General features: G+C 73.9%; 9 protein-coding genes across 11 annotated transcripts; 6 read left to right on the top strand and 3 right to left on the bottom strand.

The window, feature by feature from the left end:
- Positions 1 to 1,005: 1,005 nt before the first annotated feature.
- On the top strand, positions 1,006 to 10,474 carry MKNK2 (MAPK interacting serine/threonine kinase 2). 2 transcript variants are annotated; one of them, XM_089315251.1, is made up of 14 exons: positions 1,006 to 1,170; positions 1,301 to 1,435; positions 4,410 to 4,497; positions 4,592 to 4,693; positions 5,256 to 5,353; positions 6,609 to 6,688; positions 7,096 to 7,169; positions 7,272 to 7,376; positions 7,457 to 7,512; positions 7,596 to 7,691; positions 8,021 to 8,246; positions 8,569 to 8,733; positions 9,215 to 9,258; positions 9,389 to 10,474. In XM_089315251.1, exons 2-14 carry the CDS (start codon positions 1,385 to 1,387, stop codon positions 10,244 to 10,246), a joined length of 2,043 nt encoding a protein of 680 aa, XP_089171377.1. In that variant the 5' UTR covers positions 1,006 to 1,170; positions 1,301 to 1,384; the 3' UTR covers positions 10,247 to 10,474. The 2 variants fall into 2 exon arrangements, with proteins under 2 accessions (XP_089171377.1, XP_051686643.3); XM_051830683.3 differs by having other exon boundaries at positions 1,014 to 1,170; positions 8,052 to 8,246.
- A 3,642-nt stretch (positions 10,475 to 14,116) lies between these two features.
- On the top strand, positions 14,117 to 21,837 carry BTBD2 (BTB domain containing 2). Its single transcript, XM_089315252.1, has 9 exons — positions 14,117 to 14,639; positions 18,642 to 18,761; positions 19,155 to 19,311; positions 19,440 to 19,545; positions 19,716 to 19,913; positions 20,041 to 20,233; positions 20,478 to 20,565; positions 20,641 to 20,787; positions 21,018 to 21,837. The coding sequence occupies exons 1-9, from the start codon at positions 14,218 to 14,220 to the stop codon at positions 21,177 to 21,179; spliced, it is 1,593 nt and encodes a 530-aa protein (XP_089171378.1). The 5' UTR covers positions 14,117 to 14,217; the 3' UTR covers positions 21,180 to 21,837.
- A 2,253-nt stretch (positions 21,838 to 24,090) lies between these two features.
- Positions 24,091 to 43,835, bottom strand: CSNK1G2 (casein kinase 1 gamma 2). Its single transcript, XM_070058539.2, has 12 exons — positions 43,594 to 43,835; positions 30,245 to 30,655; positions 27,721 to 27,761; positions 27,567 to 27,636; positions 27,188 to 27,336; positions 26,567 to 26,801; positions 25,679 to 25,764; positions 25,502 to 25,586; positions 25,252 to 25,400; positions 24,840 to 24,923; positions 24,663 to 24,769; positions 24,091 to 24,554 (listed from the first exon to the last, which is right to left on the bottom strand). The coding sequence occupies exons 2-12, from the start codon at positions 30,429 to 30,431 to the stop codon at positions 24,500 to 24,502; spliced, it is 1,248 nt and encodes a 415-aa protein (XP_069914640.1). The 5' UTR covers positions 30,432 to 30,655; positions 43,594 to 43,835; the 3' UTR covers positions 24,091 to 24,499.
- A 4,968-nt stretch (positions 43,836 to 48,803) lies between these two features.
- SCAMP4 (secretory carrier membrane protein 4) lies at positions 48,804 to 54,398 on the bottom strand (the record flags this gene model as incomplete). The annotated part of the gene is given in 9 exon segments (XM_089316291.1): positions 48,804 to 48,827; positions 48,829 to 48,901; positions 48,903 to 48,975; positions 50,156 to 50,280; positions 51,069 to 51,178; positions 51,932 to 51,976; positions 51,978 to 52,070; positions 52,073 to 52,097; positions 54,241 to 54,398. Coding segments are annotated over 9 exon segments (726 nt in total), but the record flags the coding sequence as incomplete, so codon positions are not given.
- A 1,720-nt stretch (positions 54,399 to 56,118) lies between these two features.
- Positions 56,119 to 57,184, bottom strand: ADAT3 (adenosine deaminase tRNA specific 3). Its single transcript, XM_089316269.1, is given in 12 exon segments — positions 56,119 to 56,165; positions 56,168 to 56,186; positions 56,189 to 56,223; positions 56,226 to 56,366; positions 56,369 to 56,408; positions 56,411 to 56,502; positions 56,505 to 56,698; positions 56,700 to 56,741; positions 56,743 to 56,872; positions 56,875 to 56,935; positions 56,938 to 57,032; positions 57,148 to 57,184. Coding segments are annotated over 12 exon segments (933 nt in total).
- An 11,177-nt stretch (positions 57,185 to 68,361) lies between these two features.
- ABHD17A (abhydrolase domain containing 17A, depalmitoylase) lies at positions 68,362 to 73,775 on the top strand. The gene is given in 6 exon segments (XM_070058530.2): positions 68,362 to 68,505; positions 70,452 to 70,922; positions 71,701 to 71,737; positions 71,739 to 71,896; positions 72,993 to 73,172; positions 73,328 to 73,775. Coding segments are annotated over 5 exon segments (927 nt in total). The 5' UTR covers positions 68,362 to 68,505; positions 70,452 to 70,596; the 3' UTR covers positions 73,554 to 73,775.
- A 5,644-nt stretch (positions 73,776 to 79,419) lies between these two features.
- On the top strand, positions 79,420 to 87,168 carry KLF16 (KLF transcription factor 16). 2 transcript variants are annotated; one of them, XM_070058532.2, is made up of 2 exons: positions 79,420 to 80,142; positions 85,483 to 87,168. In XM_070058532.2, the coding sequence occupies exons 1-2, from the start codon at positions 79,707 to 79,709 to the stop codon at positions 85,770 to 85,772; spliced, it is 726 nt and encodes a 241-aa protein (XP_069914633.1). In that variant the 5' UTR covers positions 79,420 to 79,706; the 3' UTR covers positions 85,773 to 87,168. The 2 variants fall into 2 exon arrangements, 1 of the variants encoding a protein (XP_069914633.1); XR_016222475.1 differs by lacking the exon at positions 79,420 to 80,142 and adding an exon at positions 85,105 to 85,233 and having other exon boundaries at positions 85,483 to 85,620.
- Positions 87,169 to 89,221: 2,053 nt separating this feature from the next.
- REXO1 (RNA exonuclease 1 homolog) lies at positions 89,222 to 104,442 on the top strand. Its single transcript, XM_070058528.2, has 15 exons — positions 89,222 to 89,504; positions 95,919 to 97,543; positions 98,134 to 98,238; positions 98,773 to 98,968; positions 100,102 to 100,265; positions 100,944 to 101,075; positions 101,159 to 101,282; positions 101,629 to 101,742; positions 101,848 to 101,985; positions 102,404 to 102,517; positions 102,721 to 102,794; positions 103,157 to 103,267; positions 103,395 to 103,510; positions 103,685 to 103,823; positions 103,999 to 104,442. The coding sequence occupies exons 1-15, from the start codon at positions 89,351 to 89,353 to the stop codon at positions 104,206 to 104,208; spliced, it is 3,516 nt and encodes a 1,171-aa protein (XP_069914629.2). The 5' UTR covers positions 89,222 to 89,350; the 3' UTR covers positions 104,209 to 104,442.
- A 1,208-nt stretch (positions 104,443 to 105,650) lies between these two features.
- On the top strand, positions 105,651 to 126,706 carry ATP8B3 (ATPase phospholipid transporting 8B3). Its single transcript, XM_089315243.1, has 28 exons — positions 105,651 to 105,783; positions 106,655 to 106,713; positions 107,091 to 107,182; positions 108,875 to 108,988; positions 109,864 to 109,962; positions 110,046 to 110,107; positions 110,544 to 110,616; positions 111,047 to 111,117; positions 111,260 to 111,342; positions 113,141 to 113,374; positions 113,740 to 113,828; positions 114,118 to 114,308; positions 115,250 to 115,458; positions 116,434 to 116,465; positions 116,556 to 116,712; positions 116,828 to 117,016; positions 117,967 to 118,079; positions 118,817 to 118,981; positions 119,535 to 119,646; positions 120,161 to 120,236; positions 120,312 to 120,426; positions 120,523 to 120,910; positions 121,043 to 121,266; positions 123,119 to 123,202; positions 123,550 to 123,789; positions 123,863 to 124,001; positions 124,540 to 124,667; positions 125,788 to 126,706. Exons 2-28 carry the CDS (start codon positions 106,665 to 106,667, stop codon positions 126,685 to 126,687), a joined length of 4,428 nt encoding a protein of 1,475 aa, XP_089171369.1. The 5' UTR covers positions 105,651 to 105,783; positions 106,655 to 106,664; the 3' UTR covers positions 126,688 to 126,706.
- Positions 126,707 to 129,502: the final 2,796 nt, after the last annotated feature.

The following is a 129,502-nucleotide window of genomic DNA, read 5'->3' as shown; positions in this document are numbered from 1 at the left end:
AGGGAGGGGGCTGGGAGGATGTGGCCCCCGGGCCAGGGCTGCGGCCATGACCTCAAACGTGGCTCAGAGAATGCTTGTGTGCAGCCCCCCCCACCTCCAGCTCACAGGCCTCCACACAGCACGCGTCTGCACATGCGCGTCCGGCCAGCACCCGCCCACGCCCTCGCGGTGTGGCTGTCCCCGGGGCGAGGCAGCGGCCCCACTGCACTGACCCTTGCACGCAGACCCCCAAGGGACCAGCGCAGCAGGGAGGGGGAGGGGAGGACACGGGAGGGAGGGGTCACTCCCGGGCAGGGCCAGCAGCACTGACCACCCCCTCACACACACACCACCAACGGCCCCAGGGTGGACGAGGCCCCTGTGGCCTGGGGGGAGGGGCAGCAGGTGCGTGGAGGCCGCTCCTGTGGAGTGGAAGGCGTTCACCAGTATAGGGATGCACCATGGAAGATTCTGGAAGGGTGGGCGGGGCGGCAGCCGAGGGGCGGGGCTCCCCGTCTTGGAAGTCAGGGTTTGCTGGGGTGGGATGGTCGCCCCCTCCCTGGCCCCCCGCGCCCACCCCCAGGGCTCCTGCCCAGCCAGGCTGCCAGGCCCCGGGCAGCTGAGCCAGATTCGGGGGACCGGCAGTGGGAGCCGTGGCAGGTGCAGAGCGAGGCGTCGCTGAGAGAGGGAGCAGATCCAGGACCTTGCCGACGGGCCGGGGGACGGCCAGAAAGGGGACCATATGGCAGGAGCCGGCTCAGCGCCAAGGTCCCGCCGCCGCCAGGGCCAGGAGGCCAGGGGAGGTGGACCACGGACCCGAGCGCTGAGCGCCGCACTGCGCAGGCGCGCGCCAGGAAGTCGGGCCCAGCCTGCCCCCAGGACGCGCAGCCGCACTCGACACCTGGGCAGGCCCCGCCCCTCGCGTCTCACCCCTTCCCTCGCGGGGGCGTGGCCGAGGCGTGTCCTGCGTCGGGGGGCGGGACCTGGCCGGGGTCGGGCCTATAAAAGCGGCGGCGGCGGCGGCGCGCCCGGCTCCTCTCGGCGGCGGCGGCCCAGACGGGGGAGTCCCGCGGTGGCGGCGGTGGCGGCGCTGTTCCCCGCGCGGTCCGCGGAGCGGGGTCCGGGCTGCGCGACGTCGGGCGGCGGCGGCGGCGGCGGCGGCACTGCGGCCCCGGCCCGAGCCCGACTCCGGTGAGTGCGGCCCGCGGGCCCCGGGGCCCCCGACCCGGGCGCGGGCAGAGGGGCCCGGCGGAGCCCTCGCCGCCCCCGGCTGGCCGGGCGCCGCCGCTCACCGCGTCCCTTTGTCTGCTCCCGCCCTCAGGGTCCGGTCCCCGGCCGCCCCCCGCCCGCGGGCCGCCCCCCGGGCCCTGCGTCCCCTCCCCCGCCGGCGGGGCCCGGACAGAAGATGGTGCACCGGAAAACAGCCGACGTCCAGCGCTTCCACCGTTCGTTCAAGGTGAGGCCGGGGTCGGCCCCGACGCGGAGGGCGCCGGTGTGTGCGAGGGGGGGTCCCCAGGCTGCAGCCGCGGCGTCGAACCCCAGCGGGGCCCGCGGTGTGCCCGCCCGCGGGGCCCCTGGCTCTGTGTGTCCGGCAGGCGCCGGGCGGGCGAGCGCCCTGGGGAGGGGTCTGCAGGGCCTGTGGGTCCCTCGGTCGGGATCCGGCCGGGCCGCGTGACTGACCCCCGCGAGCCCCGGCCCGTGCGGCCCCGGTGGGGAGGGGCCCGCCCTGCGTGCGGCCTCCCTGGGGTCGCGGCCCCCCGCTCCCGCCGCGGGCCGTGCGGTGCGGTGGGGGGCGCGTTGCGCCCCCGCAGCCCGCACCCCCCGCACCCCCCGCACCCCGGCCCGCGGGCCGCTTCCTGTCGGGGCGGGAAGTTGGGCCGGCGCCCCGGCCGGTCTCACATGAGCGGCGGGGCGGGGCGGGCGGGAGGGCAGGTGCCGGGCAGGGGCCCCGCGGGGCGGCCCGGGGACTCGGTGATGTCAGCTCCCGCCCCGCCCGCGGCCGCTTATGTAATGGCTCCCGGCTTCGCGGGACGCGACCTGTTGCGGGTGCAGGCGGCGGGACGTGAGTGCGCGCGCGTGTACATGTGTGTACATGTGTGTGCGCGTGTGTGCTCATATGTGTACGTGAGTGTGCTCATGTGTGTGCATGTGTGCGCGTGAGTGTGTACATGTGTGTGGGTGCGTGAGTGTGTGCTCATGAATGTGTACGTGTGTACATGTGAGTGTGCATGTGTGCGCAAGTGACTACATGTTTGTACACGTGTGTGCATGTGTGTACGTGAGTGTGTACATGTATGAGTGCATGTGTGTGCTCATGTGTGTGCGTGTGTGTATACATGTGAGTGTGTGAGTGGTTACGTGTGTACGTTTGTACATGTGAGTGCGTGTGAGAGTGTGCACGTGTGAGTTTGTGAATTTGCGGGTGCGGGTGACTGCACGTGTGTATAAATCTGTGTGCACATGTGAGGGTGACACGTGTGTGCATTTATGTGTGCGTGTGCGGGTGACTGCATGTGTGTGCGGGTGACTGTGTGGTGTGTGTACATGAGTGTGTGTGTCTCTGTGTGTGAGTGTGTGTGTGTGTGTGTGCACGCGCAGGTGGAGCGGGGGGGGCGGGGGGAGTGGCCAGAACCTCAGGCCCCGCCCAGCCGGTGTCCCCAGGGGTCATCCTGGCTGTGGCCTTGGCCTTGGCGGGTCCCGGGGCTCTGGGTGGGCCTGCGACGCTCCCTGGCATGGTCTCCCCTGGGGGGGGGGCGGGAGCCCAGGCGGGGTCAGTGCAGGGGGGGGCTGCGCCCCCCGCCAGGCCCGCCCACACCCCGGCGCCACGCAGACTGCCCGGAGCAGACGGGGCCGCCCAGGACGGGGCCGCCCTCCCGCCGCTGGGGTTCCCCTCGCGACACCTGCTTCAGGGCGAGACACTGGGAGCCCCGTGGGCGCCGGCCGAGCCCGCGGTGCCGCCGGTCCCGGCCCCTGGACGGGCACAGGCGCTCAGCCAGGCCTGGGCAGCCGCGCCGGCTCAGCCACGGCCCACCGGCTCTGGGGCGGGCGAGCGCCAGCCGTGGCCGATCCCTGCCCGAGCCTCGTGGCCCCCTTGCTGTGGCCGGCCGGGGCCGCCTCGGTGCGGGGAGCCGCAGGTGCCGTGCCGGCCTCCCGCCACCCTGCGGGCTCGTCTCCCTCCCACGGCCCAGGCCTGAGCACGGGCGGCCCTCGGGTCTCCCCCTGCAGGACCACCTGCCGTCCACCGCGGCCTGCAGGCCCCCGGGGGTGAGCCCGCCCCGGCTCACGCGGGGCTGCGCCGGCCTCGCCCGGTCAGGGCCGGGGACCCGCGGGGGCTTGGGCTTGGCCGCAGGGGCCGTGGGGCCTGGGCAGCGCGGCCTGGCCGCCCCGGGCGCCAGCGCCGGTCCCCAGGGCTGTGAGGCGCTGTCTGCCGAGTCAGCAGCTGTGGCGGGGTTGGCGGGGGCTGCCCGCCCCGAGCTGGACGGAGCTGGACGGAGCTGGACGGAGCGGGCGGAGCGGGCGGAGCGGGCGGTCCGGGCCGCCACAGGCACGCGCGGAGGTGTGGACGCGGCCCGGCCCTCGTCAGACCAGGGCTCCCCAGGCGGGGAGGAGGGGGCGCTGAGGGCCATGCCCGGGGTCACCGGCGGGGCCGGCCCGGGAGGCCGTGGGAAAGCAGGCCCTGCCGCCCGGCGGGAGCCCCGCCCGGTGACTCACCCCTCCTCCTGCCCCGTCCCTTTGATGTCCCGGCTGCGCGTGGTCAGCCGGCCGTGCTGGCTGCCCCATTCTGGGGTGAGCAGACCCAGGCCAGAGCCCAGCCCCGGCCCTGGCGGCACCCCCAGGCATGGCGGCCTTGCGTGGGCCCCAGGCTCGGCCCAGTGTCCCCGCGGGAGCAGGGTACCCCCAGGGTGATGCGTGGGGCCGGGAGCCCCTGGTGCCACCGCTGCCTGGGGGGCGGGGCCTCGTCTCAGGGTCCCAGCCTGGGCGAGGGGGCGGGGCCTGGTCTCAGGGTCCCAGCCCAGGCTAGGGGGCGGGGCCTGGTCTCAGGTCTCAGCCTGGGCGAGGGGGCGGGGCCTGGTCTCAGGGTCCCAGCCTGGGCGAGGGGGCGGGGCCTGGTCTCAGGTCCCAGCCTGGGTGAGGGGCGGGGCCTGGTCTCAGGGTCCCAGCCCAGGCTAGGGGGCGGGGCCTGGTCTCAGGTCTCAGCCTGGGCGAGGGGGCGGGGCCTGGTCTCAGGTCTCAGCCTGGGCGAGGGGGTGGGGCCTGGCCTCAGGGTCCCAGCCTGGGTGAGGGGCGGGGCCTGGTCTCAGGTCTCAGCCTGGGTGAGGGGCGGGGCCTGACCTCAGGGTCCCAGCCTGGGTGAGGGGCGGGGCCTGGTCTCAGGGTCCCAGCCTGGGCGAGGGGGCGGGGCCTGAGCGCGCTGTCCCCCCCCCCCGCAGGCACAGGACCCTTTGGAGCTGGCCTTGTCCCTAGAGCAGGCCCACCTGGGGGACACGGACTGCAGCCCGGAGCTCGAGGCCCGCCCCGGTGAGCGGCAGGGCGGGGGGTGGGCGAGAGCGGGGGGCGAGGCCGGGGGCGCCCTGCTGACCCCCTGCTGACCCCCGTCCGGCCGTCGGCACAGACATGCCCGCCAGCCAGCCCATCGACATCCCGGACGCCAAGAAGAGGGGCAAGAAGAAGAAACGGGGCCGCGCCACCGACAGCTTCTCGGGCAGGTTCGAAGGTGAGCGCCGGTGCGTGAGTGTGAGTGTGCAGGGCGTGTGTGTGTGCACAGGGGGTGTGTGCGCCGGGTGATTGTGAGTGTGTGCACGGGGTGTGTGTGTGCAGTGTGTGTGCATGCCGGGTGATTGTGTGTGCACAGGGGTGTGCGTGCATACGGGTGTGTGTGTACAGGGGTGCATGAGTGTGCACAGTGTGTGTGCACGGGGTGTGTGTGTGCACAGGGGTGTGCGTGCCAGGTGATTGTGTGTGCACGGTGTGTGTGTGCAGTGTGTGTGCCAGGTGATTGTGAGTGTGTGCACGGGGTGTGTGTGTGTGCACGGGGGTGTGTGCATGCCGGGTGATTGTGTGTGCACAGGGGTGTGCGTGCATACGGGTGTGTGTGTACAGGGGTGCATGAGTGTGCAGTGTGTGTGCACGGGGTGTGTGTGTGCACGGTGTGTGTGTGCAGTGTGTGTGTGCCGGGTGATTGTGAGTGTGCACGGGGTGTGTGTGCACAGTGTGAGTGTGTGTGTGCGCCGGGTGTGCACTGGGGGCCCAGGCCCTCACGGCCCCGCTGCCCCCAGACGTCTACCAGCTGCAGGAGGACGTGCTGGGGGAGGGCGCCCACGCCCGCGTGCAGACTTGCGTCAACCTCATCACCAACCAGGAGTACGCGGTCAAGGTGAGGGCTGGCCCCCCCCCCCGCCCAGGTGGCCAGGCTGGGGCTGGGGTCGGAGGCCGCGCGGGCCGGCTGCCCCAGGGTGAGCCCGGCAGAGGGGGCAGCACGGGCAGCAGGCCTGGGCCCACTGCTGCCCGCCCAGGCCCTGGCCCGCCCGGGCCCCGAGACCTCCCGCGCTCCCTCCAGGCTCCCTGGGAAACCGCACCTGGTGCTCCCTGGCTCGAGGGCTGGGCGTGGCCTGGGCAGCCCCCGCCCCCGGGCAGGAAGGCGTGGTCCCGGCCCGCGCGGGTGGGGGTGCGGCCGGTGTCCTCCGCGCCCTCCTGGCCAGCGGCCTCGCTCTGTCCGTGTAGCGCGCGTAGGGAAACTGGGGCTGGGGGCCTCCTGGCTGCCTCTCCGGGAGGTGGCACCCGGGCCGGTGGGGCTCGGGGGCTCGGACCCCAGCTGGGACCCCGGGAGGCTCCCGCCAGCGGGGAGGGACCCTGCTGTGTCCCCAGGGGCTGGCTCGCGGCCCAGGCCGCCTCTGCCCTCCCTGGCACAGGTGTGTTTGTCACGGAACAGAACAGAGCGCCGGGCAGGGTGCCCTGGGCACGAGTGGCCGCCCAGCCCAGCCAGGACGGGCTGGAATGTCCAGCCCGGGAAGCCAACCCCAGTGCGGCCTGGGAGTCAGCAGGCGCCTGCCCGGCGCTGTGGCCCGGGGCGGGACAGGACGGGGCCGCAGAGACCGAGGCTGGCTTCCCGGGGCGGCCGGGCAGCTCTCAGGGTCAGCCCCCGGGGGCGGGGGACGGCGGCTGCCCAGGCTGGCACAGAGCCAGGGGCAGGGCGGGGGCAGCAGCCGCAGGGCCAGAGCGAGTGGCCGGGCTGGCCGCCAGGTGCCACGAGGCCGCCGGTTCCTGGGTCACGTGGGGCTGAGCCACCTGACTGCGGGGGGGGGCACAGAAGCCTCTGGACCCGCGGAGGGGTGGGCGCGCCTGCCGACGCCGCAGTTCTGGCCTCCAGCGAGCCCCGCGCCCCCTCGACCGCTGCCGAATGGAGGGCAAAGGTCGCGCTGAGTCTCCGGCCGGCCCCGGGCAGCCCGCTGACCGCCAGTGTCCCCCCCATCTGCCACTGTCCCCCGCTGACCGCCAGTGCCCCCACTGACCGCCGCTGTCCCCCCAGGACCACCAGTGTCCCCCGCTGACCACCAGTGCCCCCGCTGACCGCTGCTGTCCCCCCAGGACCACCAGTGTCCCCCGCTGACCAGTGTCCCCCGCCCGTGCAGATCATCGAGAAGCAGCCGGGCCACATTCGGAGCCGGGTCTTCCGGGAGGTGGAGATGCTGTACCAGTGCCAGGGACACAGGTAGGGGCCCCCCCAGGGACACAGGGCGCCCCCCAGGGACACAGGTAGGGGCGCCCCCCACCAGGCGGCACAGGTAGGGCGCTTGCCCCTCCCCCAGGGACACAGGCAGGCCCCCGCAGGGACACAGGGCGCCCTCGCCCCTCCCCCAGAGACAGAGGGCGCCCTCGCCCCTCCCCCAGGGACACAGGTAGGGGGCACCTCCCCGCCCAGGGACACAGGGCGCCCCCCCCGGGACACAGGGTGCCCCCCAGGGACACAGGTAGGGCGCTTGCCCCTCCCCCAGGGATACAGGTAGGCGCCCCCCAGGCGGTACAGGGCGCCCTCGCCCCTCCCCCAGGGACACAGGCAGGCCCCCCCAGGCGGCACGGGGGGGGGCAGGGCCTCAGGGGCCTCAACTCCTCCCCCAGAAACGTTCTGGAGCTGATCGAGTTCTTCGAGGAAGAGGACCGCTTCTACCTGGTGTTTGAGAAGATGCGGGGCGGTAGGCGGGGCCGGGGGGCGGTAGGTGGGGCCGGGGGCGTGGCGGGGGCGGGGCCGTCGGGGTGGGGGGGGCGGGCGGGGCGCTGACCGCCGCGTCCCACAGGCTCCATCCTGAACCACATCCACCAGCGGCGGCACTTCAACGAGCTGGAGGCCAGCGTGGTGGTGCAGGACGTGGCCAGCGCCCTGGACTTCCTGCATAACAAAGGTGCGCGCCTCCGCTGCCCCGGGCCGCGCCCACGGGGCGTGGCCGTCGCGCCCTGACCCCGCCCCTCTGCCCGCCCCCAGGCATCGCCCACAGGGACCTGAAGCCCGAGAACATCCTGTGTGAGCACCCCGACCAGGTGAGCCGGCCGCAGGGTGGTGAGCCGCGCGCGCGGGCCTGCGTCCCGGCTCTCACCGCCCCGCCCACCCGCCCGCCCGCCAGGTGTCCCCCGTGAAGATCTGCGACTTCGACCTGGGCAGCGGCATCAAACTGAACGGGGACTGCTCGCCCATCTCCACCCCGGAGCTGCTCACCCCGGTGAGGGCCCGCGGCGCCGGGCTTCGGGGACCGTGCGGTTGCGCAACCCGCAGGTGCCCCGGCCGGTCCTGCCGCTCGGGCGCGGAGCTGGGGCTTCCGCTTAGCAACAGCGGCTGATTGGCCGGGCGGGGCGCGGGGCGGGGCGGGGGGCGGGGCGGGCCCACGGCAGCACCTGCCGACTGGGCGGGGCCGAGCAGGCTCGCAACAGCAGCTGCTGATTGGTCGGGCGGAGCAGAGGGGGCGGGGCGGGCCGGGCGGGTCCGTGGCACCTGCTGACGGGGCGGGGCGCTCCTGGCTTCTGGTCTCTGATTGGCGGGGCACCGCGGCAGCCACTGACCCCGCCCGCGCGCGCTTGCGCAGTGCGGCTCGGCCGAGTACATGGCCCCGGAGGTGGTGGAGGCGTTCAGCGAGGAAGCGAGCATCTACGACAAGCGCTGCGACCTGTGGAGCCTGGGCGTCATCCTCTACATCCTGCTCAGCGGCTACCCGCCCTTCGTGGGCCGCTGCGGCAGCGACTGCGGCTGGGACCGCGGCGAGGCCTGCCCGGCCTGCCAGGTGCGCGGGGGCGGGGCAGTGATGGGGGCGGGGCTGGCGGCGGGGCGGGGGTGTGCGCGGGGGCGGAGCTGCGGGGCGGGGCGGGGCTGGCGGCGGGGCAGCGATGGGGCGGGGCGGGGCTGGGTCCATGTGGGGGCGGGGCTGGCGGCGGGGCGGGGGTCCGTGTGGGGGGCGGGGCAGGGGCGGGGCGGGGGTGGGGCAGGGGTGTGCGCGGGGGCGGGGCGGGCTGGCGGCGGGGCGGGGCGGGGCCCATGTGGGGGCCGGGCTGGCGGCGCGGCAGGGGTCCGCCCCGGCCGCTCAGCCCCGCCCTCTGCGCCCCCAGAGCATGTTGTTCGAGAGCATCCAGCAGGGCAAGTACGAGTTCCCCGACAAGGACTGGGCGCACATCTCGCTCGCCGCCAAAGACCTCATCTCCAGGCTGCTGGTGCGGGACGCCAAGCAGCGGCTGAGCGCCGCGCAGGTCCTGCAGCACCCGTGGGTGCAGGGGGTGAGGACGCGGGCGCGCGGGGCGGGGCGGGGCGGGGCGGGGCGGGCCGTGTGTCCTGCAGCCGCTGTCGCAGCCTGGCCTGGAGATGGGGGCAGGTGGGGGCTCGGCCTGGCCCTGGGGGGCAGGTGGGGGCGGGGGGGGGCTCGGCCTGGCCCTGGGACCCCGGGATGGGCCGCTGTCCACTGTTGCAGCCTGGCCTGGAGATGGGGGACAGGGTGGGGGCGGGGCCTGGCCTTGGGGGGCAGGTGGGGGCGGGGCGGGGGCTCAGCCTGGCCCTGGGACCCCGGGATGGCCCGCGGTCCACCAGCCTGGCCTGGAGATGGGGGACAGGATGGGGGCTCGGCCGGGCCCTGGGGGGCAGGTGGGGGCGGGGCGGGGCCTGGCCCTGGGGGCAGGTGGGGGCGGGGCGGGGGCTCGGCCTGGCCCTGGGACCCCGGGGTGCGCCGCGGCCCGCTGTCGAGCCCCTCCCGTCTCCTTGCAGTGCGCCCCCGAGAACACCCTGCCCACGCCCATGGTCCTGCAGAGGTGAGAGCCGCTCTGGGCCGCAGGGGCTGGGGGCGTGGCGGGGCGGGGGGGGGGCCGCAGGGGCTGGGGGCGTGGTGGGGCGGGGCCTCCGGGGGCCCTCCCTGAGCGCCGCCCCGCCCCGCCCCCGCAGGAACAGCTGTGCCAAAGATCTCACGTCGTTCGCGGCCGAGGCCATGGCGGTGAACCGGCAGCTGGCCCAGCGCGAGGACGCGGCCGAGGCGGCCCCGCCCGTGGTCATCCGAGCTACCTCACGCTGCCTGCCGCTGTCGCCGCCCTCCGAGTCCCAGCTGGCCCAGCGGCGGCAGCGCGCCAGCCCGGCGGCCGGCGTGGTGCTGGTGGGCGACCGCGGCTGAGCCGAGCTGCGGGCCGGCGGTGTGTGTTTGTAGGATTTTGCTGTTGGGTTTGCCCCTTTTCCCGTTTCTCCCCGCCTCGCACCCCGTTTCCCCTTTCCACGGTGTCAAAGCCAGCCGCGCCGGCGAGAGCAAGGGCGCCTACTGTGAAGCCCCGCCCCCGGCCGCCCCCGGCCGCCCCCAGGTGGATGGGACGGTGGCCTCGGGCCTGGTCGGGGCGGCGCCCCCGCTGCCCGCCCTCAGCCCCCGGCCGCCTGGTCCCGGGAGAGTTGACAATCCAGGCTTCCTCCGAGGCCCCTGACCTTGACCTTGACCTTAAACTGCAGCTGACCTTGGGGACTCCCACCCCCACCCTGCCCGGGGCCGCCCCGCGGTGGAGGGTGTGGACAGCCGCCTGTCAGCGACACGGGGGCCCCGCAGTGCCCCTTCTCAGGGCTCCGTCTGACCGCGGCCACGTCCGGCCCGGGCCCCACGGGCAGCTGCGCGCTGTCCACCTTCAGGAAAATCGGCCTCGGCCTGGGCCGCCCCGGGAGTGCAGGGCCCCCCAGCCGGGGCGGCCGGCCGCGGACCGCGGTGAAAACTATGCAATCCGAGCTCCCCGCTGCGCGTGCGCGGTCCGGGTCGGCCGTCGTGTTTAGTTTTAAAAAAAAAACACCAACAAAAAAAAAAAGCAAAACCAGGAGACCTGGGCTGACTTGGCGTCCCTGTTGTCGGTACTTGAGCGTCGGCGGGCCTGGCCGGCGGCCCGCGGAGCCGGGCGGAGGAGGCCGAGGGTCGGACGCCCGGCACGGCGGGGACCGAGCACTTTACCGCGCGGGCTTTTGTATCCGTTTTGTACGCATTTAATAAAAGTCAACGCAAACCTGCGGGGCCCTGGTGGCTGAGCCGCAGCTTCGGTGAGAGCCCCGGGTTTACCCGGACCCCAGCGCCCCCACGTGCGCGTCGCCTGGCCCCGCCTAGGGCTGGACTGCCCCCCAGCCAAGTTCAGGTGCAGCCTCCTGGGGGCCCCCAGTGCCCGTTCCCTGCCCCCCCCCCCGTCCTGGGCCAGCCTCAGTCGCCTCACCTGTAGGCTGGGCACGTGGCACCGGAAGTTCCCACCACGGGGAGGGGCGTGTTCCAGACTGTTCTGTACCTGGCACCCCAGGGGTTGGGGGGCTTCACTCGCTCCCTGGCCATGCCCTGTGGAGGCTGGGGTCTCGGGGGTCCCTGTCCCTGTGGTTCTGTGGGTTGGAGGAATCCTATAGCCAGAGGCACCTGGGAAGCAGGTCCAGAGAGGCCATCGGTGCCCCTGGACAGGGCGTGGGGGCCAGCAACACACGGTGGGGGGGCACCGTGTGCCTCAGTTACCCGTCAGAGAACAGCTGGTCTGGGCGGGTGTAGACAGCAGTGCCCGGGAACCCAGGTCACCTGGCTCACGGCCCCCTGCCCCGTTGTCCTGCCGGGCCCCCACAGCATCGGGCAGGCCCGGGTGCCGGCCCCGCAGCCCAGCCTGGAGCAGCCGCCCGGCCCTCCCCTGCTCCCTCTCCGCTGCCTGGGGACGCCCCAGCCTGGCTGTGGCTGAGCGTCCACCCTGCACGTGGCCAAGGAGACCCGCGGTTCCTTCACCCGCGAGGGTGAGCGCAGCACCGGCTCCTGCTGGCCCCAGGGCTCTGCCCCGCCTGGCGTGTGCGTGCCCGTGCGTGCGTGCATGTGCAAGGCCACACGGGGAGCCGCATGCCCAGGCGGCGCCGTCCCAGGTGGCAGCAGGCCTGGCCGCTGACCGCCCCGTGGCCCCTGCTGCGTGCCAGGGACAGTCTGTCCTCCGAGCAGCGGCTCTGGGCTTTATTTCTGCGGTTTCCTGTCCGATCCCGCCCTCCCCACACCTCGCTTCCCCGGCAGGAAAATCCCGGAGCGGGCGGGGCCAGGGGCCGGATCTCGGCCCCGCCCCTGGGCAGCCGGTGTGAGATGAGGGCCGGGCCGGGCGAGGGGAGCCCTGTGCCACCTTCTGAGCCCAGAAATGGGTTTTATTTAAAAGCTACAAGGAGAGACTTGGACCAGAAGGCCAGGGCTAGGGTGACCACTCCTGGGGCTGGGGGTGACGGGTCGTTCTACAGCGAGGTGACCTGCCCCGACCTTGTGAATGCGCTAAAAGCCATCGGTGCTCCCTTTGCCACCTGCACTGCCCCCGATGGAGATCAGAGGGGCGGACGGAGGGCAGGCGGGGGCGGGGCAGGGAGCCCCCCAGCCCCCCCCCCACTGAAACTCAACTTCACGTGGAATTAGGGCAACAACAGCCAAGCCCAGCCCTGCCTCAGTTTCCCCTCTGGGTATGGCCGACACCTTGGACAATGACAGCGGGCAGCAGGGTCCCCAGGGGTCTCGCCTGAAGACCCCGGGGGGGGGCGGGAAGTGCCTGACCTGGGCGAGGAGGGTCCCCATGCCGTGGGATTCACAGACAGCTGGGGGTGTCCCGCGGCCAGCATGTTACCTGCACGCCGAAAGCGTCACCCCTCAGGTGCACAGGTTCGGCCAGTCCCGCCCTGAGGTCAGCGGCCACCCCGATGCTGCAGCCCTGCCCCCTGGGGTGGAGGACCCCGCTCCCGACCCCTCCCAGTGCAGCTGGGAGGGGGGAGGGGGGAGGCGGGGGGGGGCAGGCGCTGGGCCCAGAATGCGGCTCCGCGGCCTGCCGGGTCGGACCTTCCCAGGAGCTGCCCCTGCTGGCTGCACCCCCAGGGCCCTGCTGACCCCCAGGCTGCGTCCCGGGCGCGCCCGTGCACCCGCGTCTCCTTGTGCACACCGGGAGGCAGCCGTGAGGGCCCTGCGCCCACAGGGGAGGCCCAGGTGGAGCTCCGGGCTCCTGGCGCCAGCCTGGCCCAGCCCCGGCCGCAGCAGCCGTTTAGGGAGCGAACCAGCGGGCACATCTTTCCCTCTCCAAGTGTCTCAAATAAATAAATCAATTTTTAAAAAAAGTATTTCCGTCACTTGTTACCCAGTCCTGCTGTTCAGAGCCAGCGGGAGCACCCCAGGCAGCATGCAAACGAGGGGCGTGGCCTTCGTGGCGGTATGCAAACGAGGGGCGTGGACACTGCCGCAGGTGGAGGCGGTCCCGCGAGCGCTGGGCTCCCAGGCGGCCCCACCAGCGATGCGGACGCCGATCCGAGGGGTCGCCCATCCTTGCGTCCCCGAGAACGGCTGGCTCTGCGCGAGGGCGCTTCCCACGCCGTGCGTGGCGGGGCAGGGGCAGGGGCGCGGGCGCCAGTCCTGGCCGGCGCTGAGTGAAGCTGCCCCCCCACCCGAGTGGAGAAGCGCCCGGGAGGCAGAGGAGGCGCTGGCCCCCGCGAGTCCCCCAGCGGCACCGCCCACACTCGCGCGGCTCCCGGGGAGCAGGCCAGCGGTGGGGCCGGCGCACCCCGGGGTCCCAGCCCCCGCTCATGCGCACCCCAGTCCCAGCCCCTGCTCAAGAGCACCCCGGGGTCCCAGCGCCACTCCCCGCTCATGCACACCCTGGGGGGCAGCGGTGACCGGTGAGCGCCCTGCACCCCCCCACCGGAAACCCCACAGGGCTCCTGGCCCCAGCCCGGCCCAGCCCTGGCTGCTGGCATCTGGGGAGTGGACCCGCAGAGGGAAGACCCCTCTCCGTCACTCGCCTCTCAAATAAATACAGCAAAGCCTTAAAAATAAAAATACGAAGAGTGGGCGAGACTGGGGGGGATGCGGGGCAGAATGAAGCGTGTGGCGGGGGAGGGGCCGGCCCGATGAGCCGCGTGGGAGGCGCTCCCGGAGCCCCACCTTAGGCTCTCCTAGCTCCGACCTGCGCGCGCGGTCCGTGTTTTGGGGTCCCCTAGACCCGGAGTCCTGGGTCACCGGAGTGTCCCCTGCTGGCGCCCGGCGCCCTCGAGGGTCCTCGTCTGTGTAGGCGTCCCCTGCGCGGGGCAGTCGGACACGGATCCAGGATCCAGGGCCTGACCCGGAGTCCGCGTGCGCAGCTTAGGGCGGGGGTCGCGGGTCTGAGGCGAGGGGCTCACCGTCTGCGGTCTGGGGCTCAGGAGTCACGACCTGGGTTAGGGGTTCGGGTCCAGTGTGTGATGCTGGCGCCGGGGTCCGGGGCTCAGAACCGAAGCCCCCTCTCCACAACCCGCCCCGCCCCCCGAACTCTCCACTCCCCCGCCCCGCCCCTCATCCTGTCCCCTCCCATCGGCCCCGCCCACCAAGCTCCGCCCAAGGCCCGCCCACTGGGCTGCGCTCCGTCCCGACTCTCACTTCCCGTGCAGCCTCCCTGGCCCCGCCCCCGGCCCGCCTCCTGTTCCCTCCCATCGGCCCCGCCCACCAAGCTCCGCCCAAGGCCCGCCCGCCGGGCTCCGCCCCGTCCCCAGACTCCCACTTCCCGTGCAGCCTCCCAGGCCCCGCCCCCGGCCCCGCCTCCTGTCCCCGCCCTGCCGCCTCCATCGGCCTCGCCCCCAGGCTCCTCCCCAGGACCGCCCGCCGGGCTGCGCTCCGTCCCCAGACTCCCACTTCCCGTGCAGCCTCCTGTCCCCGCCCCCGGCCCCGCCTCCTGGCCCCGCCCTCCCGCCTCCCATCGGCCCCTCGCGGCCCCGCCCACAAGGCCCCGCCCCCGCGCCGCAGCGACAAGATGGCGGCGGGAGGCAGCGGCGGGCGCGCGTCGTGCCCGCCGGGGGTCGGCCCGGGCGCGGGGGGCGCCCCGGGGCCCAGCGCCAACGCCGCCGCGCCCGCCCCGGGCAACGCGGCCGCCGCCGCCGCTGCCGCCGCCGCCGCCGCTGCCGCCGCCGCCGCCGCCGCCTCCGCGCCCGGGCCGGCCCCCGCCGCCGCCGCCGCCGCCGCCGCCGCGCCGGGCCCCGGGGCGGACGCGCAGGCCGCGGGCGCCGAGCGCGAGGAGGCGGCGGGGGCGCTGCTGCGCGAGCCCGCGTACAACTGGCAGGCGTCGAAGCCCACGGTGCAGGAGCGCTTCGCCTTCCTCTTCAACAACGAGGTGCTGTGCGACGTGCACTTCCTGGTGGGGAAGGGGCTCGGCGCGCAGCGCGTCCCGGCGCACAGGTGGGCGCGCGGCCCGCGCCGCAGGCTCCCTCCCCGTCGCGAGGCCGCCCTCCGGGAGCGCGGGGGGCGTCGGCTCGGGAGCAGCCCCTCCTGGGGCCCCCGCGGTGGGGCCCGGGCTGGGGGCGCGGGGTCCCCCCCCCGGGGCGTCCCTGCCCGCGTCGGGGTCCTCGGGCGCCGGCCTGCCGTGCGTCAGGTCACCGCGCGCTGCTCCGTCATCCTGGGAGCCGGGCCGTCCCCCGCGCGACGCCCGGAGCCAGCGCCGGCGGGGTCCAGCCGGGGTCAGGGGCTCGGATCTCGGGGTGTGAGTGGGGGGCGGCTGCTGGGGCCCCGGGCTGACCTTGGCTTGGGGGCCCTCGGAGAGCGGGGGACCACGGTGGGGACAGGTGTTTCGGCCGCAGTGGAGGGGGCCTGGGGTCCGGGCGCGGCCGCCTGAGCAGCAGTGAGGGGCGCCTGGCCTGGCCCCGGGGGCTTTGAGGTGCAGGGGGAGGTCTGGGGGCGTCCGGGGGGCCGCAGAGCTGCGACGCGCAGGTCCCGGCTTCCGTGGAGCCGCCGCCATGGTCTCGGGTGTGTGGCTGAGCGCCCCCGTGGGGGCAGGTGCAGGACTGGGGGCCCAGCCTGCCGTGCCTCAGTTTCCACTCCTGTGCAATGGGACCCTCAGTGCGTCCCCCCCCCCCCCAGTCTGCTGGGACGCCCTGGCCCAACACAGGGGTCCTGCGCTCTCCGCTCCCCGCAGGGTGGGCTGGGCCGCGCTACTCCCTGGGAACACAGGGCAGCCCCCCGAGGTGCGCTGGGTGTGGGGGGCGGCCCTGGCCTCCGGGCCCCCACCCCCGCGTCCACACCCGAGGGTCCCCAGGGTGCGGCTGGCGCTGTTTGCAGGTGGGGCAGGGGCGCCCCCTGTGGCAGCGTCCGGGTCAGACAGGAGCGGGCTGGGGGCAGCGGAGAATCCCCCCGCCCCGTCCAGGCTGGACTCTGGGACCCCAGAGAGGCGGGGAGGCCACGGCCCTGCCCACGCGCCGCCCCGGCCTTCCTCTCGGCCGCCCCCGTAGCGGCCACCGGGGTCCTGGCGGGGGTCCTGCGGGGTCCTGGCGGGGTCCTGCGGGGGTCCTGCAGGGTCCTGGTGGGGGGGTCCTGGTGGGGTCCTGGCGGGGGTCCTGGCGGGGCCCTGGGCGAGGATGTTGGTTGGATCAGGCCTGAGCGCCCGTTCGGGGGAGGCGGCGCCAGGCCTGGTCCCCACCCCTCCCCGGCCGCTGTGGGAGGCGGAGCCTGGGGCTCGGGGGTCCCGGTGGGGCAGTCCCAGTAGCTGAGCGCGGGCAGCTCCCCTGCGCTGGACTGGGCGGCGCTGCCGCCACTCACCCCTGGGTGCGCCGGCATCAGCAGAGGCGCGCGCTTTCGTTCCAGTAAAACTTTACTTGTGAAGGCCAGCAGGCCGAGCCGCCCGGGCATCCCGGTGGGCACCGGCTCCAGTCCGGGAGTCCCGGCTGCTCCGCTTCTAATCCGGCTTCTTGCCGGCGGCCTGGGAGGCAGCAGATGAGGGCTCAGGCCCCCGGGCAGCCCGGACGGAGCCCCTGGCCCCTGGCCCTGCCCAGCTGCTGCGGGCAGTTGGGAGTGAGCCAGCGGTGGACGCTGTGTCCTGCGACTCTGGCGGCCGCTGTGCTGGGCGGCTGGCGCTCCCCGGGGTCGCGGCGTGTGCGTGCCCCTGCCGGGCTTTTCCCGGAGGCAGACACGGCTCCCGCGGGCTGGGCTGGGGGCTCAGCCCAGGCCTCCCCGGGGCGGCAGGGGCCCCAGCGCCATCCGCCTTGGCGGGCAGCTGGGGTCAGGAGCCGGCGTGCGGCCACTTGGTTCGTTTGCTTGAAGGCGGGTTAGGAGGAGGCAGGCGGCCGCGCTGGGCCGGCTGGGCCGCCGATGCCCCACACCGGACTCGGTGCAGGTCGCTGGGTTCGGGTCTCCGTGGCCGCGGGGCCGGTCGGGGCCGGTGGTGACTACGGTCTGGCCGGCAGGCGGCCGTCCGCGGTGAGGGCGGCGTGACCGTGCTGGTCACCGCACGCTTTGAACCCGGTGACACCCGGCGCCCCCGCCTCGTGCCGCTCCGCGGGCCCCCCCCCACGCCCCGGCCAGGGCTCCCCCGCGGGTGCAGGGGCCCAGCACGTGGCCATCTCCGCTGGTGCCAGGTGGAGGCTTAGCCCGCTGCGCCACAGCGCCGCCCGCAAATCCGTCAGCCTCGACGCAAACGGGCCGCGGGGGAGGCCCCGCCTGCAGGCCCGCACCCCACGTGGGCGCGGGTTCGAGTCCCGGCTGCTCCACTTCCGGTCTGGCTCCCTGCTGTGGCCTGGGAGGGCAGTGGACGATGGCCCGGTGCTCGGGCCCTGCACCCGCGTGGGGGACCCGGATGGGGCTCCTGGCTCCGGTCACTGAGGCCATAGAGTGCCCCGGCGGATGGGAGCCGCCCGCCCGCCCGCCCTCCCTCCCTCCCTCCCACTCTGACTTCTTCAAATGACTAAAATGAGTATTCAGAAGTGGAAACGCACGCTCTGAGGTGGCCGGGCCTCCCCGCGCGGGCCGGGGGCTCTGGGCGCCTGCGTGGAGGCGGCTGACGGTCCTCGGACGGGCGTGTCCACGAGGGCCTGAAGAGCCCTGTGCGCGTGGGTTTCCGCCCGCACACGCGTGTCCACACGCGGGGGCGCTCGGGGCTCTCCGGGTCCTCACCGCACAGAGCCGCCCCGTCCCAGGGTCTCCGGAGGCGGACGGGCGGGGCGGGGGTGGGAGCCCGGCTCTGCGGGCGGCGGGCGGCCCAGGTATTGAGGTGGAGACCCGGAGGCGGCAGGGCTGCCCCCGGCACCTTGGCTTTGCTGCTGGGTTTATTTGAAAGGCACGGGTACAGAGGGGGAGGGGCTCTCCCAGCTGCTGGTTCGCCCCAAACGGCTGCAGCGGCTGGGCTGGAGCCGGGAGCCAGGAGCTCCGTGTGGGTCCCCCATGCGGGTGCAGGGCCCAGCACTGGGCCATCGTCCACTGCCCTCCCAGGCCACAGCAGGGAGCTGGATCGGGAGTGGAGCAGCCGGGACTCGAACCCGCGCCCACGTGGGGTGCGGGCCTGCAGGCAACGTTTCCCTGCTGTGCCACAGTCACCCCCACCTCCTCGCTCTAAAAGGAGACTTCCCTGGAAGGGCCTCCAGCCCCTGGCAGCCACAGGTCCCCCTCCCGTCCCCGTGGAGCCCCCCCCCCGTCCCGGCCATGTCCCGCCCCCGTGGAGCCCCCCCCCCGTCCCGGCCGTGTCCCGCCCCCGTGGAGCCCCCCCCTCCTGGCCGTGTCCCGCCCCCGTGGAGCCCCGCCCTGCACGTGTCGTTGGTGGAGCCCCCCCCCGTCCTGGCCGCGGCCTGCGTGTCCCCGGGTTGACGTCCTCGGGGCCTGCACGCGTGGCGAGTGGCCGCCCTGAATCCACCCAGCGTCCGTGGTCAGCGCAGCGGCGCCCACCTCTGGCTGCTGTGCGGTGCACGCCGCACCCGGGGAGGGGGCAGGCGGAGGGGCCTGGGGGCGGCTGGCCACCGAGAGCCGCGAGGGTGCGGAGGACCCCTGGGCAGGTGTGGGGGGGGGGAGGGTGGGGCCGCGCCCCCGGGTCTCTCCTGGGGGGGTGGCCTGTGCGTCTCGGTGGGGGAGGGGCTCTGCGTGGCTGCTGAGCATGGGGGGGGCCAGGCCGGGGCCGTGGACGAGGCCGAGCTGCGTCCCCCAGCAGTGGGGGCGGTGCAGGGCCTTGCAGGCTGGGGGGGCTGCTCCCGGGGTCGGGTGGGGCCCGCCCCGCCCCGCCCCGCCCCGCTCCCGAGGCCACCGCCCGCCTGGCCGTCGCTCCCGCCCCGCACCTCAGCCCGCGGGCCCCCCCACAGCCTGGGGAGTCCGTCAGGGCGGGGGGGGCGGCCCGGGTCTCCCTGCCCCCACCCTCTGCGGTCCGGGTGCTGGGCGGGGCGGCCGCTGGGCTGGCGCAGGCTGAGGGCGGGCGTCTCTCTGCCTCAGGTTCGTGCTGGCCGTGGGCAGCGCCGTCTTTGACGCCATGTTCAACGGGGGCATGGCCACCACGTCCACGGAGATCGAGCTGCCCGACGTCGAGCCCGCCGCCTTCCTGGCGCTGCTCAAGTGAGGCCTGGCGGTGTGTCGGGGGGGGCCTCCGTCCAGCGGTCACTGCCCAGATGGCCGCAGCGGCCTGGGTCGGGCCGGGCTGAAGCCAGGAGCGTCCTCCGGGTCGCCCACGCGGGTGCAGGGACCTGAGGACCGGGGCCATCGTCCACTGCTCTCCCAGGCCACAGCCGGGACTCGAACCTGCGCCCCGCGGGACGAGGGCCCGCCTCCTGGCTTCTTAGTTGGCCCGGGGCGGCGCGGTGGGGATCCCGCGGGGCTGGGCTGCCGGGGCGGGTGCGCCATTCCCTGGGGTGGGGGAACCCAGCCCTCGACACGGATTCCAGGAGGTTCCTGGCGCAGTTGCGGCCGGGGTGGGTGCTGCGCCTCAGAGCCCGCGCCGCCCGCCCGCAGGTTCCTGTACTCGGATGAGGTGCAGATCGGGCCCGAGACGGTCATGACCACGCTGTACACGGCCAAGAAGTACGCGGTGCCGGCGCTGGAGGCGCACTGCGTGGACTTCCTCAAGAAGAACCTGAGGGCCGACAACGCCTTCATGCTGCTCACGCAGGTGCCGGGGGCGGGGCGGGGCAGGTGCAGGGGGCGGGGCGGCGCACGCGGGGGCGGGGCAGGGCAGGTGCCGGGGGCGGGGCAGGGCAGGTGCGCGGGGCGGGGCTGACGGCCGCTCGCTGCCCCCAGGCCCGCCTGTTCGACGAGCCGCAGCTGGCCAGCCTGTGTCTGGAGAGCATCGACAAGCACACGGCCGACGCCATCGCCGCCGAGGGCTTCACGGACATCGACCTGGGTGCGCGGGCGGGGCGGGGCCCGGGGGCGGGGCGGGGCGTGGGAGTGGGCGGGGCCGAATAGAGGGACATCGACTGGGTGTGCGGGCGGGGCGGGGACGGGGGCGGGGCGGGGCCGAGCGGCCGGGGCGCGCTCCCGGTGACAGCCCCGCGCCCGCGCCCGCGCCCGCAGACACGCTGGTGGCGGTGCTGGAGCGCGACACACTGGGCATCCGGGAAGCGCGGCTGTTCAGCGCCGTGGTGCGCTGGTCCGAGGCCGAGTGCCAGCGGCAGCAGCTGCCCGTGACGCCCGAGAACAAGCGCGCGGTGCTGGGCGCCGCCCTGGGCCTCATCCGCTTCCCGCTCATGACCATCGAGGAGTTCGCGGCAGGTGCGCGGCGCGCGGCGGGTGTGGGGAGCCCCGTGCGTCCTGCGCCGCGTGGGTGCCAGGGGCCCTGGGGCCGCTCCCGGCGTCGGGTGGGGGCGGCTGCCCGCTGAGCGCGTCCGCCCGTGCGCAGGCCCCGCCCAGTCGGGCATCCTGGGCGACCGCGAGGTGGTCAGCCTCTTCCTGCACTTCACCGTGAACCCCAAGCCGCGCGTGGACTTCATCGACCGGCCGCGCTGCTGCCTGCGCGGGAAGGAGTGCAGCGTGAGCCGCTTCCAGCAGGTGGAGAGCCGCTGGGGCTACAGCGGCACCAGCGACCGCATCAGGTGCGGCGCCCCCCCCCCCCCCCGCACGCTCACGCGCCCCCGCCCCCCCCCGCGGGTTCCTGCAGTCCCCGCCCACCACCCCCGCACGCTCACGCGACCCCCACCGCGGGTTCCTGCAGACCCCCCCCCCCGCACGCTCACGCGGCCCCTCCCGCGGGCTCCTGCAGCCCCCCCACGCTCCTGCAGTCCCCCCACGCTCCTGCAGCCCCCCGACACCCCCGCACGCTCACGCGCCCCCCCCCAGGTTCTCCGTCAACAAGCGCATCTTCGTGGTGGGCTTCGGGCTGTACGGCTCCATCCACGGCCCCACCGACTACCAAGTGAACATCCAGGTGCGCCCGGGCCGCCCCGCCCCCGGGGGGAGGGGGCCCCCGCGCGCGCCGCCCCTCACCGCGCCCCTCCCCCAGATCATCCACACGGACAGCAACACCGTCCTGGGCCAGAACGACACCGGCTTCAGCTGCGACGGCTCGGCCGGCACCTTCCGCGTCATGTTCCGGGAGCCGGTAGAGGTGCTGCCCAGCGTCAACTACACGGCCTGCGCCACGCTCAAGGTGCCGCCCGGCCCCGCCCCCGCCCCGCCCCCAGCGCCCGGCCCCACCCCTGCCCCTCCCCGCCAGCCACGCTCAAGGTGCCGCCCGGCCCCGCCCCGCCCCGCCCCTAGCGCCCGGCCCCGCCCCCGCCAGCCACGCTCAAGGTGCCGCCCGGCCCCGCCCCCGCCAGCCACGCTCAAAGTGCGCCCGCCCCACGGCCGGCCGCCCCGCTGACCGCCCCCGCCCCTCAGGGCCCCGACTCGCACTACGGCACCAAGGGCCTGCGCAAGGTGACCCACGAGTCCCCCAGCACCGGCGCCAAGACCTGTTTCACCTTCTGCTACGCCGCGGGAAACAACAACGGCACCTCGGTGGAGGACGGCCAGATCCCCGAGGTCATCTTCTACACCTAGGCCCGCGGTCGCCGTCTACACCTGGGGGGCCCGGCCCCGGCCCCGAGGTCGTCCTCTACAGCTAGCGGCCCGAGCCCCCAGATCCCCGAGGTCATCTTCTACACCTAGGCCCGTCTACACCTAGGCCCGTCTACACCTCGGGGGCCCGGCCCCGGCCCCGGCCCAGGCCCCGGCCCCGAGGTCGTCCTCTACAGCTAGCGGCCCGAGCCCCCACAGCCCCCAGAGCCCCGGGGTCATCTACACCTAGCGGGGCCCCGCGGGGGGAGGCGGCCTCGGCCCCTGGGCCCCCCCTGCCCCGAGGTCGTCATCTACACCTAGCGCGGGGCGGGCGCGGCGCGGCCTCGGCCCCCAGAGTCCCCCCGTACCCGGGGTCATCTACACCTAGCGGCGCCGGCCACGGGGACCCCGCGGGGGGAACGCGACCTCGGCCCCACGAGCCCCGAGGCGGAGGCCGGTCGTGGCCTCCGTGGCCGCCGCCGCCCAGCCCGTGCCCAGGCGGCGCCTCCGACCCGGGGCCGGGGGCGGGGCCGAGGCTGCGGCCAGACCCAGGGCGGCGCCCACCTGTACATAGCCGACCCCCGCCCCGCCCCGCGACCCCCGCCACGGGAGGCCGCTCACGCGCCCCCGGATGATTTTTTTAAATAAAGGGAGAAACGCACGTGCCCTGAGCCGCACCCCTTCCGTCCGCGCTCAGCCCGCGGGCGCTGCCCACGGCCCCACGGGAGGAGCGGCCCCGGGGACGCAGCCACGAGGGGGCCCGAGCGGCACGCGCCGTCCGCGGGAGACGAGCGGTGGCCGGAAGCCGACACCCCCACCCACAGGCACACACGGGGAGGGCACACTGGGGGTCCCGCCTCTGCCGCCAACGCGACGCCCTGATGACGGCCGGGCGGGCTCCCGGGCGCGGGCGGCCGCGGATGGGAGGGCCCTGGGCACCTCTGCCTTCTCCGTCTTCAGGCAGACATTGACGCCACTCACCGCTGCGCCGAAGCGCGCCCCCTGTTGTTCTCAAAGATGTTTGAAGGGTGGCGGGGGGGGGGGGCCTCCACCTGCCGGGTCACTCCCCAGTCGGCCGGGGCTGCGCCGATCCGGAGCCAGGAGCTCCATCCGGGTCCCCCACGCGGGTGCAGGGCCCCCAGCACCTGGGCCATCGTGCACTGCCTTCCCGGGCCACAGCAGCGAGCTGGACGGAAGTGGAGCAGCCGGGACAGAACCGGCGCCCACGTGGGATGCGGGCAGTGCAGACGCCGGCCCCCCAATCTATTTTCACAAACTGAAGATCCTCCTACATACGGACTTCGACATGTTTTGCACCAAAATGAATTTTCACTAAAGAAACTTACATAAAGCAACCACACGGCCTGCGCCACGCTCAAGGTGCGCCCGCCCCCAGCACCCTGCCGGTTCCCTCCCAGATGCCCACTGGACCGGGCCACGCCCGAGAGGGACGTGGGGGCAGGGCCGCCGCTGCACGCGACTTTGCCCGGGACGTTTGCGGCCCCGGCGCCCAGGCCTGGGCAGCCAGCGGCGTCCCCTGTCCCCCGCGCTGGGCGTCGGGGGCCCCTGCGCGCCGGGCTGCGTCCCGCGGACACAGGCGCAGCGGCCGGGCAGCACCAGCGGCTGCGGTGGGCCGCAGGAACCCGACGTGACGCTCACCTTGGAGGCTGGCTCAGCCCAAAGGGAACGCGTCCAGCGGGAGCGGAGCGCCATTCGAACCGCGGGGCGGGCGCAGCGCGGGAGGCGGCCGCCACGGCCGGGTGGGGGTGCTCGCGGGGGTGGGGCTGCTGCTCTTCCCGCCCGCCCCTGCGGCTGCGCCCGGCGGCCAGCAGGTGACCCGAGTGCTGGGCCCTGCGCCCGCGCCAGACACCCGGGTGGAGCTCCCGGCTCCTGGCGCGGCCTGACCCAGCCCCGGCTGCTGCGGCGTTTGGGGAGTGAGCCAGCAGGTGGAAGATCCCCCCCCCCGCCTGCCCTCGGAACACTCAAGTAAACAAACAAATAATAAACATTTTACAGTAACAGAGGGCGAAGGGCAGAAGAACGGCTCAACCCGCAGCTCGGGGGCACTCGGCGCCTCTGAGAAGGCCCAGGGGCCGGCTGGGGAGGGGCCGAGGGGCCGGCTAGGAGGGGCCGAGGGGCCGGCTGGGGCCGGGTGGCCCAGGGAGGCGCAGCAGCCGGGACTGCACCAGGCGCTCGGGGTGGGGTGCGGTGTCCCCGCGCCGCCCACCGCACCCTCTGGGAGGCACCCTTGCGGGTGAGGCGCTGGGGGCAGGCCCACGAAATGTGCCAGACTCGGGACGCGACGCGGGCTCAGGCGACAAGGGCGCCGGCGGGGGCGCGTGTTCGTCCACTGCCGGTCCACGCCCCCGGGACGCAAGGGCTGCCCAAACCCGCAGGAGCCTGCGACCCGCACGCGAGCTCGCCCTGCGGCACAGGGCGCCCGTCTGGGGCGAGTCCGCAACACCTCGGCGAGTCCCTGGCGGACCCGCCCTCTGAGCGTCTAGGAGACCACGCACGCGCAGGCCACGCAGCGCACCCGGGCGCAGCCCGCAGCGAGGGAGACGGGGGGGGGGGGGGGGGCGCGCGCTGCCCCGCGAAGCCCCGAGTTCTGCATCAGGGGCACTGGCGCGCGCTCCGCCCTGGGCTCACCGGCCAGGCAGCGTAGGGGCCTCCCAGGAGCTGGCGCGGGAGCAGGGCAGGGGGGTGCGGGAGGCAGCGCCCGGCGCCACGCGCGGGCTCCGTATGCTCCGTGGGTCGCCCGGGCCGGCGCCCCTGGCCGCGGACCCCTCTCCAAACCAGCGCCTCCCGGAAGCGGCTCCTCCGGGCGGGCGGCTGCGGGGCGCCGGGCAGGTGCGGGGTGAGGGGGCCGCCGTCCAGGCCAGGCCGCCCGCGGAATGACGGGCGTACGCGAGGGTGGTTTTGTTTCGGTTTTTTATTTTTTTACAAAAAGCCCCTAAGTTCTATGGCTTCGAGGAAGCATCGGAGCAGGTCGCCGCCATTTCTGTACACGTAAAGCGAGAACCAGACTCGGCCCGCCCCCGCCCGGCTGTAAGGCGAGTCCCCCGCAGCGGGGTCTGGGGGCTTTGGTGCAGCATTGTGGGCGGGGGGCGGCGCCCTGGGCTGCGCCCCGCCCCGCGGCCCCCGGGCTGCGGGACCCCCGCCCGCCGGGCCCGGCCCCTCGAGGAAACGGCTTTGGATCGAGGGGTCGCGGCGGACGAGATGCGCGCGGCGCCGGGTGGGGACGCGGGCGCTCGGGAGGCCGGGCCGGGCGCAGACGGCCGCAGGCTAACGCGCAGCGGCGACCCCGCGCCCCGCGGCCCCGCTCACGTGCGCCGCTGCGTGGATTTCCGCTTCCGCCTCTTGAAGAAGCAGCAGCACCTGCGGGCGGGGCGCGGGCGGTGGGCGTGAGGGGCGCGGGGGGCACCAGGCGGGGCGCGGGGGGCACCGGGCGGGGGAGGCGGGGCGGGGCTGGGGGCGGGGCCTTACTTGGTGTCGTCGGTCACCTCCACCTCCGCGGGGGCCGTGATGGGGGCGTTGGAGTGACCGGCCGTGGGGTCGTCCGCGTTCAGCTCCCCATTCGTCGAGTTGAGCGCCTGCGCAGGGGCGGGGCCGTCAGGCGGCGCCCCCCACCCACCCCCACCCGGCGCCCTGGGCGGCCCTCACCTGGTTCTTGCTGTGCGGCTGTGCCTTGTCCCGCAGCTGCGGCTGGGCGGGCAGGTCCGAGTGCACGGTGCCGATGGGCGTGGGCTGCGGGGGCGGCCGCGTCAGGGCCGGCGCCCGCGCCAAGCCCCGCCCCAGGCCCGGCCCCCCGCCCGTGCAGCGCGGCCACCCCCACCTACCGTGGTCTTCCTGCCCGCTCGTAGTCCAGTGGAACACGAAGCCCCGCCCCGCCCACTCATAGTCCCGCCCAGGACCCGCCCACCCACCAGCGGCTTACCCGCCCCGCCGTAGCCCCGCCCCGCCGTAGCCCCGCCCACCCACCAGCGGCTTCCCCGCCCCGCCGGAGCCCCGCCCACCCACCAGCGGCTTCCCCGCCCAGCCGTAGCCCCGCCCCGCCGGAGCCCCGCCCACCTACCAGCGGCTTCCCCGCCCAGTCGTACTCGTAGTCGAACACGAAGCCGCTGCGGTCGAACAGGTCGGTGAAGAGCTTGCGCAGGTAGTCGTAGTCCGGCTTCTCGAAGAAGTCCAGGCGCCGCACGTAGCGCAGGTACGTGGCCATCTCCTCTGCGGGCAGAGCGGCGGCTCGCGGGGCGCGCGGGGGCGGGGTAGGGGGCGGGGCGGGGTCCCTCCCCTCCCCTCCCCGCCCCGCCCCGCCCCGCCCTCACCTGGGAAGCTCTCGCACAGCACCTCGATGGGCGTGGCGCGCTTGGTGTCTCCGATCTTCTGGTAGCGCTCCTTGAGCGTGTCGGCCTGCGGGCGGGGGGCGGGTCAGCGCGCGGGGGCGGGGACCGGCCCCGCCCCGCCCCCAGGCCCCGCCCCGGCCCCGCCCACCCCGCCCGCACCTTGAGCCCCTGCCAGGGCAGGCTGCCGCGCAGGAAGTACATGAACATGTGGCCCAGCGCCTCCAGGTCGTCGCGGCGGCTCTGCTCTGCGGGTGGGGGCGGGGCGCGGTCAGGGAGGGCCCGGGGGTCGGGCCTGCCCCCGCCCCGCCCGCCTCACCCCCGCCCAGGCCGTGTGTCCGCTCACAGAGACCGCCCCGCCGGCCCCCTCACCCTTGCCCAGGTGCGTGTAGATGCTCATGTAGCCCCCGCCCCACCCCAGGCCGTGTGGACACTCACGGAGCCCCCGCCCCACCCCGCCCCGGCCGTGTGGACGCTCACGGAGCCCGCCCCGCCCCGGCCGTGTGGACGCTCACGGAGCCCGCCCCGCCCCGGCCGTGTGGACGCGCACGGAGCCCGCCCCGCCCCGGCCGTGTGGACGCGCACGGAGCCCGCCCCGCCCCGGCCGTGTGGACGTGCACGCAGCCCGCCCCGCCCCGCCCGCCCCTGCCGCGTGGCCGCGCGCTCACCCTTGCCCAGGTGCGTGTTGATGCTCATGTAGCGCGCCCCGCCCCCGCCCCCTCGCCCCGCCCCGGCCGCGTGGCCCCGCCCCCGCCCCTCGCCCCGCCCCTCACCCTTGCCCAGGTGCGTGTTGATGCTCATGTAGCGCGCCCCGCCCCCGCCCCCTCGCCCCGCCCCCGCCCCTCGCCCCGCCCCTCACCCTTGCCCAGGTGCGTGTTGATGCTCATGTAGCGCGCCCCGCCCCCTCGCCCTCGCCCCGCCCCCGCCCCTCGCCCCGCCCCTCACCCTTGCCCAGGTGCGTGTTGATGCTCATGTAGCGCGCCCCGCCCCCGCCCCCTCGCCCCGCCCCGGCCGCGTGGCCCCGCCCCCGCCCCTCGCCCCGCCCCTCACCCTTGCCCAGGTGCGTGTTGATGCTCATGTAGCGCGCCGTGCCCGTGAGGCTCTTGTGCTCGCGGTAGGGGATGTGCTTCTTGGTCTCGGGGTCGATGTACTCCTTGGCCAGCCCGAAGTCGATGATGTGGATCGCGTGCTGCCGCCTGGAGCCCGGCCGGCCCACCAGGAAGTTCTCCGGCTTCACGTCGCGGTAGATCAGGCTCCTGGTGTGCACGTGCTCCATGCGCGAGATCTGCGCGGGGGCGCGGCTCAGCCCCACGGACCCGCCCGCCCTCCCGTGCCCCCACCGGCCCGCCCCGCCCACGGCCCCGCCCTCCCCAGACCCGCCCCGCCCTCCCGTGCCCCCACCGGCCCGCCCCGCCCACGGCTCCGCCCCACAGACCCGCCCCGCCCTCGGCTCAGCCCCACGGACCCGCCCCGCCCTCCCGTGCGCCCCACCGGCCCGCCCCGCCCGCGGCCCCGCCCCACCCTCCCGTGCGCCCCCACCGGCCCGCCCCGCCCACGGCTCCGCCCTCCCCAGCCCCGGGCCAAGCCCACGGCCCCGCCCCCATGGCCCCGCCTTCCCCAGCCCCGGGCCATGCGCAGGCCCCGCCCCACGCCCCGCCCCGCCCCCCGCACCAGCTGGATGGCGATCATGAGCACGGTCTTGAGCGTGAAGGTGCGGTCGCACAGGTCGAACAGGTCCTCCAGGCTGGGCCCCAGCAGCTCCAGCACCATGGCGTTGTACTTGCCGCACGGGCCGAAGTAGTACACCTGGGGGACACCCTCTGCGGGCAAGCGCGGCGTGGCGGGCGGTGCCTGCGGCCGGCCCGGCCCGCCCCCAGCCCCCGGCCCCGCCCCCAGCCCCGGCCACGCCCCCGCCCCGGCCCGGCCCGCCCCCAGTCACCCCGGCCCCGCCCCCAGCCCCCCCGCCCCCGCCACGCCCCCAGCCACCCCGCCCCCCAGCCCCGGCCACGCCCCCGCCCCGCCCCGCCCCCGCCCCGCCCCGCCCGCCTACCTGCCGTGCTCAGCTGCTTGTAGAAGCGGTACTCCAGGTGCAGCTGCGGCGCCCGGGACTTGATGGGCTCCTGCGGAGGGGCGGGCGCCGTGAGGCAGCGGCCGGGCCCAGGCCTGACGCTTGCAGTGAACGGGGGGGGGGGGGGCGCACTCACCAGTTTGATGGCCACGTACTCGTTCGTGTACAGATTCTTCCCTGCGGGACAGAGGCGCGGTCAGGGCGGCAGGCCCGGCCCGGCCCCAGGCGGACCGGCGGGAGCCACCAGCGACCCCGCCCTGGGTCGGAGGCCCGACAGGACAGCCGTGCACACCTGCCCCGGCCGGCGCAGCCCCGGCTTGGCCAGCACAGCCGGGCGGGGACAGGGCAGAGCCTCGGCTGCCGCGGGGCAGCCTCGCTCCAGTGCCTGCCCAACAGGCGGGAGGCAAGGGCGCGCCCCCCGCCCGCCCCGGGCGCCCTGAGGCCCAGGCCGCCCAGCCCTGGTGCGTAAGAGCCTGTGCGTCTTCACGCGGCTTCGCGCCATGGCGACGCCGACCCAGCTCCCGTGGGCCCCCCGAGGCCACCTCCCATCACAGCGCACGGCGCGGGGCTCCGGTCCCAGAGGTGCTGGCTGCGCTGGCCCGCGGGGCCCCGCTCTCCAGGGCCACGCACAGCTCGCCCGGCTTCGGCTCGGGCTGTGACCGTCCCCGCGGGCCTGCCCCGGCTTCCTCCCGCTCCAGGCCGCACAAGGCGCGCGCACAGGACCTCAGCCCCGGGGACACCCAGGCTCTGCGTGCCCCGAGAGGCAGAGCGCTGCCAGCGCTGGTTTGCTCCCCAAATGCCTGCGACAGGCAGGGCTGGGCCAGGCCGAAGTCCCGTGTGGGCCCCGTCGGGTCTCCCGTGTGGGTGCCAGGGGCCCCAGCGCCTGGGCCTTCGCGGCTGCCCCGGGGCTGCGCATGCGCAGGGCGCGCGGTGGGACCCGAAGGTCTTCAGGGCTGGCGGTGAGCCTGGGGCAGTGCACCTGCGGCCGCCGGGACGCCCGGGCGCCTCCGCGCGTGCTGGGCCGCGGCCTCGCCCCAAGCCTTGTCCAGGCGTTGACGCATCCCTATGGACGGCTGCCAGCGACCCCGGCCTGCGGCTGGCGCGCCCCCCGTGACCCGGCTGCGCCTCTCTGCCCGCCGGTCCTGCATTTGGCCACAGCGTTGCCCGTCTCCGCGGGGCAGCCCGGCAGGAGCTCGGCTCTGGGCTCCCGGCCTCACGCAGGCCCCGTGGGCGAGAGGGGCGGCGGGGCCTCGTGGGGACACTGCGAGGGCTGAGAGCCCCGGAGCCGGCCGCGGGGCTGGAGACCGCCCTGAGCCACGGGGTTCACGCTGGGGCGGTGCGGGAGCCACCCCGCGGCGAGACGGGGAGCGCGGGGGGCTCCAGGGAAGCCGGAGTCAAAGGGGGAAGTTTACTTTGGTGCAAAAAAGCTAGAATTCAGGCTGGCGTGTTCCCAGCCTGCTCCGGCTCAAGCCAGCCCCGCCCCGGGGCTCCCAGCTCCCTCCAGGTAAACGAGCCGGGACCCCGGGTGTGGACTGGAAGGAGCCATCGCTTCAAACTCGCTCAGGACTTAAGCCTCTCTCCCTCGCTGCCTTCCGACGCATACAGACAGACATAGAGACAGACAGACATACAGAGACGGACATACATACAGAAACATGCACACATAGACATGCATACAGACACAGACATGCGTACAGACGGACGGACACACATAGACATACATAGATACATACATACAGACGGACATACATATAGACATACAGACACACAGACATGCACACATACATAGACACGCATACATACAGACATGCATACAGACGGACGGACAGACGGACACACGCAGCCTTAACTGAAGCCCCGCCCAACGTCCGAGTGCGAGACGGCCTGGAGTGCAGCGACTGCCCCGTCGCGGCGGCTGAGCGGGTCCCGGGGGCAGTCAGCGGCCCCGGGGCAGCACGCGCGCATCGCCTGGGCCCAGCTGCAGCCCACGCACCTGGACAGGTGGCCACGCGGTGGCTCCCGGGCTGGCCGCTGGGCTCACCCGGGGAGCGAACCGGAAGGAAGCCATGACCCTAAAGCCACACCGCGGGGCGGCCGTCGCCGCGTGCCGGCTCCGGCCCAGTCCTGGCCGCCGCGGTCCGTTTGGGGAGGGGACCAGTGATGAAGATTTTTCTCTATCGTTCTGCCTTTCAATAAATACATCTCAAACATCTGAAATTTTAATTAAAAGCAGACCGTGCCTAAACCCCGCACACTCTGAAACCAAGGGCACAATGTGGAGGACGGGAACGGGAGACGCTGCACCAGGAGGGGCTCGGGAGGGGCCGCGGGCAGCGCCGGCACCCACGGGACACCTGCCGGCCGGAGCTGAGAGCCTGCTCGCGGGGCCGCGCACTCCTGGCCAGGACGCCGGCCACCCCGGGAGCTCCCCCAGGCCCACGCCAGCCCGCTCACCCGCACCTGCCAGGCAGCCCACCAGGCTTCAACCGCACGCCCTGTTCAGGTGGGGCAGGCGGGAGGGAGGCAGGGAGCGCCAGAACTCACACCGGACACCGCCGGAGCTGACCAGGGCAGGCCTCTGCCCCTGCCCCCCGCCCCCCGGGGCGCACTCCAAGTCCCGCCCGCGCCCCGGTCCCCGCCGGCCGCCGCGCGGGGCTCACCTAGGCGAAGCTCCCCGAAGTTGCCACAGCCTATCTTCTTGCCGACTCGGAAGTTGGGGCCCACCATCAGGACCCCCGAGCTGGCCCCCGAGGTGCGCGCGCTGTGGCTGCTCCGGGCCCCGCCGCTCCTGGACATCCTCCGGCCCTCTTCCAACTCCCCTCTCCCTCCTTTCTTGTCCAAATCCATAAGTTTGTGGTACCCTGGCCTCTCCACGGTGACTGCCACACCAACGCCAAGGCTGCGGACGGCTGAGGCGCGGGCTCGCGGCGGCTACCACAGCCCCGCGCCGGCGGGCACGCGCACCCTCGCGGGCCCGGCCGTGGCGCGCATCTCGGTGGTCTCAGGGTGGCTCTCGGGCACAGGAGACATGCTGCTGGCGGTCCCGGCACCTCAGATCTCGTGGCCCCCAGCTGCGGAGAGACAGGCACAGGGTAAACCCAGGGCCCGCGGCCACCTGACCGGGGAGGGGCGGGGCAGCCGGGCACCGAGCCGCAGGGGTGCCCTGGCCGGGCGGTTTTCCCAGCAGCCACTGGGGGTCGTGGGGCTGAGGGCAGCGGGCGAGTCTAGGAGGGACGGTGGGGCACAGCCAGAGGGGAGGGGGACCGGCACTCAGCGCAGGGCCTGGGACGGCCGGGACCCCACCCTCGGCCCCCCTCCTGAACCCGGCCACTGTCCGTGTCCTCGGCCGGGAAACCCCACAGGTGGGAAGCCCGGCGCAGGCTGCACCCACCACTGGCCTTTGGCAGAGCAGTGCGCACGGGCCCTGTGCAGAGCCGCCGGGAGCCGCGCCCCTGCTCCCGCCTCGGGCCGTGCCCCCCCCATCCAGCCTCTCCTGCTCCGCCCCCGTCCCCACCGTCAGAATCAGCCCGGGAGGCACCAGCCTGGCCAGCGAGAAGGCGAAGGATCCCCGGGACGAGGACCCCCGCGGACAAGGACCCCCCCACACATGAGGACCCCCTCCCCGGGGATGAGGACCCCCCTCCCCGGCACGAGGACCCCCGCAGGACGAGGACCCCCGCCCCCCAGCCGGCCCCAGCTGCTCCGCCCCCCAGCCGGCCCCCAGCTGGGGCTTCGGGAGCGCTGGGCGCGGCACTTAGCAGAGACCGGTCCGGGGGAGGCAGGGAAGGCGCCCCCATCCGCCATCCGCCAGTGCGCACCTGTCTGCGTGGGCTTCCCCAGCCGCCAGGGTCTACCACGGCCCCACCCCCACGGCCACTCGGCCCACCCTGCTGGGCCAGCAGAGCCGGCCGGGGGCCGCGGCAACCCAGCTGCCCCACTGCCCAGGGCCCCCAGACAGCAGACTCCTGGGTCCCGCCTCCCCTCGCCTGACGGAGGAGCCGCCCCAGCGCGGGGAGACACGCCAGGGCCCCCACGTGCAGGTCAGCAAAGCGTCCACTCCACCCCCAGCTGCCCCCAGCCCTGGGGTCCACCCACGGCGTCTGCGGGAGGCGGGACGAGCTGCAGGCAGCAGCCCCAGGCCAACGCGCCCCCCCCACAACCCCCCCCAGCCTCCACCATGTGTCCAGCCGGCCACCGCCCTCCCCGTCTCCCGGGCCCTGCCGTGTCCTGGGGCCGTACCCAGCAGGGCTGACTGGGCTGGGCCCCCAGTGCCTCCCTCTCCGGAGGACGCCCAGCCCCCACCTGCCCACCATCTGGGAGACCTCCCAGGTGGCGCTGCCCGGGTCCCACACTCAGCAAGTGTGCGGACAGCCAGCCTGGGGCCATCCCCGAGAGCCAGCACCTACAGCCGCGGCCTAGAGGTGCACACGCAGGCCAGGCCTCGCACACCCAGGGCAGGGCCTCCACACCCAGGGCAGACCTCCCTCACACACGCAGGCCAGGCCTCGCACACCCAGGACAGGGCCTCCACACACAGGCCAGACCTCGCACACCCAGGGCAGGGCCTCCACACACAGGCCAGGCCTCGCACACCCAGGGCAGGGCCTCCACACGCAGCCCAGGCCTCGCACACCCAGGGCAGGGCCTCCACACGCAGGCCAGACCTCGCACACCCAGGGCAGACCTCCCTCACACACGCAGCCCAGGCCTCGCACCCCCAGGCCAGGCCTCGCACACCCAGGGCAGGGCCTCCACACGCAGGCCAGACCTCCCACACCCAGGGCAGGCCCTCGCACACCCAGGGCAGGCCCTCACACACCCAGGCCAGACCTCGCACACCCAGAGCAGACCTCACACACCCAGGCCAGGCCTTCGCACACCCAGGCCGGACCTCCCACACGCAGGCTGGTTCAGGTCCCCAGGCTTGGACCCCATGCAATGCCAGCTCCCCAGTGGAGGCCCCGACTCTGGGACCCCGCCCTGGCCACAGGGACGGCTCTGTCCACGGGCACTGACCACTCAGGGGAAGACTCCTATCCACACCCAGAGGGGGCTCCGAGCTGGGGCGGGCAGGGCCAGACACCTCGTACCCGCACGCTCAGGTCCCACCTGCCGGGGTGTTGGCCACCAGCCTGGGGTGCTGCCCACGGCCGTGGAGGAGGCAGACCCCACACGTGCCCCCAGACCCAACCAGGGGCACCCGCCAGCCCCGCGGGACCAGGAGGGGCCGCCGGCGCTTAGAGCAGGCAGGTGTGGGGCAGGGCAGCAGCGACCCCACCCAGGAGAGGCCCCGAGCACATCACGGCCCCCAGCCCTGGGCCCCCCACCCCCACAGCAGCCCCGAGCACATCACGGCCCCCAGCCCTGGGCCTGGGTCCCCACAGCAGCCCCGAGCACATCACGGCCCCCAGCCCTGGGCCTGGGCCCCCCACAGCAGCCCCGAGCACATCACGGCCCCCAGCCCTGGGCCTGGGTCCCCCACAGCAGCCCCGAGCACATCATGGCCCCCCAGCCCTGGGCCCCCCACCCCCACAGCAGCCCCGAGCACATCACGGCCCCCCAGCCCTGGGCCTGGGCCCCCCACAGCAGCCCCGAGCACATCACGGCCCCCCAGCCCTGGGCCTGGGTCCCAGCCCCGAGCACATCACGGCCCCCAGCCCTGAGCCTGGGTCCCCACAGCAGCCCCGAGCACATCACGGCCCCCCAGCCCTGAGCCTGGGTCCCGGCCCCGAGCACATCACGGCCCCCAGCCCTGGGCCTGGGTCCCGGCCCCGAGCACATCACGGCCCCCAGCCCTGAGCCTGGGTCCCCACAGCAGCCCCGAGCACATCACGGCCCCCAGCCCTGGGCCTGGGTCCCGGCCCCGAGCACATCACGGCCCCCAGCCCTGAGCCTGGGTCCCGGCCCCGAGCACATCACGGCCCCCAGCCCTGGGCCTGGGTCCCGGCCCCGAGCACATCACGGCCCCCAGCCCTGAGCCTGGGTCCCCACAGCAGCCCCGAGCACATCACGGCCCCCCAGCCCTGAGCCTGGGTCCCGGCCCCGAGCACATCACGGCCCCCAGCCCTGGGCCTGGGTCCCGGCCCCGAGCACATCACGGCCCCCAGCCCTGAGCCTGGGTCCCCACAGCAGCCCCGAGCACATCACGGCCCCCAGCCCTGGGCCTGGGTCCCGGCCCCGAGCACATCACGGCCCCCAGCCCTGAGCCTGGGTCCCGGCCCCGAGCACATCACGGCCCCCAGCCCTGGGCCTGGGTCCCGGCCCCGAGCACATCACGGCCCCCAGCCCTGAGCCTGGGTCCCCACAGCAGCCCCGAGCACATCACGGCCCCCCAGCCCTGAGCCTGGGTCCCGGCCCCGAGCACATCACGGCCCCCAGCCCTGGGCCTGGGTCCCGGCCCCGAGCACATCACGGCCCCCAGCCCTGAGCCTGGGTCCCCACAGCAGCCCCGAGCACATCACGGCCCCCAGCCCTGGGCCTGGGTCCCGGCCCCGAGCACATCACGGCCCCCAGCCCTGAGCCTGGGTCCCAGCCCCGAGCACATCACGGCCCCCAGCCCTGGGCCTGGGTCCCAGCCCCGAGCACATCACGGCCCCCAGCCCTGGGCCTGGGTCCCCACAGCAGCCCCGAGCACATCACGGCCCCCAGCCCTGGGCCTGGGCCCCCCACAGCAGCCCCCAGCACATCACGGCCCCCAGCCCTGGGCCTGGGTCCCCACAGCAGCCCCCAGCACATCACGGCCCCCAGCCCTGAGCCTGGGTCCCCACAGCAGCCCCCAGCACATCACGGCCCCCAGCCCTGGGCCTGGGTCCCGGCCCCGAGCACATCACGGCCCCCCAGCCCTGAGCCTGGGTCCCCACAGCAGCCCCGAGCACATCACGGCCCCCAGCCCTGGGCCTGGGTCCCGGCCCCGAGCACATCACGGCCCCCAGCCCTGGGCCTGGGTCCCGGCCCCGAGCACCGACCCAGACTCGACAGGCTGTGCGGGGGCAACGCCGGCACGGAGCCCATCACGCCCGGCCCTCCCGGGTGCCGGGCCCCTGGAACAAGGCCAGACTGGACCAGGGAGGGGCGGGGCGCGGGCAGGCGCCCCCATGCTCAGGCCACACCTGACCGAGGCGGGGTGACCCCAGTACAGCCCAGGCCCGAGATGCCGGAGCTACAAATAGCCATCCTGGGGAGGGCTGCCAGGTCGGGCGTGGCCTGCACCTGACCCTCAGGGCCCAGAGCTGGGGATGGCCGCCCTCCCGACGCAGTGCCCACCTCGGGCGGTTACCTGCCCTGCTCTTGCCGCAGCCCCCCATCTTCCAGGGCCAGGCCGGCTCCCCGCTGCAGGGCCCGGGAACCCCTTCTGCGGGCTGACACAGTGATGTCACAGTCCCTGCGCTGACATCAGCTGCACAGCCCCAGCCCAGAGCCCACAGGGGCGGGAGCAGAGCCCACAGGGGTGGGGCAGGGCCCGGGGGGCGGAGCCCACGGGGGGGGCAGGGCCCACAGGGGTGAGGCGGAGCCCACAGGGGCAGGGGGAGGGGGGCAGAGCCCACAGGGGTGAGGCAGAGCCCACAAGGGCGGGGGAGGGGGGCAGAGCCCACGGGGTGGGGGAGGAGCCCACAGGGGCGGGGCAGAGCCCACAGGGTGGGGGAGGAGCCCACAGGGTGGGGGAGGAGCCCACAGGGGCGGGGGGAGGGGGGCAGAGCCCACGGGGTGGGGGAGGAGCCCACAGGGGCGGGGTGGAGCCCACGGGGTGGGGGAGGAGCCCACAGGGGCGGGGTGGAGCCCACAGGGGCGGGGCGGAGCCCACAGGGGTGAGGCGGAGCCCACAGGGGCGGGGGGCGGGGGTGGGCGGTCCCTGCCTGTGGGCCGCCCCGTAACCCAGGGAACTCGGGGCCCTTGCCCTGCTCATCCTGCCCAAGAGAGCAGGACCTGGGTCTCGGCATGCCGGGAGCCACACGCAGAGTGCCGGCCATGGCCGCCACGCCAGGGCTGAACCCACGGCCCCTCCTGTAGACAGCGGGACAAGGTCGGCCCTGGACTCTTACTGTAGGTTTCTTTATTTTGAAAGGCACAGCGACACAGAGGTGGAGAGACAGAAAGGTCCTCCATTTGCTGGGTCACTCCCCAGACGCCCTGGGGGGGGGGCAGGCCAGGCTGAAGCCAGGAGCCAGCCCCCCCCGGGGTCTGCCGTGGGGGTGCGGGGCCCCGCCGCCTCGCAGCTGCACGAGCAGCCTGGCCTGGACCAGGTGCCACGGCTGGGATGCCACGGCAGGCGGCTGCCGTCCAGGTCTCACCGCGGTGAGAATAAGGCGTGGGTGGTGCTGGGCGCAGCAGGTAAAGCCCCGGCCTGCAGGCCCGCACCCCACGTGGGCGCTGGTTCGAGTCCCGGCTGCTCCACTTCCGGTCCGGCTCTGCTGTGGCCTGGGAGAGCAGTGGACGATGGCCCACGTCCTTGGGCCCCTGCACCCGCGTGGGAGACCCCGATGGAGCTCCTGGCCCGATCGGCGCGGCCCCGGCTGTTGCGGCCATCTGGGGAGTGGACCAGCGGGTGGAGGACCTCTGTGCCTCTGCCCTCTGTAACCTGGGCAAGGTGGCCGCGGCTGCCTGGGACCCTGGGCCCTGCCACCCACGAGGGAGGCCCCGACGCGCCTGGCCTGGGCCTGGCCCTCAGGACCATTTAGGGACAAGAGATCGCCTGTCCCCCTCTCTGCTCTCCAAATAAATAAGAGTAAACACGACAGGCCTGCCACACAGGAGCAAAGCCCGCCTTCGGAAGAGCTGGGCGCAGACCGGCCAGGAGGACGGCGGGGGGCCCTGGCCACTCCGCTCCCACCCGGCCCCCCGCTGACGCACCGCGAGCAGCACTGATGGCCCGCCACGCACGTGGGAGCCCCGGATGGCGCCCCTGGCTCCCGGCTGACACAGCTCCGGCAATCGGGGCCGTCTGGGGAGTGACCCAGCAGATGGGAGACCCCCCCCGTCTCTCTCTCTCTCTGTTACTCTGCTTTTCAAATAAATAAATAAATCTTTAGGAAAAACGGGCTGGCGCTGTGGTGTAGCGGGTAAAGCCGGCGCTGCAGTGCCAACATCCCATACGGGCGCCGGTTTGAGACCCGGCCTGGCTGCTCCACTTCTGATGGCCTTGGAAAGCAGCGGACGATGGCCCACGTCCGGGGGCCCCTGCACCCCCGGGGGAGACCCGGATGGAGCCCAGGCTCCGGCCTCGGCCGCTGTGGCCATTTGGGGAGGACCCAGCGGATGGAAGCCCCCCCGTCTCTCTGCCCCAGTAAAACCAGATCCTTCGGTAAAGGAGGGGCGGGGGCCTGGCGCCGTCCTCTAACACAGACCCGAGTGGCCTTCAGGACAGACGGCCGGCCGGTGCGGCCCGCGGAAGTGCCAGGGGCGCCCCCGGCCGCCTCCTCCCACAGCCTCTGCGTAACAGGACCCTGAGCCCACGCTGCCACGGGAGCCAGGGTGGGGCCACGTGGCGGTGCCGCGGCACACCGCATCCCATGTGGTGGAGGCCCGGCTGCTCACGTCCCATCCAGCTCCCTGCTGGGGCCGGGAGAGCCGTGCAGTCCCGGGTGGCGCCCCTGGCTCCTGGCTGCGGCCTGGCCCAGCCCCTGCGGTGGCAGCCACCTGGGGAGGGGACAGTGAGGGCGGGAGGGGCTCCCCTGAGTAACTCTGACTTCAGAAGGACGGGAAGCGGCCCTCGGACCCCCGCAGGCGGCTCCCGGCCGACGCACAGGCAGGCTGCCTGACCAGAGCTGGCGGAGGGCGCGGTGGCCACAGCGGACGGCAGGGGGACAGCTGTGCCCCGGCGAGGTCAGAGTCCCCGCGCAGCCCACGCCCGCCAAAGCCACACCCGGCTCCCACAGCAGGGGCTGCAGTCGGCATCTCTGCTGTGACAGGTCCCACGTACACACCCACGGCCAGCCACGAGGGCCCCGGGACCGCACACCACGGCCAGCCACGAGGGCCCCGGGACCGCACACCACGGCCCAGCCACGACGGCCCCGGGACCGCACACCACGGCCAGCCACGACGGCCCCGGGACCGCACACCACGGCCAGCCACGACGGCCCCGGGACCGCACACCACGGCCCAGCACGAGGGCCCCGGGACAGGCACACCCACGGCCCAGCCACGAGGGCCCCCCAGGACTGCTCCGCCCGCCCCCCCGTGGCCGAGGTCCCTGGCACCCCCTGCGGGCAGCCATGACCACTTTGAGTCCAGGCACCACATCCTTGACGAGCGTGACGGGGGCTCCCCTCGCCCCACGTGCACCCCCACCACCGCTGTGTCGCAGCCCAGCCCGCTCGCCTAGTCCCTGGAGACCCCCACTGGAGGCGTCCGAGTGAGGAGCGCCCTGCCCCTCAGAGCCAGGCCTGCGACACAGCACCCACGAGGCCCCCGGTCAGCACGGCCCAGGGTCAGATAGCCGCAGTCAGCCATGCCAGTCAGCTTACCCCGGTCAGCACAGCCCATGGATGGCACGGCCCCTACACACCCACAGTGCCCACCGTAAGCACAGCCCCCGGGCAGCAGGGCCCCCGGGCAGCAGGGCCCCCGGGCAGCACGGCCCCCAGCCAGCAGGGCCCCTGGTCAGCACGGCCCCAGGTCAGCACAGCCGTAGTCAGCAGAGCCCCCGGGCAGCACAGCTCACGGTCAGCAGGGCCCCGGGCAGCACAGCTCACGGTCAGCACGGCCCCCGGGCAGCACAGCCGTCGTCAGCAGGGCTCACAGACAGCACGGCACCAGTTCAGCAGGGCCCCGGCCGGCACGACCCCCAGTCAGCGCGGCCCCGGTCAGCAGGGCCCCCTACACACCCGCAGGCGCCCACGACGCAGAGGCCGGGAGAGCTCACACCCACACGCAGGCAGGGCCGCGGGCGACGGTGGCACCACCTCACCTGGGGTCACCCGGGAACAAGCCCCAGACCTGCGGGCGGGGCCGCGCACGGGGCCTGGGCCCACTGCAGAGGGCGGGGGCCACACACGGGGGCCTGGGCCCACTGCAGAGTGTGGGGGCCGCGCACGGGGCCTGGGCCCACTGCAGAGTGTGGGGGCCGCGCACAGGGCCTGGGCCCACTGCAGAGGGTGGGGCCGCGCACGGGGGCCTGGGCCCACTGCAGAGGGCGGGGGCCACACACGGGGGCCTGGGCCCACTGCAGAGTGTGGGGGCCGCGCACGGGGCCTGGGCCCACTGCAGAGTGTGGGGGCCGCGCACGGGGGCCTGGGCCCACTGCAGAGGGTGGGGGCCGCACACGGGGCCTGGGCCCACTGCAGAGGGTGGGGGCCGCACACGGGGCCTGGGCCCACTGCAGAGGGTGGGGCCGCGCACGGGGCCTGGGCCCACTGCAGAGAGTGGGGGCTGCGCACGGGGCCTGGGCCCACTGCAGAGTGTGGGGGCCGCGCACGGGGCCTGGGCCCACTGCAGAGAGTGGGGGCCGCGCACGGGGCCTGGGGGGGCGGGGGCCACACACGGGGGCCTGGGCCCACTGCAGAGGGTGGGGGCCGCGCACGGGGCCTGGGCCCACTGCAGAGTGTGGGGGCCGCGCACGGGGCCTGGGCCCACTGCAGAGAGTGGGGGCCGCGCACGGGGCCTGGGGGGGCGGGGGCCACACACGGGGGCCTGGGCCCACTGCAGAGTGTGGGGGCCGCGCACGGGGCCTGGGCCCACTGCAGAGGGTGGGGGCCGCGCACGGGGCCTGGGGGGGCGGGGGCCACACACGGGGGCCTGGGCCCACTGCAGAGTGTGGGGGCCGCGCACGGGGCCTGGGCCCACTGCAGAGAGTGGGGGCCGCGCACGGGGCCTGGGGGGGCGGGGGCCACACACGGGGGCCTGGGCCCACTGCAGAGTGTGGGGGCCGCGCACGGGGCCTGGGCCCACTGCAGAGGGTGGGGGCCGCGCACGGGGCCTGGGCCCACTGCAGAGGGTGGGGGCCGCGCACGGGGCCTGGGCCCACTGCAGAGGGCGGAGGCCGCGCACGGGGCCTGGGGGGGCGGAGGCCGCGCATGGGGCCTGGGCCCACTGCAGAGGGTGGGGCCGCGCACGGGGCCTGGGCCCACTGCAGAGGGTGGGGGCCACACACGGGGCCTGGGCCCACTGCAGAGGGTGGGGGCCGCGCACGGGGCCTGGGCCCACTGCAGAGTGTGGGGGCCGCGCACGGGGCCTGGGCCCACTGCAGAGAGTGGGGGCCGCGCACGGGGGCCTGGGCCCACTGCAGAGGGCGGGGGCCGCGCACGGGGCCTGGGCCCACTGCAGAGGGCGGGGGCCGCATACGGGGCCTGGGGGGGCGGGGGCCACACACGGGGGCCTGGGCCCACTGCAGAGGGCGGGGGCCGCGCACGGGGCCTGGGCCCACTGCAGAGGGTGGGGGCCGCGCACGGGGCCTGGGCCCACTGCAGAGGGCGGGGGCCGCGCACGGGGCCTGGGGGGGCGGGGGCCACACACAGGGGCCTGGGCCCACTGCAGAGGGCGGGGCCGCGCACGGGGCCTGGGCCCACTGCAGAGTGTGGGGGCCGCGCACGGGGCCTGGGCCCACTGCAGAGTGTGGGGGCCGCGCACGGGGCCTGGGCCCACTGCAGAGGGTGGGGGCCGCACACGGGGGCCTGGGCCCACTGCAGAGGGTGGGGGCCGCGCACGGGGCCTGGGCCCACTGCAGAGGGTGGGGGCCGCGCACGGGGCCTGGGGGGGCGGGGGCCGCACACGGGGGCCTGGGCCCACTGCAGAGGGCGGGGGCCGCACACGGGGCCTGGGCCCACTGCAGAGGGCGGGGGCCGCGCACGGGGCCTGGGGGGGCGGGGGCCGCGCACGGGGCCTGGGCCCACTGCAGAGGGCGGACGCTGCACACGGGGGCCTGGGCCCACTGCAGAGGGCGGGGGCCGCACACGGGGCCGCCTCCAGTGGCTCCACACGACCCTGGACCAGGGCGGAACCACAGCTCTGCCTTCAACGTGGCCATGGCAGCAGTCGCCTCTGACCGGGGCTGTGGCCTCTGCTGCCCTGACGGTGGCTCCCGGTCCCCACAATGCCCTTCCTCCCAGGGCACTCCCGGGGGCGGCCCCGCAGCCACTGGCCGCCCCACCCGCACCAGGCACCTGCCTCTCCCAGTGTGCTGGCCGGGGGCTCGGCACACCACGTGGACAGGAGCCTGGGGATGGCCGAGGGCCACACGCCTGCACCCGTGCAGGGTGGACACCGGGTCCCTCAGAGCAGACAGGGGCCCTGGGCCGCACAGCCACCTGGCAGGTGACCAGGCACGGGGTGGGGACAGGCAGCTCAGGCAGGTGGGCGCCCCGGGCCCCGGAGCCCTGCTCTGTGCCAGCGTCAGCCTGGATCCCCACCCCCAGCAGGCCAGGCCCACGGGGCGGCGCCCGGCCCAGCGAGGGCTCACAGACAGCCAGGTCCACCGCGCACCTCCGCCCTGGGCGGCGGGGGAGGGCGCAGGTGGACACAGAAAGGCTGGCGGCAGGGTGGGGAGGGGCGGGGCCCCAGGTCCTGCTCGCCACAAGCCAGGCCCGGGGGCCCCAACTTCCTCCGCGCGGCACGGCCCCGCCTGGGGCAGGAAGCGGCCACGGAGCTGCCCGCTCGGGGCGCCCTGCTCAGCGTCGCCCCTGCCTGGGCCCCGCGGGCACAGGCAGCCTCCCGGCCTGGTTCACTGCCGCCCGGCCCCCACCGCAGCAGATCCCCCCACGGTCCGGCCAGCCACGGCCACGGCCACCGGACGCCGCTGCGGCCCGTCTGACCCGCAGCCCAGCGAAGTCCAGTGACCACGGCGCCTGGACACACGTCGGGCACCGAGGCCGGACCAGGCTGCACCCACTGCCCCCACGGAGGCCCGGGCTGGTGCAGGCCCCCCCGGCTGGTGCTGGCCCCCCCCGGCTGGTGCTGGCCTCCCGGCTGGTGCTGGCCCCCCGGGCTGGTGCAGGCCCCCCAGGCTGGTGCAGGCCCCCCGGCTGGTGCTGGTCCCCTCAGGCTGGTGCAGGCCCCCCGGCTGGTGCTGGCCCCCCTGGGCTGGTGCAGGCCCCCCGGCTGGTGCAGGTCCCCCGGCTGGTGCAGGCCCCCTCCCCCGGCTGGTGCTGGCCCCCCGGCTGGTGCTGGCCCCCCGGCTGGTGCTGGTCCCCCGGCTGGTGCAGGCCCGAGCCCACTTCCTGCTGTGCGGCTGAGACAGACGAGGAGTCTGGAAGCCTGAACTGTCACTCAGAGCCGGCGCTGCCCAGGGCACTGCGGCCACCCTCGCCCTTCACTGTGCTGGCGGCCGGAGAGGAAGCCATGGACACACGGGGAGGTCCCGCCTGGCCCGGGCACCGCGACCGCCCAGGGGAGGGGGCTAGCTCCTCCCACCCCTCCACAGACAGGTCCAGCCTCCCTGCTGGGCCGGGCGCACCCGGGGTCCCTACTCAGCTGGCCAGCGCGCATCTAGGGGTCCCTGCTGGGCCAGGCGCACCCGGGGTCCCTGCTGGGCCAGGTACACACCCGGGGTCCCTGCTGGGCCGGGTACACACCCAGGGTCCCTGCTGGGCCGGGTACACCCCCGGGGGTCCTGCTGGGCCAGGTACACACCCAGGGGTCCCTGCTGGGCCAGGTACACACCCGGGGTCCCTGCTGGGCCAGGTACACACCCAGGGGTCCCTGCTGGGCCAGGTACACACCCAGGGGTCCCTGCTGGGCCGGGCACACCCGGGGGGTCCCTGCTGGGCCAGGTACACACCCGGGGTCCCTGCTGGGCCAGGTACACACAAGGGGGTCCCTGCTGGGCCGGGCACACCCGGGGGTCCCTGCTGGGCCGGGCACACCCGGGGTCCCTGCTGGGCCGGGCGCACCTCGGGGGTCCCTGCTGGGCCGGGCGCACCTCGGGGGTCCCTGCTGGGCCGGGCGCACCTCGGGGGTCCCTGCCAGGCGTGTGCTGCCCAGGCGTTTGGGTGCAGATTGCGTGGCTGAGGCAGCTTCCCCCCAGCCTGAGGATTTAGCCAGAGGCCCCGCCCAGGGTGGGGCCACGCAGGCGCCCCTCCCCGCAGCCCCTGCTAGGTGCTGGGCTCTCCCCAGAGCCGGAGGGGCGTCCCGCAGGTCTGATCCTCCCACCCCACGAGCCACGGCGCCTGGCAGCCCCGGCAGGCCGGCCGCGCTGGCCATCCACCCCGCCGCCCCTCCTACAGCACCCAGGGCTGCCCCAGCCCACTGTGGCGAGACGTGCGCGGGGGCCGCCACTCAGACGTCTGCTTGCCTCCACGCCCCCTGTTCCGGAAAACAAAGCCGGTGGCCGGGGCGGAAGCGAGGCGGCCCGGGTCCCGGGCCCCCACCAGCAGGTCCCCCGCCAGGACCCCGGCCCCGGCCCCCACTCAGCCTCCAGGCCCCAGCGGGGGCACCGCGGCGTGCGGAGCCGGGGTCCCGGCCCTCCAGGTGGGCGGGGCTCCGGCACAGGGCGGGAGGGCAGACAGGTGCGGGGGCATCCCGGGGCCCGCGGCCGCCGGCGGGGGACAGAGCCCGGACACGGGGCCCGCCGCAGGGCGGGGTGTGCGCGGGGGCTCGCTGCCGCCGCCCCGGGGGTCGTGGGCGCAGGGGCCGCGGGACCCGGCCTGCCGGGGGCAGGGGCTGGTCCGTGGGGCAGTGCCCCGTGGGGAGGGGTCCCTTGGGGGCTGGGGGTGGGAGGTGGGGGTCCCGGGCGCAGGGTCCCGGGGGCGGGGGGCTGGTCCGTGGGGAGGGGTCCCGCAGGGGCTGAGGGGTGGGGTCCCGGGCAGGGCCCCGAGGGGGCGGCTGGTCCGTGGGGAGGGGTCCGCGGGGGCTGAGAGGTGGGGTGGGGTCCCGGGCGCAGGGCCCCGGGGGCGGGGCTGGTCCGTGGGGAGGGGTCCGCAGAGACGTGGGGTGGGTCCCGGGCGCAGGGTCCCCGGGCGGGAGGCGTGCTGGGACGCTGGGCTGTGGCGGGGCCGGGGGTCCCGGGCCGCCGCGCGGGGGAGGAGGGGCGGGGGCCGGGGCGCGCGGCCGCGGCGCGCTCGGGCGCGCGCGTCAGTGCCTGGGCTCCGCCGAGGGCCGCGGGCGGCGGGCCGGCTTCAGCAGCGCCGCGCCGCCCTCCGCGCCGCGCCCCGCGCCTCGCGCTCCGGCTCCGGCTGCGGCGCGCACTCGGGCCGCTCCGGCTCCCCGCCTGCGCCGGGGCCGGCCTCCGCATGTTCAGGGCGGGAGGCGCCAGCTCGCCGCGCTCCGCCGCGCCCGCTCGGGCCGCGCGCCGCACCCGCCAAGCGTCGGCCAGCGGGGGGCGGCCTGCGCGCTCCTCTGCGCGGGCGCAGCTGGGGCGCGCGCGCCGGGCGCGTCACAGCGCGGGGCGGAGCCGCGGCAGGGCCGGGCGGCGTCGCGCCGCTTTGCGACAGCGGCTGGCGCGGCACGACGAGCGCCGCGCTTTGCGGCTGCCAGCAGGGACTCCGCGCGCCACTCCTGGGACGCGGAGACGCGCGGCTGCGGGGTGCGGTGGGGACGAGACCCGGCGCCTGGCCCACCCCCGAAGGCATGGCTTCCGCAGCTTGGCCCAGGCCGCACCCGCCTCGCGGTCGCCATGACGACGCGTGGCTGGTCGCCCGACGCCGCGCCCGCCGGCCTGTCTGTGACGTCACGGTCTCGCCACCTGACGTCACGGGCAGGCGGGGCGGGGGCGTGCGCGCCGGGAGCGGGGGAGGCCGGACGTGGTGTGGCTCGGAGCAGGAGGGGTTTCCGCACCTGGACTTCCTGGGCCGGGCAGGACCGCGAGCGGTGGTCGGAGCCCCGCGGGCCGGGGGTGAGCGTGGGTTTCTCCCGTCGTCCGGCCCCGTCGGGACGGAAGCGGGGAGCGCCAGACAGGCTGTGGCCCCGGCCCCCGCGGCCCCGAGCCCGGGCAGTCACCGCGGGCCACTGGCCGGCAGCTCTGCCTTGGCCCCGAACAGGGGCGGGCCAGGAGCACTTCCACGGGCTGCTGACCCCGTGCGGGCGGAGGAGCTGCCTCGGACGAGGCCGAGCTGGCCAAGGCGTGGGGGGCTCCGCGGGTGAGGTGCTCCAAGGCCGGGACCCAGGTCGCGGGGCCTGAGGGTGCGGGTCCTCAGCCCTGTGGGTCCGCGGCGATGGGGGCCTGGGGCGCACGCAGGTCAGGAGGAGGAGGGCAGCCGGAGGGCGCTGGGAGAAGCCCCGGCCCCGCGAGGAAAGCAGGCCAGAACGCACAGGCGGGGCGCCCGAGCCCAGCGCTGGTGCCATGCCGGCGTCTGCCGGGTGCTGTCACCGGGTGTCTGTGAGTGTCACCGGCCATCTGGGTGCTGTACCCGGGGCTCTGTGGGTGCTGTCATCTCGGGCATCTGCAGGTGCTGCTCCACCCGGGCATCTGTGGGTGCTGTCACCCAGGCGTCTGTGGGTGTCACCCGGGCGTCTGGTGCCGTCACCCAGGTGTCTGTGGAGGGTCACCCGGGGCGCTGCCGTCACCCAGGTGTCTGGTGTCACCCGGGCGTCTGGGTGCAGGTGTCTGTGGGTGCTGTCACCGGTGTCTGGGTGCTGTCCTTGGCGTGGTGCATCACCCAGGTGTCTGTGGGTGTGCGGCGTCTGTGAGTCACCCGTCTGGAGTGCTGTCACCCAGGTGTCCTGTCACCCAGGTGTCTGTGGGTGCTGTCTCTGGGGTGTCCAGGTGCTGTGCGGCGTCCTAGGTGCTGTACCCAGGTGTCTGTGGGTCACCCGGGCGTCTGTGGGTGTCACCCGGGCGTCTGGGTGCTGTCCTTCAGAGCTGTCTGTCAGTGTCACCCAGGTGTCTGTGGGTGCTGTCTCTGGGGTGTCTGTGGGTGCTCACCCAGGTGTCTCTGGGTGCTGTCACCCGGGCGTCTGGGTGCTGTCTCTGGGCGGGACAGCCAGGTGGGGCTGGCGCCGTCCTCACCTTTCTCCCCTCCGTTGCCTGCCAGGCCCCTCTTCCTCCCCACCCCGCGATCCCTTGTCCTCACGCGGCAGGCGCCGTTTCAGCTCCGCGGGCTCCAGTCTGCAGGGCCGAGGGATGGATGCGTGAGCTCACAGCCGCTCAGTGTGGGGTAACGACTGAGGGACCTCAGCACAGCGGGCGGGGCCCGGCTCCCGCGCTCCACGCAGGCAGTCGGAAGCTGTGACCGGGCAGGCGCCCCAGGAGACCCAGGAGCTCCTGGCTCTGGCCTGGCACAGCTCGGGAGTGGTCGGGAGACTCCCTCCCTCCCTCCCTCTCCTTCCTCTCCCTCCCTACTCCCTCCCTCTCTCTCCCCTCCCCCTCTCTCCCTCCCCCCATCTCCCTCCCCCTCCCTTCCTCTTCCTCCCTCTCCCTGTCTCCCTCCCTCCCTCCCCTCTCCCTTCCTCTCCCTCTCTGTCTCCCTCCTCTCCCTCCCCTCCCCTCCCTCTCTCCCCCTCTCCCTTCCTCTCCCTCTCTCTCCCCTCCCTCTCTCCCTCCCTCCTTCCCCTCTCCCTCCCTCCCTTTCTCTCTCTCCCTCCCTCCCTGTCTCTCCCCTCCCCTCTCTCCCTCCCCCACTCCCCCTCCCTCCCTCTCTCCCTCCCCTCCCTCCCTCTCTCTCCCTCTTCCCCTCCCTCTCTCCCTCCCCCTCCCTCCCTCTCTCCTCCCTCCCTCCCTCTCTCTCCCTCCCTTCTCTCTCTCCCCCACCATCTCTCCCTCTCTCTCCTCCCTCTCCCTCCCTCTCCCTCTCCCCCTCCCTCCCCATCGCTCCCTCCCCCACTCCCTCCCTCCCTCTCTCTCCCTCCGCCCCCCCCCCCATTGCTCTGCCTCTCCAGTCATTCCTAAACCTGAGAGTGCCCCGGCTGCAGGGGGGGGGGGCTGCTGAGTGACGCGGCGTGGTCGCCAGCGCCCTCCCCAGGGTCCTGCCATCGTGGGTCAGCTGGGACCAGCCTACCTGCCACCTACGGACGCACCACGGGAACCGACTCAGCCAGTGGGGCGGGCCAGCCTGCGCCTGCTCGCCGCCCACTGGGCGTCGGCGTCCCGTCCACCCTGTGCCCCGAGGCCCCTGGGCAGTCCTCGCCGGGCACCCTGGGGGCCGGCTGGGGGCTGCCCCACCGTGGGCCCAAGGAGCAGTGGCCAATCCCAGCAGCTGAACACCCGAGGGCCCCTCGAGCTGCCACCCTGTGGACACGGCGCTGGGGCCTGGGCCTCCTGCCTCCTTCCCCAAGCTGCCCCTGATGTCACCTACAGAGTGGGAGCCAGTAGGGGTGGACGGGGCGGAGTGGCCGCAGGGGCAGGAGACCCCGGCCGGGTCTCCCAGGGAGCCTGGCGCTCGCCAGCCAGGGGGACGCATGGCACCGAGCTCCGGTTAGAGGGGTTTCCAGGTAACCACGACGGCCCCCGCGAGGGACACTGGGGGGCCCCGAGGGCGCCTGCCGGGCTGGGCGGCGCTCCGCGCCCTGCATACCGCATCGCCTGCGCCAGGAACGCCAGGAACGGGGCGATCCGGGAGGGCCGCGTCCCCGGCTGCCCTCGGACGCGGCCACCAGGATAACTTCCCGCTGGTGCAGCGAGTCACTGATTGATTGGTGATGCCTGCCCTGGACGGTGGGCTGCCAGGCGCCCCTACAGCCCGTCCCCACTTCCGATGAGTGTGCGCTGATCAGGGCATGGGGCGGGGGCAGCAGTGGGACCCCTCCGGCCCCGGAGCGAGGCAGGGGACAGCAGGGCAGAGGCTGGCGGCCTCCGGGTGACACACCGGGGCTCAGGGTGAGCGCGGCATGGTCTCCCGTGCAGAAATGGCGTCCTCCAGTGGGCGCACGGGCATGGCCGCCGCCGTGGTGAGCGTGAAGAAACGTGGCCACGCGCCGGGCTGTTTGAAGGTCAGGTGTGCGTGCATGTGCTAGTGTGTGCACGGGGGGCATGTGTACATGCGTGTGTACACGGGGCATGTGCACGCGTGTGTGTGGTGTGTGCACGGGGCATGTGCGCACACGCGTGTGTGGTGTGTGCAGGGACATGCGTGTGGGTGTGTGGTGTGTGCACGGGGGGTATGTGTGCATGTGTGGGTGTGTGTGTGTGTGCACGGGGGCATGTGTACACGCCTGTGTGGTGTGTGCACGGGGCATGTGTACACGTGTGTGGTGTGTGCACGGGGCATGTGTACACGCGTGTGGTGTGTGCAGGGACATGTGTACACGGGTGTGGTGTGTGCACGGGGCATGTGTACACGTGTGTGTGGTGTGTGTGGGTGTGTGTGTGTGTACACGGGGGGGGGGGGGGGGGGGGGGGGGGGGGCAATGCAGGGACATGCGTGTGGGTGTGTGGTGTGTGCACGGGGTGTATGTGTGCCTGTGTGTGGTGTGTGTGCACGGGGGCATGTGTACACGCCTGTGTGGTGTGTGCACGGGGCATGTGTGCGCGTGTGTGTGTGTGCACGGGGCATGTGTGCACGCGTGTGTGTGGTGTGTGCAGGGACATGTGTGCACGGGTGTGGTGTGTGCACGGGGCATGTGTGTGCACGTGTGTGAGTGTGTGTGCACGGGGCATGTGTACACGCCTGTGTAGTGTGTGCACGGGGACAGCCACTGTGACACAGCACCCCCCGTGTCCCACGGGCCGCCGCGCTCCCTCCGTCACACGGCCACTCTTGCTCCTGGGCGGCCCAAGGCAGAAACGTTTATTCCCAGCTTCAAGCTAACAAAGCACGGCGTCTGGGGGGGGGGGGTCGGCGCGGGGGCTGCGGGAGACACCTCTGGGCCACGGTGCCGCCCCTCCCCCGCGGGGACCTGGCTGGGGGTGGGGGCTCACGGGCGGTCGTGTCTGGGTCTCTCCCAGGGGGACAGCCATCCGCAGGGGGCCGGACGCGCCACGCCCACCGCGCGCCGGGACTGCGCCCAGACCGGGCAGCAGCAGAGCGAGGTCCCACCCGGCCCGGCCCGGGAGCGAGGGGCGGGCAGGCCCCCGGGGGCTGGACGGGGGGGCCAGCAGGCGCGGGTATCCGGCCGGGCGCAATGGACCTGCCGCCGCCGTCCCCGCGCGCCCGGCGCGCGCGCGGATGGGGTGGGGGGTGGGGGGCTTGGCCCCCGGGGCCCTCCCCAGGCGGGGGCCGCGGGCGTCTCCCTCGGGAAGGCCCGCAGGGGACCGCCCTCAGCTGCCAGCAGCCCGGGCGGGGCGCGCGGGAGGGCGTCCGGCCTGCACGGGGCAGGCGGGAGCTCGGTCAGGAGTGAGATGAGCGCGGGTGGGGCCCGGCCGGCCTCCCACCCTCTCCGTCCCAGTGGAACGCGGCGAGCGGGGCTGACGCTCCCCTACGGCCACTGGCCGCCGCTGGCAGGTGGCCGGCACGGTGGGGTACTCCGGCAGGCTGTTCCCCGAGAAGTTGTTGTACTGCGCCTCCCGGGACGGGGTTCCGCCACGCGCCCGTGCTCCGCTCCGTCTGCGCCTTCTGGTGGAAGCTTCCACCCTTGGCTTCCCAGAATCCTGTGCACCTGTGGGCGGGACAGGCGCGCAGACATGGCCGAGATCAGGCGTGGCCGAGGGCAGGCGCACACGGGGGGGGGGGGCAGGCGAGCTGGGGGAGCGGCCCTCAGGGAGGGGTCACAGCTCCTGGCTGGTCCTGTGAGCCCAGGGACGGCAGGTGCTTGTCTCCGTCTCTCTGTAGCTCTGCCTCTCCAGAAATGCCTGGCTTCTTTTTCAAAAGGACTCAGGCGGGGCCGGCGCTGTGGCACAGGGGGTTAGCGCCCTGGCCTGGTCGCTGGCATCCCGTGTGGCGCCGGTTTGAGTCCCGGCTGCTCCTCTTCCGCATCCAGCTCCCTGCTGTGGCCTGGGAGAGCAGTGGACGATGGCCTTCTTGGGCCCCTGCGCAGGAGACCCGGATGGAGCCCCTGGCTCCGGATGGGCCAGCTCCGGCCGTTGCGGCCATCTGGGGAGTGACCCAGCGGGTGGAAGACCCCTCCCTCTCTCTCTCTCTCTCTCTGTCTCTCTTCTCTCTGTAACTCTTTCAAATAAATAAAACAAATCTTAAAAAACGCCCAAGAGAGCGACCATGGGCGTCCACACCATGAGCGGGAGCCGGAGCCCCGCCCCACCTGTTCCCAGCACCGGGCCTGCGGCCGTCGCCCCCACAGCCCCCCACAGCCCCACCGGGCCCAGGGCAGGCTCTGCACCTCCTGGGCCTCCAGCTGGAACCCTGCGGAGCTGCGCTGCCCTCCGGGGCCCCTGCCCGCCCAGGGCCAGGAGAGGCCGTGTCCCCGTGGCCTGTCAGTGGGCACGGGAGCTGCGCACACGTCTAGAAAACACGGACCTGCACCCCCAAAGGAGCAGCGTCCTCGCCAGCACCCCCACACGGCACCTCCCTGCACCCCTGCAGCGGCACCGCCCGCCCCTCCCTGGCCCGGCAGCACTGGACTTGGACACTGTCCCGTGCACCCATGCTCCGCCAGCTTGTCTCAGGTGTGTGGAGCAGCACAGAGGGAGCCCTCGGCCGGCACCCAGAGGGAGGGGGCCCTCCGGCAGCCTCGGGAGGAGCCCCGGGGCCTGCGCAGGGAGCGGCAGCGCGGGAGGACGTGGTTTGAACTTCCGCGCTCTCCACCCGGCTGCTCTGGGCAGAGCCCCCGGAGCCGCCCCGGTGCTGCCATGGTGGCCGAGCCGCGAGCAGGACTCACCTTCAGGATGGCGGCCCCGGCCATCATGGCGGCCGACAGGGAGAACATGATGGCCGGGAGCAGCATGACCACGGCGGCCCCGACGCTGGTCCCGAAGAAGCCGATGGCCGCCAGCCAGCCGCTGAGGACGAGAGCGCGCGTGGGCCCGGCACGCGCCGGCACGACGGAGAATCAGAGGGGCGGGGCACGGGGAGCGGCAGGCGAGGCCCTGGGGGCGCCTCTGCAGGGGCCAGGGCTGGTCAGAGGGAGGGCAGGGGCGCACGGGGAGGCGGCGGGCGGGCCCTGGGGGCGCCCTCTGCAGGGGCCCAGACCCCCGGGAATTCTGCCCCGCGGAACCCGGGCAGCTGGGCGGTGACGCGCCGGGGCCAGGGCACCAACCCAGCTCCCTGCCGTGGCCTGGGAGGGCCTGGACGATGGCCAGGTGCTGGGGCCTTGCCCCGCGTGGGAGACCCGGATGGGGCTCTGGCTCCTGGTCAGCACAGCAGCTCCGGCTGCGGGGCGGCCAGCTGGGGAGTGACCCACGGAGGGAAGACGGCTCCCCCTCTGTCTCTCTCTTCTACTCTAAACTCTGCCGCCTTCCAAATCGTAAAAACAAACGCCGGCGGCAGCAACAGCACCAGCAGCCACAGGTGGCACATAGGCCCTGGGCCTGAGCGTCCGCTGAGGGGCGCGGAAGCCGAGGCACAGCTGGCCACAGGGGGACGGGGTCACGAGCCCGGATTCCCCCGGCCCCTCCCTCAAACCTGCCTCCCGGCGGCGGCCCACGCGTGTGGTTGGTGCCACGTGGGACGTGCGGGGCTGCTGGGGGACCCCACGGGCCGTCACCGCCTGCTGGGGAGGCGTCCGTCCGGCTCTGCGGGACGGCGGTGCAGGGGTCCCTCGCGCCACTCGGGCGCCCCCGGCGGCGGCCTGCACGCGCCCCACCGCGGAAAGCCGGGCGGCTGGATGACCGCGTCCAGGGTTCGACCCATGAGCCCGAAGACAGAGAAGAACGCCATGAAGTTAAAGGAGCTGTCGGCCTGGGGACACAAGAGCACCTGGGCGGCGACCTGGTGACCTGCGACCTGTGGGCTGCAGTGACCTGTGACCGCGGCCCGGCCCGCACGCGGCATCCGAGGGCCAGGCCGGAAACCCAAAGCCGAGGCCTCCGCGAAAGTCAGAGGAGCCCGGCCCGGCGGCCACCACGCCCAGTTCCGCAGGGCCCCGGGCCGGTGGTCACGGCTGCCGCTGTCTGCCCAGGCCCGCTGCCCCACGCGGCCCCGCCACCTCGGCGAACAGCAAGGGCCCGCCTTCCGACACGGCGGGGCACCCACGGCACAGCCCGGCGGCACAGCGCAGGCTCCGCGGTGGCCAGAGGTGGGACAGCCCCAGCCCCACCCCCAGGGTGCGGCCACACAGTGGGCACCACGCCCAGGGAGGTGGGAGGACGTCGGGGACGGAAGTGGGCTGCGGCCGCCCACGGGCGCGTCCCCGGGTGTTCCGGAGTGAGGGCGCGCGCCGATCTGGCTGGATCCCCAGGGTGCGTTCCCGGAACCACGTCCAGGCAGGCAGCTGCAGACCCCGCCCCCCCCCCCCCGCCCCGGGCGCAGGCGGCCCCCAGACCCCCCAGGCAGCTGCGAGACCCGCCCCCGGCCGCTGCAGACCCCCGCCCCAGGCCGCTGCAGACCCCGCCCCCCAGGCAGCCCGTCCCGCCCCCCCGCCCCCCGCTGTGCGGTCCCGCCCCCCCCCGCAGGAAGCAGAGGGCGCCCCGGCGGCCCCAGAGCCCGCCTCACCCGGAAGGCCTTGTGGGCGGGTCGGAACCAGCACCGCGTGGCACCTGCAGGGGCTGAAGAGCAGCAGCCACGCTGGTGCGGCCAGGGAGTTGGCTCCCGAGCCGCCCGGCGTCCACCGAGCCAGGCAGGCCACCAGGTTCCTGGCCCGAGGGTGGCGCAGTAGGCGCTACGGGAGGCGGGGCAGCCGGGCGGCCGGGTCAGCGCGCGCCCGCCCACCTGCCCGGCGGCCCCCGCCCCCGCGGCCCCCCCGGGGGACGCCCCCACACAGCCACAGAGCGTGGAGCCCCCCCGGGATGCCCGGGACGCCCCCGCTCACACAGCCACGGCGTGGCCGCCCCCGGACACCCCGCTCACCCACAGCCACAGAGCGTGCGCGCCCCCCGACGCCTCCCCGGACGCCCCGCCCCGCACAGCCACAGTCAGCCCCCGGACGCCCCGGACGCCCCCGCTCACACAGCCACAGTGATGGGCCCCCCGGGATGCCCCTCCCGGGGCGCCCCGCTCACACAGCCACAGGCGGTGGGCCCCCCCCCCGACGCCTCCCCCGGACGCCCCGCCCCGCTCACACAGCCACAGGGCGTGGGCCCCGGGGCGCGGACGCCCCGCTCACACAGCCACAGGCAGCCCCCCGACGCCTCCCCCGGACGCCGCGCTCACACAGCCACAGGCAGTAGACCCCCCAGGACGCGCGCCCCGCTCACGCGCCACAGGCGGTGAGCCCCCCGGGGATGCCCCCCCCCCGCTCACACAGCCACAGGCGGTAGACGCCCCAGGGCGCCCCGCTCACACAGCCACAGGCAGTAGACCCCCGGACGCGGGGCGCCGCGTCGCCACAGGCGGTGGAGCCCCCAGAGTGCCCGCTCGCCACAGGCGGTGGCGCCCCCCGGACGCCCAGCTCCGGCAGTGGTAGGCGCCCCCAGGGCAGCAACCCCGCTCACACAGCCACAGAGCGTGGAGCCCCCAGGATGCCCCCCGCTCACACACAGCCACGTCGACGCCCAGGGCCCCGCTCACACAGCCACAGGCCGTTAGACCCCCCGGACGCCCCCCCCCGGGACGCCCGCTCACACACACAGCCACAGGCGGTAGACCCCCCCGGGACGCCCCGCTCACACAGCCACAGGCGGTCGACGCCCCCGGACGCCCCGCTCACACAGCCCGCCCGTGACGCCCCCGGGACGCCCCCGCTCCCCACCCCGGCCTGAGCGGCGGAGCCCCCCGGGACGCCCCCCCCCGCTCACACAGCCACAGGCAGTGAGCGCCCCCCCGGGGGGACCCCGCTCACACAGCCACAGGCAGTAGACCCCCAGACGCCCCCGCTCACGCAGCCACAGTGAGCAGCCCCCCCCGGGACACCCCCGCTCACACAGCCACAGCCAGTGAACGGCCCCCCCGGACCCCCGCTCACACAGCCACAGGCGGTAGACAGCCCCCGCCTCCCCGGACGCCCCGCCCCCGCTCACACAGGCGGTCGGGCGCCCCCCCCCCGGGACGCCCCCGCTCACACAGCCACAGGCGTGCGGCCCCCCCCGCTCACACAGCCACAGGCGGTAGACGCCCCCCCGGGACACCCCCGCTCACACAGCCACAGGCGGTAGGCAGCCCCCCGGACGCCCCCGCTCACGGCTTTGGGCGTGGGCCCCCCCAGGACGCCCCCCAGGACGCCCCGCTCCCCAGCCACAGGCGGTGGCGCCCCCCGGCGCCCCGCTCACGCCCACAGGCGGTAGACCCCCCCGGACGCCCCGCCCCTGCTCACACAGCCACAGGCGGTGGGCCCCGGGACACCCCCGCTCACACGGCCACAGGCGGTGAGCCGGCCCCCCGACGCCCCCGGGACGCCCCCCGCTCACACAGCCACAGGCGGTAGACCCCCACAGCTCCCCCCGGGACGCCCGCTCACACAGCCACAGGCGGTAGACCCCCCCCCCGGGACGCCCCCCCGGGACGCCCGCTCCCCGCCCGGGCGGTAGACGCCCCCCCCCGGGACGCCCCCGCTCACACAGCCACAGGCGGTGAGCCCCCCCGGACGCCCCCACCCCCCCGCTCACAGCCACAGGCGGTAGACGCGCCCCCCCCCGGGACGCCCCCCCCGGGACGCCCCCGCTCACACAGCCACAGGCGGTGGGCAGGACGCCCCGCTCACAGCCACAGGCGGTGACGCCCCGGGACGCCCCGCTCACACAGCCCGCCAGTGGCCGCGCCCCCGGGACGCCCCCCGCTCACACAGCCACAGGCGGTAGACGCCCCCCCCGGGCCCCGCTCACACAGCACAGTGGAACCCCCCCGACGCCCCGGGACGCCCCGCTCACGGCCACAGGCCGTGGACGCCCTTCACCAGCGCCTGGTGCTCGGCCGGGGATCTCGTCATCTGGTAGAAGCAGGGCTTCAGCGGCACGAACCTGGGCAGCGGCGGGAAGTTGTTCTCTGCCCTGCGCGAGGAGCGCCGCGTGGGCGAGCGCGCGCTGCGGGACACCGACGCGGGGCGGGACCGGACAACGCAGGCGGAGGGGCGGGAGGGCGGAGGTCAGAGCTGGGGTGACGGCAGGGGGAGGTCAGAGCTGAGGGGGACGGAGAGGTCAGAAGGGGTGACTACGGGGGTCAGACGGGGGTGTGACTGCGGGGGAGGTCAGGGGTGACGTGGGCGGAGGTCAGAGGGGAATTTCTGGGGCAGAAGTCAGAGCCGGGGTAATGGCAGGGAGGTCAGAACACGGGGTAGGGGTCAGGCGAGGTGACTGCAGGAGGTCAGAGCCGGGAGGGTGATGGCAGAGGAGGTCAGGGGCGGGAGTCCCCTGCCTCCCTGGAGCCAGGCCCCGCCCCCTTGTGCAGGGCCCGGAACGAACGCAGCAGGCGGAGCCCGGGGGCTGCGGCGGGCCGCGCTCCCTCAGGGCTGGGGCGGCCCTCCCTCCCCCCCCAGCTCCAAGGCCGCGTGTGCCCCTCGCCGGGCGCTGTCGGCCGCTCAGGGTGACCTCCAGCTCCAGGGACCAGGGCCCGGACTCGCTGTGGGGAGCGCGCAGCGCCCGGTGGCAGTGCCTCAGGAATGCTCCCCACCACCGTGGGGCCGCACGGGCCGGACACGGACGGCCCGAGCCCGCAGGGAGCAGGCGGCCTGCACAGGGCCCCCGAAGGGGCTGCCGGCCCCGCCCCTCCTGGCCCGGCGCGGCCGGCACTCACCTGACATGGCGGCGGCAGGCGGCAGGCGGCAGGGCCGGCACCCGGTCGGAACCTGCGGCCACCTGGAAGGACGGGCGGTCAGGGACGCCCAGAGCCCCGCGGCCCGGCGCCTGGCTGCAGCCGGGCCACCACGGGGCCCCGGGGCCCTGCGCCCCGGCATGCTGTAGGCTGGGTCAGGGCGTCCCTCCCCCAGGCAGCCTGGCCGCTGGTGCTGGCAGGACAGGGCCGCGCCTCTCCACCTCGGCCCTGGTGGAGCAGGACCGGGTCTGCGCAGCCCACCCTGCCAGGCCACCTTCCCCGCCCGGGCGGCCCCAGGTGAGGCCACCCCTCTCTCGGGCTGCAGCTTCCTTCAGGACCGGACGGCACCCAGGGGACGCGGGACCAGGGGGGCCCCCACCCCCGCCCCTTCCCCGCCCCCAGCACCTCTGGGAGGTAGCCCCAACTCCGCAGCCCCAAGAGCCCCTAGGGCCAGGTGAGACCAAGAGCCCACATCAGTGCCGAGGCCCCCAGTCCCTTCCAGACCGCAGAGGGGGTGCCAGGCCCCCAGTCCCTTCCAGACCTCAGAGGGGTGCCCGTGCAGTCCCTTCCAGACCTCAGAGGGGGTGCCCGTCCCCCAGGTCACTTCCAGGCCTCAGAGGTCTCCCGGGCCCCCAGTCCCTTCCAGACCACAGAGGGGTGTCTCCAGGGCCCCAGTCCCTTCTGACAGCCTCGGGGTACCCAGGCCCCCAGTCCCTTCCTGAACCACAGAGGGGGTGCCCGGGCCCCCAGTCCCTTCCAGACCTCAGAGGGGGTGCCCGGGGCTCCACCAGGCGCAGCAGCCCCCTTACGAGGCCACCCACCTGCCGCACAGACCCGCGGCCGTGCCCGGTGCCACCACCACAGACACCAGCCTGGTTTGGGACACTTCCATTTCCGCAGGGGGCCCACCGGCCACAGCCACCGGGAGGCCTCGACAGTCCGTTGGGCACCAAGACGTGCCCGTCCCCGCTGTGCGCCTGCGTCCCGCGGCGGCGGGCCTACGTGTCGGGGTCAACCCGGCACTGGTCCTCCGGGACCCCGCGGTTTCTAGACGGTGGTTGAGGTCCCGGGCCGGGCGTGCACACGGAAGCGGGTGCCCAGGCGCCGTCGGGCGGCGCCCAGAAGACCCTCTGGATGCGTGAGTGCACCCGGGCCATGGCGCACATGGCGCAGGGCTCCCGCGTGACGTGCAGGTCGTAGCCGGTGCACACGTAGGGAGGCCGTCCGTCCGCGTCCCGGCGCGCGGGCCAGCGCGGACGCCCACGGGGGCTGCGGCAGCAGCGAAGGAGCGCAGGCGGGGGTGGGCTGCGAGAAGTCTGGTGCCGCGGCCTGGCCCTGCGCCACCAGGTCCGCACACCATGACGCGGCGTGCAGCAGGGGAGCTGGCAGCCGGGTGCCGGCGGCAGTCGTGACGTGGCCAGCACGCGGCCCGAGGCAGGGTCCCCGGCGGCGGCGCCCGGCCCTCCAGGCCCCGCGCGGCTGCCGGGCCGCGCAGCGCTCATGTGGCTCTGCATGGCGGCGCGCTCCCGCGCCGAGAAGAGCTGTCCAGCCAGGGCGCTGGTCACCTACTTGTCCTGGAAGGGAAGTGGGCCAGTGGGCCCGAGCCTCCTCGAACTGGCCTGGTCAGGGGCGGCCGCGCGGGCACCGCCACTACCACCAGAAGGGCTGCCCCAGGCCGCGGGGGTCCGGCGGGCCGCGGCAGGAGCTCGGCCGAGCGCCGGCCGCGGCGGCCCAGGCACAGCAGCAGCTCCGGGCGTGGGGGCTCACCCGGCCGCCTGGGCGCACCCTCTTGAGGTGGGGCTGAGCGGGCGGCGCAGGTGCGCCGACGACACCTCCTTGAGGAGGCGCGAGGTCTGGCGTGTGTCAGCACAGGCCGCGGCGCGGGCGCTCCAGCACCGCTCAGCGCCCGGCACTGGCAAACAGGACGGGCGAGAGCTTGCCGCGGCGCTAGCTCCGCGTCGGGGCTCCCGACGCTCGGGCTGCTGCTCCGCCGGGCTGTGCCTGGGCGCTCCATCGCAGGCGCGCACGTGTGGGCTTGTAAGGAGAGGGCCGGCACAGCATCATCCGGCGGCTGCGGGCGGGGCCGGCGGGTCCATCCCGGGAGGCGTGGGCTCTGCGTGCGCGGCGGCCGTGCGTCCCTCCCTGGGCTGGCTTTGGCCTGGGAAGTCAAGGCCCGCTCCGTGAGCCACGGAACACGGCGCTGAGGCACGGCCGGGCGGCCTGCGGTGGGGCCTGACGCCGCCAGCTTCGAGCGCGGGGCAGCCCTCCCCCGCTCCGGAGGCCACAGACTGGACGCGGCGGCAGCGGTGCCCGGTTCGCACGGAGGGGCCGCGTGTCCAGGAACAGCAGCCGAGGCCGCACCGGCTGGCGCCCGCCCTGGAGCATCTGGGCGGGGTGGCCGGCCGGCCCATCAGCATGGAGCAGGAGCCGCGGGCACAGACGGAGCGCACCTCCAGGGCAGGCGCCTGCCCGCTAACCTGGTCCCCAAGCCTCCGCCAAGGTCACAGCACCCGGGGCTGCCAGCCGAGCTGAGCCTGCGGGCGCCGCTGCGCACTGGCCACCCGCCAGGGCGCCCGTCCCCACTGCAGCCACGGGCCCTGGGCTGTCCGCGGCTTCTCCTCGCACTGGGAATAATCTTTCAGAGAGAAAGAAAGAAAGATAAAACAAAAGGCAAATGGAGAGAGGCTGCTGTGCGCGTCCAGGAGCCTGGACGAGGCCTTCAGCACAGCACCGACACACACCCAACTCACGCCCACACAGAGCACAGCCCAGGGACACACAAGTACCCAACACCGCCCACACAGAGCTGCGCCCGGGGACCCCGACACACACACACACACGCACCCAACACACGCCCACACAAACAGACCCCAAACACGCCCCACCCCAACACCGCCCACACAGGCACAGCCCAGGACCCCGACACACATGCACCCCAACACCCTGACACACACACACTCGGCCAGGGACCCCGACACACACACACACCAACACACGCCCACAGAGCACAGCCAGGACCCGACACACACACACACACGCACCCAACACACTCTGGCCCAGGGACCCCGGCCACACACCAACACCCTGACTGCACCCCAGCACACACACAGAACACAGCCCGGGGACCCTGGCACACATGCACCCCAACACCCTGACACACACACTCAGCCCCCAGGGACCTGACACACACACACAACACACGCCCACACAGAGCTGGCCCGAGGACCCACACGTGCCAGCACACGCCCACACAGAGCCCACAGCCGGGGACCCCGACACACATGCCCCAACATGACACACACACTCAGCCCGGGGACCCCGACACACACACACACACACGCACGCCCACACACAGGCACACAGCCCAGGGACCCCGACACACACACACCCACACACGCACCCAACACACACTCAGCCCAGGGACCCCGACACACACACACCCAACACCCTGACACACGCACCCAACACACACCACACAAGACACAGCCGGGACCCTGACACCCTACACCCTGACACACACGCACGCACCCTGACACTTCACCCGAGCACTCAGCCCAGGGACCCAGCACGCGCCCGTGCGACACCACAAACGCCGGCCCGGCTCACAGCCCAGGGCCCCACGGCCCCAGCTGGGGGCTTTGATTGTCCTGGCTACAGATTGGACGAAGCTCCCAGGACACGGGGCGGAAACCCCACACCCCTGCACTCTTCCGTCCTGCACCGTGACAGGGGACGGCCTGCGTGCCGGGGACCGTGACACGGGTGACTCAGGCAGCACGGATTCCACGGGTGGCCCTGTGGTGCCCAGGGACCGTGACACGGGTGACACTGATGACACGGGTGGCCCTGTGCATGCCTGGGAACCTCTGCTGGGGACCATGGCCGAGGGTGACACGGCTGACACAGGCAACACAGAATGTGCCGGGTGACACTGATGATGCCGGGTGGCCCTGCGTTGCCCGGGGAACCTCTGTGCTTGTCAGGGCGGGAGTCTAGTTCGCGCTGGACCCCGCGGCTCCTTGGAGCCCCACCTCCCATCAGCAGGGCGGCAGGCATGGGGGCGGGTGCCAGCCCCCCAGCCCCGCGTGACCAGGGTGGAGCTCCTGGCTCCTGGCTGCAGCCTGGCCCAGCCCGGTGTGGCGGCATCTGCCTCGAGAACCAGGCAGCGGAGGCTCAAGTCTGCCCCTCAAATCAGGAACCCCCCGTGCCCACGCGTTTCCCCAGTGGACGCGGGAGCCTGTGGCGCCCACGGCCACGTCCCGGCCTCCTGCCCACAGCCTGGCCAAGCGGCGGAGGACGCCCGGGTGCTCGGCCTGCACCCGTCAGAGACCCGCAGGGCTCCCGGGCTCCCGTTCGGGGAGGGACGCCAGTGGACAGAGCTCCGCCCCCGTGCCCGTCAGCCGGCTCACAGGCGGTAATGCCACCCCAACGGGGCACAGTGGGCTAAGCCACCGCCTGCAGGGCCGGCTCCCCACTGCAAGGCGCGGGTTCGAGTCCCGCTGCTCCGTCCCATCCAGCTCTGCTGCTGCGGCACAAGGCCTGGTAGGGAGCCCAGTGCTGGGGCCCTGCACCCCGCGTACTATGATTCGGACGCAGCTCCTGGCTTGGGATCGGCACAGCGCGGCAGTGCGGCCATCAGGGGGTGATGGACCAGCCAGGTGGGAGACCTCCCCTCTCCCTCTCTCCCTCTCTCCCTGTCTCTCCCTCTCTCCCTCCCTCCCTCTCTCCCTCTCCCCCCTCTCTCCCTCTCCCTCTCTCTCCCTCTCTCCCTCCCTCTCTCCCTCTCCCCCCTCTCTCCCTCCCTCTCCCTCTCCCCCCTCTCTCTCTCTCCCTCTCTCTTCCTCTCTCCCCCTCCCTCTCTCTTCCTCCCTCTCCCTCTCTCCATCTCTCTCTCCCTCCCTCCCTCCCTCCCATCCCTCTAACTCTCTCCCTCTCCCCCCTCCCTCTCCCTCCCTCCCTCTCTCTCCTCCCCCTCCCCCTCTCTCCCTCTCCCCCTCTCCCTCCTCCCTCTCCTCCCTCCCTGACTCTCTCTCTTTCTCTCTCCCCTCCCTCTCTCTTCCTCTCTCTCTCTCTCTCTCCCTCTCTCTCCCTCCCTCTCTCCTCCCTCTCTCTTCCTCTCTCCTCCCCCTCCCTCTCTCTCTCTCCCTCTCCCTCTCTCCCTCTCTCTCTCTGACGCTACCTCTGAATAGATAACATAAGATGCGACCACGAGCGTTGCCTGGCAGCTCGCGTGCGCCCCGCACGGGCCGGGTCTCGCTGTGGGGCGGGCCGTCAATCACCTCCGTGGTGTGCCAGCAGCCCAGCCCGCGGCGCCAGGCCCAGTGTCGAGGAACGCGGCAGGGGCGCCGTGGCGGGAAGGCGCTGGAGCCAGGCACGGGGCCCGGCGCCCGCTGGCACCGCCGCCGGCTAAGGCTCCTCTGTCCGGGCACAGGGCAGAGACACAGCCCTTGTCCTCTGGACACGGCCTGCGTGGGCCGGACAACAGGGCTGCCGGGCCACCCGGCAGGCAGCAGCGGACAGGGCCGGGCAGGGTCTGTGGGCGGGGTCCTGCTCCGCGGGGACACAGGTGCCCTGGGGAGGCCCAGGAGCCGCAGAAGCTCAGCCCGGGACTCGTCCTGGCGCCCACCCCGCGCTCCCCCAGAAGAATCCCATCACCCCGGGAGCAGAGGGGACGAACACGGCACGTGCGCTCCAGCCCGGGGACCCACAGCGCGGCGGGCCAGAGTCCACGGGGACCCAGGCCACCTTGGACAGTCCGGGACCCGCCGACGGGCCACTCAGACAAGGGTCCCCGCGGGACCTGGTGCACCTCGAACACGGCCCACGGGACCCAGCGGCCACCTCGGCTCGGCCCACGGGGACCCAGGCCCCTGGGACAGAGTCCGCGGGGACCCAGCGGCCAGGCCACTCAGAGTCCCGGGACCCAGCGGCCAGGCCACTCAGACAGGGTCCGCAGGACCTGGGCCACCTCGGAGCCGGCCCACACAGGACCCAACGGACCAGAGTGCGGGGACCCAGCGGCCAGGCCACCTGGACCGGGGTACGGGACCCAGCGGCCACCTGGAGCCGGCCCACACGGGGCCCAGCCACCTCGGACAGAGTCCACGGGGACCCAGCGGCCACCTCGGCTCGGCCCACGGGGACCCAGGCCCCCTCGGACAGAGTCCACGGGGACCCAGCGGCCAGGCCACTCAGAGTCCACGGGACCCAGCCCAGGCCACTCAGACAGGGTCCGCAGGGACCTGGGCCACCTCGGGCACGGCCCACGGGACCGGCGGCCACCTCGGACAGAGTCCACGGGGACCCAGCAGCCAGGCCACCTCAGGACAAGGTGGCTCCACCGGGACCCAGCACGGCCACCTCGGGCAGCCCACGGGACCCAGCGGCCACCTGGGACAGGTCCACGGGGGACCCAGCGGCCTCGGCTCGGCCCAGGGACCCCGGGCCCCTGGGACAGAGTCACGGGGGACCCGGCGGCCAGGCCACTCAGAGTCCACGGGGACCCGGGCCACCTCGGGCAAGTCCACGGGACCCGGCCACCTCGGCTCTGGCCCACAGGACCCGTGGCCACCTCGGGCAGAGTCACGAGGTTCCCGGGCCCCTCGGGCATCTGCCGTCCCGGGGGCGGCGCCGGCGGGCGGGGGCCGGGGCCGCGGTGCCCCGCGCCCCGGAACGCGCACCCGCCGCGGGCGCCGGGGCGGGACGCGCTCGACCGGATCACCCGGGACTGGCGGAACCTTTGGGCTGCGGGCCTCGAGGCGGGAGGGAGTCACCACGGGGTGCGGGGACCTGTGACCCGGGACAGGGCGCAGCGGAAGCGGCTGGCGCGCGGGGCCTCAGGGGCCTCGGGGCCGGCCGCGGGGTGGCGCGCACAGAGCGACGCGACGCGGGGCGGGGGCCGGGGGCCGCGGGCGCGCACGCGCACTCCGCCCCGTCGCGCGCACGCCCATCGACGGACCGGGGCAGCCGCGAGGAGCCCGGCCGCCCAGCCCTCGGCCCCTGCGCGGGCGGCCACCCTCACCGCTCCGGCTGGCCCTGCGCGCCCTCCTCGGGGACTGGCCCTGGACACTCTCACGGCCCCCAGCCCGCGCTCACCTCAGACAGGCGTGAGCCCGCGCGCTTCGCCAAGTCCTAGCAACCGGCCTGCCCGCCTCCTGCGCCTGGCACGCCGCGGGCTGCGACGGGAGCGTAGTTCCGGGGGCGTGGCGGCAGAGGCGGAGGCGGGGGCCTGAGCTACAATCCCAGAAGGCCGCGCGCGCTCTGTGACTCGCCCTGCCACTCTCCGTGGCGCCTCTCTTATGACCGGCTTGGGGCGGGGTGGGCTGGACCACCGCGGGCCCTTCCATGGAGACGCGGGTTCGAGACCCAACGTGTGCCTGGAGCATTTGGCGCCAGCCTCGACGCCTGGGAGTCAGTCAGGGGAACTAGTTAGAGGGCGCAGACCAGCTTGGCTGCAGTCGCTCCCGGGAGCTCCTGGCCCTTTCTGGGGCCTCTTTCATGATGTGGGGGGTGAAGGTGACTTGGCGTGGGCGGAGCACTGAGGAGAGCAAACGCTTGCCCCTTGACACCTCTGGACCCAAGTAAGGTCTAGTTACTCAACAGTTTGGCAGGGTCGGTCAGCTGAGGACGCGTCCCCTGCGGGCACCGGCTCCTGCCAGCTTGCTCCTCTTCGACCCAGCCCTCTGCTGTGGCCTGAGAGACGTGGAGGACCCAGTCATGTCCCTGCACCTGCGTGGGAGACCTGGGCGGGCTCTGGGTCCTGGCCGCATCGGCCCAGCTCTGGCCCTGTGGCCGATAGGGAAGCCCTCTCTCTCTCTCTCTCTCCCTCTCCCTCCCTCTCTCTCTCCCTGTTTCTCCCTCTCCCTCTCCCTCTCCCTCTCCCTCTCCCTCTCCCTCTCCCTCTCTCTCTAACCCTGCCTCTCAAATAAATTAAAAAAATCCCCTGGGGTCAGGTGTTCTCTGGGGGACCACGGCTGTGGCTGTCACACCCAGTGGGGGTGCTGCTGGCGTGGAGTGGGCGGGGCCCAGTCCGAGACCAGCGGATTCTACACGGTGCCCCTCTTCCAGGCCAGCTCTCTGCTGTCCAGGGAGGGCAGGGCAGTGTGAGGATGCCCCAAGTGTGGGCCCTGCACCCCATGGGAGACCAGGAGAAGCACCTGGCTCCTGTAGCCGGATCAGCGCGGTGCGCCGGCCACAGCAGCCGTGGAGGGTGAACCAACGGCAAAGGAAGACCTTTCTCTGTCTCTCTCTCACTGTCCAAAAAGAAAAGAAAAGAAAGAAGGAGAGGAAGGAGGCCGAGGCAGGCGTTTGGGTCTGGCAGCCTCGGGGGTCCAGCCCGCTCTGTCACCCTGCGAGCCGCGGTGCCGGCCAAGTCCTTGGGCCTAGGGCCCCGGACGCCGCTTGGCAGGCCCCTGCGGAGTGAACCAGCACATGGGCGATATGTGTCTCACGCTCCAATAGAAGACCCAGTGTTGTCAGACAAACCGTCCAAGAGGGGACGGGCTCCCCTGGAAACCTCCTGGTGCCCGGCTGTGTGGCTGTGTCAGCGGCTCTGGGAGGCGGCACGAGGCAGCACCGCGGGCTTCCCCAGTTCAGCTGTCCAGCCTCAGACCAGGTGTTCCTGGAGGAGGTGCGAGGCCTGGGGAAGTCCTCCCGCCGCCCACAGACGTCGGACGAAAGGAGGGGCCGTCTGCTTGTCTCCCCACGGGCCAGGACACCTGAGTGGCCCCAGCAGGTGGGCCTTGAGGGAGCCCCTGCCCAGTGCCCTGGCCCCTGCTCACTCACCCCTCCGCAGCCACCGCCACCTGTCCCCTCCCCAGCCACCGAGCAGACGGGAGCGCTCTTTTGCTCACGGCCCCTTACCCCCTGGTGGGCACAGGAGGCTGGGGCCAAGGTGGGCTGCCGCCTGCGCCTGAGCCCCAGGCAGGATGCAGGCATCCTGGCAGGCAGTTAGAGCGCCCCCAGCTGCCGGGGCCAGATGTTACACCGGAATGCCCCTAGTGGCCAGGGCTGGGGCGTCATCGGGTCTCCCACGCAGGTGGCAGGGGGCTTGGTGGCACTGCCGTCCCCCAGGGTGTGTGTGCGAGCAGGGAGCTGGAGTCCCAAGAGAAGTTCCCAGGGCCACGTGCCCCATGCTGGTTTTAAGGTGGGGGTGGAGGGGCGTGCTGCAGTCGGGCCTGCCGCCGCGTCGGCCGCCCCCGGGGCCCATTCCGACTCATCTCCGTGGACCCTCGTTGCTGGCCCCAGAGTGAGCGCTCTGCTGGTGGTGGGCTGCCACCTGCACTCACTGCAGGAGATTCTTCATTCATTGACAGGCAGGAGGCATAGGAATCTCTCATGCACTGGTTCTCCCTCCCAAATGGGACCCACGTGTGCACCCGTGGGGAGCTGGGACCCAGGCTGCACCCCTCCCCGTGGCCGACCCGGGCTCCTGCGGGATCAGGCGGGCGCACCCGCGCCATCTAGCGGCCACAAGCGGCCTCGCCCGCTCCGGCCGCCCTGTTTCCTACCTGCTCCAGGCGCCGCCCCCGGACCCGCAGCCCAGACGGAAGAAGGCCCTCTCTAGGCTGGGGGGGCTGTCCCCCTCTCCCCGCCCCACTCGGCCGGGGGTTTCAGGGCCCTGGGTAGGGGCGGAGCCGAGGACACAGGGTCTCCCCGGGGAGGTCCCCGGCGTTTGCAACTGGAGGGTCCTGTCTTGGAAACCGCGCTCTGAAGCCCTGAGCCGGGAGCGTCTTGCGGGTCTCCCACGCGGGCGCAGGGCCAGGCGCTTGGGCCATCTGCTGCACTCTCTCCCGAGCCAGAGCAGAAGCTGGATGGGAAGTGGAGCAGCCGGGACTCGAACCGGCGCCCACTGTGCCTAGCTCTGGCCCCATTTTTTAAAATAAACTTTATTTGAAAGATAGAGAAAGAAAGACAGACAGAGAGAACCCCCATTCTGGATTCCACTCCAGAAATGCCAGGCTGGGTCAATCAGGGACCTGAGACCCTGAGCCACCTGCCCGGGGCCCTCCGAGGGCTGGCAGCCCCCTACACCTCTGCCATTACCCTGCGCCCCCGCGCTTCCTTCCCTGTGGGGTCTGGAGCCGGCTTCCCATTCGGGCTCCCCTGGGAGGGGCTGCTGCTGTGTCAAAGCAGGGGCCACAGCCCCCCCAGCCCCGGCTTCCTGTCTCTTCCCAGAGACAGGGACGGGCTCTTAGCCCCAGGGGGACAGCAGGTCCCTGCCCCAGGCGTCAGCAGCCCCCACACGCAGCTTCCTCTGCTCCAGGACCAGCGTCAAGTTCATCGTCAAGGTCAGGGTCAGAGCCGCGTTCAGGGGCTCCTTGCCCCCGCCCTCACGGCCCCCTGTGTCTGCCGAGCCGCTGTCTCTGCGTCCACCCTGCCGCCCGCTCCCTGATCCTGGCTCCGACTGCTCCAGGTGGACTCGTGTCCACTACCCCGGGGCTGCATATCCGGGTCATTTATATTTGGTGTGTGTTTATCCGAGAGGCAGAGAGACGGAAACAGACAGAGGCCTCCCTGGCTCCCTCCCCAGATGCCTGCGAGGGCCGGGGCTGGGCCGAGACGCTGGGGGTAAACCCCCGGCTCCCCTTGGCCCTGCCCGCTTCCTGGGAGGAGGCCGCCGTGGGGGCCAGAGAGGGCAGTCCGCAGACGCTGCGCCCTGGGACGCGGGGTCTGCACTGCTGGACCCCAGCCCCGCATGCGCCGGGTGCTGGCTGCTCACCCCGCGCACACTTCCTGTGCACAGCAAAACCAGAGACAGAACAAACTGTCCCCGAGGGACAGGGCCAGGCCTTGGGGCTTCCCGAGGCCCAGGGACCCAGGAGGGAGACCTGTCCTGGGCTTGCCCACAGCCCCAGCACCCTGGGTGCCCCTCCAGCTGGGAAGAATCCGAGCAGCCCTTGGCCTAGAGGTGAGGTCAGCGCATCCCAGGTCCCAGAGCCCGGTTCCAGCTCCGGCCCGCCCCTGGACCCGCCCCACCCCAGATCCGCCCCGCCCCTGGACACGCCCCATCCCAAGCCCCGCCCCGTCCCGCCCCTGGACCCGCCCTGCCCCTGAGACCCGCCCCGCCCCACGCCCCTGGACCGCCCCGCCCCGCCCCTGGACCCGCTCCGATGCTGGCACAGCGCCTGGGAGGCACCAGGAGGGCCCGTGCCACCGCGGGTTCCAGGCTCCTGGCTTCCATCTGGGGACCAAGCCAAAGTCAGGGCTCTCTCCCTCCCTCCCTTCTCTCTCTCCCTGTCTCTCCCGCATTCCCTCTCTCTCTCTACCTCCCTCCCCTCTCCCTCCCCTTCCTCTCTCTCCCTCCCTCTCCCTCTCTCTCTCCCTCCCTCTCTCTCTCCCCTCCCCCTCTCTCCCCCTCCCCCCTCTCTCCCCCCACCTCCCCCTCTCCCTCTCTCTCTCTCCCTCCCTTCTCCCTCTCCCTCCCTCTCTCTCTCTCCCCCTTCGAACTCTCCCTCTCCCCACTCTGTCTCTCTCTGTCCCCCACCCTCTCCCTCCCACCCTCCCTCTCCCTCCCTCCCTCTCCCTCCCTCTCTTTCTCTCTCTGCCTCCCTCTCTCTCTCTCCCCCTCTTTCTCTCTCCCTCTCTCCCCCTCCCTCCCTCCCTCCCTCTCCCCCTCCCTCCCTCTCTCCCCCCTCTCCCCCTTCCCCCTCCCTCTCTCTCTCTCCCTCTCTCTCTCTCCCTCCCTCTCTCTCTCCCTCTCTCCCCCTCTCTCTCCCTCTTTTTACCCTCTCTCTGTCTCTCCCTCCCTCTCTCTCCCTCCCTCTCCCCTCTCTCCCCCTCCCCTCCCCCTTCCTCTCTCCCCCTTCCCCCTCCCTCTCCCTCTCTCTCTCTCCTTCCCTCTCTCCCCCTTCCCCCTCTCTCTTCCTCCCTCTCTCTCTCTCCCTCCCTCCCTCCCTCTCCCTCCCTCCCTCTCCCTCCTCTCCCCCCTCCCCCTCCCCCTCTGTAGCTGATCTTCTCTCCAGGGTCTGCCCCCTGGGCGTCTCCTTAGTCAGGGCAGGGTCTGGCCCTGTGTTGGGGGGCAGGAGATGGGAGTGGGGCCCTCAGGAGGGGTCTGGTGGGCCAGTGCCCCAGGCACTGCAGCATGGGAAGGCCCTGAGGCAGGGAGCAAGCTAACCAGAGAGAGGGGAGGGGCTAGTCACAGCCGACCCCCGCAGGGGCGTGGAAGGAAAGACGCGCTGGGGGCCCCTCAAGCACTTTCCACAAGGCCACCCCTTAAGCTGTCTCCCTGGGTGCCTGCCCCTCCCCAGTCAGATGAGGCTGGAGGAAGGCGCTGGGAGAGGCCCTTCCTGCATGGCGTAGGCGCAGTCATGAGGCAGCGCAAAGTCTTCTGGGCGGTTCTGACCTTCGGCCTGGGGGGGGCTGACCACACCAGAGGCCAGAGGGGCTGACCCACCCAGGAGACCAGGGGGAGCTGAGAACACCCGGGAGACCGGGGCTGGGGACTGACACCGGGAGATGGGGGGACCAACACCAGGAGACCAGAGGGGCAGCCAGGAGACCAGAGGGAGCTGAACACCAGGAGACCAGAGGGGCTGACCACGGGAGACCAGGGCCTGGGGGGCTGACCTGGGGGAGACCACGGGGGGGGGCTGACCACCCAGGAGACCGGAGTGGGGGCTGACCTGCCGGGGCCAGGGGCCTGGGGGACAGCTCTTTCCGGGAGACCAGAGGGGAGCTGACGCTCTTACCAGGAGACAGGGGGGCCTCATCTCAGGGGGCCTGGAGGGCGTCGGCTGGCCTGGGGCAGGCTCGGGAGTGGGGGTCTCACGAAGCCCCCTCCCATGCCACCTCGCCTGTGCGGCGGGCTTTCCAGGTGCTCTGGGCTCCCCTCTAGGACCGGGGAGGTGGGGGGTGGGGGCGGGGAAGGGTGCAGGCGCTGGCCGGAGGCACGAAGCAAGGAACGCGTTTCAGTGGGAAAGCATCCAGGATTAAGAACGCGGCCGGCCAGATCCATCCCTGCCTGCCTTGGCCACGCCCTCCTAGGGCCCCGGTCCCAATAAAACTTTATTTACAAAAATGTCTTGCGGACATTTTCCTGCGAGCCCCAGCATGCTTTGCTCCCCCAGCCTGCTCCTCACGGGCCCACCACGTCCTGCACCCAGAATCAGCACCGCACGGCCCCGGCCCCGCCCCCACGGCAGACGGCCCCGCCCCCAGGGCCCCGCCCCTGCGCATGCGCCTCTGCGGCGCCGGGCGCCCTCGGCCCCCCGCGTGCGCCGCGCGTCACTTCCGGGGCGCGGCGGGAGCGAGGCTCACTTCCGCTCGCTGAGGAGCGGCGGCGGCGGCGCGGACTCGGGCGCAGAGGGACCGACGGACGGACGGACGGGCGGGCGGCCGGGAGCCATGGAGCGCGGCCCCGGGGCCGGGGGGCGCGGGCCGGGGCGGTGAGTGCGGGCAGGGGCGGGCGCGGGGCGGCCTCCGGGTGGCCGCGGCCGTTTGGGGAGCTGGGCCGGGCCGCGAGGCCCAGGCGGCCGGGGCGATGGGCCCCGAGACCACCCCCCACCTGCCTGGCCCCCGGCCGCGCGGGCCGCGGCGTGCGGGGAGCCCCCCGCCCCGAGGGGACGCGGCCGCGGCGGGCGGGCAGTGTCCGGTCCGAGCCGCCGGGCGCCCTGCCTCGTACACAGCCCGGCTCCGCCCCTTGTCAGGTGCACTGCCTCCTTCCGGGACCCCCGCCCCCATCAGGCGTCCCGCCGCCCCTCTGCTCCGTGTCCCAGCCCCGCCCCGGGGGTCCACCCCGCGCGCGGCTGCCCCAAGACGGGGCCGGGGTCCCCGACCCCCACCGCGCACTCCCCGGGACCCCTGCGCGCGCTGCCTCCCGGGCCGGGTCCTCGCTCGTCCCTCTGTCCCTCGGCTGTCACCTGACCGCTCCACGTGTCCCTGTCCCCAGGCAGGTGTCCTGCCCGGCCCATGGCCGTGGCCCCTGCAGTGCTAGCCTGGTTCCGCGCCTGCGGGCAGCCCGTGCCCGGGGGTGGGGGCCAGGCTGTGTGCCCGCTGCTGCCTGGTGTGGGCCGGGGACCCCGGGGGTCCTCTGCCTCTTGCTTGCCCACCCCCGCAGCGCTGGCAGGGGAGCCCGGGCCGGTGCCTGCCGGTCCTGGCGTGGGGGGCGGGGTCTCGGGAGCAGAGGGGCCGTGAGCGGGCCGGCCAGGGGGAGGCCTGGCGGCTGTGGCCTGGCAGTGGGGGGAGGCCGTGGGGCGCCTGCAGAGGTGTCCGGCCCGGGGAGGGGTGCTGTGAGAGTGTCAGGCGGCCCCTGGTGGGTGGAGGGAGGTGTGGGGGTGACTGTCCCCGCTTGGTTAGCGCGGCCTTGTCCACCTGCGGCCTTGTCCACCCTGGCGTGTCCCCTGATTGTCCAGGCTCGCCTGCCCTGTGGGCTCTCAGCCAGAGGGTGCTCCCCTGTCTGAGGCCTTTTTTTTTTTTTTTTTGGTCAAGCATAGTGAGAGAGAGAGAGAGACAGAGAGAGAGGTCTTCCTTCCGTTGGTTCACCCTCCAATGGCTGCCGCGGCCGGCGCACCGCGCTGACCCGAAGGCAGGAGCCAGGTACTTCTCCTGGTCTCCCATGGGGTGCAGGGCCCAAGCACTTGGGCCATCCTCCCCTGCACTCCCGGGCCACAGCAGAGGCTGCCTGGAAGAGGGGCAACCGGGACAGAATCCGGCGCCCCACCGGGACTAGAACCCGGTGTGCCGGCGCCGCAGGGGGAGGGTTAGCCCAGTGAGCCGCGGCGCCGGCCTAGGGGCTGACTTTCTGACACTGCTTCGCCAGGCCAGGTTGTTGGGCGCCCCCACTCCGTGCCAGGGCTGGGTGGGCTCCCTTGGAGACCCAGGCACACGGCTGCTTGGCGGGGGCTGCACCCTGCCTCCCATCCCTGGGTCTGCGGGTGCAGCTCTGTGCCCCCCCATCTCGCCTCTCAGGGCCCCCGGGAGCTGTGGCTCAGGTGGGCGTGCCCAGGTGCGCGGCGTCTCCCACGGCAGCGCCACGCGTGGTGGTAGCCGCCCCGGCAGCTTGGTGCTGCGGGTGTGAGGCCGGCTCCACGGCGTCCTAGACCAGGCCCCTCCCGTCTCCAGCCCCCCTCCCCCTCCCCCTCCCCTCCCCCTCCCCCTTCCCTCCCCTCCCCTCCCCTCCCCGGCCAGGGGTGGTGGCCTCTGTCGACCGCACCCTGCCCGCCCCACCTCCCACCTCCCACCTCGGGAGAGCCTTTGTTTGCTGCTGGCCCGCGCCTGGCTGCTGTCTGCAGTCGCCCGCCCCGAGGGGCTGGCCCTGGGCGCACCCGCGCGGAGGCCCTGGGGGCTGCGGTCTCCGGCTGTGGCCCCCAGGACGGTCTCCGTGTCCCCACAGGGCTTCCCGCTGCACGGCATGGAGACCTGCAGCTGCGCGGCGCCCGGGCGCTCGGCTGGGACCTCGCCGGGGCTGGGCTGCGGCCTCCTAAGGGGCTCTGGTCTGGGGGGCGCCCTCCTCCCCGCCCGCGTCTCCCTCGCCCGCCATGAACGGCCTGTCGGTGAGCGAACTCTGCTGCCTCTTCTGCTGCCCGCCCTGCCCCGGCCGCATCGCCGCCAAGCTCGCCTTCCTGCCCCCCGAGGCCACCTACTCCCTGGTGCCCGAGCCCGAGCCCGGCCCGGCCGGGGCGTCCTCGCTGGGCCCCCTGCGCGCCTCTGCCGGCGCCCCCAGGCGCTGGAAGCTGCACCTGACGGAGCGCGCTGACTTCCAGTACGGCCAGCGCGAGCTGGACACCGTGGAGGTGTTCCTGACCAAGAGCGCGCGCGGCAGCCGCATCGCCTGCATGTACGTGCGCTGCGTGCCGGGCGCCAGGTGAGGAGCCCGGCGCGCCCACGGGGTGCTCGGTGGGGCCGGCGGCGGCGGCAGGGACCCCGGGCTCAGGCCGCGCGTGGCGGGCAGAGTCGGCTCCGGTGGGGCTGCCTGGCCGCCTGCTGGGGGGGGGGGGTTCCCAGGGTTTTGAGTCCAAAGGGCAAGTGTTTCCCTCGGCCGGCCCCGGGCTGGTCCCTGCCCCGTGTGGTGGGGCGGGCTGGCTGCAGGAGGTGGTGGCCCCGGGTGACCTGGGAGGGGTGGCCTTCCTGGGCCTGCTGGGGGCAGGAGGGAGGGGCAGCCGTCCTCACGCCGTGGTGCCTGGGGGGGGAGCGGGTGGGGGTGCCGCCCTGGGGCTGCCGTGCCCCCCCCCAGGGCGTGGGGCCCAGGGGCGCCTGCTGTGGCTGCGGCTTAGCCTGGAGACCCCCAGAGAGACCGAGGGTGTTCTGAGATGGAAGCCCGGGCCACTGCTGGCCGACCCTGCCCTGGGGGAGGGGCCAGTCCTGTGCAGCCTGGGAGACCTGGAGCGTCCGGGGCCAGTCCCGTGCCCCCGCCCGCGCCCTCCCCCAGGAGGCAGAGACGAGGCTGAGCGTCCCCTGACCCGCGCCCCCGACCTGCACCCCTGACCCGCGCCCTCCCCCGGGAGGCAGGACGGGCTGAGCGCCCCCGACCTGCACCCCCGGCCCTGCACCCCTGACCCGCCCCCGGCCCGCCCCTGACCCGCGCCCGGCCCGCCCCCTGACCCGCCCCGGCCCGCCCCTGACCCGCCCCGCCCGCCCGCCAGGTACACGGTGCTCTTCTCGCACGGCAACGCGGTGGAACCTGGGCCAGATGAGTAGCTTCTACCTGGGCCTGGGCACGCGCATCGGCTGCAACGTCTTCTCCTACGACTACTCCGGCTACGGCGCGAGCTCGGGCCGGCCCTCGGAGAAGAACCTCTACGCCGACGTGGACGCCGCCTGGCAGGCCTTGCGCGCCAGGTGCGGTGCCCGCCGGCGTGGCTCAGCCCCGTGGTCCACGGAGGGACGCAGGAGGGGGGCGCAGGCCGGGGCTCGTCCAGGGCCTGGGGACTCTGCCGGGCAGTTCTGGTGCCCGGCACGGCCTTGGTGGCCAGGGCGGTCCGTGGGAGGCGCCTGCGCCAGCCTGGACTCCGGATGGCTAGCCGGGGGTGCACTGGGTGGACGCGCTCGCCCGGGCCCCTCGCCGGAGCGTGTGGACAGCCGGCCTGGCCCTGCCTGGTCTGACGGGGACCAGGTGCAGCGTGGGAATCGGCACCCCGGGGGGACCTGGGGTGCCGGGCTGGGAGCCGGGTCCCCGACGTGGCCTGGCGCTGGCACCTGTCCTGGGCTCCCAGCAGCCTCGGTGCCTCTGGCCTGGTGCCCTGAGGGTGTGGCCGTGAGCTGCCCGTGTTCAGGTGGTGTCCGGGGTCCGCTGGGCTGGGTGAACAGGGCCAGGCTGGCACTCGTGGAGGGAGACCGGCGACCTCCGGTGGCTCCTGAGGCTGGGGATGCCGGCCGGCCAGCAGCAGAGCGGGGAGCCGGCCGTGCCGTGCGTGGGGGGTTGTCTGGGTTCCTTGTGCACCGGGCTGGGCATCCTTAGGGTCAGGGTCAGGGCTGGAGGGAGGAGAGCCAAGGAGTCCTGTGTGGACCATGGCCAGCAGCCCCCAAGCAGGCGGGAACCTGAATCGGGCCAAGGACGCGGGGCGGGGCGGGGCGTGGCGTGGCGTGGCGTGGCGTGGCGTGGCCAGGCCCAGGGACCCGGCGCGGCCCACAGGAGTGGGCGGGGCCCACAGCTGTCTCTGCTGGGGCGGGGGAGGTGCAGGGGAGGGCGCAGTCGGCTGTAACCCTCCGCGCGGGCCGAGAGGCCAGGACCCACCTTGCCCCGCAGCCACCTCACCCGGTTCCTTGTGGGGGGGGGGGCAGTGGGTCCCAGGGTCGCAGGGGCCGCAGCCGGGACTCCCGCACACGCGGGATGCGGGCTCCACCCGCCTGACCTTGTTAACTGTGCCGGGGGGGGGGGGGGGGGGGGCTGCAGGGGCCGCGCCCGGGCCACGGGTGACCCTGCCTCTGCCGCCAGGTACGGCATCAGCCCCGACAGCATCATCCTGTACGGGCAGAGCATCGGCACGGTGCCCACCGTGGACCTGGCCTCGCGCTACGAGTGCGCCGCCGTGGTGCTGCACTCGCCGCTGACCTCCGGCATGCGCGTGGCCTTCCCCGACACCAAGAAGACCTACTGCTTCGACGCGTTCCCCAAGTGAGCGGGGCGGGGGAGGGGCGGGGGAGGGGCCTCGGGGCGGGCGGGGCTTCGGGGGAGGGCGGGGCCCGGGGAGGGATCTGGCGGGGAGGGGCGGGGCCCGGGGGGCCGCCCCGCCTGACCTGCCCGCCCCGCCCCGCCCCGCCCGCCCCCAGCATCGAGAAGGTGTCCAAGATCACGTCTCCCGTGCTCATCATCCACGGCACGGAGGACGAGGTGATCGACTTCTCGCACGGGCTGGCGCTGTACGAGCGCTGCCCCAAGGCCGTGGAGCCGCTGTGGGTGGAGGGCGCGGGGCACAACGACATCGAGCTGTACAGCCAGTACCTGGAGCGCCTGCGCCACTTCATCTCGCAGGAGCTGGCCAGCCAGCGCTCCTAGCGGTGCGCGCCGCGCCGGACCTCAGCAATAAGGGGCAGCGGACTCGCCCCGCCGCGGCCCGGGCTGCATGTGGACCCGGGGCCCGGCCCCAGGCGGTGCGCGGTGGCCTGAACCCGCCCCGGCCCAGGGGCCACGGACAGTGTGCAGGCGAGGGAGCCGCGCGCTCTCTCCTCAGGAGGCAAAAGGAGAAACGTGAAGACTAATTAAAGAGTTAAAATTTTAGGGCTCCTGTCCTGCTCGCGTCCCAGTGCGCGCCCCTGGGGCTCTGACCTCGTGGACCCGGCGTAGACCCGGCCGCGGCCCGGGGAGACCAGTGCGCACCTCCCGTTCTCCGGAGCGCGCCGGGGTCTGGTCTGCAGCCCCGGGGGTGGTGGGGAGGGGGTGGCCTTGGAGCCCACGGCCCCGGTCTGCGGCCCAGGGAAGTTGGCGGTGCCACCCTGGCTGTGAGGTCCAGAGAAGAGCAGTGGGTGGCCCCGGGACCCGAGTCCCCGGGCTCCTGCGCACCCCGGAGCTGTGTCCTCCCGTCGGGATGCCTTGTGGACAAGAGGTCCAGCCCCGTCTCGCAGCTCCCGCAGCCTTCCCGACGACGGTTAGGTCTTGGGGACCGGGGCTCCATCGTCCATCCTGGGGCTGGCAGCGGCTGGGCCAGGCCGCTAGTACCAGGCCGCTCGGGGTGGGCGGCCCCTTAAGGGAGGGCGGTGCTTCGGCCTCGTGGCGGGGGAGGGCGGCGGGGGGCGTGGCCGCCGCGATCGCCCGCCCCGTCGTCGCGCGCGAGGGGCGGGGCTGCCGGGCGGAAGCGGAAGCGGCGTCTCCGCGCGGAAGTGGAGGCTGCGGCGGCGGCTCGGGCGGTGAGTGGGGCGCCGCGGGGCCGGCTGCGGGCGCGTGTGCTCCGAGCTGCAGGGCTCGGCTCCCGAGCGGGAGGAGCGGAGAGCGGCCTGCGGGCCGGCGCGTCCCGGCGTCTGCGCCCTGGAAGCGGCGGCCCCTGCGCTGCCCAGAGCGAGGGGCGTGGCCTCGGAGCCGCGAGGGCCACAGACGAGTCGGCGTTCAGAGAGTCTTAGGAGGCCGGCGCCGCGGCTCACCAGGCTAATCCTCCGCCCTGCGGCGCCGGCACCCCGGGTTCCAGTCCCGGTCGGGGCGCCGGGTTCTGTCCCGGTTGCCCCTCTTCCAGGCCAGCCCTCTGCTGTGGCCAGGGAGCGCAGTGGAGGATGGCCCAGGTGCTGGGCCCTGCACCCCCTGGGAGACCAGGAGGAGCACCTGGCTCCTAGAAATCTTAAGACGTTTTTAGTTAAATACTTATTTGAAAGGCAGAGAGAGGGGTCTTCCATCGGCTGGGTCACTCCCCAACTGGCCGCAGTGGCCGGAGCTGAGCTGATCCGGAGCCAGGAGCTTCCTCCGGGTCTCCCACGCGGGTGCAGGGCCCAGCACCTGGGCCGTCCTCCACTGCTTTCCCAGGCCACAGCAGGGAGCTGGACCGGAAGTGGAGCAGCCGGACTCGAACCCGCGCCCTCGGGGGGATGCAGGCAGTGCGGGTGGCGGCTCTACCCCCTGCGCCCCAGCTTTTTCTATTATTATTGTGAGAGCTTCCATCCGCAGCTTCATCCCCCAGATGGTGCGGGGCAGGGCTAGGCCACAGCCAGGAGCCAGGAGCTCTGTGCAGGGACCCAGCCCCCCGCGCCCGCCCCTTCCGGGATAGGTGAGCAGGAAGCTGGGTCAGGAGCCGAGCAGGGGTGGGTAGAGCTGCGCCTGGGAAGGCAGTGGACGACGGCCGAGCGCTGGCCCCTGCACCCGCGTGGGAGACCCGGATGCGGCTCCCGGCTCCTGGCTCGGATCGGCCCAGCCCGGCCGTTGCAGCTGTTTGGGGAGTGACCCAGCGGGTGGAAGACCTGTCTCTCTCTCTCTCAAATAAATAAAATAAATTTAGAAAAAGCAGCGGGCGCGGCTCCCCCGAGAGGCGGCTTCACCCGTCACCTGGCCGCGCCCCCTCCCAGCCCGCCCTGCTCTCCGGGCCCTGGGGGTTTGGACAGTGGGCAGGGGGCCCAGGGGCCTGTCCAGGACACACGAGGTCACTCTGGCCGCAGCCCGCGGCCCCCGAGCAGACGCTCTGTACCCGAGCGCCCCCAGCCAGCTGACCTCGCGGCCCCGAGGACTGGGCGCGGCTGGGGGTGCAGCTGCCTCCTGTGGGCCCCAGGCTGGGGCTCCCGGGTCCCCTTGCCTGGGGGTGGGCTGGCCCTCCCAGAGTTCCCTGGGACGGCGATCCTGCCCTCCCCGCCCACGGGGGCGGTGCCACCTCTGCACCTGCGCCCCTCGCACCCCTCCCGGGCGGGCGCTGACCGTGGGGGCCGCTGAGGGAGAGCCAGGCCGGGTGGGCTCCAGGGACCCCAGAATCAGAGGAAGGGAGGGGGAGGGGCATCGTCCAGCTGCTGGGTCTCCCACGTGGACGGCAGGGCCATGCACTGGGGCCGGCACCTGCTGCCGTCCCAGCCTGAGCGGGGAGCTGGTCTCACGGGCGGCCACCGCGCCCACCGCCGGAGCGGAGAGGCCTCCAGCCGGGCCCCGGGAGCCCCGCAGGTGCAGGTCCCTGGGCCCCAGGCCCGGCTGCTGGCCGGGGTCTGGGTGGGCAGGCGGTCACGTGGTCGTGTGGAGGCGGGGCCGGCCGGCCGGGCTGAGTCCCAGGGCCAGGTCTGACCACATCCTGCCCTGGGGCGCCCAGCAGGGGCAGCGGGGACCCCAGAGGCGCCCCTGCAGGACGCCACGTGTGCTCCTCCTCTCCTGGCCCTCTGCCCCCACCCCTGCGCTCAGCGCTCCTCGCCCTGCACCGCAGTGAGTGGTGGAAATAAACCAAAGTAGGTTACGGGGCCGGCGGCTCTGCGGGCAGCGGGGACAGGTGCCGGCGCGTGCCCCCCACGCCCCAGGCGCTGGTCGGCCGCCTCTGTGGGCCCCGGGCCTGGGGGTGCAGCCCGGTGAGAGCCCACTCCTGCTGGGGGCAGTGGGCAGCAGCCCCACCTTCTGACCCCGTAACCAGCCCGTCTCTGCAGCGCCGCCCTCCTCCTCCTCCTGGGGGCTCCGCAGGGTGGCGTTGCGGGGGGCACCACGGTGCCAGCTGCCGGTGTGCCCGGCGTCTGATTAAACGGCCTCCCGCTCACCTCCGGTGTCGGCTTGTCTTGTGTGTTTTTTTTTAATCTCGACATAAGGGGAGACAGCGGTTGCCAAGCTTGGCGGCGGGGGGGGGGGGGGGGGTCTGGTCGCAAGGCCGACGGGGAGGCGGGCCCGCCTCGGGGGACCCACACCTCGCCCTGCGCCGTGTCCTCTCCCGCCCCGGTCACCGCACGGCTCCCGAGGCCCCTGCCTGTCTCGGCACTGACCTTGTCTGACCTCGGGGGCTGGCCCGGTGTCTGTCTTGTCTCATGGTCGGACTGCCACCTTGTCTCATGGTCGGACTGCCACCGCAGGTCTGGGGAGAGACCCCCGCGGCTTCTCCATTGTGTCCCCCAGTTGGCTACGGCCTGTCCCGAAGGGAGCCGCTGGTCCAGTCTACACTGGGGGGCGGGGCGGGGCACAGGCGAGAAGGCTCCATCCGCTCGCTCCCCCCTCAGACGCCAGCAGTGGCCGTGGCTGAAGCAGGAGCCGGAGCGCTCTCCGGGGTCTCCCACGTGGGGGCAGAGGCCGAGCACGGGCCGTCCCGCACTGGTCCCCAGCGTCTCCGCCAGGCAGGCCGGGAATGGGGGGTGGGGTGGGGCGGGGAGGGGGCTCCGATCCGGGATGCCGACACGGCCTCTCCGCAGACGCCGAGCGCACCCTGCGCTCCCGCACGCCTCTGCTTCCGACCCTGGCGAGGGTGTGCGGTGGCTGCACCTCTGTCCTCACCGGCCCGGGAGACGGGGCCCGGCACCACCTGGCTCTCGTGTGTCCCCCAGGAGCCCCTGCCTTTGGGCCGCCCCCGGGCCCCCGCCCCTGTGCCGTGAGCACGGGAGAGGCACTTGCTCCTCTCCCAGCCCCGATCCCGCCTTCTTGAGATTGACTGATTTATCTGAAAGGCAGAGAGAGGAGAGACAGAGAGGCCTTCCACCCAGTGTCTCACTCCCCGGATGGTTGCTACGGCCAGGGCTGGGCCAGGCAGAAGCCAGGAGCTCCCTCCAGGACTCCCACGTGGGTGCAGGGGCCCAGGCCCCTGGGCCGTCTTCCCAGGCACATGAGCAGGGAGCCGGATCGCAGGTGGCACAGCCGGGACTTGAACCGGCGCCCACACGGGATGTCCTCATCTGTGAGACGGTGCCACCAGGGTGAGGCGAGGCCGGCCCTGCGTCAGCGCCACGTGCTGGGCGGCGGCCTGCTGTCCCGAGGTGGGGGGGGTGCACAGAACCATCGTGGGCTGGTACCCGAGGACTGGCCACCACGGGCCTGGGACCCCGGGACCCACCAAGCAGGACTCTGCTGGGAGGCACCTGTCCATGGCCGCCCTGACCCCATCTGGCCTCCCCTTCCGCCGAGGGAAGGGGCAGCTCTGTCCTGCACCCTAGGCCCCAGGCAGAGCTTGTGCACAACTCCCCCCCCCCCCCGAGACTGAACCCCCTCCCAGGGCAGGCCCACGGACCTCAGTGGAGGGGTGCCTGGGTAGGGGCTCCGGGAGGGGCCGCCAGGCACACCCCGACCACAGCCCCCCAGGCCCCTGACCGAGGGCGGGACGGTTTGCCGGGCCCGCGATGGTTCACCCGCGCACACAGGAGGCCCAGCAGCCATGGTCCTGCGGATGGGCTCTGCTGGGCCTGGCCAAGGGGCACGTGCGTCCCAGTGGCCCCGTCGCAGCTTCCCGAGGGCCAGGCCTCCTAAGGGAGGCCAGCGGGCATGGCCAGGTGTGCCAGTGGCCAGACAGAGGGCAGCTGGCGGGGGTGGCAGGCGGGCGGGGCGGAGGGGGCGCCCCAGGATGGGACCAGGGCCAGGGCCGCTGTCCACACCCAGTCGGGGCAGCTCCGCCCCCTGGAGGCCGCGCCGGCCACTGCACGGCCTTCCTGACCGGCGGGAGCCGGGGAGGGCGGGAGCGTGGTCGCCCGCTTCCTCGCTCACAGCCCGGGCCTAGACTCTGGGTGACCGCGGCCGTCTGCGACCCCTGAAGTCCTCCCCAAAGCTCAACAGCACGCGCTGGGCGTCCTGGGGGGCGCTGGCCCGCGCCCCGAGCGAGGGTCCTGGCTCGGGACCAGAGTCCCATCAGGGCGCCCAAGCTTTGCCTCGCCGCCCGGAGCCCGGCCCCGCGCCGCGGGCCTCCCGGCGCCCCCCACCCGGCGAACCCCGGCCGCCCCACCCCCGTGGGACAAGCACGAGCCACTCCAGAGCCGGGCGCAAAAACAGGAACCAGCAATGGCGCGGCCGAGCGGGCGGGCGGGAGGGTCGGGCCCCCACCCCGCCGGGTCCCGCCGCGGGGCAGCCGGTGCCGCGCGGGGTTTCGGGCGTGGCGGCGGGTGCGGGGCCGAAGCGGGGCCCCAGGCCGGGGAAAAGGTGGGGGGGAGGGTCGCGCACGTGGCCTGGGGGCGGGGCCGGCCGCTTCCGCACCCCCCACTCCGGCCACGTGGGGATCGCAGCCCTCCTCCCATGGCGAGCGGGGGCGCGCCCGGGGCCAAGGTGGAAGCGTCCGGGCTGGGGGCGGGCTCCCGCCGGCCGCGCGCTCCGGCGCGGGGTGGGCGCGCCCGCGGGGAGGCTGGGGCCGGGGCGGGGCGATCCGGGCGGGCGGAGGAGAGGGGGGCGCGCCGGCAGCGCGCTCCTCCCGCGTGGGGCGGGGGCCGCCGGAGAAACGAGTGAGCGCGCGCGCGCGCGCGTGGGGACCCCGCGCTCTCCGGCGCCGGGGTGGGCGCGCCCGGGCCGGGCTCCCCCGCCGGCCCCGCCCCCGCCGGCCGCGCGCGGCCCGCGGGCTGGTGGTGGAGGGCGCGCCGCGCGGGGGGCGTGGCCGCGGCGCCCCGAGGGGGCGTCCTCCGGGCGGGGCGGGCCGCGGCCGCCCCCGCGGGCTCCGGTGCGTCAGGGCGCGTCAGGCGGGGCGGGGCGGGCCGAGCGCGGGCGGCGGCGGCGGCGGCGCGCGCCGGGCCTCCTCCTCCTCCGCCTCCGCCTCCCGCACTCGAGCAGCCGCCGCCGGCCGGACGGGCGCCGCTGCCTCCTCCTGCGCCCGGCATGTCGGCGGCCGTGGCGTGCGTGGACTACTTCGCGGCCGACGTGCTCATGGCCATCTCCTCGGGCGCCGTGGTGCACCGCGGGCGGCCCGGCCCCGAGGGCGCGGGCCCCGCCGCCGGCCTGGAGGTGCGCGCCGCGCGCCGCGAGGCCGCCCCGCCCGGGGCCCCGGCGCCCCCGCCGCCGGCCCCCGGCGCCCCGGCCGCCGCGCCCCACCTGCTGGCCGCCAGCATCCTGGCCGACCTGCGCGGCGGGCCCGGGGCCGCCCCGGGGGGCGCCTCTCCCGCCTCCTCCTCCTCGGCCGCCTCGTCCCCGGGCTCCGGCCGCGCCCCCGGCGCCGCGCCCGCCGCCGCCAAGAGCCACCGCTGCCCCTTCCCGGGCTGCGCCAAAGCCTACTACAAGTCCTCGCACCTGAAGTCGCACCTGAGGACGCACACAGGTGAGCCGCGCCGGGGCCCTCGGTCGCCCCCTCCCCCGTCGGGACCCCGAAACTGCGTGGCGCGTGGGGGGCGGGGAGGGGGCGCGCCCGGGCCGCCGCCGCCGCCGCCGCCGCCGCGCCGGCCGGGAGGGCGGGGCCCCGGTGGGTGGGGCGCGCCGGGGGGCGTGGCGGCCACGCGGTCGGGCGGCCGGCGGAGGGCGGCCGCGGCGGCCGGGGTCGGGGCAGCCGGCCGGACCGCGCAGCCCCCCGGGGAGCCTGGCCTGGCTTCTTTCTCGTTCCCTTTCGCCCTGCGCCCTGGGCGGTGGGCGCCGCGGTCGGAGCATCCGGCCTCAGTTTCCTTATCCGAGGAGGGGGAGACGGCGCGGGGTCTCCCGGGAGGGCGCTGGCGCCGGGCCAGGGTGGGGGTGCCCCGCACGCCGTCTCTCCCTTCTTCTGTGCTCGACCGGGGTGGGAGGCGGGGCTGGGAGCCGCGCGCCTCGGGAGGGAGAGGGCCTTGGAGAGGGGCTCCTGGGAGGGGACCAGACCCCTCCGCTCTGCCCCCGTGCTGCCCCCCCCCGCACACCCACTCACCTGTCGCGGGGTCCAGGCGGTGGCCCGGCTGGAGGGGCCAGCGGTCAGGCGGCACTGGGCCCCTGGCAGGCTTCCCCGGGGGTCGCGGGGACGCTAAGAATCCCGCGCTGGGAGTTGTTGGGTACCCCCCCCCACCTCGGGACTGGGCCCTGGGCAGGTGGGCATCGGAGGCCGTGGGCGAGGGCGTGGGGGTAGGGGGTGCGCGCCCCTGTCTGTGTAGACTCTACAGTGGGGGTGGGAGGGGGTGGTGGGGGCGGCACTGGGAGAGGGCTTTGTCCCGGGCTGCGGGGGGGGGGGGCAGGCGGGATGGGGTCTCTGGTTCATGCCAGGAGCCCCTGTCACTCTCTCTGGGGGGGCATCCTGAGTGTGGGAGGCAGGGGTCTGCACTTCTGGGGGTGACGTTTGGGGTTCCCCGCGGAGGGCCCCCGGGCCCTGGCTGGTTGGGGGTGAGCCTGGGCTGAGGGCAGGCAGGCCCGGGGGTTCCCAGGGTGGAGGTCGTGAGCTGGCCCCAGCCTGCTTGCCCAGCCTTGTCTCTGCCTGGCTTGGGTGGAGGGAGAGGCCAGTCATCCTCCCACGGGTGGACGAGAAACCGAGGCGTGGGGGTCCTGTCCCCGAGCCCCCCTCCCAGCAACAGCCTCAGGACCACCTGTGGTGCTGTGTGATGCCAGGGTCCCCTGGACGCCCCTGGGGTCACTGAGCGGGTCCGGGGAGCAGGCCGCTTTTGGTGGAAGGGGTTGGGGGCTCCCGGCTCCCCCACCCTGCACCTGAGACCCCCGGGACCAGCATGCTGGCGTCCACGGTGTGCGAAAGATCTGGTGAGGAGCCGTCATGAGGCACCGGCTGGCTGCAGAGCCGCCCTGGGCGGGGGGCCTTGACCTGGGAGAGGGTCCTGCCCCTGCCCCCCCTTCCTGGGGACCTGCCCCCTCTTCTGCGGGATCCCCGGCCGGCAGCCTGGGGCTGTGCGCGAGGGCCTGGCTGACGGGAGGAAACGTGGCGCCCCCGTGGCCCTGGAAGGGGCAGGAGAGGCAGGAGCAGCGCAGGGTAGCAGCCCCCCTGCACCTGGCCCGCAGCCCCCAGCCCTGCCAGAGAGCTGCGTGGAGCCGGGAAGGACTTTGGAAGCTATGGGAGATGTTGACGCCGTTGCCATGGATACGGAGCAGGGCGCGGGGGCGGAGAGAGGCTGCCAGCCACCAGCTCCTGCACCCCCGGGGCTGGCGGGCGGCTCTCCCAGCCCCCCTGAGCCGAGCCCCCGGTGGGGGGGGTCTCTGGTCCCCACTCCTCACCGCCTGGGGCTGTCCTGCGCTCCACACGGTGCCCCTGGCCCCCACCCCCTCCGTGTCCGGAGCAGCCCCCAGGTGGGACAAGCAGCCAGGCCCCCAGCGTCACCCCCGGCTGTAGCCCACCATTTATGTTGAAGCCCTGTGTGCCGAGGCCTGAGTAGGTGAGCACCTACTGTGTGCCAGGCGCTGATGAGAGGAGAGGGCTTCCTGGGGGCGGAGGCTCCCGGGCTGGGGGTGGGGGGCCCTGGGGCGCAAGGTGAGGGCTGCACTAATCCTGGGAGTGGAGGCTGGGGAGGCAGGCCCGGCTCCGACCAAGGCGAAAATCCGGTTACAGAGGAGGGATTAGGGTGGGGGAGGGGCGCGGATGGTTCCGTGACCCCCAGGCTCCTGGGGAGGGAGGGGCAGTGGTGGTCGTGAACCTGTGTCCCGGAAGAGGACGGGAAACTGGGCCCCACCCTGCTGGTCTCCTAGATCCGCCCCCCCCCATGCTGGAGGTACAGACAGGGTGGGCCGTCTGCGGGGGTGCAGGGGGCAGCCTCACCCCCCAGGGGCACAGCACTCCCACTAGGGAGGGCTGGGTGAGGACAGCAGCTGGCACGGCTACAGGTGCCCCAGCTGGTGGGGTGGGGAGGGTCCCCAGCCCTGCAGGGGGTGATAACCACCCGCGCCTGCCCAGACTCCCTGATAAAGGTTTGCCCAGATGGGCTGGGAGTGGGCCGTGATACCAGCAGGAGGGGCTGCCCAGGCCTGGCTGGGGCTGTTTGCAGCATGCACGTTAGGGGGTGGGGGGCCAGAGGCACCCAGAGCCCCCACTGGAGGGGACGGTTCGGGTGGGGAGGCATTCAGGGTGCCCCAGAGGGAGGGATCGTGGGGCCTGGGTGGGGCGGGGTAGCTGAGGTCTGTCCCTGTGCTGGGAGCCGCGGTGTCTGTCCCGAGGCCTGTAGCCGCTGCTGCTTTGCGGAAGCATACATTAAGCGCCAGCTGCATGCTGAGACCCAGTCGGGGACAAAGTGTGTGACCTCGGCACAAGGACGGAAGAAGGGGTTAGGGAGTGGGGGCCCTGCAGAGCCTGGGGAGGCCGCTCAGGGCAGCGGGCAGCCACGGCAACAGGTGGACAGGGTGGGCCTTCTAGAAGCAGGTGGGGGTTGGCTGGGCAGTGGACCGCACCAGCGTAGGTGCCGGCGGGGTCCGGAGTGGGAGCTGGGGGTAGCCGCCTGGTGGCCCCTCGGGGCTGCAGGGAGGGACTGAGACAGTCCCGGATACTTTGCCAGCCGCTGGGCGGGACAGCGGTGGCCGGAAAGGGGGCTCCTGCAGGAGGAGCGACCCACCGTGCAGCCAGGGAGCCGGGGGTGGGCTGGGTGTGGAGGTGGCCCGGCCACAGGACCCCCCACTCAGGCTCCCCTGCGGGTTGTGTGCCACCTGCCCTGCCTCTGCCCCTCTACCCACCCTGCGCTGGGGAAGGGGCGCCTGCCCTAGAGGCTCCGCCCCCTTGGAGCCCGCCGCGCCCCTGCAGCCCGGAAAGCCTGCCTGGCCCCCGTGAAGACTGAGCAAGCCGGATGAGGCCGGGCCTCGCCGCCTCGCCAGGGGCCGGGGCTGCCCCGGCCGTCCCGAGCTCACCCGGGCCCAGCCTGAGTCAGAGGGTCAAGTCCAGCCTGGCCCCGCCCACAGTGCCCTTCCTCCGTGGTCCCCACCCACCGCATCCTCCGGCGCTCCAGCCCGGTAGCCTGCAGCTGCACGCGGGACCCGGCTGGCTCTGAACTCGCCCCCCGCCCCCGCGAGCGATCGTGAGCCCGGGTGGCCGAGCCTGGCATTCTGCAGGCGGTCGCCTTGCGGGGGGAGGGGAGGGGACGGGAAGCTGCGCACCCCCCCCCCCCCGCGCGCCGCCCCGTGCCGCCACCCACGTGCGCACGTGCGCGCCCCAGCCAGTGAGCGTGGGGCGGGGGCTGGCAGGCGCCCAGGCTGGGGAGGCGACCCTGGCCCGGGCCCCTGCCCCTGGCGGGAGCGGGACCACGTGAGCGGGGCCGGCTGGGGCTGCGGATGTCCCCGCCGCCGCGGAGCTACGTGCGGCAGCTGTGTTCCCAGCGGCTGCTCGCGCCCTGCCCGGGCGGGCGCTGGCACCGCGCGCGCCTCCGGCCTCGGTTGCAACCTGCTCCTCGTTGCAAAGTGGAACTGGGGGAGGGGGAGAGGCAGGGAGCAGCCCCGCCGGCCTGAAAGGGGAAGCAGCCGCGGGGTGCCCCTCTCCCCCTCTGCCTCCACCCGCCTGCGCCCTGCAAGATGGCGACAGCTCCGCCTGCCCCCCTAGGCGCTCGTCGCTCCTCCACCCGGGGTCTGCTCCAAAGCCAACAGCACGGCTTCCCCGGAGACCCAGGCCCCTGGGGCTGCCCGAACTCGGAGCTCGGGTCGGAGTGGCGCTCCCTCCGGGGTCTGGCTCCGGGCCTGAGACAGCCCAGGGGGGTGGCACCACCTAGGTCCCAGCCTCCTGGGGCCTGGGGCTCCTGCAGGTGTGTGGGGGTGTCGGGGCGTGGCAGGGAGGAAGGGGGGAGGGGGCGGCAGGTCCATCTCAGCCTCCCTCCGCCCTCTGCTGCGCCGGCTCTGAGGTTACCCCGGGCGTTCTGAGGACCCCCTGGTGTGGGACCCAGCCGGGGACCACCCTCCTGGCCATCCGCACAGCTCTGGGGACCTGGTCCTGCTGTCTCCCTGCTTCCCACCTCGGACCCCAGCCGGCCCTGGCGTATGCGTGGATTACCCCGCCCACGTGTCCAAGCCTATCCATCCACCCCCCCCATAAAAACTGGGTTTGGGGCTGCGAGTTTTCCCCTGGGAGTTGCGCGTGGTCAGAGAGGGCCAGAGCTGGCCTCAAGGGCCGAGCTGCCCCTCGGAGACCCCTGTCGCTGGGCAGGCACTGACCACGCTGTTGTCACGCGCACCAGGCCCAAGGCCCCCAGACAGGGGAGAGAGACCACGGGGCCAGGGCAGGATGGGCGAGGCCCAGCCTGGGCGGTGGGAGGGGTTTGTAGAGGAAGTCGCCCCGCCCCCGTCCGGCACTCGCTGTCCCACGGGGAGGGGCGTGGCCAGCTGGCTGCTCCGTGGGGCCCCGCCCCTTCCCGGAGGCTCCGCCCCCTCCGCCGTCCCGCCTGAACTGCACCGGCTCTCCGAGCCGCCATTCCGGCCTTCGCTTCCCCGGCCCCGGCTTGGCGCGCGGGTTGGGGAGTGTTTGGGGGGGACCTCGGACGACCCACAGGTGGGGCGCGGGGGGTGTCGGAGGGGACCCTTCCTCATCCCCCCTCCTGGGCGGGGCAGGCCTGGGGGAACCCAGCCGTTGCGTCCCAGGGTCCCGGCGCCATGGGAAGGGCTGCCCAGGGGTGCGCGCTGGGGCACGGGGGCGGGGTCCCCGCGCGTTTTAAATTCACTCCCTTCGGTCTCGGGGGAGGGAGGCAGGCGACCGGTCCTCTGCAGCCGCTGACCACCCCCGTCCTCTGCCCCCGTCCAGGTGAACGCCCTTTTGCCTGCGACTGGCCAGGGTGCGACAAGAAGTTCGCGCGCTCGGACGAGCTGGCCCGCCACCACCGGACGCACACGGGCGAGAAGCGCTTCCCTTGCCCGCTGTGCGCCAAGCGCTTCACCCGCAGTGACCACCTGACCAAGCACGCCCGGCGCCACCCCGGCTTCCGCCCGGAGCTGCTCCGGCGCCCCGGCGCCCGCAGCACCTCGCCCAGCGACTCCCTGGCCGGCAGCCCCGCCCCCAGCCCGGCGCCCAGCCCGGCCCCCGCCGGCCTGTAGGGCCCCCGGTCCCGCCAGCCCAGCCGGGTGCGAGTGTGGCCCCCCGCTGGGTCTCCCCATGGACCACCAGCATCATGGACGCGCCTGTGTCCGGGGCCCACGGCCAGGCGGGGACCCTGTACTTGCCCCCTGCCCACCTTGAGCAAGCAAGGGGGGGGGGCGTGAGACTGGACCTGGGCCAGCCTGGCCCACAGAGGTGACCACAGCTGAGTCTGTAAATAGTCACAACCGCTAACTTCCCATCCCGGCGACACGGACCCCAGGGGGGGCAGCCAGCAGCCCCTCCCCCGCCCTCCCCAGGGTGGGGGGCCTGGGAGCCGCGCCCAGTGCCTGGACTCCTTCCCCGGGGCCCCTGCCTGTCCCCACCCCACCCCACTGAAAGCCATTGGAGACGTTCAGGGAAATCGGGGTGCAGCCCGGCTGCCCCCCGACTTGGGTACTCAATCTCAGGTGTCCGTAGGTCCTGCCCACAGGAGGGGCCGCCCAGCACCCTGGGCCTCGGGGCGGGGCAGGGCAGGGCAGAAGTCGGGGTCCTCCTGCTCCTGAGGCTGGGGGCGGGGGCGGGCGAGCCGAGGGGAAAACGGGTTCATCCAAAGAGCCGGGGGGCGGCCAACTCTGGGTGGGGGAGGGGCGGGTGCCCGGCCTCCCCGCTCCCACCGGGGTGGGGGGGTCCCCGGCTTTGGCCTTCAGCATTGTGCGACAATCAGTGTCCGGCGGGAGCCTGGCAGCCCTGGGCAGGGGCGCGCTCCGCCCCAGCGCTGGCCCCTGCGCTCCTGGAAGGGGTGGCCGCTGGCCTGGTGGGAGAGCTCGGTTTTTTTGGACGGGGTAGAATATTTTTTCAGGCACCGATCCCGGGGCCCGCGGTGGGTGGGCCCTCAACCTCAGGGGCTGTGTGTGTGTGTGGGGAGGGGTCTCTGATCCCAGCTGGGGAGGCTTGGATTTCTGGATGGATGGAGGACCTTGCGGTGGGAGGGGCCCCGGGTCCCCTGCCCCAGGGCCCACCCCCGTGCTCCCCCCCCACTGGTCCGGAACCTCCGTGTGTCCCGACTGGAGGGTGCTGGTGTGTCCGGGGCCCCCGCCCAGCCTGCAGTGCCCACTGGGGGCCGCGTGGGCCCCGCGTGGGCCCGAGCCCTCCTGTCTCCGGCAGCAGGAGTGATATGCCTTAGTCCGTGGGGGTGGGTGTGGGCGGCTCCCAGCCCTGGCGGTGCCCAGGGCCGGGCTGTGCTGTCCACGGGCCTGGAGGCGCGTGCGCCCCCCAGCGCCCGAACCTGGTTGCAGCCATTTAGCGGTGGGGTGGGCGGGGAGGGGCCCCAGGGACTGGCGCTTTCTGTGGATGGCCCCTCCTACCCGCCTGCCCCCTTGTATTTAATTAAACAAGCCCTTTTTTAACCCTGTCTCCAGTGTGTCTGTGTGGTCCTCTTTCCGCCGTTGGAGCTCCCCAGCCTCGCGGCCCCTCCCACCCGGGTGACCCCAAAGCCGTCAGCCTCCCGGGGAAACTGAGGCAGCACGCTCGTGAGTCCAGGGGTCTCGACCAGGCCTGGGCGGCCCGGACGCCCCCCGGCCCTGAGGCCCGGGGCGGGAGCAGGGGCGTGCCTGCAGCTGCACGCGCGCCGTGTCGCTTGGGCCGGGCGCAGCTGCGCCCCCGGCCTCGTTAGCGGTTACCCGGCAACCGAGGCGCAGCCACGCGGCGCCCGGGGGCGTCGTGCGCCCGCCTGGGCCCTTGCGGGCGGGGGCTGGGGGCGCGCACGCCAGGCCGCCCCCCGCCCCGCGATCCGTGGCTCCCTCCGGGGAGCGGGCGCCTGCTGCGTGCCGGCTGCCAATTAGGATGGGGCCCGGGTAGGCGCGCGCTGCGGGCCAGACCCTCCCCAGGGGGCCCGCAGCCCGGCGCCTGGGGCCGCCCCTCCCGGGGTCCTGGGCTGTGGCACAGCCCCACCCCCCCGCACAGGCCCCCTCGGCCAGGAGTCCCCTTCTGGTCTTGTCACCGCCCGGGGCCGGAGGTCGCTTACCGGCAGCGGTGACCCCCAGTGCCCCGGGGGCGCCTGTGACCTGAGCCAGGGCTCGGGACCACCTGCCTGAGCTCCGCCCCAGCCCGGGTCCCAGTGCTGGGCGGCCGCTCCCTGCAGGTGCGCCCCCGGGGGACGGCGGTGACGGCTCAGGAGGGGACGGGGTGGGGGTGAGCGATCTGTCGCCCTCATACACCTGTGTAATTAGATTACAGGAAGGACCGGCCGGCGTGGAGGTGGCCGTGCCGCGGGTGGGGAGGTGGGGAGTTGCCGGTTCGGGCCCGGCTGCTCGGCTTCCGGCCCAGCTGAGCACAGCCCGGAGACCCCACGCACACTGCTGCCCGCGGACCACCTGGCTGTGGGCTCCTGACTTTCACGCCCTCCCCAGACCCCAGGGGATCAGGTGGGCCTGGGCAGGAAGCTGACCGGTGACCGGGCTCCCTGCGCCCTCTCGATGGGACTTTGCACAAGACAGAACCTCCCTGGGGAGGACGCCGGCCTCCATCCCAGCTCTTCTGCACTCCCTCCCCGCCCCGTGTCTGGTTCGGATGGTCACGTGGCACCCTAGCCACAGCCTCTGCTCCCCAGGCCAGCGAGGAGACAGGATTTGCACAAAAACTTCGGCCTAAAAAAAAAAAGGATTTTTTTTTATTTAAAAGGCAGAGAGAGAGAGAGAGAGGTCCTCTACCTGCTGGTTCACTCCCCAAATGGCCACAACGGCCGGGGCTGAGCCAGGCTGCAGCCAGGAGCTCCGTCCGGGTCTCCCACGTGGGTGCAGGGCCCCAGCACTCGGGCCATCCTCCATTGCTTTCCCAGGCCATGGCAGAGAGCTGGACCAGAAGAGGAGCAGCCGGGACTCGAACCGGCCCCCATATGGGATGCCAGCACTGCAGGAGGAGGATTAACCCACTGCCCCATGGCGCCGGCCCCTGATGCAGGGCCTTGCATACAGTAGGCGCTCACTGTATCGTGACCACATGAGTGCACGTGGGCCTGGGATTTCCACTGCTGGGGGCAACCCCGGTGGGTCAAGTCCTGCACCAGCCCTGCACTGGGATGGGGAAGACCCGCGCGCAGGACTCGCCTTGGCCAGCAGAGGGCGCGCTAGGGGATATGCTAACTATACGCAAATGAATGCAAATAAGCCGCAGCCAGGCCCCCAGGGAGGTTTTTTTTTTTTTGATCAGGCGCGCCGTAGACAGCCCGGGCGGCACCGGAGCCTGGGGCTCAAGACGGCGCAACCGCCGCCGCGGAGGGACGGGCGGCGGCGCCGGCGAGGCTCCCGGAGGTCGCCAGCGAAGCCTCCCGCGCCCTCTATCCGCCTTCTAGCGGCCGCATGTCTCGGCCCATGGGCTGGCGTCCCGGCGCGGCCTCGCGGGCGCCCGCGTTTCTGAGCAGGCGCGCTGTGGGCAGCCCCTCCCGGGCTCCCTTGCGGCAGCGTCCCGGGGGCCTCGCGGGGCCTTTGAGCAAGATGGCGGCGGCGGGGTCCAGGCGCGGGCGGCGGCGACCGCGGCGCCAGTGAAGGGCCCCGGGGGCCCGCCGGCTCCGGGCCGAGGCCCCGCCGCGGGACGGACCATGCTGCGTTCCACTGGCTTCTTCCGGGCCATCGACTGCCCCTACTGGGATGGCGCGCCCGGGGGTCCCTGCCGGCGGCCCTACTGCCACTTCCGGCACCGCGGGGCCCGGGTCCCCGGCGCGCCCGGCGGCGGAGCGGCGCCCCCCGCAGCAGGTAAGGTCCGTGCGCCCGCCGCGGGTCTGGACCCCGCTGTTCGCGGGCGGCGGTCCCTCCTGGCTCCGGGGCGCATCGCGGGGCGTCTCGCAGCCCGCGCTCCTGCGAGCGGCCGGTGTAGACGGAGCGCGGACGCGCCCTTCAGGGCCCGCTCGGCCGAGGGGCCGGCCCAGGGCTGCTCCCCGGCAGGGAGACCGCTGCGTGACAGCCCTTGTGTATGTCCCTGACAGCGCGCCGGGCCGCGCCCGCCTCCGAGCGCGTGCGCCGGACACGACCCTGCGGTGTCTACACCCGCTTGGCGGGCGGGCGGGCGTCCAGGACAAAAGGAGGGGTGGCGGGGGTGGAGGCGTGCGAGCTCCCCGCGCAGTCCGGGGCAGAGCGCCTGCACCTGCGGCCGGCCGGCACCCTGGCCGCGCGTGCCCCGGGGGTTCCTTCTGCAAACGGCCTCGGCCTGCGGGCTGGACAGAGAGAGGGTCAGCGGGGCGTCCCCGGAGGCCCGCGCCCCCCGTGGGCTGGCCGCGTGGCGAGGGCGGGCCTCTGCGCGTCGCTGGGGGGCCGTGCGGTGTCCGTCCGGCCTTGGGGCCGCGGGCCTCCCCGGGCGCCCGCAGGAGATGGGCGGACCGCGGGGTCGGGGGCGGGGGGCGGCCTCGCTCCCGGGTCCCGGCTTCGGCCTGTGCGTGTTCCTGAGCCCCCGCCCCGGGCCGGGCCCCGCTGTGCCCCTGCAGGGGCCGGGGCGGACGGGCAGGGACGCAGCCGACCGGGAGCCCGGGGCGCCCTGACGCCGAGGCCGCCCGGGTGCGCAGGAGCTGGGCGGGCGGGCGGGAGGCCTCGGGCCGGCGTCTGCAGGGCCGGCCTCCCGCGGGCACCAGAGTGCCGGCTGCCCCGCTTCCCATCCTGCACCTGCGGCCGGCCGGGGAAGCCGCGGGGATGGCCGAGTGCGGGCCGGCTGTCACCCAGCTCCCTGCCCGGCGTCTGGGGCCGAGTGCGGGCCGGCTGTCACCCAGCTCCCTGCCCGGCGTCTGGGGCCGAGTGCGGGCCGGCTGTCACCCAGCTCCCTGCTCGGCGTCTGGGGCCGAGTGCGGGCCGGCTGTCACCCAGCTCCCTGCCCGGCCGGCCGGGGAAGCCGCGGGGGTGGCCGAGTGCGGGCCGGCTGTCACCCAGCTCCCTGCCCGGCGTCTGGGGCCGAGTGCGGGCCGGCTGTCACCCAGCTCCCTGCCCGGCGTCTGGGGCCGAGTGCGGGCCCGGCTGTCACCCAGCTCCCTGCCCGGCCGGCCGGGGAAGCCGCGGGGGTGGCCGAGTGCGGGGCCATCTGGGGAGTGACCCAGCCGATGGAAGACCCCGCCCCGTCTCTCCCTCCCTCCCTCCAACTCTGCCTTTAAGATAAACAGATCTCTTTTTTTCTTTTTTTAAAGATTTATTTGAAAGTCAGAGTTACACAGAGAGAGAGAGATGGGGGGGTCTTCCATCCGCTGGGTCACTCCCCAGATGGCTGCAGCGGCCGGGGCTGAGCCGAGCTAAAGCCAGGAGCTCCATCCGGGTCCCCCACGTGGGTGCAGGGCCCAGCACTGGTCCATCGTCCACTGCCCTCCCAGGCCACAGCAGGGAGCTGGACCGGAAGTGGAGCAGCCCGGACTCGAACCGGCGCCCACGTGGGATGCGGCCCTGCCGGCCAGGGCGTTGACCCGCTGCACCACACGCCGGCCCCGCAAATAAATCTGAAGAAATACAGAAATAAAGAAAACAAAAACGAAAACTTGAGAGCTCGGGGCCTGTCTGGTCTGGATCCTGAGCGGGAGCTGCCATGGTCACGTCCCTGTGAGAGCCCTGCAGGGCGGGGCCCCCGTCCCGGCTGCTCCCCCCGTCCCGGCTGCTCCCCCCGTCCCGGCTGCTCCCCCCGTCCCGGCTGCTCCCCCCGTCCCGGGCTGCTCCTCCTCTCCCCCGTCCTGGCTGCCCCCCCCCCGTCCCGGGCTGCCCCCCCCCCCGTCCCGGGCTGCCCCCCCCCGTCCCGGGCTGCTCCCCCCGTCCCGGCTGCTCCCCCCGTCCCGGGCTGCTCCCCCCGTCCCGGCTGCTCCTCCCGGTCCCGGGCTGCTCCCCCCGTCCCGGGCTGCTCCTCCTCTCCCCCGTCCTGGCTGCCCCCCCCCCCGTCCCGGGCTGCCCCCCCCGTCCCGGGCTGCTCCCCACGTCCCAGGGCTGCTCCCCAGGTCCTGGGCTCCTGTTTCCTCTGGGGTGGGAGCCGCCCTCTGTGTGGGGAGCAGTCACTGCTGTGCAGCCCCCCCCCCCCATCGTGAGCTGGGCCAGTCCCGGTGCTGCCGCGAGTCCCTGGTGGGCAGGCTTGCCCTGGCCGTGGGCGGGGCCTGAGCTGGGCGCTGTTCCCTGCCCGCCCCTCTGGGAGGCCGCTCTCCCCAGGAGCCACCAGCCCTGTGCTGCCCTGCCGGGCCGGCTCCGCCCGTGAGTGTTCCTGTGTCTGGCGCCGAGGCCTGGCCCTGGGTCTGCGAGCTGCCGCGCCGACCCGAGGTGTGCCCATTGGCGAGGCGGAATGACCGAGGGAGAGGGGCGGGACAGCCGCCGGGGCCACTCCCCTGAGGCCCACGAGTGCTGGGGCTGGGCCGACCAGGAGCCGGGCTCCCTGCAGGCCTCCCACAGCCGGAGCTCGTGGGAGGCCGGTGCTGCAGGCGGCTGCTTTACCCGCTAAGCCACAGCACCGGCCTCAAGGTCTTTCTCTCTAAAATATCTTTTCTCTGTTTATCGGGAAAACCGCACTCTCTCTGCCGGTTCACTTCCCAGGTGCCCGCACCAGTCGGGGCGGGGCGGGCGCCCGTGGTGGCAGGGCCTGTCGCCTGAGCGTCACCCGCTGCCGCCCGCCCGCCGCGTCCTGCCGTGTTCCGGTGGCGGGGGTGGTGTTCATGTTTGGGAGCAGCGGGGACTCGGCGGGGGACCACAGGCGCCACGTGGGTGGTGGGTGGCCCCAGGGTGCACCGGCGGGAGCTGCACTGGGCGTCGCTGGGCGCAGCCTGCCGCTCCGCAGAACCACTGCCGAGAGGCGCCGTGTGTGCCGGGCACGGCCTGCCTGTGCGTGCGAGGCAGCGTTAGAGAGGCAGACGGGGAGGTCTTCATGCGCTGGCTCACGCCCCAGATGGCCGGGGCTGCGCCGGTCAGGAGCCAGGAGCTCCGTCCGGGCCTCCCACGCGGGAGCAGGGCCCCAGCACCTGGGCCCTCGTCCAGGCCCTCCCAGGCCACAGCAGAGCTGGACCGGAAGTGGAGCAGCCGGGACTCGAACCCGCGCCCACGTGGGATGCGGGCCCCACAAGCGTTGCTCTGCCCACTGGGCCCCAGCGCTCGGTGTCTGTCTGACCTGCTCAGGTAGCTTCACGGGGGGGCAGCAGGCGGCACGGCTGCCGGTGCCCAGCACCCAGGCCCCCTCGTGCTCTGGGGACCTCGTGGACACGACCTTAGCCCGGCACCTGCCAGCCAGGGGCCCCTCAGTCTGCGCCAGGAGGCAGCGGCCGCACTTACGGGGGCGCCCCTGGGCACAGCTGGGGTGCCCCCACGCCCGCCCAGGGGTAGCAGGGCCCGGAGGTTCCTGGTGCGGGGGTGGGGTGGGGTGGGGTGGGAGGCCACAGGTGCAGGCTGAGGCAGGAACCCGCGGGACTCCGGCCTGTGCCTCCAGCCGGGCCTCAGGGGCCGCCTACCCCGCAGAGGCACGGCTGCCCCACTGCCCTCGGCCCCCCGGAGAGCGGAGCCCTCGCGTGCTCCTGCAGTGCCAGCTGCTCACGGCCGCCCCCTCCCTCCTCTCCACCCACGAGGCGAGGGCGCAGGGCTGTGGGGGAGCGGGCGCAGGGCTGTGGGGGAGCGGGCGCAGGTCCGCTCCAGGTCCGCTCCCCGGGGTGCTGTGCTGCAGTGGCCGCGGCCCGGGACGCCCGCGCTGCCCAGCCCAGCCGCTCTGCCCCAGGGCAGTGATGGCCCCCGCCGCCCGCCTGGGAGCCCTGGACGGAGCTCCTGGCTCGGCCGGGCCCAGCCCTGGCTGTTGTGGCCGCTCGGGGCGTGACCCAGCGGATGGAGGACCTCTCTCTCTCTCTGTGTCACTCTGCTGAATGCATGAATAAATCTTTATTGAAAAGCGGCGCCAGGACGGCCTGGAGTGGCGATCCTGGTCCTCCGTGGCCGAATCCCAGGCCCTGTGGTGCCGGCGCCGTAGCCGTGGGGGCAGGGGCACGCCCGCAGTGCCGGGGCTGGGCGACCCCTGGGAGCTCGGGTCTCCGGGAAGGGGCTTGGGGGGTTGGGCTGTGCAGACAGAAGCCAGGGGTTTCGGGGCGCCACCTTGCTCCGCCCCGATTTGCTGGGGAACAAGAGAGGAGGAGCTGGGCTGGACTCGGTCCTCTCCAGCCCTGTGGGACCGGGCGGGGCTCGGCCAGCACCCCCGGCACGCGCTTGCTCTGCTGGCACTGGGGAGGCGGAGGGGAGTCTGGGGCAGGGGCGCGGCCACGGGTGCTGGAGGCCCGTGGGGTGACTCGGGCACCGCTGTGCCCACCGCGGGGCGGGGCTCTCGCTGGCTGGCCGCCTGCACCTGCTGAGCTGTGCCCTGCAGAGGGCGTCTCATAGCCCCAGGCCTCCGTGGGCTCCGGCAGCCACTGGCGCTGGACCTGTGGGCCCGTCACGGGGCGCGGGGGCAGGGCCTGGGGCGACGTGGGCTCCGCACCTCCATCTGCGTGCAAGGGGGGCCGCGTCCTCGTGTGTCCCCGCTCAGCCCGTGGCCGTCCACCAGCGTCCACTGTGCAGAGCGGCCTGCGTTCCCTGCCGAGGGCCCACGCCGTCCTGGGGGCCGAGCTGGGCACCTGGCAGAGGGGCAGCGGGCGGTGAGGGCGGGGCTCTGGCCTGGATGCCACTGTCCCTACGGCGTTGCGCGGTAGGAGCCGTCGGCGCACACGCGTGACCCTGGCGTGCGGGCTCCGTCCTGGAGCAGCCCGTGGAAGCCTGGCTGGACGGCCCAGCCTGGGGTGGGCTCCTGGGTGTGCCTGCGTCCTGCCGCGTTCCCTGCCAGCAGCCCGCCTGCAGCTCCTGCCAGGGGTGCGGGTCCCCAGGGGCCGAGGCGGGCGGAGGGGGAGGTGAGCCCTGTTCCCAGCGCTGTGCTGGCAGTGCTGGCCGAGCGCCAGCAGAGGGCGCTGTGCCCGCGGGTCCCGCAGCAGAGGGCGCTGTGCCCGCGGGTCCCGCAGGCCCTGGGTCGCTCCTGCTCCCCACGGGAGGCTGGCGGTGGCCTGGGCCAGGGGTCACCCTCTAGTCAGCGCCCTGCAGGGCGGCCCCGGCCCCTCCCTTCAGGAAGCACAGCTTCAGCCCTGTTGGCACACACGAGGGGCCCCTCTCCCGCCGAGTGGGGCGCCAGCGGGACGCACCGGGGAGTGTCCGGCCCTGGAGGACCTGGCCCTCGGGGTGCCCAGGACCTCAGGTGACCTGGGGAGCTCGGGGGCTGGGTGCCCAGGTCCGAGCCCTGGCTGCACTGCACCCCACCCTGGGCCCCGCCTGACCTCCTGCCTCAGAGGACGGCCCGGGTCCCCGTCCGTGACCCGGCAGATCCCACTGCCATCGGCAGTCTGCTGCGGGGTGGGCAGGAGGGGACAGCCTGGAGACCCTGCCAGCGCCTCCTGGGGGGGGGCCTGGAGAGACTGGCCCCAGTGGCTGCTCCCAGAACACCTGAGTCTCCCGCTTTGTTTTGTTTATTTGCGAGGCAGCGTGACAGACAGAGGCAGATGGAGAGGTCTTCCATCCACCAGTTCACTCCCCACGGCGGCCGGAGCTGTGCCGGGAGCAGCCAGGAGCTCCATCCGGGTCCCCCACGCGGGTGCAGGGCCACAGCAGGGAGCTGGGTGGGACGTGGGGCGGCCGGGACTCAGACTGGCCGGCCCCGCCCTGCAAACTCCCTTGGCCAGAGTGAAGCCATTGTTATTCCCGTTGTCCCCACCCGCTGTGGGCAGAGGCGTGGCCACCGTGGTTTCCTTCTCCCTGCTCCTGGGCGGGGTGCGGCCCTGGGTAGCTGCGCTCCTGAGTGGACACTGCTGCTCGTGGCGTGTGCCTGAGTGGACGGCCTCCGTGCCCGGGCTGAGCGCAGTGCCTGTCGTCCCTGGGACACCCTGCCGAGTGGCTGGCCCAGCCCAGGCCCCCCTGCCCTGTGCTTGGAACGCGTCCACCCTGTTGCTGCCCCGTGTGGTCCCGAGAGCTATGCCAGGAGGCCTTGGACCTGCGCAGCTGCCCACTGGGGTGCGCCCACTCAGCCGGGCAGGGCCTGGCCCGGGGAAGGCGGGCGTGTGCTGGGGCGCAGAGCCCGGCACCTGGAAGGTTCTGGCAGGCTGTCTGCTCTAGTGTTCCCTGCGCCTGGCCCTGGGGCCGCGCAGTCACCGGCTGTTGTCTCCTCTCCCCTCTCAGGGCTCTGCTACGACCCGTACAACCCCGAGCTGCCCAAGCCGCCGGCCCACAGGGAGAAGGGCGCCCTGGCCCGGGGGCCCGAGCCGCGCTCGGACATCCTGGAGCTGGAGCTGGTGAACCAGGCCATCGAGGCCGTGCGCAGCGAGGTGGAGCTGGAGCGGCGGCGCTACCAGGAGCTGCTGGAGACCGCGCGCGAGTTGGGCCCCGGCGAGGCCTCCGCCCTGGCTCCTCGCGACCCCGCCGCCGGCCCCGCCGCGGGCCTGGACGAGGACGCCTTCCCGCTGGCCTTCGACTACAACCCGGGCAGCTGCGGCCTGCTGGACCCCGACGCCGGCTACCAGCCCACCCCGCTAGCCGCCCCCGCCGAGCCGGGCAGCAAGTACTCGCTGGCCGTGCCCGAGCAGGGCCAGGGCCGGGCCGGCAGGGCGAACGGCGCCTTGGAGTACGTGCCCAAGGCCGTGAGCCAGCCGCGGCGGGCCGGCCGCGCCGCCGCCAGCAGCAAGTACGTGGTGGACGACTCCAAGCCCTGCACGGACCTGGAGTACGACCCGCTGTCCAACTACTGGGCCCGGCACCTGAGCAGGGCCAGCCGGCGGCCCCGGGGCTGCCGCGCCGGCGACTCCCACGGCCCCGAGCTCAAGAGGCCCGGGGAGCCGCCGGGCGTCTGCGAAGCCAGGTTCTCGGACTCCGACGACGACGCCAGCCCGGCGCCCGGGGACGCGCCTGCCGCCGCCCTCGCCCCCACGCCGGGGGCTGAGAGCGAGCCCCCCGGGAAGCCGCCCTCCGGCGAGGGCGCGGAGGCCGCGGGGAGCGTCCTGCGGGAGACCAAGGAAATGGCCGTGCAGTGCGACGTGGGCGACCTCCGGCGGCCCGGGCTCGGCTCCCCCGCCGGCGGCCCCAGCGACGGGAAGCCCAAGAAGAAGAAGAGCGGGGCCCCCCCAGCCCCAGGCCCCAAGGACGGCGCCCGGAGGGGAGAGAAGGCCAAGGCCAAGGAGCAGGCCGGGCCCCGCCAGAGGGCGGCTGACCGGAAGAGCCCGCAGGCCGGCAGCCCCCGGCGCCAGGCGGAGCGGCCGGAGGGGACCAGGAGAAAGCCGGCCAGCCCGGGGAAGGGGCGGCCCGACCGGCCCGCGCGCCCCCCGAGCCCCGCGAGCGGCCCCCACTCGCTGCCGGACAGGAAGGCGGGGGGGAAGACCTCGCCCGGGAAGCTGGCCGAGCGCAAGGCCCGCTCGCTGGACGAGGGCGCCTCCCGCGACGCCCCCCGGCGGAAGAAGCGCACGCTGAGCCATGCCGACCTCTTCGGGGACGAGAGCGGGGACGAGGACGCAGCCGCGGGGCCGGGGGCGCCGCCCGCCTGGCCCCCCGCCCTCCCGAGCCTCAGCTCCGACTCGGAGTCCTCCACCTGCAGCCTGGGGCGCTCCCCGCCCAAGCGGCTCAAGGCCTCCACGCCCCCGCGGCCCGCCCCCGCCTCCCCCGCCGCCTCCTCCTCCTCCTCCTCCTCCGATGACCTGGACTACGCGGCCCTGGAGAAGGAGGTGGCCTTCGACTCGGACCCCATGGAGGAGTGCCTGCGCATCTTCAACGAGCCCAGCCTGGCCGCCGAGGGCAAGGGCCGGCTGGCCCCGCAGGTGGGCGCGCCCCCGCCCGCCCGCCCGGCCCGGAGCCGGAGCCCGCGTCTGCGCAGTGTCCTCGCTGGGCCGCCAGAGGGCGCCCGGCCGGAGCGGACGGCCAGAGCGGGCAGCTCCCGGGGCCTGGGCTCAGGCCCGTGCTGACCCCTCTCCCCTCCCAGCCCCGCAGGGCGGCCCGGGCGCCCTCCCAGGCCGGCTGCTCGGAACCGGGCTCCTGCCAGTGGCCTGGGCTGCTGAGTCCCAGCCCCGGGCCAGGGTCCAGGACCCCCTCCACTGCCAGACATGTGCTGGGGGGGCGTCTGTGCTGAGGGACCCACGCGTGGGGGGTCCGTGTGGGGTCCCTGCGGGGTCCGTGTGAGGGTCCGCGCAGGGTCCGTGCGGGGTCTGTGTAGGGGCTGTGCAGGGTCCGTGTGGGGTCCGTGCTGAGGTCCGTATGAGGGTCCGTGCGGGGTCCGCGCTGAGGTCCGTTTGGGGTGCGTGCAGGGTCTATGCTGAGGTCCGTGCGGGGTCCATGTGGGGTCCATGCTGAGGTCCGTGTGGGGTGCATGCGGGGTCCGTGTGGGGTCTGTGCTGAGGTCCGTGTGTTCTAGCCCCCCAAGGAAGACAAGAGCCAGGACAAGGGGCACACGGAGCCCCCCGCCCTGGTGCCGGGGCAGAAGAGGAGAATCTCCCATCTCGCCAAGCAGGGCCGGGAGGTGAGCAGGGGCCGGAGGCTGCGGGCGGGCAGCGGGGTCTGTGGGTCAGCCCCTCCCCCTCCCCCGGAAACCAGGGCGCAGGTGCGGGCCTGTGCTGCCTTCATCTGGCAAACTTGTATCCAGCGCTGCTGTCCCGGGCAGAGCGGTCCGCCCACTTCCTGTCCTCCCTGAGCCGAGGCCGGCGGACAGCTCCTGGGCTGGGCCCGCGCAGGCCGTGTGGCCCGCGAGCTCCTGCCGGCCCTGCCGAGGGGAGGGTGGGAAGCAGGACAGGCCCGGGCTGACCCCCGGGGACAGGACTGGAGCGTGAAGCCAGGCAGGGGGCTCACGTCGGAGTCCCAAATGCTGGGCGGCAGGGGCTGGGGGGCCGCTGTGCTGTGTGGGTTCCCGCCAGGGCCCACGGAGGCCTGGACGGTGACTGGGGGCACAGCCTGGCCACCCCCGGAGGTCTGGCCACCCGGCCCTCGGCCCGCCTCCCGCTGCCTGCCCTGGGCACCCCAGACCCACAGACAGGCCCTGGAATTGGTCCTCATCCAGGCAGAGCCCCCGAGGAGGGGCCCGGCGGCGCCCACGGCCCGGCCTCCCACTGCCCAGGAGGTGTGCTACCGGCGGGCCCAGCAGGCGCAGCGGGCCTCGGCCGGCCTGCTGCAGGAGAAGCCCCCCTCCGTCCACATCTCCGCCCCCGGCGAGAGGAGGAGGATCGCCCACGTCCCCAACCCCCACCTGGCCACCGGTGAGTGCTCTGGGCAGGGATGGGCCGGAGAGCTGCCGGGCGGGACCCCCGGGCCACTCTGGGGCCCCCGCTTGTCCTGGACCCCCGTGGGGCGGGGAGCAGAGGAGGCCTGCCCCGTTGCTGGGCTCTGCCGGGCCCCCGCCGGGGTGGGGGGTGGGGGGAGTAGGACGGCCTTCGTCGGCTGGCCGGATCCGGAGGGCTGAAGGTCAGGCCAGCTGGGCAGGCGTGGGAGGGGCTGCCGGCACCGCCGGGTGTGCTGGGGCACGTGGCCCTGGAGTGTTACAGCCGGGGTGCCGCCCAGAGGCGCTGGCTGGCTCCCGGGGGTGGCCTGCCCGCCCGGAGACCTGAGCGCCAGCGCTTCTGGGGGAGCCGCCGGCCGGAGGCGGAGGGCTGCCGGCCCTGGCGGGGCGCCCTGGGTGGAGGGCAGGGGCTGGCGTCGCTCCCAAGGCCCTCGCGCCCCTCCCACGCCTGCTCTCCCAGTGGTCCACGTGTCCCCTTCACGGGCGACAGCTCAGGCCGTCCCCTCCGCGGCTAGACACTGACCTGAGCCCTCCGTGCCTGTGCTTCTCGCGGAGGGGCTCCCCGGGCAGCTGGCACGGGGGGGGGGGGCTTCAGAGGCCCCTGCAGCAAAGCGGGGGCTCGGCCCAAGACCCGGCGCGGCTGGCCCAGTGCTGTCTGGGCTGAGTCCCAGCGTGTCACCCCCGGGTGGGGCCCTGCGGGTTGTGACCTCATCAGAGGGAGAGGGAGAGGGAGAACTCGGGCGTTGGCAGGTGGCCGGCTGGTCACAATGGCCGGGCTGGGGGCGCCCCGTGCCCTCTGGTCCTTTGTCCAGGAGCCAGGGCCTTCCCCCTCAGACGTCAATGCCTCGGAGTCGGGGGCCGGAACATGTGGCAGAGGCCCCGCCTGCCCCGCGCCGCCCGCCACAGACGTCGCCCCGCAGCCTGAGTCTCGTTGCCCCGCGCCCATGGCCTCGCCCGCGCGCACATAGAGCCTAATGTCCGCCCGCAGCCCGCGCCCCGCGCCCCGCCCGCTGCCCGTGCTGCTGGCCCTCGGCGACCGCGGCTGCCTGGTGCTGCGTGGCTCCGTGATGGGCCTGCTCGCCTCCTGCGCTCACGCCCCCCGTGCCCCGCCAGCCCCCGCAGGCGCCAAGAGGACCCTCGCCGCCGGCAGCAGCCAGGCCCCCCGGGGCCCCGAGCCCGGCGGGCAGCCGCTGAAGACGCGCACGCTGGCAGGGATGGCGTCCAAGACCACCACCCCCAACGTGCCCAAGCGCGTGGCCCACAGCCCGTCTCTGCAGGTGGCCTGCGCGGGCCCTGGGGGCGGGGGCGGGGCCGGGCTCCCGTGGGGGGGCAGGGGCCCGTGGACGTGGGCCACCTTCCGCTGCCCTCCCGGCCCTAGCCGGCAGCGGGGACAGAAGTGGAGCAGCTGGGACCCCATCGCTGCCCCAGCACGGGCCCCTGTGGAGCGGGCGTGGGGTGCTGCCAGCCCTGCACCCCGCCCCTCTGCTGGCGTCCCGTGCCGCCCTCTGCACAGCCCCGAGCTCATGGCAGGGCTCGCCGGGTCCTGAGACGGGCTGGGGTCACTTGAGGGGGTGCTGGGGTCAGCTGAGACGGGCTGGGGTCAGCTGAGGGGGTGCTGGGGTCATCTGAGGGGGGGCTGGGGTCACCTGAGACGGGCTGGGGTCAGCTGAGACGGGCTGGGGTCAGCTGAGACGGGCTGGGGTCAGCTGAGGGAATGCTGGGGTCAGCTGAGGGGGTGCTGGGGTCAGCTGAGGGGGGGCTGGGGTCAGCTGAGACGGGCTGGGGTCACCTGAGGGGGTGCTGGGGTCAGCTGAGACGGGCTGGGGTCACCTGAGGGGATGCTGGGGTCAGCTGAGACGGGCTGGGGTCAGCTGAGGGGGTGCTGGGGTCAGCTGAGACGGGCTGGGGTCAGCTGAGACGGGCTGGGGTCACCCTCGCCCCTTTCTGTCCCCCAGAGCCTGAAGAAGCCCATTATCCCGAAAGAGTTTGGGGGGAAGGTCCCCACCGTCATCCGCCAGCGCTACCTGAACCTGTTCATCGAGGAGTGCCTCAAGTCCTGCCCCTCCAGCCAGGAGGCCGTGGAGAAGGTGGGTGCGGCCCGCGCGGGGCGGGGGGGGGTGCGGCCCACGCGCGGCGCCCCCGGCCCCCTCTCACCGCGTGCGGCCCGCAGGCGCTGAGCGAGGAGAAGGTGGCCTACGACCGCAGCCCCAGCAAGAACATCTACCTGAACGTGGCCGTGAACACCCTCAAGAAGCTGCGCGGCCTGGTGCCCAGCGCCGTGCCCAGCCTGCACAGTGAGCCCGGCCCCGCTAATGGGCGGCCCGCGGCCTCTTCAAAGCGGGTGCATTAAGCCCGGGGAGGGAGAGGGGCGCGGGCCGCTTCATTACCGCCTCTCGAGAGCCTGCATTAGGCCGGCAGCTGGCGCCCCCAGCCCGTTCTCGCCCGCCCCCGCCTCCATTAGCGACCGGGCCTCGCCTGCGGCAGGTGTCAGTACAAAGCCCTCGAGAGCCATTAGGCCTGCTCGCCGGCCCCTCCTCCCCCGGGACCCAAGCGAGGGGGGCGGCCGGGGAGGGAGCTGCCCAGGACGGGGGGGGGGGGCGGGTGTCCCCCATCGCGCTGACCTCTCCCTTGTCCCCCCAGAGGCCGGCGGCCGCAAGGTCGTGTCCCACGAGGTGGTGCTGGGGGGCAGGTTGGCCGCCAAGACCAGCTTCTCCCTCAGCCGCCCCAGCAGCCCCCGGGTGGAGGACCTGAAAGGTGAGCCCTCGGGACCCCCGCCCCGGCCGGGGCCGCGCCGCCCCGCTGAGCCGCGCCGCCCCGCTGAGCCGCGCCGCCCCGCTGAGCCGCGCTCTGGCCCCACAGGGGCGGCGCTGTACGGCCGGCTGCGGGAGTACCTGCTCACCGAGGACCAGCTCAGGGAGAACGGCTACCCCTTCCCCCACCCCGAGCGGCCCGGCGGCGCCGTCGTCTTCACGCCCGAGGAGAAGAGGCCCAAGGACCGTGAGTGCCTGCGGGGCGGGGCCGGGGACGAGGGCTGAGGGCCTGGAGGCGAGGGCCGGGGGACGAGGGGCGGGGGCCAGGGAACGAGGGCCAGGGGCTGAGGGCCGGGGGTCGGGGGTCGAGGGCCAGAGGCCGGGGGCCAAAGGCCTGGAGGCGAGGGCCTGGGGATGAGGGCGGGGGCCAGGGAATGAGGGCCTGGGGGTGAAGGCCTGAGTGATGGGGTCAGGGGCCGAGGGCCCGGGGACGAGGGGCGGGGGCCAGGGAACGAGGGCCAGGGGCTGAGGGCCGGGGTGAGGGCCTGGGGGTGAGGGCCTGAGTGACGGGGGTGGGGAACGAGGGCCTGGAGGCGAGGGCCACGGGGACGGGGGTGGGGTCCCTGGCCGAGACCCTGAGCCCGGCTCAGCCCGCGCGCCCACAGCCTCCTGCAGGATCTGCTGCCGCTGCGGCACCGAGTACGTGGTGTCCTCCTCCGGCCGCTGCGTCCGCGACGAGGAGTGCTACTACCACTGGGGCCGGCTGCGCCGGAACCGAGGTGGGCCCCGCCCCCACCCCCACCGGCTGTGTCCCCGGAGCGGCGCCTTCCGGTGCCTGCGCCCACGTGCTGCCCGGCGTGGCCTCACGGCCCTGTGGGCCCCGAGACCGCCGGGGCGGGGGGCCTGGCCTGCTGCCTGGGGGGGAGGGCTGGGTGCCCCGGCCGGAAGCCGCTGACCGCTCCGTCTGTCCTGTCCGGCGCAGTGGCGGGAGGCTGGGAGACGCAGTACATGTGCTGTTCCACGGCCATCGGCTCCATGGGCTGCCAGGTGGCCAAGGTGAGGCCCGCCCCACCGCCCCGCGCTCCCACTGGGCCCGCCCCCACCGCCGGGCCCGCCCCACCGCCCCGCGCTCCCCCCCTGGGCCCGCCCCGCCGCCCCGCCCTCCCCCTGGGCCCGCCCCCACCGCCGGGCCCGCCCCACCGCCCCGCCCTCCCCCTGAGCCCGCCCCGCCGCCCCACCAACCCCGCCCTCCCCCTGGGCCCGCCCCACCAACCCCACCCTCCCCCTGGGCCCGCCCCACCGCCCCGCCCTCCCCTGGGCCCGCCCCCACCGCCGGGCCCGCCCTCCCCCGCGGCCCTCCCCCCGGCCCGCCCTCCCCCTGGGCCCGCCCCCACCGCCCATCCTGCGCTCGCCCGCAGCAACACGTGCAGGACGGCCGCAAGGACTGCCTGGAGGGCTTCGTGAAGACCTTCGAGAAGGAGGTCTCGGGGGACGCTCACGCCGGCATCTACGCGCTGGACTGTGAGATGGTGCGTGGGCGTGGGCGGGCAGGGAGGAGGGCAGCCCGCGCGGGTCTCGTGCCCGGAGGCTGCCGCGCTGCCTGGCGCGGGGGTGCGGCGCGCGCTCCGAGCCCTGAGGCCTGCACCGTCCCCGCAGTCCTACACCACCTACGGCCTGGAGCTGACCCGGGTCACGGTGGTGGACACCGACATGCAGGTGGTCTACGACACCTTCGTGAAGCCGGACAACGAGATCGTGGACTACAACACCAGGTGGGGTCCCGCCCTCTGCCCCGCCCTCCACCCAGCCCTGCCCGCCCTCTGCCCACCGCGATGAGCCCCGCCCGCCCTCTGCTGGGCCCTGCCCAGCCCCGCCCTCTGGAGCCCCGCCCAGCCCCACTCTGCCCGCCCCGCCCTCAGCGCTGAGCCCCGCCCGCCCGCCCGCAGGTTCTCGGGGGTGACCGAGGCCGACCTGGCGGACGTGCGCGTGACGCTGCGGGACGTGCAGGCCGTCCTGCTGAGCATGTTCAGCGCCGACACCATCCTCATCGGACACAGCCTCCAGAGCGACCTGCTGGCCCTGAAGGTAGCGGGCACGGCGGGGCGGGCGGGCGCCGCCCCCAGCCCGCCCCGCCCCGCCTGAGCCTGCACGCCCGCCGCCGCCGCCCCCGGCCCGCCCCCAGCCCGCCCCGCCTGAGCCTGCGCCCCGCCCCGCCCCCAGCCTGCCCCGCCCCGCCTGAGCCTGCGCCTGCGCCCCGCAGGTCGTGCACCGCACCGTGGTGGACACGTCCGTGCTGTTCCCGCACCGCCTGGGCCTGCCCTACAAGCGCTCCCTGCGCAGCCTCACGGCCGACTACCTCAGACAGATCATCCAGGACAGCGCGGGCGGGCACAGCTCCAGCGAGGACGCCAGCGCCTGCATGCACCTGCTGCTCTGGAGGCTGCGCGAGGACGCCAAGACCAAGCGCTGACCCCCGCCCCCCCCTCCCCCCCCCGCCCCGTGCAATAAACCCAGAGCTAGCCCGGCCGCCTTGCCAGCTCCACCCGCCGCCGCCGCCCCCGAGCCTGTCCTCAGTCCTGGGAGACCAGGCAGGCCGAGCCCCGCCCCCTTCCCAGATCCCGCCCCCCGAGCCTGTCCTCAGTCCTGGGAGAGATCAGGCGGCCCGGGCCCCGCCCCCTTCCCAGGCCCCGCCCCCGAGTCCTCAGTCCTGGGAGAGACCAGGCGGGCCGAGCCCCGCCCCCTTCCCAGGCCCCGCCCCCGAGTCCTCAGTCCTGGGAGCCCAGGCAGGACGGGCCCCGCCCCCAGTCCCGTCCTTGGTCCTCGGGAGAGAGCAGGCAGGCCGAGCCCCTCGCCCGCCCTCCCGGCCAGGTCCCCGCCCTGCTCGGCCCCTTGGCGGCGCCCGGGGGCGGGCGGTTTGAGACGGGTCCTCCTCCCTTTTGTTTTGTATTGTTTTGTTATTTTTATTATTAACTTAAACCTGTTCACTTGCACAGCTCCCCAAGGGCCGGGGGTCGCCTTCCTGGGGTGGGGGCGGGGCCTGGACTCCCCCCCACCCCACGGGGCTGCAGGGGCGCGGCCGCCCACCTCCACGACCTCGGGAACCAAGCCAGCCCCGTGGCCCCCGGCCCCGCCTCCCTGGAGCCCCTCCCCCGCCCCGGGCAGGGACAGAATAAATGTTTGTATGGATTTTAGCTGTCGTGAGTGTGGCGTTGGTTCTTGATGCCCCTGCAGGCCGGGCCGTCCCCCCGGGCAGGGCCCCTCACGTCTGGGCCTGGGCCTCGGGGCCCTTGCAGGGGCTCACAGCTCCACCCAGCGTTCCCCCTCCGAAGGAAACGGGCCTCCCGACGCCCCCACCCCGCGTTCCCCGACCCCTGGCAGGCGGGGCCAGGAGTGAGTGGGTGTGTGATGGAGAGGGTCCCTGCTTGCAGGAGCTGGGCGCTGAGGGGTGCGGCCCCGCCCTCGCCCCGCCCTCGCTCCCTTCACCCGCCTGCCGTCCCATGAGTGTCGGCAGAGGCCCCCCCCCGAGACTGGCGGGGGTGCCAGGGCGTGGGCGGGATCTCACACTAGAGACGGAGCCACACGCACTCGGTGGGCTTCCTCCAGGCCTCGGGCAAGGGGCGGCGCGCGACCCTGCACCTGCAGGCAGGGGGCGCTCACCTGATGTGCCCGAGCGAACCCGGGTCCACGGGTCGGACATGGCCCGCGCGGCCCTCCGTCCACTCGGAGCTGCCCCCTGCATTCTGCATACAGAACCTCCACCCCCACTGGCCCGCCCCGACGCCCGGCAGGCCCCGCCCTCGGACCTTGGCTCCGCCCCTACAGTGGCAGCGCCCCTGTCCCCCAGGCCCCGCCCCCGGCCGGCCCCGCGCCTCTCCCCGCAGACACCGCCAGGCCCCGCCTCCCGCCGTGGCCCCGCCCCCGGGCCCGCGCCGCCCGCCCGTTTCAGACCCGTTGGCACCGGGCTAACAGCTCCATCAAGTCCGCCGCCCTGGACGCCGGCGCCCCGCTCCAGGCAGCCCGGCCCCGCCCGCCCCGGCCCGCGCAGGTGAGCGGCGGGCGCTCGCTCGCCCGGCTCTGCGTCCCCGGGCGCCCGTGCACCCGCGCTGGACCCGCCGGGACGGAGGGGCGCCCCCTGGAGGCTCGCGCGGCCCAGGGCCTGAGGAGGTATCGGAGCCGGTTAGGGGCGAGCTGCGGACAGCGGAGGGCAGGAGACCGGGCGCCCCGCCCGGACAGCGGGGAGCGGCGCTGGCCACGTGGGCTGCCCTGTCCGCATGCGGGCACTGACCTCAGGCGCCGGGGAGCGCCAGAGCTGGCCCTGAGCCCGGAGCCTGTCCCCCCGGGGCGCCCGCCGGCCCTTGCCCCAGGGCTGGAGGGCTCAGGGACGAGGCAGGCAAGTGAGGAGAGGGGGTGGGGGGAGCCCCGCTGGGCGGGGGCCTCGGCCTGGCCCACCTGGGCAGTGTGGAGCGAGGCGGCCAGGGGGACCAGGCGCCGACCCTGTGCGCAGGGGTGAGGCTTGGGGAGAGGGGAGCCGCGGGCCGGCGGGGGTCGCAGGGGAGCCGCTGTGTGGGGGCGGTTTGCGCCGCGTCCTGGGGGCTGGTGCAAGGCCCGACTCCGATCCCAGAGGCGGTCAGCTGGTCAGCTGGGCTCTCGGTGAGGTCTGCCGCCTGCGGGCGTCTCCCTGGCCAGGGCTGTTGGTGCCTCCAGCAGCGCCAGGGCCTCGCTGGGACCCCTGGGACGCCTGGACCCTGCGGACTGAGCCCCCCCGTGGGGCAGTGGCCGTGGACACAGGGTTTGGGAGGAGCTGCAGGTCCCTGGGGGCCGTGGCGTGTGTGAGGCCTCCTCGGGCTGCCGCTGCCCTTCTGAGCCCAGCGAGGGGCCGCCGGGGCCGCTGCTGACCTGGGCCCTCTCCCGGGCAGCCTCACCAGCATGGGCAGCCTGACCTACAGAGACCATCTGGAAGATGACAAGAACGCAGGTGCGCATGCGGGGCCGCGGGGGCACAGTGGGCGGGAGCAGGTGTCAGCCCAGGAGACCCCGCCGCGGGGGCCTCACGAGGGGGCCGCACCAGGTCCCACGTGGTCCCGCCCAGATCCTGTCACCCCAGCTGGGGTCTCCTGCGGCCCTGGACACCCGGGAGCCCACCCACCAGCGCGTGGGTGTCGCTGGCCCTCCGGGGCGGGGGCTCACTCCCCAGAGCCTCCTGTGCCGGGACCGGGCTGGCCCCTTGGCACCTGTTTGTTTACGGGCTCCCCAACACGTGTGTCCCCGGGGGCCCCTGGGCTCTCCTCCGGGAGGTCGTTAGGGGTGTTTGTCCCCGGCCGCCCCTGACGCCCGGCTCTGTCCCGGCTCCAGCGTTCACCTGGGAGGTGCAGGCCAACGTCCGAGCCTTCCAGAAACAGGTCAAGGACGGGGGCTTCCTGAGCCGGCGGCGGAGGAAGTACAAGGTGGGCCCCCCACCCCGGGAGTGTGCCGCCCACCAGTGCCGCCGCGGCTGGTTGCTCGCCGGGGCTGCGGCGCCGGCCTCACATCACTGGTTCGGCGCCAGCCGTCTGGGGTGCCCTCTGCTCTGGCCCGGAGGTTAATGTATAACCCACGGGTACACGGTGTCTGCCAGGGCCCCACGTGCGGCCCCCTGGCGTGTGTCTCCTTTGGGGAATACGAGAGTCGCCGCTCAAACCACCCTGGCCCCACCCAGGCTCAGCTTCTGCGGGCTCCAGCCCTGCACCCAGCAGGCGCTCGCTAGATGCTGGCCTGAGACCTGGGCATCCAGCGGGCGCTCACTAGATGCTGGCCCGAGACTTCGGCACCCAGCGGGTGCTCGCTAGATGCTGGCCCGAGACCTCGGCACCCAGCGGGCGCTCGCTAGTTGCTGGCCCGAGACCTCGGCACCCAGCAGGCGCCCGCTAGATGCTGGCCCAGACCTCGGCACCCAGCAGGCGCTCACTAGATGCTGGCCCGAGACCTCGGCACCCAGCGGGCGCTCGCTAGTTGCTGGCCCGAGACCTCGGCACCCAGCGGGCGCTCGCTAGTTGCTGGCCCGAGACCTCGGCACCCAGCAGGCGCCCGCTAGATGCTGGCCCAGACCTCGGCACCCAGCAGGCGCTCACTAGATGCTGGCCCGAGACCTCGGCACCCAGCAGGCGCTCGCTAGATGCTGGCCCGAGACCTCGGCACCCAGCGGGCGCTCGCTAGATGCTGGCCCAGACCTCGGCACCCAGCAGGCGCCCACTAGATGCTGGCCTGAGACCGACCTCGGCATCCAGCTGGCCCGAGACCTGGGCATCCAGCGGGTGCTCCCTAGATGCTGGCCCGAGACCTCGGCATCCAGCAGGCGCTCTCTAGATGCTGGCCCAAGACCTCGGCATCCAGTAGGCGCTCGCTAGATGCTGGCCCGAGACTGACCTTGGCATCCAGCAGGCGCTTCCTAGATGCTGGCCCGAGACCTGGGCATCCAGCAGGTGCTGGGCAAAGGCAGGCTTTAGGTCTTGCATCCAGCAGGCGCTCACTAAACGCTGGTTCAGCGGGTTAATTCACAGTGGCCGGGGCTGGGTGGGCCAGGAGTGGTCGGGCCAGCGGGCAGGGCCGAGCGGGGCGGGGTGGGGCTGGGCGGGGCCGGGCGGGGCTGGACAGGTCGGGAGTGGCCAGGCCAACCGGCAGGGTTGGGAGTGGCCAGGCCGACGGGCAGGGTTGGGAGTGGTCAGGCCGGCGGGCAGGGTTGGGAGTGGCCAGGCTGATGGGCAGGGTTGGGAGTGGTCAGGCCGGCGGGCAGGGCTGGGAGTGGTCAGGCCGGCGGGCAGGGCTGGGAGTGGCCGGCCGGCGGGCAGGGCTGGGCGGGGCTGCCCGGGCCGGGAGTGGTCAGGCCGGCGGGCAGGGCTGGGCGGGGCTGGGCGGGCCCGGAGTGGCCGGCCGGCGGGCAGGGCTGGGCGGGGCTGGCCGGGCCGGGAGTGGCCGGCCGGCGGGCAGGGCCGGGAGTGGTCAGGCCGGCGGGCAGGGCTGGGAGTGGCCGGGCAGGGCTGGGCAGGCTGGGAGTGGTCAGGCCGGCGGGCAGGGCTGGGAATGGCCGGGCAGGGCTGGGCAGGGCTGGGAGTGGCCGGCCGGCGGGCAGCCCGGGCAGAGCCTCCTGCTGCTCCTTGCAGACCAACGTCATCCACACAGCCAAGTACAACGTCTTCTCCTTCCTGCCGCTGAACCTGTACGAGCAGTTCCACCGCATGTCCAACCTCTACTTCCTCCTGGTCATCATCCTGCAGGTGGCCGGGGCCGGGGGTCAGGGGCCGGGGGTCGGGGGTCGGGGCCGGGGGTCGGGGGCCGGGGGCCGGGGCCGGGGGTCGGGGCCGGGGTCGGGGGCCGGGGCCGGGGCCGGGGTCGGGGGTCGGGGGCCGGGGCCGGGGCCGGGGTCGGGGGTCGGGGGTCGGGGCCGGAGGTCGGGGCCGGGGGTCGGGGCCGGGGTCGGGGGCCGGGGCCGGGGTCGGGGGTCGGGGGTCGGGGCCGGGGTCGGGGGCCGGGGCCGGGGTCGGGGGTCGGGGCCGGGGTCGGGGGTCGGGGGCCGGGGCCGGGGTCGGGGGTCGGGGGCCGGGGCCGGGGTCGGGGGTCGGGGGTCGGGGGCCGGGGGCTGGGGTCGGGGGTCGGGGGTCAGGGCCGGGGGTCGGGACCTCCCCGGAGCCCCCGGGCGCCCTGCTCTTGCATCTGGCTGAGCCTGGCACCCCCCCTCACCGTGGGGCCCCCACGGCCCGGCCGGCTGAGGGGGCGCTCGGCACGTGTCCCTGTGGAAGGGAGGTGGGGGGGTGGGGGGACAGGGACGCTGGAGGACCCCCCAGGCCAGCGGGGGCAGGGACACCCCCCAGGCCAGGCAGGGGCAGGGACACCCTCCAGGCCAGGAGGACGGGGTGGGGTGGGGATGGGGGCCAGGCGGGGGCAGGGACGCCAGTGCACCCCCCCCCCGTGCAGTGACCCTCCCACCGTCCCTGGGGAAGGGAGGGCCGCGTGGCCAGCCTGGGGACTGGGGAAGGGAGGGGCCGCGTGGCCGGGGGGGGGACTGGGGAAGGGAGGGCCGCGTGGCGGGGGGACTGGGGCTGGCCAGCCTGGGGCCTGGGGGCGGGGCCGCCGTGACGCCCCCGCCCCGCAGAGCATCCCCGAGATCTCCACGCTGCCCTGGTTCACCCTGTTCGCCCCGCTGGTGTGCCTGCTGCTCATCCGCGCCGGCCGCGACCTCCTGGATGACATCGTGAGCGGGCGCGGCGGGCGCGGCGGGCGGGAGGGGGGGGCGCTGGCTGGCCGGGCCGCCCTGACCCGCTGCCTTGGGCCCAGGGGCGGCACCGGAGCGACAGAGCCATCAACAACAGACCCTGCCAGATTCTGCTGGGCAAGAGGTGAGGCGCGGCCGCCCGCTGGCCGGGGCCCCGCTGTCTCCCGCCGGACGCGGCCCGGGGTCGGCCAGGAGCCCGCAGTCTGAGGCGGCGGTGCAGATGCCCACGGGCTTCCTGGCGGAGGCGGCCTGGCGGGCCCCGGGCAGGCTCGGCGGAGCGCAGGCCAGCAGGCCCCCCCACCCCCGGCTACGGCCCCCTGTGCCCCCCCCCAGGGGCCGCTCTCAGGCCTCCCTGCGTCCCCCCCCCCGAGGGGGCCGCCCTCAGGCCTCCCTGCGTCCCCCCCCCGAGGGGGCCGCCCTCAGGCCTCCCTGCGTCCCCCCCCCGAGGGGGCCGCCCTCAGGCCTCCCTGCGTCCCCCCCCCCGAGGGGGCCGCCCTCAGGCCTCCCTGCGTCCCCCCCCCCCGAGGGGGCCGCCCTCAGGCCTCCCTGCGTCCCCCCAGCTTCGTGTGGAAGAAGTGGAAGAACCTGCGCGTGGGGGACGTGGTGTGCCTCAGCTCGGACAGTATCGTGCCCGTGAGCGCGCACATGGCCCGCGCCGCCCCGTCCCTGCCCCGCTGCCCTCACCCCTCCCCCACCCCACCCCTGCCCTACCCATCCTCACCCCCATCCCCCACCACACCCATCCTCACCCCCTCCCCCACCCCGCTCATCCTCACCTCCATCTCCCCCCACCCCTGCCCCGCCCATCCTCACCTCCATCTCCCCCCACCCCACCCCTCCCCCACCCCGCCCATCCTCACCCCCATCCCCTGTGACACGCCCACCTACCCCTGCCCCGCCTGTCCTCACCTCCCACCCCCACCCCTCCCCCACCCCGCTCATCCTCACCTCCATCTCCCCACCCCGCCCATCCTCACCCTCTCCCCCACCCCGCTCATCCTCACCTCCATCTCCCCCCACCCGCCCATCCTCACCCCCCCGCCCCGCCCCTGCCCCGCCGCAGGCCGACTTGCTCCTGCTGGCCAGCACCGAGCCCAGCAGCTTGTGCTACGTGGAGACGGCCGACATCGACGGGTGAGCAGCTCCTAGTGCCCCACGGGAGGGGCGGGGCAAGCAGGCGTGCGGCGGGGCCTTCCCTCTGCGGGCCTCGACCCGCCGACTGGCAGCTGGCGCCCCTAGGAGCGACGGGCGCCCCGGCCCCGCCTTCTTGTTCCAGGGAGACCAACCTGAAGTTCCGGCAGGCCCCCAGCATCACCCACCACGAGCTGACGGGCGTGAAGAAGATGGTGGCCTTCCAGGGTGAGGGCCCACCTCGCAGGGCCCGGGAGGGGTCCCGATGGTGTCCTTCCAGGGTGAGGGCCCACCTCGCAGGGCCCGGGAGGGGTCCCGGTCATGCCCAGCCTCCCACGGCCCACTGTCCCCACCAGCCCCCACTGGACGCTGCCTGCCCCCCGCTGGGGCTCCCAAACACACGCAAGGCTGACCGCTCCCGGCAGTGAGGTGACCGTGGGGGACAGGCCCGGCACCCAGGAGGAGTGGGGGCTGCTGCCACACCCCTGGGGGCTCAGGTGCCGGGTGGGGCCTGCCATCCTGTCACCTGTGCCAGGGGCACCACTGCAAACAGACGGCCAGGGACTCCTCAGGGTCAGGAGCCCAGGGGAGGGGCTGGGGCAGGAGGAGCAGGGGAGAGTGGGGCAGGAGGAGCAGGGGAGGGGCTGGGGTGGAGGAACAGGGGAGGGGCTAGGGCAGGAGCCCAGGGGAGGGGCTGGGGCAGGAGCAGGGGAGGGGCTGGGGCAGGAGGGGCAGGGGAGGGGCTGGGGCGGAGGAACAGGGGAGGGGTTGGGGCAGGAGGAGCAGGGGAGGGGCTGGGGCGGAGGAACAGGGGAGGGGCTAGGGCAGGAGCCCAGGGGAGGGGCTGGGGCAGGAGCAGGGGAGGGGCTGGGGCAGGAGGGGCAGGGGAGGGGCTGGGGCGGAGGAACAGGGGAGGGGTTGGGGCAGGAGGAGCAGGGGAGGGGCTGGGGCAGAGGAGCAGGGGAGGGGCTGGGGCAGGAGGGGCAGGAGCAGCGGAGGGGTTGGGGCAGGAGGAGCAGGGGAGGGGCTGGGGCAGAGGAACAGGGGAGGGGCTGGGGCAGGAGGAGCAGGGGAGGGGCTGGGGCAGGAGCAGCGGAGGGGTTGGGGCAGGAGGAGCAGGGGAGGGGCTGGGGCAGGAGGAGCAGGGGAGGGGCTGGGGCAGGAGGGGCAGGAGCAGCGGAGGGGTTGGGGCAGGAGGAGCAGGGGAGGGGCTGGGGCAGGAGCAGCGGAGGGGTTGGGGCAGGAGGAGCAGGGGAGGGGCTGGGGCAGGAGGAGCAGGAGCAGCGGAGGGGTTGGGGCAGGAGGAGCAGGGGAGGGGCTGGGGCAGGAAGGGCAGGAGCAGCGGAGGGGCTGGGGCAGGAGCCCAGGGGAGGGGCTGGGGCAGGAGGGGCAGGGGAGGAGCTGGGGCAGGAGGAGCAGGGGAGGGGCTGGGGCAGGAGGGGCAGCGGAGGAGCTGGGGCAGGAGGAGCAGGGGAGGGGCTGGGGCGGAGGAACAGGGGAGGGGCTCGGGCAGGAGTAGCAGGGGAGGGGCTGGGGCAAGAGCCTAGGGGAGGGGCTGGGGCAGGAGGGGCAGCGGAGGAGCTGGGGCAGGAGGAGCAGGGGAGGGGCTGGGGCAGGAGGGGCAGCGGAGGAGCTGGGGCAGGAGGAGCAGGGGAGGGGCTGGGGCGGAGGAACAGGGGAGGGGCTCGGGCAGGAGTAGCAGGGGAGGGGCTGGGGCAAGAGCCTAGGGGAGGGGCTGGGGCAGGAGGAGCAGGGGAGGGGTGGGGCAGGAGGAGCAGGGGAGGGGCTGGGGCAGGAGCAGGGGAGGGGCTGGGGCAGGAGCCCAGGGGAGGGGTGGGGCAGGAGGAGCAATGTGTACCAAGGCCCTCAGGCCGCGGGGACCCAGCTCGGGGCCAAGGGCAGGCCTGGGCCGTGGGTCGGGGGTGCCAGTAGGGGGTCGCTGCAGGGCCCTCGGGTGGCCGCTGGGCAGGAGCGCGCCGTCCCGCCATGCCACTGGCCAGCCGACCGCCGGCTCCCGTGCCCGCAGGCAGGGTGCTGTGCGAGGCCCCCAACAGCCGCATGCACCAGTTCGTGGGGCGCCTGGACTGGAACGGCCGGAAGTACCCGCTGGACATCGGCAACGTCCTGCTCCGGGGCTGCAGGATCCGCAACACGGACACCTGCTACGGCCTGGTCATCTACGCGGGTACCGCGGCCAGGCCGGGCACGCGGGGGTCCCGGGAGGCGGGCGCCACCTGCTACGGCCTGGTCATCTACGCGGGTACCGCGGCCAGGACGGGCGCGCGGGGGTCCCGGGTACCGCGGCCAGGACGGGCATGGGGTCCCGGGTACCGCGGCCAGGCCGGGCATGGGGTCCCGGGTACCGCGGCCAGGCCGGGCATGGGGTCCCGGGTACCGCGGCCAGGACGGGCACGCGGGGGTCCCGGGAGGCGGGCACATGGCTGGGCTGATGGCCTGGTCGTCTACGCGGGTACCGCGGCCAGGACGGGCACGCGGGGGTCCCGGGAGGCGGGCGCCACCTGCTACGGCCTGGTCATCTACGTGGGTACCGCGGCCAGGCTGGGCACGCGGGGGTCCTGGGAGGCGGGCGCATGGCTGGGCTGACGGCTGGGTGCCCACCTGCAGGTTTTGACACGAAGATCATGAAGAATTGTGGGAAGATCCACTTGAAGAGGACCAAGCTGGACCTGCTGATGAACAAGCTGGTGATCATGGTGCGTGCCCATCCCCTGCCACCGCCGGCTGCCAGCCCCGCCCACCCGCCCACCCACTCTGCTACCCGCCCACCCATCCATCCACCCACCCATCCACCCGTCCACTCTGCTACCCGTCCACCCGCCCACCCATCCCCCCGCCCGCCCATCCACCCGTCCATCCATCAACTCTGCTCCCTGCCCCCCCGCCCGCTCTGCTCCCCGCTCCCCTGCCGGCGCCCCCCCCCGCCCGCTCTGCTCCCCGCTCCCCTGCCGGCGCCCACCCTGCCCGCTCCCCTTGGCCTTCCAGATCTTCTTGGCGCTGCTGGTCATCTCGCTGGGGCTGACCGTGGGCTTCTCCCTGACGGCCAGAGAGTTCCGAGAGAAGCACCACTACCTGGGGGTCTCCGCGCGCTGGGGCGGGGCCGCCGAGTCCTTCTTCATCTTCTGGGGCTTCCTCATCCTGCTTAGCGTCATGGTGCCCATGGCCATGTTCATCATGTGAGCCCCGCGGTGGGCGGGGCCGCGGAGGGGCGGGACCAGCCCGGGACTGAATGGAGCGGGCCCGAGGGGCGGGGCCGGGTGGAGAGGCGGGGCCACGGAGGGGCAGGAAGGGACCGGGACTGAATGGAGTGGGGCTCGAGGGGCGGGGCCAAGGCGGGGCTGGGGATGGAGGGAGGGGCGGGGCCGGGGGAGAGGAGGGGCCACGGAGGGGCGGGACCAGCCCAGGACTGAATGCAGTGGGGCTTGAGGGGCGAGGCCGGGTGGAGAGGCGGGACTGAATGGAGTGGGGCCCGAGGGGCGGGGCCAAGGCGGGGCTGGGGCTGGAGGGAGGGGCGGGGCCGGGTGGAGAGGAGGGGCCACAGAGGGGCAGGACCAGCCCGGGACTGAATGGAGTGGGGCCCGAGGGGCGGGGCCAAGGCGGGGCTGGGGATGGAGGGAGGGGCGGGGCCGGGTGGAGAGGAGGGGCCGCGGAGGGGCAGGACCAGCCCGGGACTGAATGGAGCGGGGCCCGAGGGGCGGGGCTGGGGATGGAGGGCGGGGCCAGGATTGGATGGGCCGGGTGGGGGGCTGGAGAGGCAGAGCAGAGACAGGAGGGGCGGGGCCGGGGCTGGAGGGGTGAGGCCACGGAGGGGCGGGACCAGGCCAAGACTGAATGGGGAGGGGCCGAGTGATGGGGGGGTCAAAGCGGGGCTGGGGAGGGATGGGGGGCTGGAAGGGAGGGGCCATGAAGGGGGAGGACCACGGCGGGGCTGGGGCTGGAGCGGCGGAAGGGGCGGGGCCGGAGGGGCGGAAGGGGCGGGGCCGGGGCTGGGGCTGCAGGGGCGGGGCCGTGTTGGGGCCGGAGGGGCGGGGCCGGGGCGGGGCTGGGGCTGCAGGGGCGGGGCCTGTTGGGGCTGGAGGGGCGGGGCGTGACCGCGCGTGCGCGTGTGCGTCGGCAGAGCCGAATTCATCTACCTGGGGAACAGCGTCTTCATCAACTGGGACGAACAGATGTACTACGAGCCGCAGGACATGGCCGCCAAGGCCCGCAGCACCAGCCTCAACGACCAGCTGGGCCAGGTGCAGTACGTCTTCTCGGACAAGACGGGCACGCTCACGCAGAACGTGATGACCTTCAAGAAGTGCTGCATCGCCGGCCACATCTACGGTGCGGCCCCGCCCGCGGCCCGCGCGCGCCCCAGCCCTTGCGGTGACAGCCGGGCGGGTGGGCTGACCCTGGCCCAGCGGCGGCGGAGAAACGGGGTCCGGGCCCCTGGCAGATGCCAGCGGCCTGGGCCTGGGTCCGAGGAGGCACGGGGATGGGCGGGGCCTGTGGCTAGCGGGAGCCAGGTGCGCCCTGACCGACCACAGGGGCAGCGGAAGCCCCGGGACCCAGCAGCGTGTCTGTGAAATCGGCCAGTTTAGGCCCCCAAAGCCGCCAGCAGAGGCTGGAGCAAAGCTGCACCCCCTGGGGCACGGCAGGAGAAGCCGGGGGCCCCGGGTGGTCCAGGGCTCCCGGAAGGTCCAGGGCTCTCGGGGTCCAGGGCCCCACCGTGGTCCAGGGCTCCCGGGCATCCAGACCCCTCCCCCCAGTCCAGGGCTCCCCGGCGTCCAGGCCCCTCCCCCCGGTCCAGGGCTTCCGGAAGGTCCAGGGCTCTCGGGGTCCAGGGCCCCACCGCGGTCCAGGGCTCCCGGGCGTCCAGGCCCCTCCCCCCTGTCCAGGGCTCCCGGGCATCCAGACCCCTCCCCCCTGTCCAGGGCTCCCGGGCATCCAGACCCCTCCCCCCGGTCCAGGGCTCCCGGGCGTCCAGACCCCTCCCCCCGGTCCAGGGCTCCCGGGCGTCCAGGCCCCTTCCCCCGGTCCAGGGCCTCCCTGGAAGGTCCAGGGCTCCCGGGCATCTAGACCCCTCCCCCCAGTCCAGGGCGCTCGGGGTCCAGGGCCCCACCGCGGTCCAGGGCTCCCGGGCATCCAGGCCCCTCCCCCCTGTCCAGGTCCAGGGCTCCCGGGCATCCAGGCCCCTCCCCCCTGTCCAGGGCTCCTGGGCGTCCAGCTCCTGTCCCCCCCCCCGCGGTCCAGGACCCCTGGGCGGGGGCGGTTCCTGGGATCCCAGGTGAGCGGGCCTGAAGCCGAACGTCTCCCTAGGTCCGGATGACGAGGACGGGGCCTCCCGCGAGGTGAGCGCCCTGGCCCCGCGGCGCTGCCCCTGGGTGGGGGGCGGCGGTGCCCCGGCCCGAGCCACCTGTCGCCGCCCCCCCCCCCCGCAGGAGAACCCGTACCTGTGGAACAAATTCGCGACCCGAAGGTTCTCCTTCTACAACGAGGAGCTGCTGGCCCTGGTGCGCGCCAACAAGGACGCGGTGGTGCGGGAGTTCTGGCGCGTGCTGGCCATCTGCCACACGGTCATGGTGTACGAGAAAGGCGGTGAGCGCCGCCCCCGCCCCGTGAGGGTCTCACCCCCCACCCCCCGGGGCTCAGGGACCGGGCGGAGGCGCGAGGACGAGGACCCCGCCGGTGAAGACCCGCCCCGCCCCCACAGGCCAGCTAGTGTACCAGGCGGCCTCCCCGGACGAGGAGGCGCTGGTCACGGCGGCCCGGAACTTCGGCTACGTGTTCGTGGCGCGCACGCAGGACACCATCACGCTGCTGGAGCTGGGGGAGCAGCGGGTCTACCGCGTGCTGGCCATGATGGACTTCAACAGCACGCGCAAGCGGATGTCGGTGCTGGGTGAGCCCCGCGGGTCCCAACCCAGGGAGGGGCGGAGCCGGAGTGGGCACCCCTGGGACAGAGCAGAGTGGGTGGGGCCTATTAGGAGAGGTGGGGTGGGGTGGGCAGGGTGTGGCAGAGCCAGAGTGGGCGGGGCAGAGCCAGAGTGTGTGGGGTGGAGGCACAGTGGGTGGGGCCCCAGCCCATGGAGGGATGGGGTGCGGTGGGGCCAGTGTGGGTGGTGCAGATGGGGCAGAGCCGGAGTGGGCGGGACTCCCAGGAGAGGCTGGGTGGATGGGTGGTGGGGCGGAGACGGAGTGGGCGGGACTCCCGGGAGAGGCCGGGTGGATGGGTGGTGGGGCGGAGCCGGAGTGGGCGGGACTCCCGGGAGAGGCCGGGTGGATGGGTGGTGGGGGTGGAGTTGGAGTGGGCGGGTCTCCCAGGAGAGGCCGGGTGGATGGGGGGGGCAGAGCCGGAGTGGGCGGGTCTCCCAGGAGAGGCTGGGTGGATGGGTGGTGGGGCGGAGCCGGAGTGGGCGGGACTCCCGGGAGAGGCCGGGTGGATGGGTGGTGGGGGTGGAGCCGGAGTGGGCGGGACTCCCAGGAGAGGCCGGGTGGAAGAGCCAGAGTGGGCGGGACTCCCGGGAGAGGCCGGGTGGATGGGTGGGGGGGCGGAGCCGGAGTGGGCGGGACTCCCAGGAGAGGCCGGGTGGATGGGTGGGGGGGCGGAGCCGGAGTGGGCGGGACTCCCAGGAGAGGACGGGGTGGATGGGTGGGGGGGCGGAGCCGGAGTGGGCGGGACTCCCAGGAGAGGCCGGGTGGATGGGTGGGGGGCGGAGCCGGAGTGGGCGGGACTCCTGGGAGAGGCCGGGTGGATGGGGGGGTGGAGCCGGCGTGGGCGGGACTCCCAGGAGAGGCTGGGTGGATGGGTGGGGGGCGGAGCCGGAGTGGGCAGCGGGCCTCTCCCCGCAGTGCGGACCCCCGAGGGCTCCATCTGCCTCTACACCAAGGGCGCGGACACCGTCATCCTGGAGCGCCTGCGCAGCAGGGGGGTGGTGGAGGTCACCACGGAGGAGGCCCTGTCCGTGAGTCCCTGCGAGGGGCGGGCGCAGGGGGCGGGGCTGGCCCAAGATGTCTCTCTGAGCCACACCAGGGAACCCCCTGCTGGGCACCGGCCCCGGACATCACCCTGTCTCCCGCCCCGCCCCCAGTCTTCCCTGTCCCTGGCTGAAGCCCAGACCACCCGATTGGCGGCTGGGGGTCTTCGAGCGTCCCCCGCCCTTGTCACTGGGGAGCATTTGGCCTGCCCATCAACCGGACACGGACAGGGCTGTCGCCACCGCCGATCTCCTCCCTGTGGCCCAGCGGGGCTGGGGGCTGTGTCCAGGCTCCAGGACCCCCGGGGGCATTTCTGGGTGTCCAAGGACCCCCTCGGCAGGGGCCAGCGAGGGGGCTGTGGGGAAGGCACGGTCCACACGGCAGGGCCAGGGGTCGGGACTGCGGAAGCACGGTGGGGATAACCACGCAGGGGCTCAGATCAACCCCGCCCCGCAGCAGTGGGTAAACTGAGGCCTGAGACCCAGCCCCTCCCCCATCAAGGCCGGGGGCAGAGAGCCTTCCTCAGGCACCACTGGGGCCCGGTCGCCCGAGGGGTGGGTGGGCTCTCGGTTGGCCCGCCCCCGCGCCGCCCCCACCCTGGAGGCCTGAGCACCCTGGGTCCCGCTGAGGAAGCGGAGGGAGGGGCACGGAGGGGGTCTTGGGAGGGGCGGCAGGGGTGCCGGGGGGGGGCTGGGCGCGGTGACGGCCCCGCCCGGGCCCCCAGGCCTTCGCGGAGCAGACCCTGCGGACGCTGTGCCTGGCCTCCAAGGTGGTGGCCGAGGACGAGTACGAGGAGTGGCAGCAGGGCCACCAGGAGGCGTCCCTGCTGCTGCAGAACCGGGCGCAGGCCCTGCACCAGGTGTACAGCAAGATGGAGCAGAACCTGCAGGTGGGGCGGGCTCGCCCCCCAGGCCAGAGCCCCCGCCCCGCCCCTCCCCGGAGCCCCCCACCCCACCCTGTCCCAGAGCCCCCACCCCGCCCTGAGCCTCCCCAGAGCCCCCCCCCCCCATCCTGCCCTGGAGCCTCCACCCCGCCCTGAGCCTCCCCAGAGCCCCCTGCCCTGCCCCGAGCCCCCTGCCCTGCCCCCGAGCCCCCACCATGCACTGAGCCTCCCCAGAGCCCCCCGCCCCACCCCAGGGCCCCCACCCCGCCCTGAGCCTCCCCAGAGCTCCCCAGGCCCAGAGCCCCCCGCCCCACCCTGCCCTGAGCCTCCTGGCCCCACTCCAGAGTCCCCCGCCCCCAGCCGCCCTCACCCCCGCCCTGAGCCTCCCCGGCCCCCGCCCACCCAGCACGCTCAGTCTCTAGCCCCCTCACTGTCCTGAGCCCCCCTCGCCCCGAGCCCACCCCACCCCCCATGCTGAGGTTCCGCCCCCTCCCCCACCCTGAGCCCTCTGAGGCCCCCCCCCCCCGCGCGCGCTCAGGCTCGGCCCCACCACCCGCAGCTGCTGGGCGTGACGGCCATCGAGGACAGGCTGCAGGACGGCGTCCCCGACACCATCCGCTGCCTGCGTAGGGGCAACATCAGAGTGTGGGTGCTCACCGGGGACAAGCAAGGTGCGACCCTACCCACCCCTGCCGGGAGCCCAGAGGGAGCCCCACTCTTCCCCGCTGTGGGTTCCTGGGACCTCACTGGTGTCCCCGAGAGAAGCTGACAGCTGCCACGCTGGACTTTGACGGGTCCCGGGCACTTTGGCCCCCTTGAATCCTGTCCTTCCTGCACGCACACGGGCACACACGCATGAGCACACGTATGCACGTGCACACATACGTGTACACACGCACACACACGACAGCGCATGTTTTAGGACTTTATAAAGCCCAGGATTGATTATATTCACTTCCACCCCCATTTCAAAGGCAATCGGGGTATTTTTGTGGGTTCCTAAGACCGAGCCGGCCAGCACAGAGCGGACGCCCCTCCCCCTTTGCTCGGAGTTGCCCCCAAAATCCCAGGGCTGGCTCTCATTGGCCAGCCCGGGTTCCCCGCCCTGCTCTGAGCCAATCCCCGGGGCGCGGCTGTGATTGGCCGGCCCCGGCCTGGGGCTGAGCTGCGCGGGCCGGCTTTCAGAGACGGCGGTGAACATCGGCTTTGCGTGCCAGCTGCTGTCCGAGAACACGCTGGTCCTGGAGGAGCAGGACATCAAGTGAGCGGCGGGGGCGCCCGCGGGGGGCCCGGGGCGCGAGGGGTCCGGCTGACCGCGCGCGCCCTGCGCCCGCAGCTCCATCCTCGAGGCCTACTGGGAGAGTAACAACAACCTGCGCCCGTCCAAGAAGGGCTTCCTGCGGGCGCTGCCGCAGGCCAGGATGGCCATGGTGGTGAACGGGGACTTCCTGGTGCGTGCGGGCGCGGGGGCGCGGGAGCCGGGGCGCGGGGCGCGGGGCGCGGGGCCGGCTGCTGACGCGGCGCCTTCCCCGCCCCGCGCCGGCCAGGACCAGCTGCTGCTGTCCCTGCGCAAGGAGCCGCACGCCCTGGTGCAGAACGTGGTGGTGGACGAGGCCTGGCCGGAGCCCGGCCAGGGCCGGAGGGACTTCCTGCAGTCCCGGCGGATCTCCACGCTGTGGCGGTCCCTGGGCAGCCAGCGGGGCCCCGCGGCGCCCACGCGCAACGAGGCGGCGGCGGCGGCGGCGGCAGGGCCGGCGTGCCCCGCGGTGCTGCGGGAGCGCGCCTTCGTGGACCTGGCGTCGCGGTGCCAGGCGGTCATCTGCTGCCGCGTGACCCCGAAGCAGAAGGCGCTGGTCGTGGCGCTGGTCAAGAAGTACCAGCAGGTGGTGACGCTGGCCATCGGGGACGGCGCCAACGACGTGAACATGATCAAGAGTGGGTGGAGCGGGGCGGGGCGGGGGGCGGGGCTGCAGGACAGGGGCGGGGCCGGGGGCGGGCGGGGGCGGGGCTGAGGGGCGGGGGCGGGACACGGCCGCCCGCCCGCCCACCGGCCGCCGCGTCCCGCAGCTGCGGACATCGGCGTGGGGCTGGCGGGCCAGGAGGGCATGCAGGCCGTGCAGAACAGCGACTACGTGCTGGCGCAGTTCCGCTTCCTGCAGCGCCTGCTGCTGGTGCACGGCCGCTGGTCCTACGTGCGCACCTGCAAGTTCTTGCGCTACTTCATCTACAAGACGCTCGCCAGCATGATGGCGCAGGTCTGGTTCGCCTTCTACAGCGGCTTCACGGCGCAGGTGGGCGGGGCGGGCCGGGGGCGGGGCGGGGCGTGGGCGGGGCGAGGAGGAGGAGAGGTGGGCGGGGCGTGGGCAGGGCCGGGTGGGTGGGCACGAGGCGCCGGGCGTGGCGGGGGCGGGGGTGGGAGAGGCAGGCGGGGCGTGGGCAGGGCCGGGTGGGTGGGCACGGGGCGTGGCGGGCGAAGGGCGGGGCGTGGGCGGGGGTGGGAGAGGCGGGAGGGGCGTGGGCGGGGCGGAGGAGAGGTGGGCGGGGCGTGGGCAGGGCCGGGTGGGTGGGCACGAGGCGCCGGGCGTGGCGGGGGCGGGGGTGGGAGAGGCGGGCGGGTCGGGGCGGGTCTGGGCGTGGGCGGGGCGAGGAGGAGGAGAGGTGGGCGGGGCGTGGGCAGGGCCGGGTGGGTGGGCACGGGGCATGGGTGGGGCGGGAGCGGGCGGGCACGGGGCGGGGCGAGAGGCGGGCGGGGCATGGGCGGGACCAGGGCACCTGCCGGGCGCCTCCACAGCCTGGGACCTCCGCCCTCAGTCTATTTATTTATTCGAAAGGTAGATTTCCAAAGGAGAAGTCAGAGAGGGAGGGAGAGAGGGAGGTCTTCCATCCGCTGGGTCACTCCCCAGATGGCTGCCACTTCCAGGGCTGGGCAGGGCCAAAGCCAGGAGCCAGGAGCTCCAGCCGGGTCTCCCACGTGGGTGCAGGGCCCCCAGCACTTGGGCCATCGTCCACTGCCCTCCCAGGCCACAGCAGGGAGCTGAATCGGAAGTGGAGCAGCCGGGACTCGAACAGGCGCTCATGTGGGATGCCGGTGCTGCACCACACTGGCCCTGCACGTTAGTTTTAAGAAACAGTGGGTTGGAGGCCGGCGCCGCGGCTCACCAGGCTAATCCTCCGCCTAGCGGCGCCAGCACACCAGGTTCTAGTCCCAGTCGGGGCACCGGATTCTGTCCTGGTTGCCCCTCTTCCAGGCCAGCTCTCTGCTGTGGCCAGGGAGTGCAGTGGAGGATGGCCCAAGTGCTTGGGCCCTGCACCCCATGGGAGACCAGGAGAAGCACCTGGCTCCTGCCATCAGATCAGTGTGGTGCGCCGGCCGCGGCGGCCATTGGAGGGTGAACCAACGGCAAAGGAAGACCTTTCTCTCTGTCTCTCTCTCTCACTGTCCACTCTGCCTGTCAAAAAAAAAAAAAAAAAAAAAAAAGAAAAGAAAAAGAAAGAAAAGAAAAGAAAGAAAAAAAGAAACAATGGGTTGGGGCCAGCGCTGTGGCATCCCATGTGGGCACCGGTTCCAGTCCCGGCTGCTCCACTTCCGATCCAGCTCCCTGCTGTGGCCTGGGAGGGCAGTGGATGATGGCCCAAGTGCTGGGGGCCCTGCACCCGCGTGGGAGACCCGGATGCAGCTCCTGGCTCCTGGCTTTGGCCCTGCCCAGCCCTGGAAGTGGCAGCCATCTAGGGAGTGACCCAGCGGATGGAAGACCTCTCCCTCTCCCTCTCCCTCTCCCTCTCCTTGTCTCCCTCCCTCTCTCTCTCTCTCTCCCTCTCCCCCTCTCTCCCTCCCTCTCCCTCTCCCTCTCCTTGTCTCCCTCCCTCCCTCTCTCTCTCCCTCTCTCTCTCCCTCTCTCTCTCTCTCTCCCTCCCTCTCCCTCTCTCCCTCCCTCTCTCCCTCTTCCTCTCCCCCTCCCTCTCCCTCTCCCTCTCTCCCTCTCTCTCTCTCTCTCTCCCTCCCTCTCTAACTCTGGCTTTCGCATAATAAGAAAGCACCCACGCATCTGCTCAGGAGGCAGAGGGTTGCACAGAGAGGGGGCTCCCGCAGGCCGCGCTGCTGCCCCTGCTGACGGGCTGCCCCCGCCCCGCCCCGCCCCGCAGCCGCTGTACGAAGGCTGGTTCCTGGCCCTCTTCAACCTGCTGTACAGCACCCTGCCCGTCCTCTACATCGGGCTCTTCGAGCAGGTGAGCAGGCGGGGAGCCCAGCTGCGGGAGCCAGAGAGACCTGGTGACCCGGCTTGGGGGGGGGGGCGGGGCGGGGCCCCGCGGAACATTCCAGACGCGCACGTCCTGCCACTCGGCGCCCCCGAGCTGCGGCTGGTGGGGCCCAGGAACCAGATCTTACGGTTTTTTATATTTATTTTATATTTATTCGCTGTTCACTCCCCAAACGCCCGCGACAGCCGGGGCTGGGCCAGGCCGCGGCCAGCAGCCGCCAGCTCCACCCGGGGCTGCCCGTGGGTGGCGGGGCGGAGGTGGGCGGCGGGGCGCGCGGCGCGCTCAGGGCTCCAGGCCTGGGGACTCTCCGGCAGGACGTGAGCGCCGAGCGCAGCCTGGGGACGCCCGAGCTGTACGTGGCCGGGCAGAGGGACGAGCTGTTCAACTACCGCACCTTCCTGCAAGCGCTGGCCCACGGCACGGCCACCTCCCTGGTCAACTTCTTCGGGACGCTCTTCGCCAGCCGCGCCGTGGCCGGGCCCTCCGGCCTCAGCGACCACCAGTCCTTCGCCGTCGTGGTGGCCCTGTCGGGGCTGCTGTCGGTCACGGTGGAGGTGGGCGGGGCCCCGGGCGGCGGGCGGGGCCGCTGGCGTCCTGGCCCCGGCTGACGCCGCCCCCTGCGTCCAGGTGATGCTGATCATCAAGTACTGGACGGTGCTGAGCGTGGCGGCCATCGCGCTCAGCCTGGCGGCCTACGCCGTGCTCACCTGGGCCAGCCAGAGCTACCTGCTGTTCAAGGTCTCCCCGACCACCTTCCCGTTCCTGTGTGAGCACCTGGGGGGGGGAGGGACCCCCCTCAGGAAGGGCGAGGGCCCCCCGGGAAGCGGTGCCCCACGGTGCGGGGGCGTCTGGGGGTGGGGGGAGGGAGGAGGAGCAGGACCCCCAGGAAGCGGTGCCCCACGGTGCGGGGGCGTCTGGGGGAGGAGGGCCCCAGGAAGGGGCGCCCTGCAGGGCGGGGGTGGGGGGAAGGGAGGGGTTGGGGCCCCCAGGAAGGGGTGTCTGGGGGAGGAGGGCCCTAGGAAGGGCGCCCCCGTGCGGGGGTGGGGGGAGGGAGGAGGAGCAGGACCCCCAGGAAGCAGTGCCCCACGGTGCGGGGGCGTCTGGGGGAGGAGGGCCCCAGGAAGGGGCGCCCTGCAGGGCGGGGGTGAGGGAAGGGAGGGGTTGGGGCCCCCAGGAAGGGGCGTCTGGGGGAGGAGGGCCCCAGGAAGGGCGCCCCCCCCGGTGCGGGGGCGTCGGGTGGGGGAGGGGAGCGCGCAGGCCCCCGCAGGCCCCGCAGGCCGCGCCGTGACCCCGCCCGCCCACAGACGCCGACCGCAACGTGCTGGCGCAGCCGTCCATCCTGCTGGTGGTGCTGCTCAACGTGGCCCTCAACACGCTGCCCACGCTGGCCCTGCGCCTGGTCCTGCAGGAGCTGCAGACGGCCCGCCGCAAGGTGGGCGCCCGTGCGACACCACCAGGTTTCCCTAGGGGCCCAGGGGACACTGACAGGAGCAGCCGCCACCCGGTGTCCGTCCGCGGGTGGGCGGGCAGAGGCAGGTGTCCATCAGCGGGTAGAAATTGGTGTCCGTCAGCGGGTGGGCGGGCAGAGGCAGCTGTCCATCAGCGGGTAGAAATTGGTGTCCGTCAGCGGGTGGGCGGGCAGAGGCAGGTGTCCATCAGCGGGTGGGCGGGTACAGGCAGCTGTCCATCAGCGAGTAGAGATAGGAGTCCGTCAGCGGGTGGGCGGGTACAGGCAGCTGTCCATCAGCAGGTGGAGATAGGTGTCCGTCAGCGGGTGGGTGGGCAGAGGCAGGTGTCCGTCAGCGGGTGGGCGGGTACAGGTAGGTGTCTGTCAGCGGGTGGGTGGGTACAGGCAGCTGTCCATCAGCGGGTAGAGATAGGTGTCCATCAGTGGGTGGGCGGGCAGAGGCAGGTGTCCATCAGCGGGTACAGGTAGGTGTCTGTCAGCGGGTGGGCGGGCAGAGGCAGGTGTCCGTCAGCGGGTGGGCGGGTACAGGTAGGTGTCTGTCAGCGGGTGGGCAGGCACAGGCAGCTGTCCATCAGCTGGCGGGTACATGAGCCTGGGAGGCACAGGCCACCCCTGGGAAGGGACAGGACATGGCTACCTTCTGTTTCTCTGTCCTCAGACTCTGCCACCTTCTGCCCACACAGGCTGGGCACACGGCTGCCCCAGGCTCTGCTCTCCTGGCCTTGCCACCACAGGATGCCCAGGGGACCCAGGGCTGGACCAGGGTTAGGGCCCAGGGAAAGGTTCTGATTGGCTGCCGTGGAGTTAGGGCTCAGGGAAGGGTTCTGATTGGCTGCTGTGGAGTTAGTCCCAGGGAAGAGCTCTGATTGGCTGCTGTGGAGTTAGGTCCCAGGGAAGAGCTCTGATTGGCTGCTGTGGAGTTAGGTCCCAGGGAAGAGCTCTGATTGGCTGCTGTGGAGTTAGGTCCCAGGGAAGGGCCCTGATTGGCTGTGCTGGAGTCAGCCCATTGGGGCTCCCACTGGCTCCGGCCTAGTGGGGAGGCCGGGGTGCGAGGCAGGCGCTGACCGGGGCCTCACCCCTGCAGAAGGCGGAGGAGGACGCCCTGCGCGAGGAGATCTTCACCGTGGAGCCCATGCCCCACCTGCGCCGCGAGTCCCGGGGCCGGCGCTCCAGCTACGCCTTCTCCCACCGCGAGGGCTACGCCAACCTCATCACCCAGGGCACCAGCCTGAGGAGGGCCGCGGGGGACAACGGGCTGCCCTACGAAGCGGTGGCCAGTGACCAGCGGCCCGAGACCCCCACAGGGGCCGCCTGGCCCCCCAGGGAGCCGTCCGTCCCGGACACGCAGCCGCTGGGCGGGGCGGCCGTGCAGGAGGCGCCCCCGCCCTCCCTGAGCTCATTCACGACGCTGGACGAGGGGTCCGCGGCCGGCTCGGAGCCCCAGGCCGGCGCCTCCGCGGTGCGCTCCTGGTCGGCCCAAGACCGCGGGCCGAGGACCCGGGATGGGTCGCCGTCGCCCCAGCAGCCGCGGGCTCCCCTGGGAGACGCGCTGGCCCCTTCCCTGCCCACGGAGAGCAGCGGGTCGCGGCTGTCGGCGCTCTCCAGCGTGCCGGACAGCGGGCGGGCCTCGCCGGAGTCGGGCTCCTGGTTCTGGAGGAACCCGCTCGTGTTCTGGAAGAGCCGGCAGTCGGCGTGGCTCGGGAACGCGCGCGAGGACGCGGAGCCGCCGCCCGCCGGCCCGGGCGAGCCCCCGGCGGGCGGGCAGCCCATGGAGGTGGAGCCGTGGCCCGTGGAGAGGCAGCCGTCGCCCATGGAGTGGCTGCCGGTGCCCGCCGACGACCAGCCCGCCGCCGACCTCTCGCGGCCGCCGCCGCCCCTCGACGGGCAGGCGCCCTGCAGCTGCCAGCCCGCGGGCCGCAGGCCCCCCCCGAACGACAGGGGCTCCGCGCCTTTCCCGTTTGCTAATAAACCCGGCTCGGCCTGACCCCGGGGCTTCTTCACGCTCGCGCGGTTCCTGCCTGCCTCCTTCCGCGCGCCCGCCTCTCGCCGCGCCAGGCGGGGACCGCGGGACAGCCTCTCCGCCGGCCCGGCCCGCCCGGAGCGCGGCCCCGCCCCGCCCCAGTCCAGAGCGCGCCCCCGCCCAGCCCCCCCCCCCGGAGCGCGCCGCCGCCCTTGCCCCTGCCCCAAGCGCGCCCTGTCCTGCCCAGAGCGCCCCCTGACCCTGGCCCTGCCCAGAGCGCTCCCCCGCCCCCGCCCCTGCCCAGAGCGCGCCCCGTCCTGCCCCGAGCGCGCCCCCTGCCCTGCCCCTGCCCCGAGCGCGCCCTGTCCTGCCCAGAGCGCGCCCCTGACCTTGGCCCTGCCCAGAGCGCGCCCCTGACCCTGGCCCTGCCCGAGAGGGCTCCCTGCCCTGCCCCTGCCCAGAGCGCGCCCTGTCCTGCCCCGAGCGCGCCCTCACCCCTGCCCCTGCCCGAGCGCGCCCCTGCCCTGTCCTGCCCAGAGCGCGCCCCCGCCCCCGCCCCTGCCCTGAGCGCGCCCCTGACCTTGGCCCTACCCGAGAGGGCTCCCCGCCCCGCCCCAGTCCAGAGCGCGCCCCCGCCCCTGCCCTGCCCCCGCCCGGAGCGCGCCCCCGCCCCTGCCCCAAGCGCGCCCTGTCCTGCCCAGAGCGCCCCCTGACCCTGGCCTTGCCCAGAGCGCGCCCCTGACCCTGGCCCTGCCCAGAGCGCGCCCCTGACCCTGGCCCTGCCCAGAGCGCTCCCCCGCCCCCCGCCCCTGCCCAGAGCGCGCCCCGTCCTGCCGCGAGCGCGCCCCTGCCCTGCCCCTGCCCCGAGCGCGCCCCCGCCCCTGCCCCAGTCCCAGAGCGCGCCCCCGCCCCTGCCCCTGCCCCGAGCGCGCCCTGTCCTGCCCAGAGCGCGCCCCTGACCTTGGCCCTGCCCAGAGCGCGCCCCTGACCCTGGCCCTGCCCGAGAGGGCTCCCTGCCCTGCCGCTGCCCAGAGCGCGCCCCCGCTCCCTTCCCCGCCCCTCCCCTGCCCTGCCGACCCCTCGCCCCGCGGCTCCCTTCCCCGCGCCGCCCGCCCGCGCTCTCAGAGGAACCGTCCCGCGCTCAGAAAAGCGCACCGACGGCGTCTCCGCCTACGGTCGTCCCACAACCTGCAGGGCGCGGACGCGCACGGGGACCCGGGGCGGGGTGGGGGGAGACAGAGCCGAGAGGGGCCGCCGACAGTGACTCGCACGACCGCTCCGCACCCAGCACGCGCACACACACGCAGGTGCGTGACTGGAAAATAATTTATTCAAGGAAAAACAGAACAGCAAACCCAGCACAGCAATGGTTAACAATGCGATGATTTTTTTCCCCATTTTTGAGCCTGACGCCCGGGGGTGGGGGCAGGGAGAGCCTCCGTTCCTGAGCTCAGGGGCGGGGGCGGGGGCTGCGGAGGCCCCAGTTAGGCCGGCCCCGCCCCTGAAATGCAGCGCCGCTTCCAGCTCTCTGGGACGCTCCTGGACTCCCGAGGGACCGGCCCTGGTCCGCAGGGGCCGCCGGACGCTGGAGGGCCTGGCAGCCCGGCCGCACTGGAGCCGCTTGGGGGGCCGCGCAAGGACCCAGGCCCCCCGGGCACCCCCACTCTGCTGGCCCTCGGGTGGGCTTCTGTCCTGTTAGGGGCTTGGGGGGAGGACGTCCCCCGCCAGGGCTTCGCTACCAGCCTGTTCCATGTGTGCGCGCGCGCGCGTGCATGGGTGTGAGTGCGAGCATGCGTGTGTGGGTGGGCTGGCAAAGCCACAGGCAGAGACAGGGTCCCAGAACTCCCTTTTGTGGTTTTTGGGGGTCCCAAAGGGGGCCGGAGAGAGGCCTGCACCCCTCGCCTCCCTCGCGGGCGGGAGCGACAGGGAGCTGGCGTCCAGCCCAGGCCCCAGGAGGCCGAGGGGCGGCGGGGACAAGACTGGCGCTGCCTGATTGTCGGTGTCCCCTGCGCGAGACACTTGGGGGTTCACGAGGGGGGCAGGGGGCCCGGGGGCTGGAGGAGACCCCTCCCCAGGTGGGGGCCCTGCCTGCCCACCTGCAGCGGCCACACAACGCGCGTTGGCCACAGAGACGCCGGGCAGGCAGCACAACACAGGAACAGCAGGGACCACGCGTGACGGGGACCACGCGTGACACACACAGATGCGATGGACTGGCCCCCCCCGCCCTCCCCCCCCCACAGCAGCTCCAGGAGCTCCTTAGCCATGCAGCAAATCAAATCCATCTTTTTTTTTTAACAGTTTTTTCCTTTTTTTTCTCTTAAATTACATTTGAACGCAGAACACATAGAATAATAAATACTCTCGTCAGACAGGACTCCAGGACACGGGACAGACGAGCCGGAGACGAGAAGGTGGCCCCGCCCCCCACCGGCCTGACATTCAATATGTCTCCCACGGAACTCGACGAAGGGACCACCGGCCATGGTCTGCAAAATTATAATTTCACGGTATAAAGCTTCAAGTCACGTGTTCCAAAAACTAGCTAAGGACTTCTCTTCTTTAATCACATAAACTATACATTAAATATTTTGAGGTATTTCAGAGGAAATTGCCAAGGCTCCAAGGATTGTGCTGGGGGTGGGTGTCCCCTGCTTGGGGCGGGGACTGGGGGAGGCAGGAGAGGACCCAAGGGAGCTCGGGGGCGGGGGGGGGCTGGCCTAGCTTGGGTGGGGAACAGGAGCAGGTGCGTGTGTGTGCGTGTGTGTCGTGCGTGTACCTGTGTGGCCGTGCCCACGTGCCTGTGTGCGTGCGTGATAGGAGGGTCTGCGAAGAAGCC

Source organism: Oryctolagus cuniculus, chromosome 16, assembly GCF_051225735.1.
Source record: "Oryctolagus cuniculus isolate XC-2025 breed Fujian yellow rabbit chromosome 16, ASM5122573v1, whole genome shotgun sequence".
In the NCBI taxonomy this organism is placed as follows: Eukaryota; Metazoa; Chordata; class Mammalia; order Lagomorpha; family Leporidae; genus Oryctolagus; species Oryctolagus cuniculus.
The sequence above is the reverse complement of the archived record's forward strand: the minus strand, read 5'-3'. Positions and strand labels throughout refer to the sequence as shown.

What these genes read in the sequence shown, in the direction of transcription:
- MKNK2 (XM_089315251.1), top strand. Translation starts at nt 1,385, where the DNA reads ATGGTGCACCGGAAAACAGCCGACGTCCAGCGCTTCCACCGTTCGTTC. An exon ending in TACCAGTGCCAGGGACACAG is followed by an intron (nt 6,689 to 7,095) that starts GTAGGGGCCCCC and finishes CTCCTCCCCCAG; the next exon opens with AAACGTTCTGGAGCTGATCG. An exon ending in ACGCCCATGGTCCTGCAGAG is followed by an intron (nt 9,259 to 9,388) that starts GTGAGAGCCGCT and finishes CCGCCCCCGCAG; the next exon opens with GAACAGCTGTGCCAAAGATC.
- KLF16 (XM_070058532.2), top strand. Translation starts at nt 79,707, where the DNA reads ATGTCGGCGGCCGTGGCGTGCGTGGACTACTTCGCGGCCGACGTGCTC. An exon ending in GCACCTGAGGACGCACACAG is followed by an intron (nt 80,143 to 85,482) that starts GTGAGCCGCGCC and finishes GCCCCCGTCCAG; the next exon opens with GTGAACGCCCTTTTGCCTGC.
- CSNK1G2 (XM_070058539.2), bottom strand. Translation starts at nt 30,431, where the DNA reads ATGGATTTGGACAAGAAAGGAGGGAGAGGGGAGTTGGAAGAGGGCCGG. An exon ending in TGCCCTGGCAGGGGCTCAAG is followed by an intron (nt 25,587 to 25,678) that starts GTGCGGGCGGGG and finishes CCCCGCCCGCAG; the next exon opens with GCCGACACGCTCAAGGAGCG. An exon ending in GAGGTGACCGACGACACCAA is followed by an intron (nt 24,555 to 24,662) that starts GTAAGGCCCCGC and finishes CCCCGCCCGCAG; the next exon opens with GTGCTGCTGCTTCTTCAAGA.
- BTBD2 (XM_089315252.1), top strand. Translation starts at nt 14,218, where the DNA reads ATGGCGGCGGGAGGCAGCGGCGGGCGCGCGTCGTGCCCGCCGGGGGTC. An exon ending in CAGCGCGTCCCGGCGCACAG is followed by an intron (nt 14,640 to 18,641) that starts GTGGGCGCGCGG and finishes TCTCTGCCTCAG; the next exon opens with GTTCGTGCTGGCCGTGGGCA. An exon ending in CCTTCATGCTGCTCACGCAG is followed by an intron (nt 19,312 to 19,439) that starts GTGCCGGGGGCG and finishes CGCTGCCCCCAG; the next exon opens with GCCCGCCTGTTCGACGAGCC.
- REXO1 (XM_070058528.2), top strand. Translation starts at nt 89,351, where the DNA reads ATGCTGCGTTCCACTGGCTTCTTCCGGGCCATCGACTGCCCCTACTGG. An exon ending in AGCGGCGCCCCCCGCAGCAG is followed by an intron (nt 89,505 to 95,918) that starts GTAAGGTCCGTG and finishes CTCCCCTCTCAG; the next exon opens with GGCTCTGCTACGACCCGTAC. An exon ending in GCCAGGAGGCCGTGGAGAAG is followed by an intron (nt 101,076 to 101,158) that starts GTGGGTGCGGCC and finishes TGCGGCCCGCAG; the next exon opens with GCGCTGAGCGAGGAGAAGGT.
- ATP8B3 (XM_089315243.1), top strand. Translation starts at nt 106,665, where the DNA reads ATGGGCAGCCTGACCTACAGAGACCATCTGGAAGATGACAAGAACGCA. An exon ending in CCACGGAGGAGGCCCTGTCC is followed by an intron (nt 118,080 to 118,816) that starts GTGAGTCCCTGC and finishes CCGGGCCCCCAG; the next exon opens with GCCTTCGCGGAGCAGACCCT. An exon ending in TGCTGTCGGTCACGGTGGAG is followed by an intron (nt 123,790 to 123,862) that starts GTGGGCGGGGCC and finishes CCCTGCGTCCAG; the next exon opens with GTGATGCTGATCATCAAGTA.